At 39.7% G+C, this 144179-nt stretch overlaps 1 protein-coding gene across 2 annotated transcripts; it reads right to left on the reverse strand.

The window, feature by feature from the left end:
• Positions 1-13587: 13587 nt before the first annotated feature.
• Positions 13588-107210, reverse strand: bcar1 (BCAR1, Cas family scaffold protein). Of its 2 annotated transcripts, NM_001126064.1 has the most exon segments (7): positions 13982-15342; positions 16485-16574; positions 32406-33623; positions 35554-35676; positions 35923-36081; positions 60088-60831; positions 106291-106475. In NM_001126064.1, coding segments are annotated over 7 exon segments (2856 nt in total). In that variant the 5' UTR covers positions 106303-106475; the 3' UTR covers positions 13982-14832.
• Between the last annotated feature and the right edge of the window lie 36969 nt (positions 107211-144179).

The following is a 144179-nucleotide window of genomic DNA, read 5'->3' on the forward strand; positions in this document are numbered from 1 at the left end:
AAAAAAAAAAAAGCCCAAGAGAATCCAAAAAAGAAACGGTGCAAGATAGGTCAACAAGAATTGCCTATATGTCTTACTTGTAATTCCCCCAACTCCTGTTAGGCTGCCTAAGCCACTGAACCCATGTTTAAATTATTCTCCTCTCAAAGTATGATGTTCCCTCCTTGTGAGAATCAAATGGTACTGTTGAGGAAGGTGAAGAAACTTGAAAACGGTGTCAATGTCCTGTGGCAATGGGGTGTCAGTGGTGAACGTTCTTGGGGTGGAGGGGGCGGAAGGGGTGCCTCTGTGTCAATGTCCTGTGGCAATGGGGTAACAGTGGTGAACGCTCTTGGGGTGGAGGGGGCGGAAGGGGTGCCTCTGTGTCAGTGTCCTGTGGCAATCGGGTGTCAGTGGTGAATTGGTGAACGCTCTTGAGGTGGAGGGGGGGAAGGGGTGCCTCTGTGTCAGTGTCCTGTTGCAATGGGGTGTCAGTGGTGAATGCTCTTGGGGTGGAGGGGGGGGGAAGGGGTGCCTTGCTGTCAGTGTCCTGTGGCAATGGGGTGTCAGTGGTGAATGCTCTTGGGGTGGAGGGGGGGAAGGGGTGCCTCTGTGTCAGTGCCAATCAGCATGTGGCATCAGTGCTGAACAGTATGTCTAATGTATGCTCTAGGGGTGGAGGTCTTATAGTGTGCCTTTGTGTCAGCATCATGCATCATTTATGGTGTCAGTACTGTACTACTGTATGTTATGTATGCTCTCAGGGAATTGGTGCTAGGCCACATAGGGCAGTGATCCCCAACCAGTGGTTTGTGAGCAACATGTTGCTCACCAACCCCTTGGATGTTGCTCCCAGGGGCCTCAAAGCAGGTGCTTACAGTATGTTTGATTTCCTGGCATGTGGGCAAGTTTTGGTTGCATAAAAACCTGGCATAAATGCCAGACAGAGCCTACTATAGCTCTATATAGCCTTCTATAACTATGTTGCAAATAAAAAATGGTTCCTGTACTTATTTCCTTTACATAGCTTACATTTATGTGTCTTTAACACATTTCCCTGATTTTAAATCTTTTTTCCATGGTCCCTTGAAAAACGTAAAATTTGAATTTAAGGTATTCAAGGCTTTATTCAAGCTTTTCTTTGCAAGTTTATTCGATTTCACAAACTCAAAAATTTATAAAAAAAAAGCCTATTAGTGATACTCTCTTGCAATTTACAGTAGTTTTCTATGTTTAGTTGTTTTTAAAATATTTCCCAGTAATCAGTGTGACTGATTAGTAAGACCATGTTTTACTTACCCATAACACAGAAGCTCTAGTTAGAAAGGCAAGGAGCTTAAAGGGCTAAACTACACAGGAGAGTTAGGTCAAATTTGTTGGGTCAGATTTTATCTGATCTTGTCAAGCAATAGCAGAAGATTTTGTGGGTTCCTACAAAAGCTGATCTCCGCAGCTGTAATGTAAAGTTGGATCAGATAGTCAGATGGAGTGTTTTTGTTTATGGATCTACTCACCACAGTCAGTGTTGCGTCATCATTTTCACAGTCGCAAGAGGTGAGGGAGTTGTTTAATGTCATTCAGGTTTACTTGTCATAGTTTTCATTTATGCAGCAGTTTATTTAATTCTTCTCCCGCAAGGCAAAGTATTGGACTGCACGTTACCTCTTGTCCCTTTTTATTTAAAAAGTACATCCCTAATGTAATATTTTGATTGTGATCCAACTTATGGCTTAATACAGACATAAAAAGGGGATTTGTTTCTACTTGCCAATAAAGCTTTTTCTTGGAGTCCTGTCACGGCAGCACAGTTACGAGGGGGTTAATGCGCTATTCCCTTTAGGAGGCAGGATAGCAAAAGAAAAAAGACTAGGGTCCCCCTCCCTCTTACCTGCATTAACCCCACCTCCAACAGTTACGGCTAGCACAGTTGATACTACAAATAGAAGGGTGGGACTCCCTGTGCTGCCATGATGGGACTCCAAGAAAAGGCTTTATGAGTAAGTAGAAACAAATCCCCTTTTCTCGGTCGTCCCTAGGCAGCACAGGTACCAGTGGGTTCGTCCCAAAGCAGTGAGAGTGGGTGGGAAACTTAGAGAACAGGAGTAGGAACAGAAATATGTAGAGATAATAAAATAACAGAAAAACTGTAGATGCTCTAACATGACAACTGAGGATGAGTGGTATTACAGATGCTCTAACCTGGCAACTGAGGATGAGTGGTATTACATCACTGCTGACTGAAGAACTTTGCGGCCGAAGGCTGCTTCCGCTGAAGAAAGAACATGAAACTTGTAAAACTGCGTGAGTATGTTTGGATGACTATGTAACTGCTTTACATATATGCTCAGCCGGTGCTGCATTGGCCAGTGCCCATGAGGTGCTGAGGGCTCTAGTAGTGTGTGCAGAGGTCTTGAATGGAATCGCTAGGCCCTTGTTACGGTAAGTTGAAGTCATTAGGCTTTTGATCCAGCTGGTGATGGATGCTTTGGAAGCCTTAGCGCCCTTGCACTGGGGGCTATACAAGACAAATAATGAATCTCACTTGCAAAAGTCCGTTGTCCTGCGACTGTAGAACTTTAGTGCTCTCTCCACATCCAGGATGTGGAGATGATGGTTTGGGGCAGAATGAAGGGAGAACAATCTCTTGATTGAGGTGGAAGGTTGAGGTGACATTTGGTAGAAATGTGGGGAGAGTGCGAAGCAAAAATTTGTCCTCATGGAATATGTAGTATGGAAGCTTATGGGATAAGGCTTCTAATTCTGAGATTCTTCTGGCCGAAGAAATTGCTATCCAGAAATGCCACCTTCCAGGTTAGAAGCTTTAGATCAATTTTAGCTAATGGTTCAAATGGCGAGCTCTGGAGAGCATGGAGCACTAGATTTAAATCCCATGGGGGGGAGTGGATTTTTGTATGGGGGCTTGATGTGTCTCGCTGCCTCAAGAAATGTCCTGGCATCTGGATGCATCGCCAGTTGGTATTAAAAATATTGAGAGAGCGGACACCAACCTGAAGGTACTCCGTTGCGTGGGAATATGGCACCTAGAAGTATTGTGCCGTGTGTCTCTGTAGACCAGGTAAGGAATGTGTTCCAGATCCGACGATTTTACAGTAACTGGCTTACGAGCTTTCATGAGTGTGGATGTCACCTTGGTGAAGAAACCCTTCCGTGACCAGATGGTGGTTTCAATAGCCATGCAGTGAGTACTACGTTTTCCAGTCCAGGATGGAGAAGCTCGCCCTGGTGTAGGAGGTTCAATCTCAAAGGTAGTCTCCATGGCCTGTATCTGGTGCAGTAGTGGGGGACCTGATGATTGAATTGGGAGGCCAAAAGGTCTACCTGTGGTGTCCCCCAGCGGCTCACGAGTTGCCGAAATACGGACATGTGGAGGGACCATTTCCCTGGGTCTGCAAAGTTGCGGCTGAGGAAGTCTGCCTCCCAATTGAGATGGCCTGGGATGTATACTGCTGCGAGGTGGCAGTGGTTTTCTTCTGCCCATTGAAGTTGACGGGAGACTTTCTTCCAGGAGGTGTGGCTCTTTGTGCCTCCCTGGTGGTTTATGTAAGCCACTGTGGTGGCATTGTCTAAATAGATTTTGACTGGGTGTCCGTACAGGAGGTGTGCCCAGTTGGTGACGGATAGGTATACCACTTTAAGTTCTAGTAAGTTGATATGAAGCTTTGTCTCTTGTGGAGACCATTTCCCTTGTACCTTCCTGTGATCGGAGACGCTGCCCCAGCTGAGTAAACTGGCGTCTGTTGTGATTACGGCCCAGTTGTGAATTAACTGGTCCTGCCTGTTAGGAGTTTGTCTGGTTGTAGCCACCATAGTAAGGAGAGTTTTGTGGGACGGGACAAGTGTATTGGACTTGTATTGGAGGTTGTGGTGAAGTCTTGTCCATTGTCTAGTTGTAGTGGTCGCATATGAAATTGGGCAAATGGTTCAGGTCATCAGGCCCAGGAGCTGCATGTAAGCTCTCGCAGTGAGTGTCGTGGAGGAGATGGCCTGTTGTGCGGTAACCGTGAGGCATTCCTGTTTTTTTTTTGTTGTAAGGGAAACCTTGTGTTGGTTGGAGTCGACGCAAACACTTAGGAAGATAACGGACTACGTGGGGAGTAGTGCGCTTTTTGAGAGTATTTGCCACCTGTGTGCTTCTAGAATGTGCACAAATTTGTTGGTCCCGGCAAGTGCTCGAGAGTGGGACGGAGCTTGTAGTAGGAGGTCGTCCAGGTAGGAGAGTACGTGTAGACCTTGTTGTTGCATGTAGGCCACCTAGGCTGCTATCAGTTTTGTGAAGAAACAAGTGGCTGTGGCCAGGCCCGGGGAGAGCCTGGAATTGAAAGTGTCTTCCTGTGATTGCAAAGCGTAGGTATTTTTGATGGTCCCGGTGAATAGGGATGTGTAGGTATTTGTCCCACAGGTCAATGGATGTGAAGAAGTCTTCTTGTTGGACATTGGCTATGACGGGTGACTCCATTTTAAATGACGATACTGACGAGTACTGGTCTGAATGACCCGTCCTTTTTTGGGACAAGAAAGAGGTTTTAGTAGAAACCTGTTTTACTTTCTGATGTTGGAACTGGCAGTCTATATAGTGTTTATGGCTTGTTTGAGAGAGAGTCTCTTTTGAGCTGTAGGGGGGGTATTTGATTCTAGAACTTGCAGGCGGGATTGTGGTGGAATTGGATCCTTTAGCCCGAAAAAACGAGTTGATGGACCCACTTGATGTTGTGGATAGCCATGCCTCCCGGCATGGGCTTGTATCTCATGCGCCCTGAGACTTGTCTGGGGTTCCTTTAAAGGGGCACCTTTGTGTGTTCCTAATTTCTCCTAGTTTCTTGTTGGGGCGGTAGCCCTTTGTGAGACCTGAATACGTGTTTTGTGGCTTTGAGCGTTGGGGGGAATGTCTGGTATAGTTGGTGTAACGAAAGGACCACTTATGTTGTGAACCGCTTGGGCATGTTTTCTTATCTTTTGGGAGGAAATTGCTTTTTCTGCCAGTGATCTTGTTGATGATGGAGTCTAGCTCTGGGCCGAATAATGAGGCACCCGTAAAAGGCAGAGCTACAAGGTTTTCCTTTGAAGCCGGGTCGGTGCTCCAAGTTTTCATCCAGAGGGCGCAGCTGGCACCAATAAACATGGCTGAGGTTTTGGCTAGGAGTTGTAGTTATCCATGGAGGAATCACAAAGGAAATGAACTGCATTGAGGATCTTAGATTACTGTGCATGTCAGAAGATTTATCTGTGACCGTGGTAAGGGCTTCCTTGAGCCACATGACTGTCGTGCGTGACACACAGGCTGAAGCTACTGTAGGTTTAAAGGCTGAATTAATTGAAGCAAAAATGTTCTTGAGTAAACTTTCAGCCTTCCTGTCCATGGGGTCCCTAAAGGACGTTCCGTCCTCTAGTGGAATGATGGTGCGTTAAGCTAGTCTAGCTAATGGTGTATTCACCTTAGGGATATTGTCCCATAAATTCTTGTGTGGTCAAATGGATACAAGGTTTCAACTCTCTTATGTTTAGCTAATCGGCAATCTGTAGTTTTACATTCTTTTTCGTGTACTGGGAAATATTTTTGGTGTTGGTGAGTTGAGCCAAAGAGTTTGTCTAGTGTCTTTTGCTGTTTCACTTTCAGGGTCTGGAACATGTTCGTAAGTAAGACCACATAATAGCCTCTGACTGTGGTTTATAGGATAGGTCAGCTAAGTTGGGATCAGTGATTCAGAAGGGACAGAGCAGAAGTCTAGGTTCTCTTCCTCAGAGGTATAGCCCTCTGTTTCCACTTGTGCAGGGTCTGCCACTGTACTGGCTGGGGGGCCGGTTGTAGTGGTTTTGTCTGATCAGGTACCCTGGTGAGTTAGCTCTATTGAAGAAAGTTTTTCAAGTGAAGAGGAAATACCTAACAATGTGGTTTGAAAAGGCTTAAAGCAATCGAGTATCTCTGATCTTTGGATGTTGTGGAGAAAGTTGTTCCTTTCTTGGTTGAGTTCCTTGGGTTTTGCGTGCTCGTTTTGCCACTTGCCCGTACTTGAACTGGGTCTGTGGACCGTGGTAGGTCCACTGTGTCTGGCCTGGGGGAGTGGCCTATCTCAGAAGCCACGTTGGACTAAGTAGTGCCTAGTTGATATAGGGACAGAAGAGTTGATAGAAGAGGTGCTGTGCCAGCAGTACCTGTGAGGTCTGGGGACTGGTAGTGCCCTTTATGAGGCTTCCCGCACTGCCGAAGGCTCCTTCCCGGAGTTCCTGTGTACAGCCTGTGTCCTCCGTGCAGGCAGAATGCTAAGCAGAAGTGTGCGGTGTGTAGTAGGCCAGAACTACCAGATGGCACAGCGTTTGAAAAAACACGGGCTTTTATTAGCCAGTGCGGGGGGGAGAGTGACCACCATCATGGTGTGCTGGTGGCTTAATAAAGTCTCCCAGCCGGCTTCTGTGATTGTGCTGTGGCTTGTCTTTGTGCCAGTAATCCTGGGGTGGTTGAGGTAATGCTGCAGCATACCCTTACAACCGTTACCCCCATTTAGAGACCTACTGGTCCTTCCTCCTGAACTTGGCAGCACAGAAGCATGCCATTTGTGCTTCACTGTGTGGAAAATCCCTGGCAGCGCAATAGCATGCCGTGGTGGGGAGGTGCTGTACACCTGGTGACTGGAGAGATCCGTTCAGTGGTGAAATAAAATAGTGTAAAATAACCTAAGCTAACATAAAATAACGTAAAATGATCTAAATTAAAAAAAAAAACCAAAAGGATAAAATTAAAATAAATCCTCCTGCTTCTAGGAAGCAGAATAGCAAACAACTGTTGGGGGGGGCGGGGGGGTAATGCAGGGAAGAGGAGGGAGAGTCAGGAAACATACCCTAGTCTTTTTTCTTTTGCTATCCTGCATTCTAAAGGAAAGAGCGCATTAACCCACTGGTACCTGTGATACCTAGGGACAACCAAGAAAAAATGCAACCGATAAGCTTTTGAAACAGCTACCCTTAGGGCAATAGCACACAGCATATAGACTGCTTTCCTCTGCAAGGAAGGAAAGCAGTTGTACACTTAAGGGCTCTGGCACACGGGGAGATTAGTCGCCCGCGACAAATCTCCCGTGTCTCGGGCGACTAATCTCCCCGGATTGCCATCCCACCGGTGAAAATGTAAATCGCCGGTGGGATGGCATACGCGGCGGCGCGATTTCAGTGAAATCGCGCAAGTTGCCTCGAAAGGTCGGATGGCAATCCAGGGAGATTAGTCGCCCGAGACACGGGAGATTTGTCGCAGGCGACTAATCTCCCCGTGTGCCAGAGCCCTTTATTGTACAACCCCATAGCTCTATTGACAGGCCAGGCTTCAGCTGAGATAGGAAAGTATATCAAAATCAAATATAGATAAAGCCAAGTTGGTGTGTGCCTGTGCAGTGTGTAGTCTATATGTATTACATGACCTGTGATGTTTTGGGAACAAGGAAAGGCTAAGCTGACTGGGCATCCTAGACACCCCAGTCAGCCACCTCGCCTCCTCCCCCTCCCTCCTTCTGCTCATGCTCCATAACGTGGTGGGGGGTGGAGCACACCGTCTCAGGTGCCGGGGGGGGCAAGAGAGCATGTATTAGGGGTAGGCAGAAGAGGTAATCGCCCCCATCGTTGCACACTAGGCAGGTGCCTCTTCTGTCAACCCCTAGTTCCGCCCTGTTTGGGAAGCAACTAGCGATGAGTGAATCTGTCCCATTTCACTTCCTCAAATATTCGGGGTAACATTCACAGAACGAAAATTTACAAAACACATTGTCAGTGGGTGTTTTTTCCCAGCTACTTTTCCATGCAAAATACAGTGGAGTTTATAGGCGCATTTTGTGGTGACTTGTTTTCACTTGTTTGCAAATTTAATCCAATGGTAATATCTGGAATGTTGGTGTGAATCCATTCCAGCTAATTGCTGGAAGCAACTATTGCAAATGGCACCTGTGTATGGATTTTGATAACGTGCATTCAATGGACATGCTGCATAGAGTTTCAGTGATTTGATTAGATGTAGATGTGCAGACTATTGTCACAGCTCACTGTTTGACATTGATTTCAGGAATATATAAATTACAAGCCAGCAACATTATGTTTACCTTTCTTTTATTGCTATTTAAATCACTTCCATTACATTTGCAACTTTTTAAAGACAAAATATATATAATTTCTGCCATTGAATAGATAATAAATATTGGGATGCAGGTCAGAAGGCCATTAGTTACCTGTGCTATTTTTCTTACTTCCAAACATACAAAAAAAGTCCCACAGATTTTCATTCTCCCCTATTCACATAATAAAAAAGCAAAGTAAAGGTAGCAGTAGGTTTTAACTAATTCCCGATCAGATTGCAAGGAAAAGAGGTTATTGTTTACACTGGAAGTCTGATTTGTTGTAATGCAAATTACACAGCAAGTTAAATCTACCACTTTCAAGATGCTCTTTAATAAGAGACTTTAAACCAGGGGCTATTTTAAGGGGTAGTTCACTTTTAATATGTTAGGCCTATTCTTAGCAACTTTTCAAGTGTTTCATTAAATGTAAACAACCCCTTTAAATGCACAGATCAGACATTGTGACTTGTAGCTCTGTGCTTAATTATGAGCTTTTATTTAGGTGGGACTGCTGATGAGCAGCACTCTACATACACACACGCCCTGCTCTTGGCTGGAGACCAAAGGAACCTTTAGAACTGACAATAGAATGTGTTACGTGAGTCAAAGAAAAACCTGCAAAAAAGTGCTTGTTAGGAACCACTGGTATGTCAATACAAAAATAAAGATCTGCTCATTTGGTTAGGTCACCAAAAGTTCATGTTTTGACACTGACCATACATAGGCTAATAAGATGACAACTTGGTGGCCAAGTCTGCTGCTAATGCCAGCCATGTATGGCCAGCTGGCCCTGTAACACTGATTGATTCTTCTTTTTCAGTGTAACTAGAGGCTAGAGTAACAATGGAAACTGAATAAAACACTTAGAAGCATATTTAGCAAGTGCAACTTTCAGGGATTGATAAATACACTTCTAAAAATCCCATAGGAATGAATAGAATAAGGGTGAGTTTTTCTTTGGTGAGCTCTAATCTCGCATGTTGATACATCAGCCCCTTGGTGTCAATGTTAAACTCAAAACAGGAACACTTTCACTCCTCAAAATTGAAATATAATTCACCTTTAGTTTATCTAGCCAAAAGATATACATGATAATGTCTACAAATAGTGGCATGATTTTAAATCAAGATAAATCATTTCATAGGAGTTCCTTCTTAGTCCATTTTTGTTGCACACTATCCACAAGACCTCTTGCTCACTCTGTTTACAATGAGCATAGCACCAAAACCCATGAGGCAAGCTGAAATCAATCACTAGAAATGCAAGGCAGCCTAATATGCCCATGGTACATTCCCCTTAAAGGAACAGTAACACCAAAAAATGAAAGAGCTTTAAAGTAATAAAAATATAATGCACTGTTGCCCTGCACTGGTAAAACTGGTGTGTTTGCTACAGTAACACTACTATAATTTATATAATAAGCTGCTGTGTAGCCACGGGGGCAGCCATTCAAGCTGGAAAAAAGGAGAAAAGGCACAGGTTACATAGCAGATAACAGGTAAGTTCTGTAGAGTACAATAGTGTTTTATCCGTTATCTGCTATGTGCCTGTGCCTTTTCTCCTTTGAATGGCTGCCTCCATGGCTACACAGCAGCTTATTTATATAAATTATAGTAGACTTTCTGAAGTAAACACACAACTTTTACCAGTGCAGGGCAGCAGCACATTATATTTTAGTTACTTTTATACACTTTCATTTTTTGGTGTTACTGTTCCTTTAATTAGGTTACAAATCAGCTTTGTTTATTTGCCATTATTCTCGTAAAACAAGACTGTAATCTGTATTCAAACTCTAGTCATTATAAGGAGTTGTTTTTGGTACAAGAATGTGTACCAAATGCCTTGGCTACCAACCTCCGGTAGTTTTCATATCAGAAAATTAACTCTGGAAAAGTAAAGTATTTTGCATTAGGATTGTTTTGATTTTTTTTTATTTAGAAATCAGCATGGGGGCATGATTAGGTGGCGTAAAGGCAAAGCCCAATATCAGAGGGAAGTAACCAGTCCCAAATGCACTAATAGGGCAGAAACTAAGCAAAGTATATCTAAACCCTCCAAATTAGTCTGCATAGCCTGTAGAAACAGATACTAGAAAACTATATCTGCTACATATATCCCCTGTTCTATCCACAATCCACAAATATATTGTGGACACTTAGGTGAAGATCAGCACCATGACTTTAATAAAACACCAAGTATCCGTCACTGAGCTCCCTGCTCTATTTTGAAACAGAAAACTCATGTCTTCATTTCGCTTGTTAGATATCTGCTGCAAATCTTTTTATATAGTGTCACACAGGAACATGATACAATGCAACTGTACTGAGAATTACTAATGTATTATACATCCATCCTAAGTTCTTTCTAGTATGATGTCATTAGCTATGTAGAGGCAGATTGACAAAATGTGAGATTAGCGCTCACCACAAGCTCTACCTATGGGATTTTTAGCAGTGTATTTAACAAATGGTGAACTCTAAAGGTGGCCATACACAATTACGCAATTACTATCGTTTGTACCCCTAACGTTCAGGGCTGAAACGTCAGATATGGAGGTAGAAACAATAGGAATTCTTCCCCTATCTGATGGTTCAGCCCTTAAACGTAGCCTTTGCTCGGGCGGCATCAAAATCTTTTGTCCCGTCCGAACGACTGATATCCAAGGCTTTTGTGATATCGGTCACCTCGTCAATTTACCATACGCACACAGAATATCATATGAAAATACCTGTGAGTGTATGACCAGCTTAACTGTTATCCATTGAGAGCTCAGATCTCACAATCTGATAAATCCGCCCCAGGGCTGATAAATTTGCTGTTCCAGGATCTGCTTAGGCCAATTTCTGACTTTGGAATATGCCTTAATCATTCTAATCATGCCAACTGAATGTAAAGCCAGTTTTGTTAGTATTTTTTACACTTGTGTAATAGAATAAGGACTCATTAAAACAGTTAATCACTAACTGCTTATATAAATCTTGCTGTTTTAGAAACAAATGTTTGCTGAGTGGTAAGATTGAATGAATCTAGGTGGGTTTTTTGGATTCCTTAAATCTGTCCCCATCATTTAACAAGTGCTGATGAAAATATGGTAAGCGCATAAAATTAATATTTACTTTTTATTTCTTGTGATGAGTTCAAAATGATTGACAAACGTGAATCCTTTAAAAGTGGCATAATAAAGTATATCTAGTCAGTATCGCATAACTGAGGGGACAGAGGTGTTGGCCTGGCCCGAGGTGGCTCCTGCGATTCCATCCCCTTTACAGTGCCAGAGGGGGTCCAGGGGGGGTGGCATCACTAGCTCCCTAGCAGGGAGGCTGCTATGATCATGTCTGATGATAGGATCTATTAGGTAGAAACCCATTTCCTACCTGAAATCTCTGATAGGCATAATCATTTCCCACAGTGTCTTATTTAAACAAAATAATTCTTTCATTTTTTTAAATTAGTTTTTTCTCACAATAAATGGTTTAAAGTAGCCTTAAAGGGGGCCTGTCACCCTAAAAAATAACTCAAAATTATTTTCTATGTTGAGCAAAATAAACTTTACTTACTCTATATAAATAATATAAATCTTGTTTCCTTCTGTCTTGGAATTACTCAATCAAAGCAAGCAGACAGGCACCATTTTGTGGACACTTATGAAGGCAAGCTTTGTATCATGCCAAAATCTTGTTTATGTGCCAGAATAGGGGACCAGAGGCCCATACCCATGCACTGGCTACACAGTTAGATGGGGAGGAGGAAGGGGGAATGTGAGGAGTGCAGTGACATCTAGGTAGTGCTGAATGGAAAGCTAAAGTTATTGTCTGTCCCGCCTCTATGCCTCTAAGTCATAGAGGCGGGGCAAGCAATATATGATTGACAGCTGGGAGTTTTAAATGCCTTTATAATGGGTTTGGATGTGTTAATATAAAAATTAACTTGGGTTTCACGTTTAATTTGAAAAGGACTTTTATTATACAGATTTTTATGTCTGGGTGACAGGTCCTCTTTAAGACTAATAACCCTCCTGCAAGCAACTTTGTGTGACTTCAGAAACCCAATGGGATGTATAGGCCCATTGACATTGGTTGCAAGACCTATGTAAGCAAGGCCCAGATTTAATTTCAAATAAAGTTAAATCACAATTTTGACATCAACAATTGTATCCTAGGGTTTTTACAATTGGTGCTTACCATTAACAACTACAGAAAGCCATAAGTTATTAAAACTAATACCACATACTGAGTAGCTTCTACTACATTTAGCTTTTAGGTAAGGGAGTGCAGTAATGCATTCTTTACCAGGCTGACTTTTAGGTCACCTAAATGAATGTATAATTTAGGTTGTATAATTGTCTTGTCTAATGGTATACTTTGATATGACTTGTGTATACATCTTATTTTATACACAGAGTCAAATCCTAAGGCTAATATCCCATGGAGCGAGTAGAATAGTTCTCTGCTACCACGGCCAAGTAACCGCTCCGAAATGCCTTTCCAATGGCAACAATAGGAGTCACCAGTAGAAAGGCCTATGCATTGTTTCGGCTTTCTAAAGTTGCACAAAGTTTCCTCCTACAGACAACTTGACGTGACTTCGGTAAGCTGAAGTGATGCAAAGGGCGGGTGACTAACTAGCTCCCACTCTGTGTAACATTAGCCTTAACATGGATTAGAGACAGGTAAGAGTTCATAATTACTGAAGTAAGTCATATAGTACTAAATTATTATGTAAGGGCTATTTCATGCTGATATTTTAATCAATCCAGTTTCATGGCCAAAAATGACCAATATTAAAGATATTTCCCATAATATTATTTGATTAAACATACACTGAATCATTTTTGAATTTTCACTTGCCTCCCACTGAAAAAAGCAATTTAATGTCAACAAATATAATGTGTGGATGCTGGGGTACAGGTATGGGATCCCTTATCCAGAAACCCGTTATCCAGAAAGTTCCGAATTACGGAAAGGCCATCTCCCATAGACTCCATTATAAGCAAATAATTCTAATTTTTAAAAATGATTTTCTTTTTCTCTGTAATAATGAAACAGTACCTCGTACTTGATCCTAACTAAGATCTAATGAATCCTTATCAGAGGAAAAACAATCCTATTGGGTTTATTAAATATTTAAATGATATTTAGTAGACTTAAGTTATGGAGATCTAAATTACGGAAAACCAGAAGATAAAGCGCTACAGCTGAGATTCAACAGTCTTCAGTCAAACAAATAAATAAGTTTATGGTAAAAAAGCATTATAGATGTAAAATCAATAGGTGGTTTGAGAGGCTTTTTGCTTGATAAAGGTGCAATACTTATAAGTCTCTAAGATGCTTTTTTTCAGACTTTTTAAAGTAGATTAAACATTACCAAAAATTAATTTGGCCAAATGAACAACACAAAAAACTAAAGTTGCATTTATATTTAAACATACTGTTTACTTTGCATTTGTTAAAAATCTGTGGGAGTTTTTTTGGCACACAAGGTTTCTTTTCTGCTGTTTTTTTTTTTGGCTTCTCCTGTGATAAACCTTACTTATACATTTAAAGGAATTTTGGTTTGAAGATGCTGGACAAGATATAGGGGCTCATTTTTTAAAGGAGGGGGGATGTGAATATTGTGCCAACCCATAAATAAACAAACCCTACAATATCTTTATACTGAGATAGACCCTTTCCAGTTTATGAATGAGGGTATGTCTAGAGTGCAACATGGCTGCTCTTTCTCATATAAATAGACATGGATATGTAGCTAGGTTCCCTGTGCAGAATAACCAACGCCAATATGTTTATGGAACATTTACAGAATGGTGAAATTAATGTGCTGACTTCTATAAACAGGCAAATATTTTTACTTTTTAAATGACAAGCCTACTTTAAATAACCACATGGAGGTTTTTCCTTATAACCAGACAAATTAAAAATGCCAGTGTTTATTACCATATACCTTATTTTTGATTTTCATTACATTTTTTGTTACACCATTTATACATGTATTTATTTTGTATGCTACATGAGTGTAAGTTCCCCAGGCAGGGTCAAAATTCAGAATTCATTCAATAGTGTTTTCAATAGTGTTTTTCTGTTTTTTAACAAACAGATTGATTAGAATTAGTGAAAGGGCAATCAGGGCCCTTGTGTACCAGACACATTGGTTTACAGCTGACTCTAGTGTATGAGTTAATAAATGACCTTCATGAAATTAAAGATTTTCATGAAGTTTCCAATTTCTTTGAATGCAAAGCAGACAGAAATGATCAGTGTCTCTCATACAGCAGAAAATGGCATACATTTTTTATATAGTGCTACATGGGACTTTAGAAGTATTTTAATATTCTTTTCAACTAACCCTACTTATTTTAATGTTTAATTTTTTTTATTGTTTACACCATCTTGGCGTTGAAGGTTAATGAATAAGCATAATCTTTAAACAAAAAAAATCATAGGTTCTGGCCTTTTTTGATACAGCTTGAGTCCATAATGTAGAATTAGCATGTTAACATTATCTAACAAAGATTTCCCAATATTTACAATGATATTGAAAGTTAGTCCAACATTCCTCCAGGAAATGTCCATTTGTGTATATTCCAATTAAACCTCCATTGCCAGCCTCTTTAGGTTTTTTCTTTTAAGTGTAAAGAATCAAACAATACTTGGCAGCCACAGCAAGCTCACTGGGCTAACTTCTTTAATTCCATATCAGCTTCAGACATGCAGAGTCTCTAAGCTACTAGGCCAGTGTTTATTCACATTGCAACTAGCTGACCAAGAACCATTCGAAACTGTTGGGAACTGCTATTTAGGTCTTTGACTCTATCAACCATATCCTTGGCTGCTGCGGGAGATGGGTATTGAAGTGCAGCTGTCTTGGTGGTGAGAACAATCTCCTTGAGCTTGTCACATAATAGGTTACTGTGGTGAGTGACTTTATTTCGTATGTCCTGAGCTTTGGCTTGGCGTGACAAGGTATCCCCAATAAAGACAAGCTTGTGTGCACTAAGGATGACAAACTTGCTGTGAGCCACAAAGATTTTTGGAGGCTGGTTGCTACTGATGGAATTGTAAAAGGCATCAATGGCATTGGTGAGGGTGGTCACATTGGCTTCACATTGCTCCTGGTAGAAAAGAAGCAACTGTCGGTCTGAATTGCTGAGTGCACTCTGTACCTTGCTGTAGTGCTGAGGAGGCGTCCAGTTTGAAAGGTCGCTCTCAATTGGTCGAACTACCTCCTCCTCCAGACGTTCAAATTGCTTTAGCTGAATCAAGAAAAGAAACAGAGTAAGGTTTTATGAAGATTCACAAAAACATGCATAGCTGAACACCTACATATTAATGGAGCATAGATAAACAGGCAAAAGGAGAACACAAGCAGACTTGTGCATATGTATGGTCTTGTAAATTTCACAATACCTGTACAGTTAAAATGAGTTTCTTAGGAGCAGTCTAAAGGACCTTGTGTGCCATAACCCTTGTCTAGCGGTCCCCTCTCCTAATGCTATTAGAAGTAATCCCCCCCCCCGCCATGTGCCATACCATAAGGGGTGGGTGAAAATGCAGCTGTATTGAAATAGCTATGTATTTGCTAGATTGTGAGGGGACCTATGGTTTTCCGGATCAGGGGCCTTTTTGTAATTTGGATCCATACTTAAAGTCTACTAAAAAAAAACATATAAACATTAAATAAACCCAGTAGGATTGTTAGCCTTCAATAAGGATTAATTATATCTTTGTTTGGATAAGTTTTAGTAATACAGAGAAAAAGAAATTTAATTTTTAAAAATTAAATTTTTTGATTAAAATGAAGTCTATGGGTGTTGGCCTTTCCATTATTCTGGGCTTTCTGGATAACAGATCACATACCTGTAACCATGATCTTGTCTAAATTAATGGGGTTTACCATCAGTGTTAAGAGTCTGGCTTTAATTTTAGTCCATCTGTAGAAGGTTGATCTCAGGCACTGAGTTGATGCACTGGAGCATCCTTTATATAACATTTACCACTGATATTGCCCCCAAGCATAATTCTATTTTTCAAGTTAATATTTTTTTACAAGGTTCAAAACGTCTGTGTCCTAGGGTCAAGAGAAGCTTTCATATATGTTCTGCTCTGCTTGTCACATAAAAATGGGAATCAAATTTACATCATGGCTTAGTGTGAATCTGTCATTGCACAAATTAGTGCCTTGCCCCTCTCCCTCCTCCTAATTCCTTCTGCAGGCAAAAGTACAATATTTTTCAGCAAGTATATTTAAATGATAAATGCCTACATTTAAAACTGCTATGTTTCTAATATAAAATTTTAATGTATTGGGGAGGATATGTAAATGTACGCTGTGTGGGTCTTTCAGCTAGTCTTGAAGTAGTAAAGCAGACAGAATGATGTAAATGGAAACATTTACCTGTTGCTGTTCTAGGTGACCTTTTCCTTGCTTTATTATATTTCCCTTTTCTAGTAATTCTTTCTGTGTCTTTTCAAATTCCTCCTTTCCCTATAAGGAAAACATCCAGAACTGAATTATGTTTAACGGAAAACAAAAAATTAGCAAACACTTCTGTTTTGAAAGCAGTCCTAGAACAAGGTCAGATGTGCATATGTATCGCTAAAACAATCCCAAGTATCACACTAAAGCTGTTCAGGGAAAATGGCAAACTGAGCTGGAAATAAGGCTGATATCATCTGTTGGGTATCAGTGACCTGGAAACAAATGAGCCTGCACTCCTGACATTTACTCACTCGCCCATTTGGCAGTTCAATGCACATCTGTTATGAAAACGTGTGGCCATATTGCATTTATATAATTACAAAGATTTTGGTTGATGATTGTTCCAAAGATTGTGCACAAAGTTTATACGCAATAATATTTAGAAAATCCTCCTGAAGTCTAGTGCAGAGTACAGTCCTTAAGGGAGAGTGTCCAGCTGTAAGGAAATGATAGCCCCCTAAGCAGTAAAAAGAGGGAATTGCCCAATGGGCTTCCTATGGAGTTAAACAACTGCAAGATATACTAGTAAATGGGAACCTCAAACAATTCCAAAAACTCAAAGAAAGCCACCAAATCCCGCAAACAATGCACTTCAATTACCTTCAACTCAGACACGCTTTTCACTCCCAATTTCCCACCAAACCGGTGGAAATGAAAGACACCACCCTAGAAAAATATGTACGCAGGAAAAAACCTCATCAAGCCCCTATCCTGGTACTACACCGTTCTATGGCAGGCTAACCCAGACCCCCTGGCTAAGGTAATTGAGAAATGGATGGGTGACATACCTAGCTTAACTGAAGAAATGTGGGTCGATGCTTTAAAGCAAATTTCAGACTTGACAATATCTATAGCGGACAGGTATATACAAATGAAGTTCCTTAACCGGGTATACCTTATGCCACACAGGCTTTCCAAGATGTTCCCCCACACCCCAGATACCTGTATAAAATGTGACCGAGATAGTGGCTCATATATGCATGTGTTCTGGAGCTGTCGAGCTGTGCAGAACTTTTGAAGAGAAATCGTTAACTATATCTCGGATGCCCTAAGCTTTCCCCGGATTCTGTCACCAATTGTTTGTCTACTGGGAGTGGCAGAGGACTTAGGTATTACACACCACTCCAGACTTTGCTACCTCCAGCTTCTCTACTATGCCAAAAAAGCCATTCTTTTACAATGGAAATCCTTGGTCCCTCCAACCCTACCGTTCTGGAGAACTCTAGTCAACAATACCCTTACCAACCAGAAGCTGACCTACCTCGCATGGGGTTGTCCTAAAAAATTTCATGCAATATGGGGCCTTAGAAAACTCCATAGACAGATAACCACAACAATGAAGACAAACTGGTTCCAATCTCCCGAGCTCTACACTCTGCCTCTCTTCACTCTTCCTTACTCTTTCACCCTGCTTCCTCTCTGATTTTGTTCTTTTTCGTACTTTTATGTTAAGTTGAAAAATGCAAAAATAAAAACTTTATGTCACAGGTTGTTGAGGAGCCAACCAGGAACCATGCTATACTAGATCTAGTGATCTCTAATGACCCAGAACGTATAGCAAATGTGCAAGTGGTTGAACCCCTGGGTAATAGTGACCATAATGTTATTTCATTTGATGTTTGGTGCAGGAAACAAATTTACACGGGGGCAACAAAGACACTAAATTTTAGGAAGGCAAATTTTAGCTCCTTAAGGGCAGCGCTTCAGGGCATAGATTGGGGCATTATGTTTTCTGATAAAAACACAGAGCAGAAATGGTTGTCATTTAAAATGATATTAAATCATTACTGTTCTCAATTCATTCCATTAATAAGAAAAGTAGAAGTGTTAAGAATCACCCTATGTGGCTTAACTCTGAGGTAAAGAAGTTAATAGGGAAAAAAAGGAAAGCTTTTAAGAAATATAAGTCAGAGGGGACAGTAGATGCGTTTAATGAATATAAACACTATAACAAGTGTTGTAAAACAGCAATCCGGAAGGCAAAGATAGAAAATGAGGAGCGCATCGTGGCCGAGGCCAAGACTAACCCCAAAAAGTTTTTTAAGTATATTAATAGTAAAAAGATGCAGGTTGAGGGTGTGGCCCCATTGAGTTACAACCCCAAAAAGTTTTTTAAGTATATTAATAGTAAAAAGATGCAGGTTGAGGGTGTGGCCCCATTTGAGTTATAACCCCAAAAAGTTTTTTAAGTATATTAATAGTAAAAAGATGCAGGTTGAGGGTGTGGCCCCATTGAGTTATAATAACAATATGGTTACAGGGGATACAGAAAAGGCAGATGTGCTTAACCAGTTCTTTTCTTCTGTGTATACAGTAGAGGAGCCAGTGGGCCAAGTCCCACCCAATAGCTGCACTGTTGCCTCAGCTCCAACTACACAGTGGTTGGCACAGGATATGGTACTTAAAGGGTTACACACGATAAATGTAAACAAGGCACCTGGGCCAGATGGAATACACCCTCGGGTACTGAGAGAGCTAGGGGCAGAATTGCAGTGGCCCTTGTTTCTGATATTCTCAGACTCTCTTTCATCAGGTATGGTACCTAGGGATTGGAAGAAGGCGAATGTCATTCCCATATATAAAAAGGGAGTAAGATCTCAGCCTGGCAATTATAGGCCTGTAAGTTTGACATCCGTGGTGGGCAAGTTATTTGAAGGCTTGTTAAGGGATCACATTCAAAATTATGTAGTGGAGAATGCCATTATGAGCAGTAATCAGCATGGCTTTATGAAGGACAGGTCATGTCAGACCAATTTAATTGCTTTTTATCATGTGGTAAGTAAGAAGCTGGACAGTGGGGATGCAGTAGATTTAATCTATTGGTCTTAGTGAAGTCGGGTACAGAGGGTGGTTGTTAATGGTACATTCTCTACTTGGAGTAAGGTTCTCAGTGGGGTCCCTCAGGGTTCTGTACTGGGGCCACTTTTGTTTAATTTGTTCATAAATGTACTGGGGAGGGTATTATGAGTAATGTATCAGTGTTTGCAGATGACACAAAACTCTGCAGACCAGTCAATTCTATCCAGGATGTGACATCCCTGCAGCAGGATCTTGACCAACTGGCAATCTGGGCAGCTAAGTGGCAGATGAGATTTAATGTGGATAAATGTAAGGTCATGCACCTGGGATGTAAAAATATGCAAGCCCCGTATACCCTTAATGGGACTGCACTAGGCAAATCCCTAATGGAGAAGGACCTTGGAGTCCTTGTAGCAAGCAATGCCAGGCAGCAGCTGCAAGGGCAAACAAGGTTTTGAGCTGTATTAAAAGGGGTATAGATTCACGGGAGGAGGGGGTTATTCTTCCCCTTTACAGAGCGCTGGTAAGGCCCCATCTAGAATATGCTGTTCAGTTTTGGTCTCCAGTGCTCAAACGGGACATTATTGAGTTAGAGAGGGTCCAGAGAAGGGCAACTAAGCTGGTAAAGGGTATGGAAAGTCTCAGTTATGAAGAAAGACTGGCCAAGTTGGGTCTGTTTACACTGGAGAAGAGGCGCTTAAGAGGTGACATGATAACTATGTATAAATATATAAAGGGATCATATAATAACCTTTCTAATGTTTTATTTACCAGTAGGTCCTTCCAACGGACACGAGGGCACCCACTTCGTTTAGAAGAAGGGAGGTTCCATTTAAACATTCGGAAAGGATTTTTTACAGTGAGAGCTGTGAAGTTCTGGAATTCCCTTCCTGAATCAGTCGTGCTGGCTGATACATTATATAACTTTAAGAAGGGGCTGGATGGATTCTTAGCAAGTGAGGGAATACAGGGTTATGGGAGATAGCTCTTAGTACTAGTTGATCCAGGGACTGGTCCGATTGCCATCTTGGAGTCAGGAAGGAATTTTTTCCCCTCTGCGGCAAATTAGAGAGGCAACTAGTAGTTAGGCAGGTTATATATAGGCATTATGGTTGAACTTGATGGACGTATGTCTTTTTTCAACCCAACTTACTATGTTACTATGTAATTCTTTCACATATGAATGATGGTTGATATCCCCAAAGTGAGGACCAAGCATTTTGGGTTTTTGCTGCTCTACCACCATTGTTATAACATGGGTGTGGTTTAAAGCGGATGCAGGGGAGTGGTGAAAACTGACTTCAATTAGCGGCCCTCCACTATGTATGCTAGAGAAGTTCGGGCTCTCTGCATCACAGAAGTTGGACAGCACTGAGATAGTGTGTGTGTGTGTGTGAGACGGAATCAAAGTCAGGCAAAGGTCAGTGGCAGGCAGCAAAGAGTCGTAAATCGAAAGTTAGGCAAGGAGTCAAAACCAGTAGATCAATCACAAAAAGAGCTTAGCTAGGAACCAGATACACAGAACCAGCTTGTTCAATTGAAACAAACCGAGAAACCGGTTTTAAAGGAACAGTAACACCAAAAAATGAAAGTGTATAAAAGTAACTAAAATATACTGTGCTGCTGCCCTGCACTGGTAAAAGTTGTGTGTTTACTTCAGAAAGTCTACTATAATTTATATAAATAAGCTGCTGCGTAGCCATGGGGGCAGCCATTCAAAGGAGAAAAGGCACAGGCATATAGCAGATAACAGATAAAACACTATTGTGTTCTACAGAACTTATCTGTTATCTGCTATGTAACCTGTGCCTTTTCTCCTTTTTTCCAGCTTGAATGGCTGCCCCCGTGGCTACACAGCAGCTTATTATATAAATTATAGTAGTGTTACTGTAGCAAACACACCAGTTTTACCAGTGCAGGGCAACAGTGCATTATATTTTTATTACTTTAAAGCTCTTTCATTTTTTGGTGTTACTGTTCCTTTAAGTTCAAATTTGGTGCCAAAAGTGACATCAGAGCACCCGCCGACGTTGCAACGGAGCACCACACGTCACTGCACATGCGCGCCTAAAAACAATGTGCATCGCAACGTGCTGAAGATGGATGCGCCAAGGAGGAGCCCAAAGCTTCTTACACTCCAGTTACATGGGAGTATGAGAAACAATAGGTTATCTGAAAGCAGTTTTAGGGCTCTGGCACACGGGGAGATTAGTCGCCCGCGGCAAAACTCCCTGTTCGCGGGCGACTAATCTCCCCGAGTTGCCTTCCCCTGCCATCCCACCGGCGAACATGTAAGTCGCCGGCGTGATTGGCAGACGCGGCATTGTCGCCGATGGGATGGCAGGGGAAGGCAACTCGGGGAGATAAGTCGCCCGCGAACAGGGAGTTTTGCCGCGGGCGACTAATCTCCCCATGTGCCAGAGCCCTTAATGTGCAGCGCTGGCTCCTACTGAAAGCTTTGAATCTGCACAATGCACTGAGATGGCTGCCTACACACCAATATTTCAACTAAAGAGTATACATTTGTTGGTTAAACAATAAAATTTAAGTGGTAGAGTGAATGATTTGCTATGTAAACTGTGTAATTTAGAAATAAAAAGTACACCATAAAAATCGTGACAAGGTACTTGGGTCCAAACACACTCCTGCTAATGCATCCAACCTTCCTTCACAACTGAGCCTACTCACAGTAGGGAAACCCTAAATCTCATGTCACTTTAGACCTGGCAGTAGCTTAAGGGTCCTCAAAGCAGGTTGTGTCAATAGGCACAATATTTTTGCATCTAGTGAAGCAGATGCAAATGTTCTGAACATATACTTCAAAATGCTAGATGCAACTCACCCGATTTGCATCAAAATGGCAGCAGCCACAAGTAGAAGCATAGCTAGAATTAAAGGAAAAGAAAAGGTACAATCACTAGTGATTGTATTCACTTACCTGATACCCCAGGCTGGTACTCCTGTTAGCAGAAAACTGCCCAGGGTACCTGCAAGCAAGCAATCCTCTTCCTCCCATCTTCTTTCTTCACAATCCTGGGCAGATGAATGCACAGTATAGTGAAAATTGCCAGCTTTCTGTTTAAGTTTGGCTTTTCACTCTACTGCGCATGTGCAAGCAGCACAAGGACAGAAGAAGAGCCTGCAGGTCCCCCTGGGCCACTGCAATTATCTGCTAACAGGTACACCAGCTGGGAGTATCGAGTAAGTCAGCGCTGTCCAACTTCTCAGGTACCAAGGGACGGAATTTTTCCAGCCTACATGGTGTAGGGCCGATAATGGAAGCCAGTTTTGACCACTCCTCTTTTTTTAAACCACACCTGTGTTATCACATGACCATACCCATATTAATGGTGGTACAGCAAAAACCTGCCATACTCTGCTCTCCCTACCCTGCATGTGTGTGCCATACTATGTCTGCCCTACACTGCCTGTGTGTGTCATACTCTTCCTGCCCTATGCTGCCTGTGTGTGCCATACTCTGCCTGCCCTATGCTGCCTGTGTGTGCCATACTGACTGTACCTTTCCTCCTTCTTTAAGGTAAAAAAAATGTTTCCTTCTTAAACTGCACTATACCTTATTCATAAACTGTCATTTACATACACATTTGATGCATAATGTTATTTCATTTGATGCATAATGTTATTTCATTTGATGTTTGGTGCAGGAAACAAATTTACACGGGGGCAACAAAGACAATGAATTTTAGGAAGGCAAATTTTAGCTCCTTAAGGGCAGCGCTTCAGGGCATAGATTGGGGCATTATGTTTACTGATAAAAACACAGAGCAGAAATGGTTGTCATTTAAAATGATATTAAATCATTACTGTTCTCAATTTATTCCATTAATAAGAAAAAGTAGAAGTGTTAAGAATCACCCTATGTGGCTTAACTCTGAGGTAAAGAAGTTAATAGGGAAAAAAAGGAAAGCTTTTAAGAAATATAAGTCAGAGGGGACAGTAGCTGCGTTTAATGAATATAAACACTATAACAAGTGTTGTAAAACAGCAATCCGGAAGGCAAAGATAGAAAATGAGGAGTGCATCGCGGCCGAGGCCAAGACTAACCCCAAAAAGTTTTTTAAGTATATTAATAGTAAAAAGATGCAGGTTGAGGGTGTGGCCCCATTGAGTTATAATAACAATATGGTTACAGCGGATACAGAAAAGGCAGATGTGCTTAACCAGTTCTTTTCTTCTGTGTATACAGTAGAGGAGCCAGTGGGCCAAGTCCCACCCAATAGCTGCACTGTTGCCTCAGCTACAACTACACAGTGGTTGGCACAGGATATGGTGCTTAAAGGGTTACACACGATAAATGTAAACAAGGCACCTGGGCCAGATGGAATACACCCTCGGGTACTGAGAGAGCTAGGGGCAGAATTGCAGTGGCCCTTGTTTCTGATATTCTCAGACTCTCTTTCATCAGGTATGGTACCTAGGGATTGGAAGAAGGCGAATGTCATTCCCATATTTAAAAAGGGAGTAAGATCTCAGCCTGGCAATTATAGGCCTGTAAATTTGACATCCGTGGTGGGCAAGTTATTTGAAGGCTTGTTAAGGGATCACATTCAAAATTATGTAGTGGAGAATGCCATTATGAGCAGTAATCAGCATGGCTTTATGAAGGACAGGTCATGTCAGACCAATTTAATTGCTTTTTATGATGAGGTAAGTAAGAAGCTGGACAGTGGGGATGCAGTAGATATAATCTATTTGGATTTTGCCAAAGCATTTGATACCGTTCCCCACAAACGACTGCTTTCTAAGCTAAGGTCTATTGGTCTTAGTGAAGTTGTTTGCACATGGATAGAAAACTGGCTACAGGATCGGGTACAGAGGGTGGTTGTTAATGGTACATTCTCTACTTGGAGTAAGGTTCTCAGTGGGGTCCCTCAGGGTTCTGTACTGGGGCCACTTTTGTTTAATTTGTTCATAAATGACTTAGGGGAGGGTATTATGAGTAATGTATCAGTGTTTGCAGATGACACAAAACTCTGCAGACCAGTCAATTCTATCCAGGATGTGACATCCCTGCAGCAGGATCTTGACCAACTGGCAATCTGGGCAGCTAAGTGGCAGATGAGATTTAATGTGGATAAATGTAAGGTCATGCACCTGGGATGTAAAAATATGCAAGCCCCGTATACCCTTAATGGGACTGCACTAGGCAAATCCCTAATGGAGAAGGACCTTGGAGTCCTTGTAGCAAGCAATGCCAGGCAGCAGCTGCAAGGGCAAACAAGGTTTTGAGCTGTATTAAAAGGGGTATAGATTCACGGGAGGAGGGGGTTATTCTTCCCCTTTACAGAGAGCTGGTAAGGCCCCATCTAGAATATGCTGTTCAGTTTTGGTCTCCAGTGCTCAAACGGGACATTACTGAGTTAGGGAGGGTCCAGAGAAGGGCAACTAAGCTGGTAAAGGGTATGGAAAGTCTCAGTTATGAAGAAAGACTGGCCAAGTTGGGTCTGTTTACACTGGAGAAGAGGCGCTTAAGAGGTGACATGATAACTATGTATAAATATATAAAGGGATCATATAATAACCTTTCTAATGTTTTATTCACCAGTAGGTCCTTCCAATGGACACGAGGGCACCCACTTCGTTTAGCAGAAGGGAGGTTCTGTTTAAACATTCGGAAAGGATTTTTTACAGTGAGAGCTGTGAAGTTCTGGAATTCCCTCCTCGAATCAGTCGTGCTGGCTGATACATTATATAACTTTAAGAAGGGGCTGGATGGATTCTTAGCAAGTGAGGGAATACAGGGTTATGGGAGATAGCTCTTAGTACTAGTTGATCCAGGGACTGGTCCGATTGCCATCTTGGAGTCAGGAAGGAATTTTTTCCCCTCTGCGGCAAATTAGAGAGGCTTCAGATGGGGTTTTCTGCCTTCCTCTGGATCAACTAGTAGTTAGGCAGGTTATATATAGGCATTATGGTTGAACTTGATGGACGTATGTCTTTTTTCAACCCAACTTACTATGTTACTATATCCGCATGGTCTTAATTAAATTGCATATTTTACCATTTTTACTTAACATTGTGGCAAAACCTATTTAAGAATAAGAACACACTTTTCAATGTGTTTAAAATGTAACCTTTTGCAGGCATATTTTTTATGTGTCCCCACCCACCTCACTTAAGGATTTTAATGTTCTGAAAGATATACTGGGAGCCAGTATTATGGGATATCTTTTTATACAGTTTTTTTTATATATATATATATATATATATATATATATATATATATATATATATATATATATATATATATACACACACACACACACACACACACACACACTAATTTTCTTCTCTCTGTATCTTTTTATAGATTGCTGAGTGACTACTCCAACTGCAAATACAAGAGGCGTATGTATCTGAAGCACATTGCATTCATGTGATTCTACATCTTCTACTTTAGAAAGTAGTTTAATTAGACTAGTGTTATTTTTTTTTATATCCACTGTCAAATCCCTCAACCATTCTTGACCATTTTCTTCTCCTTTTCTGCACCTGTAAAAACATGTTTTTAATTATTTAACCTGCAATTTATTTTCTTTCCTGATTTTTGTCTATGAAGATTCTCATTCATCCAGGTCATGATATACAGCATCTAATAGAATTAAGTCTAAAACAACTGGACTTCACCACTCATCCGAGCGGCTTCTTCAGTTCAAATGACTGGTAGGGAATTCCCCGGCATTTAAACCCTTGAGGGTAGTACAATCACAGACATCTAAGTTCAATGGAACCATTGTGATTGTTCAGTTAGGTGTTGGCTAAAACAGACAGGTGTAAAGAAGGTAGGATCCAGTCACAATAGTACCATGATTCTCTTTGATGCAGGTGTTAATCTGGAAGTGTAAAATGTATTTGCTTCTCTACTAGGGACAGTTTCTTTTTACAGCTGGCCATATTATATATATCAAAGGAAGATCCTAAACAAGTATTCTGCCTGTGGCTGGGCCTTTGAAAGATGCAGTTGTTCCTCTGCAAATCTCTTGCTTCAATAAGATGACCATGGAAGTCAAGAAATAAAATTAGAAGTGGGATGACAGTTGCTTCTTTGTCCTTCTTTGGGAAACAGACCCATTCCACTTAACAACACTGAAGACTGAATGAATGGTGTGTGATGTCTTCCTCTTTTCAGTCCCACCATTGGTTGCATAAAAAGATGATGTTCTTTCGCATAAAGAATTTATTGAGTTGGGCTTTTGTATAAAAGGTGCACAAACACTATCTAAACTCCCAGGAACAAATATAAATGTATGTTTTACAAAAAAAAAAAAAAAAAAAAAAAAACAATAGGCAGCCTGTGCGGTTTTAGTCTCACAATGTAATACAACCCTACCCCCCTTGTTCCATTGTGAATTGTTGGAGTTTCTCTACTTTCTAAAGTATTAGTGCAACAGGTATGTCTGTGTAAAACATACATTTATACAGTATTTATTTCTGGAGTTCCAATAGTGTTTATGCATCTTTTATACATACAGTGGATATAAAAAGTCTACACACCCCTGATAAAATGTCAACTACTCTACTCAATTGAAAAACAAACTGAAATCTTTTAGGGGGAGGGAAGAAAACCAAAAAAACTAAATAATGTGGTCGTATAAGTGTGCACACCCTTAAACTAATACTTTGTTGAAGCACCTTTTGATTTTATTGATTGATTTGATTTTTATTACAGCACTCAGTTTTTTTGGGTATGAGCATGGCACATTTTGACTTTGCAAGATTTGCCCACTCTTCTTTGCAGAAACACTCCAAATCTGTCAGATTGCAAGGGCATCTCCTGTGCACAGCCCTCTTCAGATCACCCCACAGATCGGATTCAGGTCTGGGCTCTGGCTGGGCCATTCCAAAACTTTAATCTTCTTTCGGTGAAGCCATTCCTTTGTTGATTTGGATGTATTCTTTGGGCCGTTGTCATGCTGAAAGATGAAGTTCCTCCTCATGTTCAGCTTTCTAGCAGAAGCCTGAAGGTTTTGTGCACACTTATGCAACCTCATTATTTTAGTTTTTTTGGTTTTCTTCCCTCCACCTAACAGATTTTAGTTTTTGTTTTTTTTAATTGAGTGGTACATTTTATAGGTCACATTAAAGGTGGAAAAAGTTCTGAAATGATTTATCTTTGTCTCATTTTTGTACAGCACAGGAACCTGACATTTTATCATCCACTGTATGACCAATTAAATGGGCTCACTGAGTAAGTAGACCCTTGAATAACTCCTTTTTAATAATATTGCTACAAAAACCCATCACCATTGCTAATACCAATTTGTGGGTGATAAATAACAGTACTTATAGAGCAGGGATCCCCAATCTTTTTGACCAGTGAGCCACATTTAAATGTAAAGCGAGTTGGGAGCAAACATAAGCATTCAAAAAGTTCCTGGGGATGCCAAATAAGGGCTGTGATTGGCTATTTGGTAGCCCCAATGTTGACCGGCAGCCTATAGGAGGCTTTGTTTAGCAGTACACCTGGTTTTATGCAACCAAAACTTGCCCCCCATTTAAAAATAAGCTCCTGTTTTGAGGCCACTGGGAGCAACATCTAAGGGGTTGGTGAGCAACATGTTGCTCGTGAGCCACTGGTTGGGGACCGCTGTTGTAGAGTAACATTCTTCCTTCAGATGTCTTTCACTGTAATGTATACGGCTGGAGTAGTGCTGTGCAACTGGCGTCCGACAGGCCCCCTCTGTGTGGCTGCTGCGACTGCTTACCTTTGTGTAAGCTTTAAATGCTATCAGTACTGAGATTAACTGGCCCCCTGCATTGTTCACACCTCAGATTCAGGCTGTAAAACCCTGTACTGTGTATTGTTTAAACATGTAATCCCCTTTACAGTTCAAACCTTTTAGTGCCTGCACTGTTTACACCGCAGGCTCAGACAGTAGGAGCAGTTCCAGCATTGTGTCACTGTATGTACTGCCTGCCCTACACTGCCTGTTTATGCCATACTCTGCCTGCCCTATCCTGTGGCAGGTGAACCTGGCAGGGGTTTGTCCTGGGATAATATGACATAATATAATTTTACATATGAATGAAGGGGTGATATCCCTGCAGTAAGCACCAACATTTTGGGTTTTTGCTGCACTACCACCATTAATGTGGGTATGGTCTTAAAAACTCTTGTGATAACATAGGTGTGGTTTAAAAAGGCCTTCCATTATCAGCCCTTCACTGTGTAGGCCAGAAAAATTCCGTCCCTTGATACCACAGCACTGGGCTAGAGTACAGTTAATAGTACTTGTCCTATTTGCTGGAACTGATGAAACAGTAAATAAGGCAGACAGAGTTGATTCTGTGAATGGTAGGTTAATAATGTGTTGCTGGGGTACCCTATTGCTTCCCCTGGTGAAATGTAAGTCACCACTCTACTGCTAGCAGTCTGTACCTGGTATACCCATCAGCCTCACTGTGAAGTCTGTAAATCAGTCAACCTCCTTTTGCCAGAAACAGAGCTGTGCAGTGACTGGTTCATGCCTGGAACCATAAGGTAGAGCTCATTTCAGTCAAGATGTTTTTATTATTGTCACCCATGTTTGTTTTCCAAAGAGTATTCTGTGTAAAAAAAAAACCTCTAAGAATCACCAACACTAAACCAGATTTTAGCATAATTAATTAAATGGTGGGACCCAAATTAGTATTTGAGGAAACAACTTCAACACAATTGGGGAATATAAAAGAAGTCTCTCTTAACTCATTTGAAAACCTGTAAAGATGGCAGCATCAGAAAAGCGCATATAATGTCCTATTCCCCTAGATTACAATAATGTCATATTCATGTTTTTAACACTATACTGTTACTAGTTTCTATACAAATATAAAAAAGGACATCTGTGTGATTCGTTAGTGCTGCCTGCCAACAGAAGTGGATTTATTGCTTTTTGAAAACACACAGCACTTTATAACAAGTCTGCAGCTTCACCAGAAACTTTGCAATCCACAACTCCTGTACTTGTGTGCATGACTTCTGAATAAAAGTACAACAAAAGTACACAAACCATACTGCAAAATCATGGCACATGTGAAATAAGCCTAATCGATTAAGAAAAATAAACCTAAAACAAAAAAATTTATCCCATGACTTACTTCAGTCCAAGTAAGCATCTATCTTAAAAAACATATCTGCTAGTCAACTGTTATACTTAGCTTTTTACAATAACAGATTGGGGTGTAGCAGCTCTTTGAAAAGGATCTACCACAAATGAAGGCTTTTGTTGCCTTATTTAATTGGCTGCCTTCCTGCCAACCTACATATGACCACTTGGGAAGATCAGTACATTTGAAGTCCCAACAACCACTTTAGAGGACAGATCACAGTCACATATCTTAGATTTATAGATGACTTACTTTTCAACTGGGATGGTGACCATGATTCTATAGATGCTTTCATTGACTACATTCATGTAAATGATTTAATTCTTTTACAGCAGAGGTTAATAGACAAGAGAGAAACTATTTGGATGTTACTCTATATGTTGAACAAGATAAAATATTGTGTAACTTTTACTGTAAACCCAGTGGGCTTCTACATGCATCAGTGGCCATCATATAAACTGTATCAGAAATATACCCAAAGGACAGTTTTTAAGAGCAAGAAAAATTGTACTAAGGACAATGATTTTGTTACATAGTGTCAAAAAAGACCAGAATCCATCAATCAGCCCTTTCAAGTAAACCCAGCACACACAAACTTATACTGACCTATCTATACACTCACATACATAAACCATATATACCAACATCAATACTAACTGTAGATTTTAGTGTCACAATAGCCTTGGATACTATGTTTGTTCAAGAACTCATCCAAGCCTCTCTTAAAGGCATTAACAGAATCTGCCATCACAACATCACTAGGAAGGGCATTCCACAACCTCACTGCCCTCACCGTGAAAAACCACCTACGCTGCTTCAAATGAAAGTTCCGTACCTCCAATCTAAAGGGGTGGCCTCTGGTGCGCTGGTCGTTTTTATGGGAAAAAACAACATCCCCTATCTGCCTATAACCCCCTCTAATGTACTTGTACAGAGTAATCCTGTCCCCTCGCAAGCACCTTTTTTCCAGAGTAAACAACCCCAACCAGTCTACATTCAGTTATTAAAGAATGTAGGACTCCAGCAGATGGATAGATGAAGCTAGAGATCTAGCCATGAGTAAAAATAGGTTGCAATTGCTTTCAGTGAAACCCATTAGGGAGAATTATGTTGATCACCATACCTTTAACACTAGACACAATGAGGCTTCTAATAGAATTAAAAGCATAATATAAAAAGACTAGCATGTTTTAAGTGCTGACCCTGTGACGGACACCTCAATTGAGTAAAAACCTTGTGTGTCTTTTAAAAAAGCTAGAGGTTTGAAGAACATGTTGGCTATGTTGACTAAAGTTTGGGGCAAGAAACAGGGATTGAGGGCACATTTTGGCCTTAATGGCACATACAGATGTGCAATAACAAGTACGTATCTTGAAAATACGTGATTCCCCACTCCCATGACTGTAGTGATCTACCAGAGGTCAATCTTTTTATTAATTGCTGGTCTATATATATTGTTTATTTACTCGTATGTCCATAATAATTTTTATGTAGGCAGAACCATCAGGGAAGTTGGCACAAGGATGGACAAACATGCCTGCAATATTAAAGCCACCAAGACCAATCACAGTGTTCCCCAACATTTTAACGAGTACCATGGGGGTGACCTTGGGGTATGGTACATAAGGGTCTAAAACAAGTTCCCCCCCATTTGAAGGGAGGGGAGCACTATATGAGGCTTAATATTGATTTAGCAGTCTTTTAATACTTGATTGGGTTTTGGCACATAAAGGTTTTTTTTTTTTATATTGTTTGTGCATTTTAATATCTTAAATATAGCAGGTGAATTTTATCTAAATGGATGTATCTCCTTTTAAGGGTCACATGTGTTCCCTTTTTATATGTCTTCTTTTTAATATATGCATAATATAGTTTATATATTTTAAAAAAAAATATTTTATGTTGGACATTATGTCTTCTGATTTTTATAATCATTTTGATTTTTATGCAATTTATGTATTATCTGCATATATTTTGTATGTGTGATTCAAATGGGGCTATATGCATTATTGTAGGCATTAGCAGGCTTGACTTGGGAGTTACTCCCCAAGCCAATATGGTGCCTTGAGTGTTGCCATTGCGCATGTGCCAAGAGTGTAACTTCAGATGCGCATACGCGCAATGTCACCCATGCATACCCAAAGCTGGGGGGTTGTAGCAATAGGCGATAAGGAAGAGCCTTTAAATGGGCTGTGAGGGTGGGAAATGAGTGTTTATGGATCCTGCCCCTAAGGAATACCCAGGAACCCATCTATTTGCCTGTGCTATACCTATATTGGATGCTTTGTAAGTACCCATTTTTAGTGTTTTACTCACTGCAACCGGTGGAGCAATGGAATATTTTGACTTTGCTGGGGTATTTGAAGATCTACTGCAGGACTATATGTACCATCATTTCTTTGTATTTGGCTTAATACTGATTTGTATCTGGTGAGTAGGCTGACTCACAGGGTGTGTGGAGAGATCATACACATACACAAGCCACTATAAGTCAATTTTATCAGTCACTTTTTACTTTTTATATTTATACAAACACACAATTTGTATTAAATTACTAAACTATATAGTTTTTATTTAAAGTGTGTTTCCTTGTAGTTTTCCTACTTTTGTATCAGATTTTGGGCTCATGCACAGTGAGGATGATTCAGGATGCTGCAATTCACTTAATTAGGTATTAGACCTTTGTTGAAGGTCACATTTCAGCACTGTGCATTTGTTTAACTGGTATACAGGTTTTAAATAGTGTTTGAAAAGAAACAAATTTTGTGCACAAAACATAGAAAAAAATTTAACCTGCTGGCTTTTATAGCATCACTAGAAGAGCTTACAATCTAAGGTGTCCATCACATTCGAACAATGTTTTATCCAAATCCATCAACTCACAAAAGATTTTCAAAAGTACAAGACCTGATTTGTATTTTATATACTCACCTGCAAATGTACATAGTCATAGTCTTCCATCCAACCACTTTCATTATTCTCATATTGTCCTTCAGGAGACTGCTCAGCTAAAAACTTAGGAGGGGATGGCAGGGGTCTTGATTGTATGCTAGCTTTTTCTGTGTGTCCTGTTTGCCCAACCGACAAGTTATTGTTGTTATTAGAAAAGTGATTGCTATTGTCCTGCAAATCACTCAGAGAAAGCGGATGCTTGGCCCTTTTAAACAGTAGAGAGGCATTTCCATGTAAGAAGGAAGCCAGCTGTTTAGTATCGTCAGGTATTCCTTTTGAATACATAATAAAACGCTCCAGGTCATCAGATGTATTCTGTTTGTTAGTTGCCAGAATGTTCAAGGACCAGTTACAATTGTCCAAAGCTTGGCTATGTTTAATCAGTTGCTGGTTAACCTCTTCCATCTTCTGTAGCTGTTTACTTAGTTTAGTGTGAAGAGTCCTATCAGAAGCTTGGGCTGAGTTTACTACTGCTCCTCTGGCAAACTCTAGCAATTCCTTCATTGCAGATTTCACTCCTTCCACTGCTGATTGAATGCTCTGAATGTTAGCCTCCATTTGTTCCAGGCTCCTCCAGGGACCATTTAAAAAGGACATTAAGTAAGAAACTGAACTATTCACACCATGTTGTAACTTGACCAGCAGTTCCATAGCTGCTTCTAAATCAAGGTTCAGCTCTTTTCCAGCAGGTTTGGGTAAAATGACAGCAGGTTCTTTAACTGGGATGGTGTCAAGTGAAGAAGTAGAGATGTTACTTCTCGTACTACCAGTACTGGAAGCTGAGAGACGTTTAAAGTTGCCAACCAATTCATCAACCGCTTTTACCTCTCTGTCCACCTGAGGAGGAACATCATATATATAATCTGTCTCACTCTCAGTTGTTGGTTTTCCTGAATGGAACTCTCTTGGAACATCATAAACATCATGATGGAAGGTTTGTCCTGCAGGCTTTCTAAGGCTAGGAGGTACATCATAGATCTCTTGGGAAAAGGATGTATCACTGCCTTTAATTGCAGTAGGAGGGATATCATAGATTTCTTCTGGGATGTTTGGCTCATGTTCATGTAAAGCATGAGTTGTAGCTTGTGGCGGACCCTGCATTTTCTGACTTGGGAAAGTAGGTGGAAAATCATAAGTTTCTTCTCTTGTAGGACCATCAGGAACATCTTTACTGACAGATGGTGGAATATCATATATCTGTAGAAAAAAAAGTGCTAGTTCAGAAACATTAAATTATTTGGAGAATTAAAATATATACACAGTAAAGATGTTGTTATCTTAAGTATTTCTTATTATTTTCATTATTTTATTGGGTTTTAGCTAACAAGTTATAAAAATATCTAGAAAAGATTTTAAAAGACGTTGGCAGGGATTATAAGTAAACTGCAGATCTTAATGTCAATGAAGAAAACTTCTGTTAAACTTCCATACTGATGCTACAAAGCAGTAATTGTTACTACTGCAAGACTTTATATATTATAAGCAAAGGCACCAAGAGTTAAATATATTTAGCTTACCAAATTTCAAATATGTCAAAACAACTTTTAGGGAAGAATTTTTTAGCAGTGTAACATGGCTAGAACTAGAGCACACAAGATGATGCTGTACAGAAAAAAAGAAAGGTAAAGCTGGTAATTTTCTTAAAAGTAGTTTTCTGAAAGTAATGGTTATGTGTGTAATATCGTGCACTAAATATCACACGCGACAAAATATATATATCGCACGCGGTGGGAAATAACGCAAGAAAATCGCTCATTGCGAGTTAAATAAGGCAAAGAACATCGCTTCTTAATTATGACACGTGTCCTTTTAGTGAATCGAGCATTAAGTCGCAAAAAATAAGAAGTGATAAAATTTTTAACACATGCTATAAATATCGCTCGTTTTATCGACCTTTAGTGAATCGGCCCCTCAATCCCACTTTAAATCAACTACGAATCCTAAAGGTTTACATACTTTTGCCACACAAAAATATCTAACTTTGGATCATTGTCCTTAAAGGAGAAGGAAAGGCTAGTAAAGATTTAATCTCAAGCTGCAGGCATACCTTCAGTTGTCTCAATAGTGCCCTTAAGTCTCCCCATATTTCACCTGTTCAGAAGATCTGAAGCCAAACAGGAAGAAAAAACACTGAGCTGTGTAAAGAAAGTTCCCATAATGCCCCGCTCCTGCACAGACACGCAGACAAGTGAACATGCTCAGTTAGTTAGACTATGGGGCTGATTTACTTACCCACGAACGGGTCGAATGGAGTCCGATTGCGTTTTTTTCGTAATGATCGGTACTTTGCGATTTTTTCGTATGTTTTGCGATTTTTTCGGATTCTTTACGAATTTTTCGGATCCAATACGATTTGGACAGAATCCGAAAAAATCGCAAAACATACGAAAAAGTCGCAAAATGTTCGTTTTCAAGTCGGAACTTTTCCAATTCGGGTCGGATTCGTGGGTTAGTAAATCAGCCCCTAAGAGTCAGATTCCTGCTGATTGGCTCAGATCCACATTCCTAAGGGGGGGGAGTGAGTTCTTAGCATTCTTGAGGGAGGGGGGGAGCAGGAAAGAGCAGAGAACAGAAAGCTTGAGTGTCCGGAATTACAGACACAATAAATCTTTTTTCAGAAAAGTCAGTGCAGCATTTCAGTGAGTGCTTATGGCTGTATTTACATAGACCTTTCTGATAAATCTTTCTTAGTTTTTACCTTTCTTTCTCCTTTAATATAAAAATAAACTAGCGCTACATTTAACATTAACTCCTCTGTTTAATTGGGTTCTCGTTATCTAGTGTTAGGATATTTTGGGTCACATTTATGCAAACATATTGAAAATTCAAATGGTTATATATTCGGAATCTAGTGGTGCATTTAGTTTAGTCCCAGTTCTACTTTCAAAACATTTCTCCTACTGAATTCTATAAAATTGCAGTGGACTGAACAGTATTTAGTTCTGTTGCAAATTCCAGTGCAAGCTATGCACTCAGGCATAATAACTATTTTTACAGAGACAAATTAAATAAAAGTAGAATAATAGGACAAACATATCTCTATTTTTAAGCAGTAAATGTTACCCCCTAATGGCAGTCCTATTACTGAAAACAAATTGGCACTGAGATAGAATGGTATTACAACTACCATTAAGTGAGACTGAAGCTGGTCGTGTAGGTTTTTTTCAATGCTGGGAGGGACATCATAAATCTCTTGTGTTTGTTCTCTGCTGACTGGACCTTTTACAGCCATAGGAGGAATGTCATATACCTGCAGGAAAACAAATATTGTGTCAAACTCAAACTTTAAAATTCTCAGACGTGTCAATCATTTGCTGTCAATGTTCATCTAATGAAAAAATAAAAGGTTAATAACAGACAGATATAGAAAGTGGGGGGTTGATCCAAAACTTAATAACGCAATTATTATAATTGATGTGAATAACATAATTCATATAAAGAACAAGCCAGTGAACTATCAAATGTTTTTATCCTTGGATAAGAAAGAGAATTCAACCTCTGGGCTGTAATTGTTCACTAAGCATCGCGAAGGAACATCATAGATTTCCTGGGGTCCTGAAGGGCCAAGGTGTCGGGGAACATCATATTCATCCTGCTGCTCCAACTTGGGTGTATCATAAACATAAAGTTGGCCAACACGTGTAGGAAGGACAACCTGGGTTGAAAATAAGAAAATAATTTAGTCATGATCCATCCATAATAAAAAAAAAAAGAAGGATACAAAGAAGAAATAATACATGTTCTGTTTTGATCGCATATATAAATAGATAGATAAAGCGGTACTGTGCCCACTAATACAAATTCTGGTTGGCTTGGCACCATTTCCTAGAAATGGCTGCTTCTCTGACATTGCTAAAAGATCCCTAAAACAATCACCTGATATTCATTTCATGAGGATAACTGATAAACTCTTGTTTTTTATAATTGGAACACCATATATAAAAAGCACAATATGTAAATAATTGCAAAACAGGCTCATTTATAAACACTGAGCAAATCTACACCTGAGCAGTAGCATATAGCAACCATGTTTAGATTTTTTTCAGCCAACTACAGGTAGAACAATCAAAGCAAACATCTGATTGGTTGCCATGGGTTACCCATACCCAGATGCAAGCTTGTCCACTGTTTATAAATTACACTGATGCTATATAAAACAAAAGTTTTATTTTTAGCTAAATAACAAACAGCAGATTACATTTATACCATATTCAAGTGTATTTGTTACCTTTAATGCACAGAGAGACGGCATAAACATTACACAGTGATGAACAACACAAATTTATCTGTAACTGTATATGTATGACATAAAATATAACTTTCTCTATGCAGCAAGAAGGTGGCAATATATTACGAGCCGCCTGAAGACAACAATCTAATAACAGATCAATCAAAGCAAAGTAGGAGTAGTTCATGGAAAGAGCCCAGATATTCCACAAGAAAATAACTTAAACTGTTGTTCCTATGAACACTCTAAATTAAAAAAAAAATGGAATATGATCAGACACTTAGGGGTTAGTGATATTATGCGTAAAAGAAAATTTAAACTTTACTTATGTAATTGTAGATTAGTTTTCAAAATCCTATTTTGTAGTATGTCTATATTTAAGCTGACTTTAAAGAAGGAAAGATGAGATGACTGAGGGGTGCCAAATATTAGGCAACCCCCCACCCCCCCAGTGATTTAACATAAATGCATACTTCACGTTTTTCAGAGCCTAAATTTGCTTAATGTGACTGCACCCAGGCCAAGGAAGCTGTTCTTTCACAAGTATCATCAAGAAATCACATCACTGGGGGCTTGGCAATAATATAATAATTTTTGCTAAATTTGCTTAAGATGAAAATCTGGTGAGAACTTTGTTCCTGTTATTACATTTGTACCCAGGAATCAGAATCATGAACATGCACAGGTGGTTTTGGGTATGAATTGCAGGCTACGCTCTTCCTATCTCTGAAAAAAAGCCAAAATTATTATGATTTGTTTCTATAAATTATGTGCCTTAGCCCCTTAAGTTTAGGCATCTGAGCCTGATAGGTGAGCAACCTCACAGACTGAAATCTTTCCCTCCATTCATCAACAACAGCTTAAGGCTCCCTACTACTCAGAAAACATTCAAAGCAAATAGATGTCAGGTTATAGGGTATAATTACCTAGCAACCCTTTTAGAAGCCTTACAGTCTTATACATATATACTATAAGCAAACTCCAATATTTCAGACCAATACACTGCATTAGGGGTTCTTAACCTATGGGTTAGTACCCGAAAATGGGTGACCCAAATATTTTTAAATCTCTTTCTACAATAGAGCACAGTTATTTAAACAAGGTGGAGATCTGGTTCTAAGGCAAGTTTTTGGTCGCAGCAAAGCTGATTTTGCACCTCAATTCATGTTGCCCATGAAAAGCAAAAGAAAAACCACATTGTATATTCAGACCTCAGCAAGTATTAATTTTTACCCCCTAGAGATATAGTCACATATATATATTTATCATCTATCTTATATGTGCTGTTATGTCCAATTCTAGAAAGTATGCTGCTTTATCCCTTTTCCTTTACAAAAAAATGAATGAATCTTTTAAAATTTGTTAGGCAATAATTTGTCTTATAGAAGACATGTTTTTTAGGTTTAACAGTGCCAAGCAAAGTAGAACTGTAATAAGCCTGAGATTCCATCCAGCACCCTTCTAGGTTACCATAGCAAACACATGGCCACAGAATTTTGTGTACTTACATGTTCTTTAGGGTGACAGGGGTCAAGCACCACACCACAAATTGCCAGTGTTAGCACCATTATGAAATGAAAAACTGCAAATTGCAGTGAAATGTCTATTCAGATTCATGGACCATTGTGTAGTGTGCTGTCCTTTAGATGCATGTGTGTGTCTTTATGATCCTTTTTTTTTTTTTTTTTACAGATTACTTTTTTATGTGGTATTTTAACATAGCAACCATGCTGGGCAACAGACAAGCATCCATCAAGTTCAAGCTTCCACTCAAATTATTTCCCCCTATGTTCTAACAAAAGTTAGATCTTTCATCTGTGAGATGAGATTTACCTAAATAGTTTTAATGTGTAATTTTTTCCATTCTCTTTTCATTATTACATCTGTTAGGGACCCTATAAAGCATAAAATGGTCTATTTTTTATTTTAGAAGCCACGTTGGGTGATTATTTGCTGTCTATATTACCACAGCTGAATAGGTCACCCATGCATTTACTTAGTTTAACTTCATATCTTCCTGTGATCTGTGATTGTGTCTGAGTAAGTACTTCAGCCAGATCAGCACCATTATCAGAAAATTATAACATGCAGCTAACGGTTGTTAGCAGTTGTAATGCCCCTGACATTTGATAAATAAAGAATATAATTTTTCACATACTGTTCCTTCAGTTTGTTCAGCATATTCCTGTAGATTTATTATGCCTGTTTTTGTTATACAGGAAATCAGAGCAATTTTACTTCATAAAAATTCAATCCACTTGAGTGAAGTAGACTCCAGTCAAACAAACACACTTAATGCTATTGCTACTTAGATCAAATGGGCTGACAATGCTCTGACTAAACTCAGACCCTAACTGACAGTTTATATGTTGTATGGTCCTCATTATTCAGTTGAATATTTAGTGCCTGCCATTATGTTAGCCAAAACAAAGGGTGTTACAAAGCTCTTGGACTGGTATCGATCTGCCCTCACAAGCTGAGTCCTGATGTTTATTGCTGAGCTGGCAGTTGAAGTTCCAAAAATACAGAGTCTCAGGGCAATGACCCAGCGTGCGTACTTGTAGAGAGCACCGCCTGGAAAATTCCTGATGCAAGATCCTGTATCTGAGTCCCAAATGCTGGCTGCCTCTTTCTCAGCTGGCACATTGCTTTTACTGTGAAAAGTTAAACTGACCAAGTGCTTGTAAGCGGCTGCAGCAAAAACTATGATTTCTGGATACAGATATGCATACAGAAGGATGGATAATACCTGCAAAGCTGAACACTAAAGACCTAGGTTTCAGACAAACCTTAACCAGGTTACACAAGTAACTGAAAACCTGATTATATAGATTGTAAGCTCTACGGGGCAGGGACCTCCATCCTCTTGTGTCTTTGACTCTTAACTTATTGCAACTGTATTTATCCTGTATCTATCTGTATTTATTGTTATACATTGTATTTATCTATTAATAGCTTAATAATCCCCTGTTTTTATTAATGTATTCTAGACTGTACAGCGCTGTGTACATAAGTAGCGCTTTATAAATAAAGATATACATACATACCTGAATCTTAAAGTCAGTTAAGAGGATGTAGACCACAAAAGAGAAACATTGTAATAGGGCTACCAATTACTGTGTCTTCTTAATGTTTTGATTCTGCTACAGTGAACTAATTCAGTAAAAAGCAATATTGGTATATATAATTTTGATTCTGCTACAGTGGACTAATTCAGTAAGAAACAAATTATTGGTATATATATATATATATATATATATATATATATATATATATATATATATATATATATATATATATATATATACAGTGGCTTGCAAAAGTATTCGGCCCCCTTGAACTTTTCCACATTTTTTCACATTACAGCCACAAACATGAATCAATTTTATTGGAATTCCACGTGAAAGATCAATACAAAGTGTTGTACACGTGAGAAGTGGAACGAAAATCATACATGATTCCAAACATTTTTTACAAATAAATAACTGCAAAGTGGGGTGTGCGTAATTATTCAGCCCCCTGAGTCAATACTTTGTAGAAGCACCTTTTGCTGCAATTACAGCTGCCAGTCTTTTAGGGTATGTCTCTACCAGCTTTGCACATCTACAGACTGAAATCCTTGCCCATTCTTCTTTGCAAAACAGCGCCAGCTCAGTCAGATTAGATGGACAGCATTTGTGAACAGCAGTTTTCAGACCTTGCCACAGATTCTCGATTGGATTTAGATCTGGACTTTGAATGGGCCATTCTAATACATGGATATGTTTTGTTTTAAACCATTCCATTGTTGCCCTGGCTTTATGTTTAGGCTCGTTGTCCTGCTGGAAGGGGAACCTCCACCCCAGTCTCAAGTCTTTTGCAGACTCCAAGAGGTTTTCTTCCAAGTATTTGGCTCCATTCATCTTCCCATCAACTCTGACCAGCTTCCCTGTCCCTGCTGAAGAGAAGCCCCCCCAGAGCATGATGCTGCCACCACCATATTTGACAGTGGGAATGGTGTGTTCAGAGTGATGTACAGTGTTAGTTTTCCGCCACACATAGCGTTTTGCATTTTGGCCAAAAAGTTCCATTTTGGTTTCATCTGACCAGAGCACCTTCTTCCACATGTTTGCTGTGTCCCCCACATAGCTTGTGGCAAACTGCAAACGGGACTTCTTATGGTTTTCTGTTAACAATGGCTTTCTTCTTGCCACTCTTCCATAAAGGCCAACTTTGTGCAGTGCACGACTAATAGTTGTCCTATGGACAGATTCCCCCACCTGAGCTGTAGATCTCTGCAGCTCATCCAGAGTCACCATGGGCCTCTTGGCTGCATTTCTGATCAGCGCTCTCCTTGTTCGGCCTGTGAGTTTAGGGGGACGGCCTTGTCTTGGTAGGTTTACAGTTGTGCCATACTCCTTCCATTTCTGAATGATCGCTTGAACAGTGCTCCGTGGGATGTTCAAGGCTTTGGAAATCTTTTTGTAGCCTAAGCCTGCTTTAAATTTCTCAATAACTTTATCCCTGACCTGTCTGGTGTGTTCTTTGGACTTCATGGTGTTGTTGCTCCCAATATTCTCTTAGACAACCTCTGAGGCCGTCACAGAGCAGCTGTATTTGTACTGACATTAGATTACACACAGGTGCACTCTATTTAGTCATTAGCACTCATCAGGCAATGTCTATGGGCAACTGACTGCACTCAGACCAAAGGGGGCTGAATAATTACGCACACCCCACTTTGCAGTTATTTATTTGTAAAAAAATGTTTGGAATCATGTATGATTTTTGTTCCACTTCTCACGTGTACACCACTTTGTATTGGTCTTTCACGTGGAATTCCAATAAAATTGATTCATGTTTGTGGCTGTAATGTGACAAAATGTGGAAAAGTTCAAGGGGGCCGAATACTTTTGCAAGCCACTGTAATATATATATATATATATATATATATATATATATATATATATATATATATATATAAACATACAACAGGAAACTGTTTGGTGATTGTAGGATGTCCTTACGTGTATATCAAGTACTTTATATCGCTTTTAGACTTTCTGTTGAATTATGGGTACAGGTAAAGCGACTAGACTACTTTAACGTAGGTTACTTGTGCATTACATTCTGCATATAATTATTATTTATATTATTCATTATTATTATCATTATTATTTCTTTGTAAAGAGAGGCTTTGGGAGACTTGGTAAAGGTTCAAGAATAAGTGACCTGGGAGCTTGTCGTTATAAATGGTACATGCCACAGTACATATCATACTTTATCCAACCATGGACCAATATCTACATAAGAATTTTGTTTTGGCTTTAGTGACGATCAAGAACCATGACAGTCAAGAACCGTGTGTGCTGTGAGACTGTTTGTTTTATTTCTTACATCTGCGACATTTGTTCTAGAGAGCTGCGCAGCACTAACAACACAGACAATGAAAAAAGAGTGCTGGGTACAGACAAAGAAAAGCTGGACCCTCTAAACAAAAGCAAAGGAAATAGCTGTGACACACACATCTGTGGGGCGGAATAACTGCCAGCCAAAAGGTCACTGTGAGAGCACAGTCAGCCCCTCCCCCATTAACACATAAATGTGATCCATGTTATTTATATGGGTGCTGAATATCACAGAGAAATTGAATCAGTAAGAAATGATTTTGTGGTGTTAGGTTAGAAAAAGATAATATTGCATTTTAATACATGCACAAAGTAGAGAATGCACACACATACAGTAAGGTGACCTGATTTCACCTTTTCTTAATGACGGCATATGACCCTTTTTACCATCAAGCCAGTTCCGAAATGTCCCATATTTTCCATATGAAATGTTGGTAGGTATTTAATAAGATACAATCAATGGTGTGGGTGGTAATCCATCAGACTGCCTTCAGGGATGTCCCACCAGCTTTTCCTTGGTGTAAAAGTATTACAGTGGACACTTTGGTTTAAAACAAGGGTTGGTAAGAACTTGTTTGTTTCAACTCTAGTTGTTGCCATGTGATTTTGCAATAAATATTTGAAAGCTCTAATTATTGTAGTCACATTTTAATATGTAAATTGGTATTTAGTTTAGCATTATTTTGTGTAGAGGACTCAGTATTCAAATATTGTGGATTTGGAGCATCTTTAACTTGTACCTTAATTATACTGATAGGAAAAGCACCAATTATATCATCCATCTTTAATAGGAGATAACCAACCAGTTGCTAAATTTTACCACGCTCAATGGAGTGGGTTGAATTGGTGCACTCACTTTTCACATTTCTGATTGCTACATGGCAAACTATATAAAATATTTCTAAAGACAATACCAGCAGCTTGAAATAAATGTTTAGTAAAGCATTTACATTTTTTCAAATCAGTTCCACTTCTTTAAATATATATTCCCTGATAATGCCAGTAGAAAAAAATCAATTTTGAATAGAGACATTCTGAGGTTGAATCATGAGTGCTGTGTTATGGCCTGGGCATAAAAATTCCTTCCACCATGGCTATAACATTTTTAAAAATATATTTAAGCACAAATTTTGTATTTTGTTGTGCTAGTCTGCCTCTGGCATAGCCATGCCATTGAAATCTCTAAGTTAAAACTTTGTTACAGTGTGAACTGTTTCCCAAAAAAAAGTATTCACAGAGCAACTAGGACCCAAAATGTCCTGGGCCTGCTGATCTAGTTAGACCAGAGCTGTCCAGCTGGATCTAAAGGATTTGTATGGTCCATAGACTTCATTGCATGACATTTATTATATGCTGAAAAAAAAAAAAAAAAAAAAAATATATATATATATATATATATACACATACATATACACAAAGGATGACATAACATACCTCGGGTGCTCGGTAAAGGGTTCCAATAGTATAAAAAAGACCAGCAACTCCGGGATTTCTTGTGAAAAATCAAAACATATATTCAAAGTAGAATAAAAAGCCAGCTGTTTATGCTACTTTGAATATATGTTTTGATTTTTCACAAGAAATCCCGGAGTTGCTGGTCTTTTTTATACTATATATGTTTTATGTAATAGTACAGCACCCTGCAATAGAGCAAAACGTGGTGCACGTCCCCAACAGGTTCCGATATCCTTGCATATAAAATAAGTTCAAGAATGGACAGCACACACTTTAAAGTGCAAAAAGTATATTAAAAGATCAAATTCATACTGTACACAAAATGCGACGTTTCGAGCCCGGCCGGGCTCTTTCCTCAAGGCATGTGGGCAGGAATCTCTCAGTTTCCAAACTGGGAGACAGCAGTTAGAAAATCCCTCATATTGCCCCCCATCTGTACCTGTGCCAGCAGCAACCAATCCCTCACATTGCCCCCCCATCTGTACCTGTGCCAGCAGCAGCAGCTATTAAGAATTGTCAGAGAACTCCCAGGTCCTAGCCAGCAGTCCTGCCAGTCCTGTCAGGCCTCGATTGTTTTCACAGCACAACCACCCACCGCCGCACTCCAGCGCCTTCTGTCCCTCTGGCTGCCTTACGTTCGAATGGCATGCATGAGTATGAGCATGCACGCCACTGCCTAATACGCATGCGCACGGCGTACGAAGGTAAGCGCCGGCCAGAGGGGGGTTGGGGGCGGCAGTTTTATTAAAGCCAAGGTGAACTAATAAAATACTACTACTACTACCAAAAACTACTACTTTCCCCTTTAATGTGCACCCCCCCGTGATTGCGCCCTAGGCAGGCGCCTACTCTGCCTACCCCTAGTTCCAGCCCTGTGTGTTCCGGGGTTTGTGCATCCCAACAGATTTGCCAGATTGTGTGAAGAAGATGGGGCGTGAACTCTGGACTGGCGGTGTAGACGGGGCAGTGGGACTAGCAAGGGGTCATGGGGAAGGAGTGAGCATACAGTTTAAGGAGCTTCCACTGTTACAAAGGAAACAGCCTAATATTAACCTTAGATCTAACTCTCTGTTACCTAATGTAAATATCTCTGATGCATGCTGGCTAATGCACGGAGCATGTCAGGTAAATTAGGAGATCTGGTGTCTAATGCATGTGCTGTAAATTTAAATGGTTACACCCTTTTTAGGTGGGACAAAAGGATTAAAAAGGGTGGAGGGGTTTGTCTTTATGTAAAGCCATGTGCTAAAGAAATTACCAAGGACAATGTGGAATCCCTTTGGGTAGACATTTTAGCAGGGCTAAAGATTTCAAAGAAAATGATCATTGGCATATGCTGTAAAACCACCCCATATAAGTGAGGAGGATGAGCAGTCCCAGATTTGTGGCGAAGCCACAAAGGCCCACGCCTAGGGTGGCAGAAAGTTAGGGACGGCATGCCGCCCTGCAGCTACGGTAAATTCTGCTTGCCTACGGAGCAATGGGGAGAGGACGTGCATAAACTTTAGCACATCCTCTCCCCAATGCTCGGTATGAGTTGTGCCGCGCACTCGCGTGGGGGGTGCACACATGCGTGGTCATGGTGGGCGGGCGGCCATAGGGGGTGCCCCAATCCGAAATCCGGCCCTGAGGATGAGGCCCAGCTACTATTGCAATTGGAAGACGCTTCACAACTAGATCAAGTTGTTATTATGGGGGACTTTAATTATCCAGACATTGACTGGAGAAATGAGGTGGCTCTGTCAGACAAAGCTAGTAGGTTTGTAAATATGCTAAATGACAACTTTTTATTTCAGGAAGTTCAAAAACCTACTAGGAATGATTCTCTTTTGGACCTGGTGATATCTAATAATACTGAACTCATCTCTAGCATTTGTGGGGCTTTTCACAGGGTTAAGCATAGGAAAATGGAATATCTTTAAAACATTGCTTAGCAAGTATACAGGTCAGTATATTCCCCTTGTAAGCAAGAAAAAACATTGCCAAGCAAAACCTATATGGATGATTAAAAGTGTTAAAAGTGTGTCGAGGTTGGTAAGAAAAAGCATTCAAGTTAGCTGGGACAGGTACAAGGAAGCAAATAAAGCATGCAAAAAAGCTATCTGACAATCTAAACTAGAGATGGAAAGGGGTATTGCAGGTAGGAGAAAAGGGAATCCAAAATTATTTTGTAAATATGTAAATAAAAAAAAAAAGCAAGACAGGGTGGGACCCTTATTATCACAGGGGGGGGGTCAGTTGGTTGATAAAAACAAAGAAAAAGGTGAAATTTTAAACTCTTATTTTTAATCTGTCTATAGAACCGAGGAGCCAGCTAATCAAGGTTTACCCAATTCTAGTAATGTAACTACTGACGCATGGGTCACACAGGACGAAATTTAAAAGAGATTTGAACATGTAAAGGTAAACAAAGGTCCAGATCCGGATGGGATTCATCCCAGGGTATTAAATGAGTTTAGCACTGTGATTGCCAAACCTCTTCACTTCATTTTTCAGGATTCATTGAGGTCTAGTTCTTAGAGACTGGCAAATTGCTAATATGGTGCTGTTATTTAAAAATGGATCCTGTTCTCAGCCTGAAAGCTATAGGCCTGTTAGTCTGACATCAGTAGCAGGAAAGCTTTTGGAAGGAGTACTAAGGGATAGCATACTAGAATACATTGCAATTCACAATACTATGGGGGAGATTTCTTAAGACATGAACGCTTGGAGCGTTCTTTCGAATGCTCCAAGCGTATTTTAGCTAATTTTTTGCGCTTGCAGGACTTTTTCGTATGCCCGCACAACTTTTTTGTACACTTGCGCAAATTTTTCATACGCTTGCGCAAAAAATTCAGAAAGGTTCTGCGCTGTTTATAATCGTTCAGTACGAAAATTTTGGGACTTTCGGATCGCCAATACAATATTATCGTGACTAATACGATTTTTTCGGAAGCATTCAATCCGAATTTTTCCCATTCGGGATTCGAACTCGTGTTTTAATGAATCGGCCCCTATAAGTTTGTGCCAGCATGGTTTTATGCGTAACAGATCTTGCTAGACACCTTTTATGAGGAGGTGAGCAGGAACCTCGAAAGCTATAAGTTCAATGCAGGATGCTGCCACTTTGCAGAGCAATTTAACAAAATTTAAACACTGGGCAGCAAAATGGAAAATGAGGTTCAATGTTGACAAGTGCAAAGTTAAGCACTTTGGTAGAAATAATATAAACACGAGGTATATACAAAATGGTAGTGTGTTGGGGGTATCCTCAATTGAGAAGGATCTGGGGATTTTTATAGATAACAAGTTGTCTAATTCCAGGCAGTGTCATTCTGTGGCTACTAAAGCAAATAAAGTGCCATCTTGCCTAAAAAAGGGCATAGGCTCAAGGAATGAAAACAAAATGTTGCCTCTTTATAGGTCTCTGGTAAGGCCTCACCTTGAGTATGCAGTGCAGTTTTGGGCTCCAGTCTTTAAGAGGGATATTAATGAGCTGAAGAGAGTGCAGAGACGTGCAACTAAACTGGTAAAGGGATGGAATATTTATACAATGTGGTTATACTGTCACGGTTGGGCATGTTTTCTCTGGAAAAAAGGTGCTTGTGAGGGAACATGATTATGCTGTACAAGTACATTAGAGGGGATGATAGGCAGGTAGGGGATGTTTTTTTTCCCATAAAAACGATCAGCGCACTTAGATTAGAGGAATGGAACTTTCTTTAAAGCAGCATAGGTGGTTTTGTGACACACGGGGAGATTATGCCATAATACTGGCTGGTTTCCTCTCAAGGCAACTTCGGCGGCTTTGTCAAATCGCGGTGCCACGTATGCCATCCCACCGGCGATTTACAGTCTAGCTGGTGGAATGGCATAACGGGAGATTAGTCACTCATGACAATGAAGATTTGTTGCACGGCGACTATTCTCCCCGTGCGTCACTGCCCTTAGAGGGGCTTGAATGAGTTCTTGAACAAGCATAGTAGTCCAACGCTATTGTGATACTAACATCTACAGTTAGTACTGATGTTGGTATATATGGTTTATGAATGTGAGTGTATAGATAGGTCAGTATAGGTTCGTGTGTGCTGGGTTTACTTGGAAGAGTTGAACTTGGTCTTTTTTTTAACCCTATGTAACAATTCCGCCATAGTTCAAAAGCTTATTTCTTATGCTACAGACGCACATGGAAGGGAAGCACATGCTTCAGTTGCTCCTATACCCTAGTGTAAAACAGGCACAGGTTTGTACAAATGGCCCATGTCAAGACTGAACTCAAACAAATGCACTATATAGAGTGAAGATATATTTCAACCTTCTAGCACAACAGACACTATCTGGGGGAGGGGTGACAGAAGTGACATTAAAAATGCAGCATTAGCCCTATATAACTCTGACAAATCACACTTGATGGAACTAATCAAATAATTCCTTGTGGCTTTATTTATATGGATTTGGAATAGACTGCTTTTACTAAAATATTGTGGCATCTCCTAAATACAAAGAAATTGTAATTTTTTTTAAAATTTGTATTAATCCATGAAAATATAATGCAAACTAGAACCTCCTACTGTGACCTTCCACTCAAAATTTCACTATGAGACAACCCCTCTCTAAGCACTGTTCCTATATATACTCGTGTATGTCACAGCACAAATGGCTTGCTTAATGCTGGAAAAGTAATATTAATGATGGCTATTGAAGGGGTCAGGAATACAGAACAAAGCATGAATTAGGGCCTCGATTTGAATGACAATGAGATCAGATGCAACAGAAAGGTCAGGTAATAACAGACAGCAGCATTAGTGGTTCTTATGAGAACATATATTGAATTATAAAAGCATACACAGCACAGATGCATTTAAAGCACCCCGTGTGCCTGCAAACGCCAACCTATTTCTCTCCCTACTGGTGTTCTTGTTGTACCCTTGTACCCTTTTTACCTAGTGGTTGCACATCTTGGCAGAGCTCCTAGTTTTATGATACACTGCCCACAGCTAAGGACATGTACATCATAGGATCTAACAGGCAGCACATGCATTTTAACCCTTGCTGTTTATTAAGACTCTGTCATGGTGTTCCACGAGCAGGAATTTAGAACTCTATTAGCCTTTGCAAGATGGCTTCACTACAGGGTGCAAGAAGGCTGCCTGGCCAGGCTCATACTTCAAAGATGCAGCCCACCAGTGGTGAGATACAGAATTTGGTGTTTACCATTACTGGAGGGTGTCTTTCTGCATACCCAAGTGCTTTCCCTTGTCCTTTAAATATCTTAACTTAATACTCAACTTCAGTTATCTCTTCTTTTTTTCTAGACAAAATGTGCATCATATTCAAGCACCAGTGTTTCTTCAACACCTATAATAGTAAGGGGCAGATTTATTAAAGTGTAAAATTAGACCGTACCTCAGAAAAACTCACCCACTTTATTTTGATTTTTAGAAGCATATTTATGAAATGGTGAACTCCCATAGGAATCCCGCAGCAATGAATAAAATGGAAGTGAGTTTTTCTGTGGCGAGCTCTAATTTCACATGTTTATCTGTTATCTTCTTATGTAACATGTGCCTTTTCCCTTTTTTTCAATTTGTATGGCTGCCATGGCTACATAGCAGCTATTTCTATTAACTACAGTAGTCTTTCTGAAGCAAACACGCAACTTTTACCAGTGCAGAGCAACAGTACATTATATTTTAATTATTTTAAAACATTTTTATTTTTTAGTGTTACTGTTCCTTTAAAGAAACAGTAACACCAAAAAATTAAAGTGAATAAAAGTAACTAAAATATAATGTGCTGCTGCCCTGCAATGGTAAAAGTTGTGTGTTTACTTCAGAAAGTCTACTATAATTTATATAAATAACCTGCTGTGTAGCCATGGAGGCAGCCATTCAAAGGAGAAAAGGCACAGGCACATAGCAGATAACAGATAAAACACTATTGTATAATACAGAACTTATCTGGTATCTGCTATGTAACCTGTGCCTTTTCTCCTTTTTTCCAGCTTGAATGGCTGCCCCCGTGGCTACACAGCAGCTTATTATATACATTATAGTAGGGTTATTGTAGCAAATACACCAGTTTTACCAGTGCAGGGCAACAGTGCATTATATTTGTATTACTTTAAAGATCTTTCATTTTTTAGTGTTACTGTTCCTTTAAGCTTACTATATCCCAGTAGGCAAATCTATTTTGATTGTGTGATTAGTTTAATGTTGATTAGTTCATTCAGCTTCCTTCAGGCAGAAAGGAAGCCTGTAAAACCAAATAAATATGTTACAGATGCAACCTGTCAATCCCTGAGAAGGTCCAAAGTCCAAGACAAAGTTCCTGATGGGAAAAAAATCATGAGGAAGCGGTGTCCCTCAAAACTTTTTACTTTTGTATGATATACTATAGTATACTGCTCTATTCAGGAAACTAACTAGGAATTTGCTTTATACTTTTATGCTAATTTGGGATCCATCTAGCTATGCTGGATTGAGTACAGATGAGCAATGTAATGTTATGTTATTAATTCTACTTTTTGTGGATGTGGGAATATATATATGTTAACTTTAAATTGATTGTATAACCACCAGAGCTTGCGGTAGCTGTCCCCAACAGGTCCTGGCTATTTACTATTGTGGTTTAGCCTATTTTATAGTCATTCCCTATTTCTGTATGGGAACAAGGAAGCTTGATGGATGGAAGAATAGTTTATAGTATGTAGAGACTAGGATAAAAAAAAAAAAAAAAGAGTTTGTGGGAGGAAAGGAGGAATTAAAGTTTTGAGAGTGGGCCCATTGTCCAGGGTTTTCTAGTGGGCCCCTGCCATCTCAGTCCAACACTGCTGAGAACTACTGTACGCTGTATTAGATAATTAATGTGATATTGGTATAACAGAGACTTTCTGAGATGTATTTGTGTGTTTAAGCATAGTTTTTACCAACTAAACCAAACAGGATTGTTTTGGCTCCAATAAGGATTAATTATATCTTAGTTGGGATCAAGTAAAAGGTACTGTTTTATTATTACAGAGAAGAAATGAAACCATTTTTAAAAAAATGTGAATTATTTGATTAAAATGGAGTCTATGGGAGATGGCGTTTCCCTAATTCTGAACTTTCTATATAATGGGTTTACGGATAAGGGGTCCGATACCGGTACTAAAATCTGTATTTTTTAATGTGACTTATCTGTATTGCTATTATTTGTATGCAGTGCTGCTGAAATGTTCTGGCTCAGTGAGTTACACCCATAGCACTAAAAGGGTAATGTAACAAATGGTTTAAAATGTGCTACTTATCCAATAACCCATAGCAACAATTCAGTAGGTAGCATTTGCCAGTCAGTCATTTGAAAACAAAAAGTTGGTTGCTTAAAGTTAACCCATAGGCAGGGCCGTATTTATATATATAGGCACCTGAGCGCAGGTTTTGGGGGCGGCTCTCAGGTGCCTCTATATTAGATTAATAATTTTTAAAAAATTAAATATGTCCCAGCCTCTGCTGCGGATTTCCTTAGGATTTTTCCTTGAGTCATGCTGCAGAAGTGACATGGTGTATGTGATTTCACACACACACAATGCCCCAGTTACTTGATCATGTAAGCTGCTTGCATTGCCAATAAATGAATTTCCTACAAATAATCTCTCAGAACTGACTTTAACCTAGCACACTACACAGTCTAGGGAAACAGGTTGCTTTTTGTTGAGGAGTTTGCCCTCTTGGAGAATTTCCTGTAGAAATTACTGCTAATACACTGCTAAATTGTGAATTACATATAGCATCTTTATTCTATAATTCGAATAATATTAATACAGCTTTTTGGATTCCATTCACAACAACGAATCCCTGCAGAACATAATTTACAATCTGTTTTGAGCACTTGTACATTACATTTCTTTTTTTTTTTTCAATATAAATGTTGGTAATGTTGCAAACGTCTTGTTTTACAACAGGCACAATGTTTAAGTTATCAACTGCTTCCCTTAAAAAGAATTGCTGAATGTCATTCATTCTACCCTGATCTGCAAAAGCAATGCAAATAAATCACAGAATCCAAATAAATGAGTTGTATGCTGTGTGATTTTTATGGCTCATTCCACTGGCCTTTCCCTGCAGCAGTTCTTACATCTCTTACTGCAGGACAGTGGAATCTGCCCACATTCAAGAGCTTTCTGATCTTCCCATCTCACATTCCTTACAGTGCAAAGGATTACCAGGCTCTGAGGAATGTATTCTACATGAGGAGAGGAGGAGGCGAAACCTCAATATAGTGAAACCCTAAAACCATTTACTGTGACAGCCGCTGGCTACATTGCAGAGAGCATTCCTGCAACTGTCTTCTTCAATAGTCTGATGACACTGTGCCTATATACCAGGGTTCCCCAACCTTTTATACCCGTGAGCCACATTCAAATGGAAAAAGTTTTGGAGAGCAACACAAGCATGAAAAAAGTTCCCGGAGGTGCCAATGAGAGCTATAATTGGCTATTTGATAGCTCCTATGTTCACTGGCAGCCTACAGAAGGCTCTGTTTGGCAATTGCACTGGGTTTTTATGCAAGAAAACCTTGGCTCCTAACCATAAATTCATAAATAAGCACCTGCTTTGAGGCCACTGGGAGCAACATCCAAGGGGTTGGGGAGCAACATGTTGCTCACGTGCCACTGGTTGGGGATCACTGCTATTTACTATGACACTGTGCCTATATTTTATGGGGCAGCAGCGAGTGACAAAGCTTACATTTAAAAATCAGCCTGTGCTCTTTACAAAAGAAGAGAACTAATCCAGCCTTATTACAGGGAAATATTCCTGCTGAATGAAAAAACATCACACACACAGTTAAAATCTTTTTATATTCCTTATATAATATAATATATATTATATGGGCATAAGGCAGGATTAGTTCTCTTCAGCATTGGTTTTACTGAAGTAATGGGGAGCGCACTTAAACCATCCAATACTGGTATAGGATTCATTATCCATAAACCCATTATCCAGAAATCTTTGAATTATAGAAGGCCCTCTCACACAGATTTTAATTAAATAATTCAAATTATTTCAAATGATTTCCCGTTTCTCTTTAATGATAAAACAGTAGCTTGTACTTGAACCTAACAAAGATATAATTAATCATTATTGTAAGCAAAACAAACCTACTGCATCGGACCACACATCGGAGCGGGGGGGTGCACAGTAAGCCAGTCCAGCCACGACCCCCCCCCCCCCGCTCCGATGATCACTGCTCCGATGCAGACTGACACACTCACAGCATGTAATAAGCTGGGTAACAAGCCAGTCCAGCCACCCCTGTGCCAGCCAGGAAACAGAGGCCTTAGGAGGAAAGAATATGAGGTGTGAGCGACCTTTTAAAGTCTACTAATAAACATTTGTAAATAGTACCAATGCTTTTCCATACATAATCATGTATTATAGTCATTACAATATAAGCAGTTTTAAATACTGTCTATACAGCACTGAACAAGTCATGCTCTAACACTGGGCTGTCCACCTACTGCAGCCTGCAGGCCACATTCCATCCATAGGTATGCCTATTTTGGCCTACAGGCATGTCCAAATCCCTTTTTATTGACCATAATAAGACCTTCGGGCAAAAACAATACCCAAAAACTGCCAGCTCAGTGCCTAGTAAAGTGGACAGGAGCAAAGTAAATAAAGCAAAAGTGGAAACTCCAGTGGCTTCATCCCATTTTCAGGCATTCTCTGCAAAATCTCATCATGGCATGTGACAATAAAGTGTGAAGAGGAAAGGTGGAACATATACTATGAGGAGCAAAAGAGCAAGTAAGGGGTAAGGTGTGCAGCTCAAAACTTAAAAGCTGCTGGGGAGGAACAAAAGAATATAAATGTTATTTAAATTGAAAAAGTTTTCATAAAAGCAATTTTACATATTTAATGGGGGTTTTATCCCCTTTATGTAAAGCTTAAAATTAACTCTATTTACCTGGCTATTTTTAACAGTGTTTTAAAAAAAATAATGATTTTTAACCTGTTTTATTTATTTATTTTAACAGCAAATACACTGCTCAAAAAAATAAAGGGAACACAAAAATAAGACATCCTAGATCTGAATGAATGAAATATTCTTATTAAATACTTAGTTCTTTACATAGTTGAATGTGCTGACAACAAAAACACACAAAAATTATCAATGGAAATCAAATTTATCAACCCATGCAGTTCTAGATTTGGAGTCGCACTCAAAATTAAAGTGGGAAAAAACACTACAGGCTGATCCAACTTTGATGTTACGTCCTTAAAACAAGTCAAAATGAGACTCAGTAGTGTGTGAGGCCTCCACGTGCCTGTATGACCTCCCAACAACGCCTGGGCATGCTCCTGATGAGGTGGCGGATGGTCTCCTGAGGGATCTCCTCCCAGACCTGGACTAAAGCATCCGCCAACTCCAGGAAAGTTTGTGGTGCAACATGGCGTTAGTGGATGGAACGAGACATGATGTCCCAGATGTGTTCATTTGGATTCAGGTCTGGGGAACATCAGCCAGTAAGCATAGGAACCGAATAGTGGTCTGTGGTCACCACCTGCAGAACCACTCCTTTATTGGGGATGTCTTCTAATTGCCTATAATTTCCACCCGTTGTCTATTCCATTTGTACAACAGCATGTGAAACTGATTGTTAATCAGTGTTGCTACCTAAGTGGACAGTTTGATTTCACAGAAGTGTCATTGAGTTGGAGTTACATTGTGCTGTTTAAGTGTTCCCTTTTTTTTTTGAGCAGTGTAGTTCAAACCCTCCTTGCGCCACACTTAGAGGTAGCAGAGCAGACATTTAAACCACTGGTGGGGTAATGATGCATCATTAGTATAGCTCAGGGGTCCCCAACCTTTCTTACTTTTGAGCCACAGTCAAATGTAAAAAGACTTGGAGAGCAACACAAGCATCGTAAAAGTTCATGGAGGTACCAAGTAAGAGCTAAGATTGGCTATTAGGCAGCCTCTATGCACACAATCAGCTTACATGAGGCTTTATTTGGTAGTAAATCTTATTTTTATTCAACCAAAACTTGTCCCAGTTTTGTCAGGAATTCAAAAATAACTACCTGGTTTGGGGGCACTGGGAGCAACATCCAAGAGGTTGTTGAGCAACATGTTGCCCCTGAGCTACTGGTTGGGGATCACTGGTATAGCTTGCCCTATAAGTCCTGCCATGCCGGTAAAGTAAAACAACAACCTATGTGACATATAAATGGCCCTATGTATATTCTGTTTAAAGGAACAGTAACACCAAAAAATGAAAGTGTATAAAAGTAACTAAAATATAATGTGCTGCTGCCCTGCACTGGTAAAAGTTGTATGTTTACTATGTTGCCATGGAGGCAGCCATTCAGAGGAGAAAAGGCACAGGCACATAGCAGATAACAGATAAAACACTATTGTATTCTACAGAACTTATCTGTTATCTGCTATGTAACCTGTGCCTTTTCTCCTTTTTCCAGCTTGAATGGCTGCCCCCGTGGCTACACAGCAGCTTATTATATAAATTATAGTAGTGTTACTGTAGCAAACACACCAGTTTTACCAGTGCAGGGCAACAGTGCATTAAATTTTTATTACTTTAAAGCTCTTTCATTTTTTGGTGTTACTGTTCCTTTAATGGCATGTGGCTAAGTAATGATAGTTAAGGTCATAAAGTTAAAGGATAATTTTTAAATTTCACATGCGGCTAGCCATATTCTTAATGTCCCAGGGTGCTACAGCCATGTGACCTGTGCTCTGATAAATTTAAGTCCCACTTTACTGCTGAGCTGCAAGTTGGAGTAATATCACCCCCGTCCCTTTCCCCCAGCAGCCCATCAGCAGAACAATGGAAAGGTAGCAAAATAGCACCTCCTATTAGATATCAGAATAGCACTCAATAGTAAGAAATCAAAGTCTTGAAACAATAGGTTATCTGAAAGCAGTTTAATGTGTAGTGCTGGCTCCTTCTGAGAGCTCAGAATCAGGCACAATACACTGAGATGGCTGTCTACACACCAATATTACAACTAAAAAAATACATTTGTTGGTTCAAGAATAACATTATAAATGGTGAATTATTTGCTATGTAATCAGTGTCATTTTGAAATAAAAAGTACACCATAAAAATCATGACAGAATCCCTTTAAATAATTTGATACCGTTCCCCACAAACGACTGCTTTCTAAACTAAGGTCTATTGGTCTTAGTGAAGACGTTTGCACATGGATAGAAAACTGGCTACAGGATCGGGTACAGAGGGTGGTTGTTAATGGTACATTCTCTACTTGGAATAAGGTTCTCAGTGGGGTCCCTCAGGGTTTTGTACTGGGTCCACTTTTGTTTAATTTGTTCATAAATGACTTAGGGGAGGGTATTATGAGTAATGTATCAGTGTTTGCAGATGACACAAAACTCTGGAGACCAGTCAATTCTATCCAGGATGTGACATCCCTGCAGCAGGATCTTGACCAACTGGCAATCTGGGCGGCTAAGTGGCAGATGAGATTTAATGTGGATAAATGTAAGGTCATGCACCTGGGATGTAAAAATATGCAAGCCACTTATACCCTTAATGGGACTGCACTAGGCAAATCCATAATGGAGAAGGACCTTGGAGTCCTTGTAGATAATAAACTTGGCTGTAGCAAGCAATGCCAGGCAGCAGCTGCAAGGGCAAACAAGGTTTGAGCTGTATTAAAAGGGGTATAGATTCACGGGAGGAGGGGGTTATTCTTCCCCTTTACAGAGCGCTGGTAAGGCCCCATCTAGAAATATGCTGTTCAGTTCTGGTCTCCAGTGCTCAAACGGGACATGATTGAGTTAGAGAGGGTCCAGAGAAGGGCAACTAAGCTGAAAAAGGGTATGGAAAGTTTCAGTTATGAAGAAAGACTGGCAAAGTTGGGTTTGTTTACACTGGAGAAGAGGCGCTTAAGAGGTGACATGATAACTATGTATAAATATATAAGGGGATCATATAATAACCTTTCTAATGTTTTATTTACCAGTAGGTCCTTCCAACGGACACGAGGGCACCCACTCCATTTAGAAGAAGGGAGGTTCCATTTAAATATTCGGAAAGGATTTTTTACTGTGAGAGCTGTGAAGTTGTGGAATTCCCTCCCCGAATCAGTCGTGCTGGCTGATACATTATATAGCTTTAAGAAGGGGCTGGATGGATTCTTAGCAAGTGAGGGAATACAGGGTTATGGGAGATAGCTCTTAGTACAAGTTGATCCAGGGACTGGTCCGATTGCCATCTTGGAGTCAGGAAGGAATTTTTTCCCCTCTGCGGCAAATTAGAGAGGCTTCAGATGGGGTTTTTTGCCTTCCTCTGAATCAACTAGTAGTTAGGCAGGTTATACATAGGCATTATGGTTGAACGTGATGGACGTATGTCTTTTTTCAACCCAACTTACTATGTTACTATGTAAGTAGCTTTACTACTTTAAGGGTGAGTACAAAGCACCCAATGTTGTAAAAGAAATAGATGCAGCCATTGATCAAAAAGTCCCCATACCATAGACCTAATGGAGGTTTGGTCAGTTTTATTATTTTTATTATTTATAAAGCGCCAACATATTGCGCAGAGCTGTGATTTTTACAGACCTCAATAGGCGAAAAGCAGACAACTACTGTTTATAATAATTTCTAATAATTACATTTATAAAGCAAACTTATGTTAATGTTTATATGTGGGAGAACATATTATATGGGGTCTATTCAATTATCAAAACAACACAGACTTTTAAGCTAACTGCACAAGGACAAGATTTGTTTGCTCGATTTTTCAGTATGTCAAAATAATTGGGAATTTTGGTGATTTTGTGGACCTCTAGGCAGCACAGCGAACCCAATGATTAACACTGCTGCCTTGCAGCACCAGGGTGCTAGACATGCAATATAGACACTTGGATTGCAAATTCATAAGGGCATGTACCAAAAGTCTAGAGATTCCCACTTATTCTAATGTAAAGCAACCTAATTCCTGAAAAAAATGCAGCTATAAAATTATAGATGTGCCATTAGTGTTGCATAGCAGCTTATAAAAAGGGATGTTGTAGATGGCTACAGCATTCTATATATGGTGCCTGTTACACCATCTGCTTCATCTAGTTGTGTCTTTTGTACAACTGTGTAACAGGGCATCAGTGCCATGGCAACCTTACTGTGATGGAACCAACTGTGATGGTATAAAAATAGATTTCATGGACAGGACTCTTTCTGAGGTCATGCAATTTATTTTTCACATTCTAGTGTATCCTATTATAGAATAAGCCATATCTACAATTCTGAGTAGGTCCAATCTAAATGTAATGAGCCATGAAGAACCTGAATAGTCTGTGATATTTTATGTATGATAAAAATATTAAACTGCAGATGTTACATATAGATTTCCAAATGTAGACACACAGATAAATATTTCACAAAGATCCGTTCCATCTCATTATTACATGATCTAATTTTCCTGTCTACTTGATTTTGAAAAAGCCTTCTCTTTAGAAACAAGGTCTCAATATAGATACAATTTTCACAGTAATTTAAAAATTTCGCAGAGCTTCTGTCATGCACAGGATTACATTGTTCCTTTGCACAACTGCTGGGCACAGACACTGAGTTCATGCCCAATGCCTGCCAGCCCTTCAGTGCCCATCTGCATGGGATGCATGTCTAATCAAAATTAGAAAATTTATAATTAGTGACCTGACAGCTGAATGTTGCCTTCCAGGACAGCAAACACATCATATCCCTTTTCTCTGGAAAATAAATTTACCTATTATATTAGTAGCTTAACTCAGCATGCCAGCAACTTAACCAACAAATAATATATCACAATAAATGACCAACTTATCATACTTGAGACATCATATGACAACAATATCTGCAATAGGAAGAAATATAGAAGTAAAATACACTATTGTCTCCATTCATTAGTTGATGTAAACTGGTATGCATTATTTCAATAAGTGATCATACTAACAGAAAAATATATTTTTCATGTAAAGGCCTTATTTATATAAAAAAAGGTGTTTTATATAGGGTCAATCTATACATTTATACTTGATATATGCAATGTTCAAGGGTTCAGTGCCCCTTAAAGAGATTTGAAAAAGCATACTGTCTTGCAAGGTACTGTCCCAGTGCATTCCTGGCTGCTGGCAGTTAAAGGGTTATGAGTCCATTTACAGCATTGTTTTTACTGTAGTGGTAGAAGCGCACAATATAATACCTATATAAATAAGGACTGTAAATAAGGATTGTCACCCTTTATCAGCTAAAGGGCTGCAGATAGTAAAAAATCAAGAAAGAATCATATAAAATCTTACAGTTAACACTAGATTAACTGTTGCTATCTTTTCCTACAGCCCCACACTTTTTCTACCTAAAGTTACAATCCAGCACAGCCCTGTGCAGGAGTGTGGTCAAGAAGCTCAAAATTTGCTATTTGCAGTCACCTGTCATTGCCAGTGTGTGCTATAGGCAGAACATTTTATATACATTTCATTATAAAGCGACAACAGACCTAGGCCTTAGAGTCATGTTCACTATAAAAATTTCCTGTGGTGTGAGGATTATATTTTATAAATATATATAGTTTAACAGTTAAATGCATCCATTTAAGCCCCCTTATCTTTTTCATTTTTATGTTAAATCAGCCACAACTATTTTAAGCAGCAATGTAGTATACATGTAAGATAATGGGGCCATTTAGATAAAGAATAATTGATTCTAATCAGTCTAATCTAGTGGGACAATGGCTCTAATAGAATCCTTTCCAAAAAAACATATATGGTTTTGGTTGTTTGCCACACTGGAGTCACGTGAGTACCAGGAAAATAAAGAAAGTGCCAATAAGTTTTCCAACAGTACTGTATTACATTGCTTTTGAAAACTAGACAATTTTACAAATTGTTTCAAGCAAAATTAAAAACTTTTTTTTTTTTTTACATGAGCTCTACAGGGCAGGACCTCCCTCCTCCTGTGTCCCTTAACAATTAGCAATTATTCTTGAATGCAATGATATTTTTTGTATACATTTATGTTTTATTATTGTATTGTTTCCAGTCTATCCTACTAATATATTCTTTGAAAATATTACATGAAAATATATGCATACATTTGTGAGATTGCTAATGTGTTTGCCAACTGAATGTCAAAGTTTAGTCAAATCTGATTTTCATGCTGCTGAAACTGGAAAACCCATTAGAAGAATTATCTGGGCCATGCATGTGGCTTAGAAGTACACTCCAGAGAAAAAACACTGTACTTAACGCCGAAGGTTCTTGGGCAGGTTTTCTTATTTTAATGGTTTGATACATCTTTACATGTAATGATGCAAAAATAGATCTATAAAAAAAATAGATCTATTTTCATAAAGGCATAAACTGGTTGCATCAGGTATAGCAGGTTTATTACTACCTATAAAACGATATATGTTGTAGAACTCTTCCAGCTGATAAAAACAAGATGATTTGTTCCAAGTTCATCAAAGTTACAGACGTTTATTAGTGCTGATTCTATGAAATCACAAATTCAATCTCGTTAGCATTTAGAATGTGTATAGGCAAAACACACAAATTTATTGTTGACTTCAAAAAAGGTAACCCATAAAAAAGTTAGACTGTACCTTCCCAGGCGCCTTTCTGACCTCCACTGCCCTCATATCCATGGATGGTGGCACTTGATATATTTCCTGTGAAGAGGTAATTGAAGGTGGAACGTGATATATGTCTTGTACTGTTCCAGAAGAGGGTGGGACTTGATAAACATCGTGAGGCTGAGGAGGACTTATGGATCCCACTGGAACCTGGTAGAGTTCCTGTGATTGGTTCAAAGATGGTGGAACCTGATAGATGTCTTGTACTTGGCTTGGAAATGGGTGCTGAGCAGGCTGGTTCTGGTACAAGGAGGGTTGTTTTGATGGGGTTATTTGCCCTGGATGCTGTGGCCCCTGAGGGTTCTGATAGAGCCCCTGCTGCCCCTTAGAAGATGCTGGCATCAAATATACGTGTTCTCCACCTGGGCTCTGGTAAGCAGAATGCATTGGTGTATACTGATTTGATGATGTGACCACATTATAGACCCCCTGGGGTTGATAATTCAGTGGAATTTGGGGCGGCTGCTGTTGTGTTTGTTGCTGAGGCTTCTGTTGACACTGGTCACCAGAACCCTGTTTCTTGTCATACATTCCCACCAGAATCTTCAGCCTGTTTCCTGGGACAATCCCCTGTCTTCCATGTAGAGAACAAAGCCACCAGCCTTCAAGACCCTGAGTGTTTCGTTCAAGAACAGTCATGATATCCCCCTTTCGAAAAGACAGCTCATCAGGTGACTCAGCCACATTATCATAAAGAGCTTTGGCCAACACATTCTGCAAGAACAAAATAGTAGGAAATTATTGAATCTTTTCTTAAATTAGAAAGCAATCACATTATTTACAAAGGTGTTTTTAGGTTCTTTTAAACAGGTAACATGTATTTGTAATATTAGTCAATTCATTTGCTCTAATGAAAATTTCTAAAGTTACATAAATCATGACAAATCCTTAAATGGCCCCTTTCAGACCCTAAAAAAGCCTACACTTATATTTCCTTTATCTGTCTGTGATAAATATCTCCCATTATAGGTCAGATAAGAACACAGCAGTGGCAGCTGAAAAGGACAACAGTTTAAATTAAGCCCATTGATAAAAACAGTTGACTGTGGGAAAAAAAATGTTTGCCTGTCACAACACTGAAGAGACAAGCAATGTTTCAACATTTTTGTATGAACTGTAAAATGTCATAAAGTCCTCAATACAAAGGAACCAGGAGTAAAGCAGAGCCTGCATAGCAGCCACAACAATACAATGATTGTTTTCTGCCTCTAAGGGTTCTGGCACACGGGGAGATTAGTCGCCCGCAACAAATCTCCCTGTTCGCGGGCGACTAATCTCCCCGCATTGCCATCCCACCGGCGAAAATGTAAGTCGCCGGTGGGATGGCACACGCTGCGCAGGCGATTTCGCCAAATTTCTAAAGAGAAAAAGAAAATGAATGACCATTATCTTTAGACACTACGGGGCACATTCGGTAAAAGAGCTTGCCACAGTTCACTGGAGGATACCGCAGTCACTCTCTATTCAAGTGGATTTTTAGAGGCGTATTTATGTATGTATGTATGTATATCTTTATTTATAAAGCGCTACTTATGTACGCAGCGCTGTACAGTAGAATTCATTAATACAGACAGGGGGGTTAAAGATAATGGATAAATACAAAGTACAACAATAAATACAAATAAATACAAGGTACAGTTGCAATAAGATGACTTTTTTAAGAGTACTAGGTGTTACTACAGCAGCTACTACACACACAATTCTCACTAATCTTGTTTTTACTGGAATGCATGCAAAAAAAAAAAATTGCAAAGGAGCAGGTGATCCTAACTTGCTCTCTGTGGAGGGGGTGGGAGTAGACCTAGCTACAATCAAATACCCTAATATGCAAGGGTTGTATACATAGCCAGCATAGTTATAAAATACACTCTAGCTGCATAATTAGAACATATACTATCTTGTGACCGCAGGACTTTACAAGAAAAAGAAAGTATCAATACACAAAAATTAAAATATATATCTAATTCTAATCCCAGAAGTATGAAAAAAGAACTCACACTGAGCAGAAATTGTTGGTGGCTTAGAAAGTGCGAGTGAGGAATGTAAAATATTTTGCAGCTAGGATACAGAGGTCAAGATAATTAAGTTCAAAGCCATTCTAAATAATTCCTCTATTTGAGAGGGCAGGCAGGCACCAAAGAACCAACTTACATGCTTTTCTAAGAATAGAGGATCCAGTCTTTGGAATTTCTTCTAAAACAAATGGCAACTAGTGAATAAAATGTACAGGTGACATTATCCCTTTGGGATCGTTATGTCACTTTATATGCCTTGACTCCTCGATATCTCCCATCACAAGTAACCCCCTATTTCTCCCAGGACTACAACCGAATGCATTTAAATGGTGGACTGCTAATAAATTCATTAGGATAAAGAATTTACTCATCAGTTAGGGGCAGAGACACTCAGAACAGGCTCCATCCACCTTTTTTGAGAGATGGTGTTCAAGCAACACTATCCCACCCAAAGCTATCTAATCTCCTATCTATCGTAATTTGATCTCACCTAAGAACCTTATGGAAATTTCATACAATAAACAATAGCATAGGGACCTAGGCACAAACCTAACAGAGGATCAATGGTCCCAAATGTGAGACAACTTAAAACACAGCTCAGCCAATACAATTTTATCCAAAGCCAGTTATAAGTTCCTTTTTCACTGGTATTTAACCTCAGACTTATATATATATATATCAAGGCCCAAGCGACACTTGTATTAGAGGCTGTTCAACTCCAGGTACTATGGGGCATATATGGTAGCCTTGCCCAAAAGTAATCAGATTCTGGTTAAGAGTCTACAACCTGATTTTCTCTTTTTTACAATTAAACCATATAAAGCCCTTATGGGATTACCATTCACAATAACTCCTAACTCATATATTCCTAGCCGCTAGACAGACGATAGCAAAGTCTTGTAAGTCCCCCAACAATAAACTTCATTATGTTTAAAAATAAGATTGATGGGATCTTTATTAATGAGAAGTTAACTAGCATCGCTATAGATAGACTTAAAACGTTTCAGATAGTATGGAAATCCTAGCTAAAGTATAGGTTTAACGATAAGTTACCTACCCACCTCCTCACACTGTAAAGAGAAATAGTTAGCTTAATAATAAGAAATGATGACCAGGCTTACACCATAAAACGTGTCTCAATTATTTGAGATATTTTTGTTTTTCTGATTTGAATAATTATTTTTCTATATCAATGGTTATTTTATTATTTCTTTATTACCACTGATGGATGTGATATTTCAGAATATCAATTCACTGTTTCCAACGTGACAATATTGATGGAACTGATAAAAACATGCTTTAGAGCTTAAACTCCAACTTTATTTCCACAACCTGGTAAAAACATTGAATATTCATATATGCAAAATATAATCATTATTCTGTCAAAATTACATGTCAGCAATTTTTGATGACTTATGAAAAATTTCTAAAAATAAAATTATTAAAAAAAAAATATACCAAGTTATATATATTTAGCTTCAAATCACTGAAAACTAACTAGAATTTAAAGTTTATTGATCCACCTAAAATTATACAGTGCACTGGATCACTTACAACTGATAAATTGAAATGAGAAAGTATTATAATTCAGAAGTAATTAGGGATGCACCAAATCCAAGATTCGGTTCGGTATTCAGCCTTTTTCGGCAGGGTTCGGATTCGCCTGAATCCACGGTCCTGGCCAAACCAAATCCAAATTTGCATACATTTGCATATGCTAATTCGGATTTGTAAGGGTTACCAAAGCAGAGTTGGCACCTGAGAAAATTTATATGCACTCATTTTCATTTAGAGTCTGTACATATCACATACTTTGCTAAATCTTTGCATATTGGGCATGAAACTGTTCAGGATGCATTCATATTTAGGGTAATGTGTCATTATATTTAAGAAATTTTGATACATTGATAAATGTGGCAAATTGCAACAATTTTTCTTTACCCATGTTGGATTTGTCAGAATGTATACTTTCCAAAAATATATGGTTTTCTGGGTGTTTCTGTACAGTTAGGGGGTCTTAGGACACATAATATGCAATCATGGGACTCTTTTTGCAGAAACTGCAATTAATTTGAGTTTTGTACATATCACATACTTTGGTATATCTATGTATATCCAGTAGACCTCTGTTGTTCATATCTGGGGTGAATTGCCTTTGTATATAAAAGAAACTGTGCAAGATAAATGAGGCGAAATGCAAGGTAGGCGGTTTTCACAAATGCTGTCAAAATCGCTAACTTTAGGAAAGCTTTGCCATTTAATAGTTTGGGTTAGAAAAAAACATTTTGGATTTGTCTGAATGTGTACTTTACAAAAATATATGGTTTGCAGGGGCCATCCTACATTTCTGCAGCTTTTACCCCATATTAAACTGCAGTGTGTTTATAAATTAGGTAAAGGTAAGCCATGAAATTAGCATGCACAAGGTATATTTTGGGCTCTGTAAGTGCCATGTGCTTTGATAAACCTAAACTGTTCAGTAGACCTCTGGGGTTCATATTTAGGGTGTTTTATATGGTTACCTAATGCTTGTAGAAAATAAGAAGCTGCAAAATGGAAGCTTTTAGGTGATTTTTGAAAATGTAATTAAAATTTACAGATTTTGTTGAATTTGTCATCAAATTCGACAAAATCGAATAGGGTAAGCTTTGCGGCTTGGTACTTTGGAGTACAAAGACATGTGTACCCATTTTTAATTCAGGGGAATGTGAACTTTCCAAAAATTTATGGCTTTCTGAATGAGCGTTTTTTTTAAAATAAGGATATGTTCACCTCGGCCCCCTAAATGCCACATACTTAGGTAAAAATATACACATTGGGTATCAAACTGTTCAGTGGAATGCTGTCATTCATATTTAGGGTATTGGTACCTAATGATATGTGGCAGATAAGATGCTGCAAAGTGGAAGCTTTGAGGTCATTTTTGGAAAAGTCATCAAAATCACCAACTTTAGAAAAGTTTTGATGTTTGGTACTTTGAAGTAAAAAGACATGTGTAAGCATTTTGAATTCAGGGGAATGTGTACTTTCCAAAAATATATGGCTTTCTGGAGGAAAAGGAAAGATCTTTTATTACCTCCACTGATGTTCAAGGCTGAATCATCAGATACGGAATAGTCCATAGGGTGCACACCATTTGCAGCAACAAAACCTGGGTGCTAGTACAAAAAAATGCACTGGAAAAAGGACAGCACTCCTAGGATTTAATCATCAGATACAGAGGTAGAAACAACAGGGATTCCACCTCCAACTGACGATTTGTCCCATTCAATCGATGAGACAACCAATATCAGCTGCTTTTGTGATATCGCCGATTTGCCATACATGCTCCGAATATCATACGAAACAAGGTGCGTGCAGTTTTCTAAAACATGCTTTGGAAATTTTGTGTACTGCTGGGAGTTTATGACCTATACAAGTGAGAAATCTCCATAAAACTATATATATTTGATATTGGCGCATTAAGGAGACATGGACCTTTTCAAATCAGTTGAATTTTCGCGCATAAAATAATTTTTGTTTCTGGTATATGTATTTATATTATGGAATTTTTTTTTTCTTTTTTTCATTTTTAGACATTTAGAAGCCTATATTTTACAGAACTGGAATTACACAAAAATAATTCTAGCATATTTTGAAAGCTTAGGTTGTCCTGAAAAAAACAATATATTGTTTTCCTGGGTAAACTAAAAGTTCCCCAAGGAAAGGCCCCTAAAGTGAAAGAATGTTTAAAAACTCGCTGGCAATATAGGTTCCGCTTTGACCAAATCAGCTGGCAGTGAAAGGGTTACAATGCCTACATACTCCACAGCACTCTATAATAGAGGGATGTATATATCATGCACATAGATTAAATACAAAAATACCACTAATACTAAAGGTAAAGAGGGCCCTGCTCAATAAAGCTTACACTTTAAAAGAAGGGAGTGCAAGCCATAGCGTGTTGAATCATTTAGAAATATAAACTGTATCTTATACCAAAGAAGGAAGAAAATTATATTAAAAAAAAAAACTGAGAATCACTAATTAAATTATATGATCCATTGTTATCTGGCTGTTGGGATTTGTCCAGCCCTGAATGCTGTTACGCAATAATGCTTGTGGATCATGTTACACAGATAGGCATGCACAGATCTGAGTAATATACTGTATTATCTATAAAAGTATGTTTATGGAGGAGTGCGTGAGAGAACAGGGTGGCATGAGATTCAGCTACAAATACACAGCATCTGTTAGCACGCCAGTCTGTGCTTAAGTTAAACATTAACTTATTTTTCTAGAAATCTCAGGTTGTTTGTGAAGCACTTTTAGTGGCTGGTCTGTGCTAATACAGTAGAACAAAGAAGGCTGGCCATAAAGAGAAGTATCCACTCATTTGGTAAGGGTTACAAAACAAGCATATCTTTGGCCATTCAGGTAGGGCTGATCTGATTTTTGGGACCATAAACATTCTGTATATCACTAAAAGTATACATACAAACCAGTGTTGTGAGAAAACACCTGTATAAACATCAATTGCAGTTTATACATTACCCACTGATATCAACTGAATGTACTTGAGTGGCATTAAATAACATACTGTAATTTGCTGTGTGTGGTCTTTTTGTAAGAATTTATGTCTGTGGTACAGTGAAGCAGAAGTTGAAAAATTAAAGAACTACAAGAAATAACAGAAATCATAGAAATTTCTAATTGTCCACAGAAGTTGGACAAGGGGGATATATTGGCCCTTTATTTTATTCTGTATAATTGAATCTGCCTGATTTAAATCATGGCATCTACATACCATTACAGAAAAAGAAAACAAACAAATTTTGCTTTGCCTTTAAACCATTACCTTCAAAGGCATTTATTGTATGAAACCAGAGGATGTAAGTCCCTTATGTGCTCAGGTTTTCTTCTCTGTTATTGTGTTAGCTCTTCCTGTGAATGTTTGGGATTTGCCAGTTTGGCTCACAGCTGCCTCTGTACATAGCCATCCCAACAATGGCCCTACTCTGCATACAAGGGGCCAGACAATGTCTGCATTCTGTTAAAGTACCGGAACTTGTATGAAAGGACAATTTGGTGCAATAAATGTGTTTTTAATTTAAAACAAAATATACAAATAAACAGTTGCCTGTTTATTTGTATAAACAGGCAGCTGTTTTTAAACTGTTTAAAATTTAATTTAATCAATATATGCTTGTAATGTAAGCCACAAACGTTGGCCAATAATGTTACCATGGTGTAGTAAGGGTGACAAAAAGTAGTGTCACAGATTTCAGAGGTAGAAAATGTTATGGTTCAGACACCATGAAAGAGGTTACATTCAAAAATACAGTTGATTTTTTACTAATATGCTATTGGTTACAAGGTGAAAAATATACTGGAACATACAGTATACACAAACCTGGCAATGCTATGTGCCCACACATGCCCCTAGAAAATTGTACCCAGCATCAATGCACCCACTAAACCCATACTGATGAATAAAAGACATGTGCTTGCACTGACACAAGAGAACCATGGCATTACCAACAGGTTGGGTGTGGCTGCAGTCACAGCAGTGTTATAATGGAGGACATACAGGTCTTTGTGCTTTATCAGAGAGCACAATACCTGTAGCCAATCGCAGGCCCCATGCCCTGCATTTAGTAAATGGCCAGCTTGTGTCCAAAAATTGCACCTTGCACTAGGCACTGTATTCAGAAAAGAGGCTTTGTGGAGTTACCCTGACTAAAATAAATTTTTGATTCATGGAAAGATGTTACAATCAGAACTCCTCTCTGAATAACATTAATGCTTGGCAAAGCATAGCCTGCAGCGAAAAGAAGAGAAATTCTCAAAGCAATTATATTTGTCCCTTGTGCAACTAAATGGGCCAATTGCTGTTCTGCTTAAGGCGTTTTTTATATTCTGTGTTTTTTAATGATTTAATTGAGCAGCCACAGGATATATAATCTTCCAGGTTCTTATTTCATAGATTAACATAATAATTTTGCTGTATAGTTTTATGTAAACTCAAGCTGGCTGGCTGGAAGAAATTATTTCAAAGACAAAGCACATTTGCCAATATGCCTATAACAGAATGAAAGCCTGGGCTGCATCACACAGTATACCAGACTGCCCTATTATCACTTTATTACATTCATGGCAGACAGGGTTTTTATTACTGCCAAGATCCTATGAGATGAACTGTCAATGAAAATACCTTTCCCTATCGCACCATTTTGGTGAATAGAAAACAGCTGCATTATCATTAAGGGTATTTGTCACTTGTGGGAGATCTCCTCTTCTATAGGAGGCAAAGTATCAGAAAATACCCTGTAATACAGATGAACAGGGATCACAAATCATTATCCTGTATAATACTTTCTTCTTCTTAGCTGTGTCTGGTTTGTCCTAACAGGATAGTTCATCTTTAAATAAACGTTTAATAAAGTTATAGAATGACATATTCCTATCTAATGCCTTTCTAATTGGCATACTTTTAATCGTTTTTGTATATGCTTTCATATTCTGCCTATTAAAAAAAATGTGGTGCTGTAAGGTGTATGGTTATTTTTACTATTACTTATATTTCTATAGGTCCTCTTCTATGCATTTTTCAGACCCTTGCAACCAGATATATGGATATTGACCAGGCTCTGTGGGACATCATACATGTACAAATAACTGTACAAAATGTCATAAAGCAGAGGGACTTCAAGCCGTAGAATCTATAAATTCATCATGGAAAAAGGTGAAGGAGGGTTACAAGACTCCACTCAGTGGAATCAGGTAAAAATACATAAAAATATATAAGAATAAATATAGACCTATCCAAATGAGTTTATGTTAAAAAATTGGGTATATTTTTAATTTACTGTATATACTCGAGTATAAGCCGATCCGAGTATAAGCCGAGGTACCTAATTTTACCTAAGAAAACTGGGAAAACGTATTGACTCAAGTATAAGCCTAGGGTGGGAAATGCAGCCGCTACTGCTAAGTTTCAATATTTTATTGAATTTTAATTTTTATTCAGTTTCATTCATTTTTATTCATTTTTAATTATTTAATAAAAGGCCACTCACAAGTGCTTACATGACTACCATATTAATAAACACAAGGGAAACTAGGAAACAGTAAATATTTCTGACTCTTATCTCATCCAGTCTCTTCTGCAAACCACTCTCTGGTTGCTAAGGTAAACAAGGCCCTAGCAACCAAATATGGACCTTAGATTGCAAGCTTCTCCAGGGCAGGGACTGATGTGACCTCCCCAGCATGCCATCACTCGCACAACCCAATCCCCGCGGACATATGTTCTGGCCCCAGTGTGCCATTGCTCGCACCCCCCCCACATATGTACCAATATCACCTCGCATCCTTGTTCACCAGACGCAGCACTTCTCCACCCGGTGCATTGCTTTGTCATGCGCGCGCACCCCCCAGGGGAAGAGGTGTGCGAGCGATGGCACGCTCGGGGGCAGAACATACGTCCGGGGGGGTTGCGAGCCAAACTACCGTGTATAACAGAAAAAAATAATAAAAAGTGGAACAGAAAAAAAATCATTACTGTTTAGAAGATTTTATATGCCAAATACAGGTTCCATACAAGCATGCTTCTGCTAAAATAGACCCCAAAGAGAGTGGTCTATTTGGTATGGCACCAAAATTGACCAATGCTGAGCTTAACAGGGTCAGTTAAGCCAGTGTTTTTCAACCTTTTTTGGGCAAAGGCACACTTGTTTCATGAAAAAAATCACGAGGCACACCACCATTAGAAAATGTTAAAAAATGTAACTCTGTGCCCAGCAGCAGTGCCCCCCTAGTACATTGGTGCCCAGCAGCAGTGCCCCCCTAGTACATTGGTGCCAAGAGCAGTGCCCCCCTAGTACATTGGTGCCCAGCAGCAGTGCCCCCCTAGTACATTGGTGCCAAGAGCAGTGCCCCCCTAGTACACTGGTGCCCAGCAGCAGTGCCCCCCTAGTACATTGGTGCCCAGCAGCAGTGCCCCCCTAGTACATTGGTGCCAAGAGCAGTGCCCCCCTAGTACATTGGTGCCCAGCAACAGTGCCCCCCTAGTACATTGGTGCCAAGAGCAGTGCCCACCTAGTACATTGGTGCCCTGCCTACGGCACACCAGGCAACATCTCGGAACAGTGGTTGAAAAACGCTGAGTTAAGCACTTGCTGAGTGTTATGGCATTCTATAACAATGGTGCAAAAGGTGGTCAAGGCCCTCAACTTTCACTTCCCGACAGTGTACTATTACTAGTAGAGAAATGCAGCTCTCTATAAAGAGATATATAATAATTAAAAAAAAAAAAAAAACTAATGCCATTTTTAAAAAGAAACATTTTACAGCACCAGGATTTAAACCCCAAATATTTTAATGGAACTTTAAAAATACATGCATTACCACAGCAAGTAAACTGTAAAATAATCGTGAGACAGCATAACTTAAATACCTCAGACTTAATTAGGCAGCACCCACACACAATTTAACTGGTGCTCCAACAGCTGGTAGCGTGTGTTGCCAGCATCTGTTTTCACAGCCTGAAATACTAACTGCTACACTGCAAGCTTGCAAGTTGTGCTTAAAATCCACTCACCAGATGTTTCTGAGATCTGATCAGAGACACAAGGTCTGGAGGGTACCTGCAATAGCCCTGCTGTGTCAAGTTTAAAGGAAAAGTAACACTAAAAATTTTTAAGTAAAAAAAGGTATTCTACCCTGCCCCAATAACTGCCCTATCCTGCTCACCACTTAGTATATGAATGCTTTAATAGAAAATACCTGCTAAAACTTGGCTTCCTGTCAATTGAAATACGGCGATAAGGCGAAGGAAGGAGCAGCATCCACTATGCGACGATCGATTGATCGAGCCTAGCCTGACTCCTTTCTATACAGAAGGAAGGCTAGGCTCGATCAATCGATCGTCGCATAGTGGATGCTGCTCCTTTCTTCGCCTATTTCAATTGACAAGAAGCCAAGTTTTAGCAGGTATTTTCTATTAAAGCATTCAAAATACTACAGTAAGTGGTGTGCAGGATAGGGCAGTTATTGGAGCAGGGTAGAATAGCTTTTTTACTTAAAAATTTTTAGTGTTACTTTTCCTTTAAACTTGACACAGCAGGGCTATTGCAGGTACCCTCCAGACCTTGTGTCTCTGATCAGATCTCAGAAACATGTTAGTGTTACTTTTCCTTTAAGTAATATTTTTACAAACTGCTTCAAAAACCAGGTACAACTTTCCACCTGGAACCTGCCAGCAGCCAGTTAACTCTTATCTGGGCAGAGTATATGTCAATATTCTTCTCTTAAGGCTGATGCCACACATAGCATATGGCGTATATTTTTGGCAAGTGGAAAACCGCTTGTTTTTATGAATATTATAAAATATTGCACTTTTTCTAACTAGCTTTAAGCTTTGTAATGGGTACACCATATTCTAATATCCTTCCTTATATCATAGAGGTACAATATACAATATCAGGTTGCAGGGAATATTAGAGTGCTTGAACAGACTTTGTACATGCTCTGGATCTCAGAGAAAACCTGCCAATATATTTTTGGCAGTGTATGGCTAGCATATTAAAATTCCTCATCAGTAAACTAAAGATAGCTAGACTGGTCAGAACAATTTAAGTGGTATACAGCCCATTTAAAAATATAATTTTTTAGTAGTATGTACAATTGGGTACTCCTAAATAGAAAATTGCCATTTTAAGAATTAAAGAATCTCACCACACTGGAATATATATATATCAGTAAATATTGCCCTTAATAGGTCACTTAACATAATAAACTATCTGTTGGTTAAGTATTTATTCTGGGGATATAGTTTTCCTTTAATAAGTTTAAAGACACTTTTTTGACAGGGTCTGCATCATGCTACACAGGGCCGCCCAACAGGGGCCTGGAAAGTTATGTAAGTTACATATAAAGTTACACTAAACTTACGTAAATACTGTCTAGAAAACTACATAACATGCCTAGAAACTTAAGGAATTGGCATATCAAGCAAAAGACAATGCAGAGAAGCTTTGCAGGGACAAACTCCACTAATCACCAATGAATTAAGAAACTTAAGGTAAATGCCACTGCCCTCTGTGAACTGACTGACTTATTAGCACATTAAAGGAGAGGGAAAGGTAAAAACTAAGTAAGCTTTATCAGAAAGGTCTGTGTAAATACAGCCATAAGCACTCACAGAAACACTGCAGAGTCCTCTATCAAAAGAAACACAGGATTTCTTGTCTTTTTTTGTACACATGTTGTTCAAGTGTCTGACTTCCTCTCAATTATTAATTCCAGGGCCAAAGTCTGCACAGCTCTCTCCTCTCCTGCTCCCCCCTCCCACAAGAATGTTAAGAACTTAGGTTACTTTCAAAGAAACTAACATAACTTACCTTTATACTCCACTGACCCCCCCCCATAAAAATAATGACTTATTAGCACATTATTTTTACTATTTTTATGAACTATTATTGCCTAATTACTGGCCCCCACAGCAATATCATTGGGCCCTTAAACTTATGCAGTTTACATAACTATACGTAACCTATGCTACTTTCAAAGAAACTTACAAGACTTAATATAAACTCCACTGACCCCTTAATTAAAATACTGGTTTATTAGCACAGCAATAATGTTGGTTTGAAAAAACCAACATACTGTTATTCGGCTTCAGCTTATTCTTCTGCTTCTTTTTTTTATTCTTGGCTCCCCCATTTCTAAACGCTACTCCTCCTACAGTTTTAGAGGTAAAACACTCCTAGCGGAGCAGGTTGCTTGTGCTTTTCTAAGCAATCCCTCTCCCCGTCTTTTTGCGGCGCCACCCAAAACCCCCAATTTTCCCATTGACTTTGACAGGGAAGATTTACTGTTGCCACTCTTACAGCTTTGAAGGTACACTCCCCACACTTGAACATATTCATGGGGTCACCCCGAATGAAACCGCAACATTTGCTGGATGACCCAAAGTAGGCGGAGCCAACAACAGCTATCAGATTTCACCTATAGACTTTCACTGGTTTAAATTTAAACTTCTGCCATTCTTTAAATATTAATACTAAGGTCTCCAAACTTTGCAGAGCTAGTCACCAGGTAACTGCAGTTCAGGGTTAGAAAAAGTGGGTGGGGCCACCAACAGCCAATAAGATTTTACCTATTGACTTTCAATGGGAAATTCAACCTGCTGCCATTCTCACAGTACACAGTACACCAGGGTCCCCAAACTCTTCACAGTTGGTCAATAGGGGACTGCATTTTTAAGTTTGAAAAAGTGGGTAGAGCCACCAGCAGCCAATCAGATTGCACCTATTGACTTTCATTGGTTTATATTTAAACTGATGCCATTATTTAAGTATTAATTCTAGTGTTGTTAAACTTTGCAAAGTTAGTCACTGGGTATTTGTGGTTCAAAGTTTGAAAAAGTGGGCGAAGCCACCAACAGCCAATCACATTTTACCTATTTAATTTCAATGGTGAAATGTTAAAAGCTGTTAGACCCACTAATCACTAAGAGCCAATCAGATTTTATCCATTGACTTTAATATAAAATGCTGTCATTCTCACAATATTTATGCCAGGGTGCCCAAACTTTGAACAGTTTGTCACTGGGTGATTTCAACTTAAGGTTAGAAAAGGTGGACACACACTAACCACAATTCACCTATTTACTTTTATTGGTTTAAATTTAAACTGCTGCCATTCCTTAGCTATTAATCCTAGGGTCCCTATACTTTGCATTTAGTCACTGGGTAACTGCAGTTCCAGGTTAGAAAAAGTGGGCAGAGCTGCCAACTGTCAATCAGATGTCACTCATTGACTTTCAGTGGAGAAAGTTAAATTAAAACCAGGGTCCACAAACTTTGATCAGTGGTTTTTACTATATAACTGTGGTCCAAGGTTAAAAAAACTGGATAGGGCCATTGAATTTCACTGGTTAAAATATAAAATGCTGTCATTCTCACGCTATTTATGCCAGGGTTTGTCACTGGGTGACTTCGACTTACAAGGGTAGTTAACTTTTAGTATGTTATATAATAGCCAGTTCTAACCAACTTTTCAATTGGTCTCCATTATCTATTTTTTATAGTTTTTAAATTGTTTGCCTTCTTCTTCTGACTCTTCCCAACTCTCAAATGGGGGTCACTGACCCCGGCAGCAAAATAAATACTGCTCTATGAGGCTACTATTTTATTGTTTCTTTATTTATTTATTTTTATTTTATTTATTTTTCATACTTATTTTTTATTCACATCATTTTCTATAAATATATCAGTCTCTTATATATCAGTAACTGTAGCAACCAAGTAACTGCTGCAATTCCAATAATTGAACAAAAAGTAAAATTATTAAAAACCACAAATAAAAAAGGAAGACCAACTGCAATTTGTCTCAGAATATTACTCACTACATCATAATAAAAGTAAATGCAAAGGTGAATAACCCCTTTAAGGTTAGAAAAATGAACACATCCACCAACCACATTTCACCTATTGACTTTTTTTGGTTTAAATTTAAATTGCTGCCATTCAGACACTATTAAAACCAGGGTCCACAAACTTTGCACAGTGGTTTTTACTATATAACTGTGGTTCAAGGTTAGAAAAACTGGGTGGAGCCAACAGCCAATCAGATTTCATTCAGTGACTTCATGTTTTTCAAACCAACATGAAGTTTGTTCTCAAACTTCCCTTTCTAGTTATTTTTATTATTTTTAAGAACTACTACTGACTAGTTATGGAGCCCCACAGCATGATCATTGGGCCCCTAGATTCATTGATTAATGTGATACTTAGTCATTCAGTTTATATGGGGTCAGTGGAGTTTGCCCTAAGTATCACATTAATCAATGAATCTTTTCACATCAACAGCTTATTATAAAGTAACATCGGCAGTTTATATTGCACAAACAAGAGGTGTGGCCAAAATTGTTGTACTGCGCACTTGTGGTCATGGGGGCCCCATATAAACATCTTGTGCGGGGCCCAAAAATTTCTGATGGGGGCCCTGACGCTATATAATATAGTAATATTTGGTATAGGACTGACTCCCTTCACAGAATGTAACATTGCGTAAGGCCATTGGAAATGTGTGCTATAGGACTCACTCTGATTATCTGTGTGCATTGACAAGACAGTCAAAGATCCTTGGAAAAGATTTTGCCAAGAAAACTTGCTAAACTCTGGCAGGGAAGAGCAATGTGTGCTATAAACTTAAGGGCAGATTTTATCTGTATATTTATGGTCAGTAGTAGCAGGGACATCATACTTGCAGTCATTTACTGCTGTTGCGAGTGATCTGTCTCCCTGAAGGATGCTGCCCATTGTTGTGAAATAGTGGAATTCTTTTTATGTGTTATGAGAATGAGCTAAGGAATGCAATTACAGATCAGGCCTGATCTTGCTTTACCTCTGTCTGCCTCTTTATTTTTACATGCGAGTCACAGCATCTATGACCACATCAAAATCCCCCTAGAAACATAAGAATCCTTCTGTTGGTCAGAAAATTACAACATTTATGAAAAATGTTTACCATGTTTCCATAAACGTTCCCAGTAAATAAATTCAAAGATTTTTGTGCAGAATATAAAGTTTTTCAATAAACAGTCTACAACATGATTGTTTTAACAGTAAATACATGACAGCAGATTTTGGCATTTTAGTGCCAGAATCCCCCCTGTTCTCTTTGCTAGCACATCTACACCAACAGAGAAAACACAGAGTGTGACACTGGTCTTAGAAAGTCATTAATCTGTCTTGCTGACCTGCTACTGAGAAACCTGAGAGGGAAAACAAGGTATTTATTTTTCACACATGATTTCATATTATTTTATATATATATCCACCATAAATGTAAAGGGGGGTTTCCAAAGACAGCTTTTTTTTTTTTTTTACAAAATATGCAGACAGCCACAGACAGGGGCCCAAGAAATCACTAAATGCTTATCCCCATTCGCTTATGCTGAAAATTGTATATACTTAACATAATATATACCAATACATACCTCCCAACCGTCCTGCTTTCAGCGGGACAATCCCGATATTTATAGCACTGCCCGCTGTCCCAGATTCATTGTTAGATGTCCCGCTTCTCAGCATTGCCATTTAATTGATTGCTGTGCCTGCTCTGCTCCGGGGAATATAGCCCGCCCCCTTAACTCTTGAATCTACCCTGCTACCTCAAGCTCACAGATTTACCTTGATGTTTAATTGTCCTGGAAGGAGCATTTGTGACAGGCAAGGGTCAACTATCGGCATTGGCGCGCATTCCTCTCCTCTCACGGGGTCAGGAGCTGAGGGTGCGCTCTGTCTTTTATCAGGCAGAAGAGGCTGCTGCCTTTATTTGTGTGCTGGGCAGTTTCACCTTTCCACCCCTAACATATATCTCTCACTCCTGGGAATCTCTGGCAGAGCACAGCATGCAGGAGAAGACAGAGGTATCGCTGATCCGTTCATAAAATATAGCAGATATTTAAAAGAGGCCCTTATAAGTCTGGGAACCTTAGGCTGGCCTTGGTAATATGGCTAGAAATTCTAGTGGTACATTAATATTGTTTTGCTTTCAACTGATTAAGAATGTAAGAAAATAACAGATTTATGTACCACTGGAATTGGCCCTGTTTATAAGTTTGGAAAATGCACAGAACTGTTGGCATATCTGAAGTTGATATGCCCTTTATCAGATTCATTTAGTAATTTTACTGGCATGTCTGGGGTTAATATGCCCTTTATCAATTTAATGTAGTCATACTGGCACCTTTGAATTAATATGTCCTTTATTCTTTTTATTTAGTGATTATACTGGCACATCTGGGGCATGTAAAGTGGGCGTGGCATGTGGGGGCATGGTCACAAAGCAGGCATGGCCAAAAAAGTTTTGCCGCACTACCCGCGTCACATATTTTTGTCCTTCTTTCTCTTAATGAAATGTTGGGAGGTATGCAATATCCTATAGCACTAAAACTATGAGCTCCACTTTACCTTCTGTATCAGTTAGTATTTCCATGTAAATGTATGTTTACTGTATACACCCTTCTATTGTACAGAACTCTTCATTATGGTGTTAATACTAATAATAATAGTAATAACTGCAGTCAACTTTGAGTAAACTGTCCAAAAGCACTTGTCCTCCAAAAATACTCCTCATAAATTATATCTGAGAGGTACATGACACAATGTTAGATAAAGTTTGTGAAATCTGACAGTGCAGCCAATGCTGAATGATAGCCCCTGCGAAAATACATCTAAGAACCTTTGTCTGACAAGTTTTGTTTAATAGCAAGAAATTAGTTTAAAGGGTTACTGTCGTGATTTTTATGGTATAGTTTTTATTTCTAAATTACACTGTTTACATAGCAAATAATTCACTCTACCATTTAAAATGTTATTCTTGAACAAACAAACATTTATTTTTTAGTTGTAATATTGGTGTGTAGGCAGCCATCTCAGTGCATTGTGCCCGAGTCTGAGCTTTCAGAAGGAGCCAGCACTGCCATTATAACTGCTTTTAGATAATCTATTGTTTCTCCTACTCCCATGTAACTGAAGGAGTCCCAAGCCAGACTTAGATTTCTTACTATTTAGTGCCGGTCATGCCCGGGCAGTATTGCCCTGGAATTGTAAAGTGTTAACCACTACCAACATCAGGTCTCAGGCTCACACAGAGACCCTTAAATAAATATGCAACAAGGGACTGTGGAAGGCGACAAACTTATCTGGGTTAGCAGACAATTCAAAACCAGATGATTTGGGGCAGGAAAGCTGGGGCAATTGGTTTCTTTGATCTGTTGATCTGTTGTGGACTTAAGAGCAGCAGGAGGGAGCAACTATGAGAAAATATGGATTATAGAAAGGGGTCCATAGCTCCTTTGCTTTAGGGTTCACATCCTCATAAATCATATATTGGTTATGAGGAGGTCCCATGCTTCCCAATGATACCAAACAGGGACTGCCTATACCCACCAGTTAGGAGGGATAGTTTCTGGGGGACTGGAACATGAGACACCCCTCATGTTTGGTATCATTCCGATAGCCCACATATGGGCTAAAGCAAGCCCATATTTTCATAATAATATTGGGTACTGGCAAGTACCAATATTATATGACAAGAAACTGGCCTGAGAATTGCAGCCCTCTACAGGGGTTCACAAGGGACAAGTTCCTGGACACTCCCCCCCTCATACATACATGTGGAAGGGTCCCAGCAGGGGATAAAAGGGCAACAGACCCAGTTACTGATAGCTCATACTTGAGTTTAATTTTATTTACTGTTTTGTATGTGTATGTCTCTTTTAGTGAGATTTTTGTATACGCACTGTTTACTCTTTTCATATTAAATATAACATTGAATAAGTTATGTCCTTTGGCTCTATAAAGATCCCACGTACCTTGTATAAATGCTTGGGCCTAAAATGTACTAATTTCTTGTTTGTGAGTGGAGGGAAAGTTGTATGTGTAAATTCTAATTAACTAGTTGACTGCTAGCAGGAGAGTGTGTTTGACTGTAATTTAACCCTTTGGCTGCTCGAGTTCTTGTTGAATTAGTGGAAGCTAACCCTAACTACAGTAAGAGAGAGAGTGTGTGATACATTTGTGTATTAGGAAATAGTACCTGTTGTAGAGAGAAGGGAGATATTCAGATTAGGTTTCTATTGCCTGTTAATGATAGATGGTGGCAGCAAAATTGTTATTTGGTGCGGTGGTGTGTTTGGGGGTGTCTGATGTTAGTCTAACCTTTGTGAAAGGTGACTGAGTGTAACCCCTTGTTTGCCCGTCCCGATGTCACATGCATCTGAGAGTGGTGTGTTCTTGACAGTGCATTCTAATATCTTCTGGGAGCTGTTCTCGGAAAGGGGTGATATCTATCCAACTTGCAGTGAATTTCAATGCAGGATTCTGCCGGAGAAGTTCTACTAACTAATGTGTTTTGGAAAAACCGTGTTTTCCCATGATAGCATTCCTTTAAATTCATCGAAATCGGCATTGTAAATGTAGAGGTTAATTGGGACTGCAGCTCAGCAAACAGGGATTTTATTTTCATGAGTAATGATTATGCCCAGAACAGAGGCCTGACACCAGAGCAAGTAATCAGGTAAAAATGTATGAAGTCAGTTTAAGGATTGTACAGGATGTTGTTTGAAACTGTCATATCCTGCTCACTAGAATGTCTTTGTTTTGTTTGCATGTTGGTAGGATTCCTTGATTTCCTGACAAAAAGTTATAGATACATAGAGAGGACACCAAGTAATTTGCCTGTGGCAAAGATTATTTATCTTTTTATAGAAAAAATACACCCATTAAGTAAGAAGTGCCTGTCATACATTTATATTTACAAAATATCAGAAAGAATGCAATGGTTAAATAGTGCACATTGCATTGGTTCTCTGTATTTTTGCATTCACCAGTGCTGCCATACTGTTTGTCTCTATGAATAGATTCTATGTGCACCATTACAGGGCAGCACATCTTACAGACAGATGGCTCTGCTCTAATGATGTCCTACTGAAGTAAAGTGAACACATTTAGCAAAAACATCTGTAGGTAACTAAGTTATATCTAAGTGGGAATAAGCTTATTTTTTTTCCTATAGGTCAGACCTCCCTGACCTTTTTAACCATGAGCCACATTCAAAAGAGTTGGGGAGAAACAGAAGCAGAGAAAAAGTTTCCTAGGGGTGCCAAATATGGACTGTGATTGGCTATGGAATACAAAAATAAGCACCTGCCTTGAGGCCACTGGGAGCAACATCCAAGATGTTGGTGAGCAACTCACTGCTCTTGGTCTACCGTAGTATATACTGTATTAACCCTCCCCAGATACTGGTCCTTTTTAAAGGAAGCAATAGAAACAGTTGATTATGGAAACATGAGGGTGATTACAGGTACTGGCAATGGCAACAGATCCTTTGGAGCACGCCACAAAGAATGTATAGGAATTTAGACAAATGTGAACTGGAAGGTTTTACTTTTTAATCACACATTTTCCTGTTTGTCATGTGATATTAACAGTAATAGCCCTGGCACATTTTAGAGACACAGAGGTTTGGTATAAACAGATGACCAGAAAGAGACAAGTTTAAATATGTGACCCACCCACCTTCATTTTGTAAGTCTCTCTCTGCCCGCTTAGGCTTATATATACTGTATAAATACTGTATATATTCAAACTGCAGTTGGCCTTGACATTTGAAGCTAGAATCTTTCCAAATAAGGCTGTTACGCTTGCGTTTCCTCAGTTTAGGGATTACATCTAGTCCAACACCAGTACAACAATGAAAATACTAAGAGGGGTGATGAGATGTGCAAGGACAAGCAAAACCCTTCAGCTTTATGCAACACTGAAAACACAAAACCATTTTCTTTTGATGACAGTTTTAACCTACAAAATCCCTGATATGCTGGAAGTGACTGTGATCTGTTGGTGGGCCCTTACTGTTCTGAAAAGCTGGCTACAACGTGAATGGAGGAAGAAGGCACCTCCTATCTACACATTTTATCCCCACGCCTATACTCCACATTTTAAGTCTCACCATGAAAAATAAAATAGTTAAAGTAGTCACCCCTTTCTTTAGCTACTCGGACAGTATCTCTTGCTTCCCTTTATATCTGTTGGGTTTTCATTAATTACTTCTACTCCCCAAGCACCTTTCTCACTGTACCTGCAAGTGTCTGGCAGTGTGTCACTTTGGCTGAGATTCTGTTTCTCTAGGCACTGTTCCACACTGACATTTCAGGAGCAACGAGACAAAACGATCCGTGCCACAACAGGATGTTTAAACCTGCCCAATTGTCATCTGGCTGATTTTTGCCCAGATATTGTTCTGGCAGGCCTGTCTGAGGGCCACTATACACAGCTGATAAGCTGCCAACTGCATGCCACCTTAAGACAAGATCTTCAGACCACTGTATTATCAAAATTTTAGGGCCAAAACCGGTCAGAACTGCTGTGTTTTGCTGTGAGAGAAAATGAGACAATTCATTATGAAAAAACATCTAGGGGTCCTTGTAGATAATAAATTTGTCTATAGCCAGGAGCTGCAAGGGCAAATAAGACTCTGAGCTGTATAAAAGGGGCATAGATTCACAGGGGGAGGGGGGGTCAGTCGTTCACTTTACAGAGCACTGGTAAGGCCCTTTTTATAACACGCTGGGCAGTTTGGGTCTCCAGTGCTCAAATGGGATATTATTGAATTAGAGAGGGTCCAAACAAGGGCAACTAAGTTGGTAAAGGGTATGGAAAGTCTTAGGTATGAACAAAGACTGGCCAGGTTGGTTCTGTTTATGCTGGATAACCTATTCTTAAACTAAAGGAGCAATATGATAACTAGGTAAAATTATATAACGCAATCATAACATAAACTCTCTAATGCTGTGTCCCTCCAGCAGAAACGAGGGCATCTTTTCCTAAAGTAAGGAAGATCGTTGCCATCTTGGAGTCAGGAAGAAACTTTTCCACTAAGGCAAATTAGAGAGGCTTTTTGCCTTCATCTGGATAAACTAGCATCTATGAAGGTTTTATATAGACATAAAAGGCTGAACTTGATGGCCAAGTGCCTTTTTTTCAGAAAAGTTACTATGTTACTAACTCATTACACTTCTGTATGCAAGCACAAAAGTCACCATATTTTTTTAAAAAATTATATATTTTCATTTTCTAAATACTTTTCATTGTTTACAAAGACAAACGTATAACCCTCCATTAATAAATGTAACTGCTATGGCACATGTCATATTATTATAGCTATGGCATGTTGTCATCAACTGTCTCCCAAGGTTACTTGTAAGAAAAAAAAAATCAATATTCTAATATTAGTATTTAGCAACCATAAAATGATCCCTATGGGCTGTGGTATGCAGGAAGATTCTGAGCAGTTATCCCTCACTTGGAGGGTAAGGATAATGTTTGAAATGAACCCCCTAATAACAAATTTCACCATGATCTCCTAAGGACCCTGTCAGCAGTTTTAGAATCACTGAATAAGAAGAGCTAAAGCTTTCTGTGTAATTTGTAACTGTAGTCTCTTTAGCTACAGAGTTATTACCATATGAGTCACACAAAGTCATTTCACATGTTCCAAAAAACATAATGGTAGGGAGCGATTATGAATAACTCTATTTACAATGACTGTGTCATTTAAATTACCAAATATAGGCATACAAGGTTTTCCAAGTCAGAGTTGCAGGTAAAGTGGGCAATAATTCCAAATTTTTGGAAACTGTCTGTGGAATCAGCCTAGCCTTGTAATTTCTGCCGTACTGACAAAAATAGATTGTGCGTTCATTTTATTTATCTATTTGGATTTTAGGTCTTCACTGAGAGGCCTTGAGAGGAAACTTCCGCGATCTCGGGGAAATTGCGGCGCTGCATATGCCGTCCCTCCGGCGATTTACATTTTTGCTGGTGGGATGGCATTTCGGGGAGATTTGTCGCCCGCGACAAGGGAGATTTGTCGCAGGCAACTAATCTCCCTGTGTGCCAGAGACCTAAAGCAGTTAATGGTTACTATTGACACAGCAGTGCTTGCCCCAGCATAGAAATACCATTGTTTTACTCAACAAAGAAAAATGCTATAGGAAATGAATTTTTCCTTTAAAAATTCCCAACAAAGCAGCATAATGTTCCTTTAAACAAGGAAAACACATACTAAGTCCTGGCATGTTAACGCATACACATTCATCCCCTCACCCCTCATAGCAAACAAAAACACATTATTGTGCTAGTGATGGACAGGTATTTATTAGTTTCATGGGGTTAGATATGATTGACTAAAGCAATCACATAAAGAAACATATAATAATATAAAGCAGGCTGAGAAAGAAATAATGACCATAAAAATTAAAGAGAAAAAGAGAGGGGGGAGAGAAATAAAGAGAGAAAGAGTAAATAAGAATATTTGAGAGAGGATTTATAAAAGAAAAATCAAGCAGGGTAGAAAGATATCAGGAGGAAAAAATAAATGAGAAGCCACATAAGGAGAAACAGTCCTACCAATGTGCATTATTATCTTACTCCTGTATTAGCTGAAAAACCAAAACAGTTTTGCCGAGACTTAATACAGGTATGGGAACCATTATCTAGATAAATTCCAAATTACGGGAAGGTCATCTACCATAGACTTCATATTAATCAAATAATTCTAATTTTTAAAATTTCGATTTTCTCTGTAATAATAAAACAGTACCTTGTACTTGCTCCCAACTATATATAGACATAGATATATTAAAGTTATATACATATACAGGTATAGGACCCGTTATCCAGAATGCTTGGGACCAAGGGTATTCCGGATAAGGGGTCTTTCTGTAATTTGGATCTCCATACCTTAAGTCTATTAAAAAAATCAATAAAACATTATTTAAACCCAATAGGATTATTTTGCATCCAATGAGGATTATTTATATCCTAGTTGGGATCAATTACAAGGTACTGTTTTATTATTACAGAGAAAAAGGAAATCAGTTTTAAAATTCTCAATTATTTGATTATAATGCAGTCTCTGGGAGACAGGCTTTCCGTAATTCGGAGCTTTCTGGATAACAGGTTTCCGGATAAGGGATCCCATACCTGTACTGTAACTAACCCTTACTGAAGGCAAAACAATCGCATTGGGTTTAAAAAACCTGTTATTTGGAAAACCCCAGATCCTGAGAATACGCAGGTCACAGAACTAGACAGGTGGTTTACTAGATTTACATCTTGTAAATACACAATGAGATTCCGACACCAAAAATTAAAACTTTTTTTTTACATCCGTTGTAACATTGTCTTTGCAGCTTTGCTCTTTCTTGTTCTGTGTTTGAGGACAGGGTACAAATACAAATTATGAGAAACTGGGCTAGAAAAGATTATAAAGGTACTCTTTTTTCCAAATAATTGTCTGTCTATAGTTGGACTTGATAAAAAAAAAACACACACAATATTAAAGGGGACCTGTCACCTTAAGAAATCATTTCAAATTGTTTTCTATTGTTTTTGTCAAGCAAAATAAACTTTACTTACACTATATAAATTATTTTGATTTTATTTTCTTCAGCCTTGGAATTCACAAATGCAGCAAGCAGGCCGGCACCATTTTGTGGACACTGTTATCAAAGTAGGCACTGCATCCTGCCAAAATCTTGTTTCTGTGCCAGTATGGGGGGACATGATGCCCATGTCCATACACTGGTTACAAAATTACATGGTGCAGAGGGAGGGGGAAAGTGAGGAGAGCAGCAACATCTAAAAAGTTCTGAATTGAAAGTGAAAGTAACTCTCTGTCCCACCTCTATGCCTAAGGCATAGAGGCGGGGCAGGCAATATATGATTGACAGCTGAGATTTTTAAATGCTTTTATAATGGGTATGGATGTGGTAATAAAAAAATTATATTGGGTTTCTTGTTTAATTTGAAAAGGGCTTTTATTATAAAGCTTTTTATGTCTGGGTGACAGGTTCACTTTATTACATAAAAGCTTTATAGCAATTACAGTCACAAATGTTTTTAAAAACCAATATATTTCTTCTTTTAGATTGCAAGTCCTTTTTAGCAGGGTTCTATTTACTCCTTGCATTAGTTAATCTACAGTATATGGTCAGTGTGTACACCCTTGGTTTGGAAATTTGCCAAGAATAAAATTTTCTTTTATTATGCAAAACATGGAGATCCCTTTTGTCTCATCAAGCATCAGTAAGATGGATATGCATAATATATGTAACTGTGTATGGCATGCGGATGCTTTTGTGTACTTTTTTGACTGAATAACATACTCATATTATAAATAAGTTTTACCCTTAGATATTTGTGTAACTATAGAGTGCTTATCTTAATCTGCTGAGGTAAACCTGAATCTCACCTACAGAGTGTTTCATGCAGTAAAATATGGTATGATGGCAAAATGGTTGCTTTGTATTCCAAGCAATACATTTTGAACTAGATACATCCCAAAGAAATGGGAAATGCTCATCACATTCTTCATAAAAGCACTGAAAACATTTTTTCCCTACTACAACTATACATATATCTGCACCATATGATTTTATTTAACATCAGTACAGGTAGAACTGGCTACGTAAACATGTCAGCCCCTGCCAACTTGAAACTGTCTCCTCCGCACACTATGCCAGGCCACAATCTTGAACAACTGCTGGTCATAAGCACAGCTACAGTGAAACAAATTAAGTCTCCTCTGTATTAATGCAAGGTCTTGAACAATGAAGCATTGTATGCAGCAGAGGAGTCTGGGATAGGATACAGCAATCTTACAAAAACCACACTGTCTCTATTCTCCCCACACCCAAGTGTTCCAGGGTCCCAATAAAAGACAATGGTGCCATATCATAGCTCAGCTCATGCTAGGAAGGAAAACCTTAGCCACAATCTCTTTAACCCCTTCTCTCAGATGCTAATTTTTGTAAGTAAACATAAAAAAATATAACAGTTCACAACAATCACAAAATTTTTCAAACAATATCACAAAAATGTATTATTTATACTTAATTATTTTAATTATCCCCAACAAACATAGCTAGACAGACATACAGAATATGATTCTCCTGGAGAAAGTGGTGGCTTTCTGTTTGGTGACTGCAGTTATATATTACAATAAGCTGTATACAGCTTTTTATCCACGTCAAGAAAATCCTTTAGTCCCCATGCTATTTTAGGAAGCCTGTCTGGATAAAAAATCGTTACAAAACAAGGTTCCTGCAGTAATATGAAAACTGGAACAGTTTATCTCCTGTCTCGTGTAAGATTATTAACAGAGGTAAAACCAGTGAGACTTAGTAACATAGTAAGGTGGGTTGCAAAAAGGGATACATCCAACAAGTTCAACCATAATGCCTATATATAACCTGCCTAACTGCTAGTTGATCCAGAGGAAGGGAAAAAACCCATTTTGAAGCCTGTCTAATTTGCCTCAGAGAGGGAAAAAATTCCTTTCTGACTCCAAGATAGCAATCAGACCAGTCCCTGGATCAACCCTGTATTCCCTCACTTGCTAGAAAGTCATCCAAGCCCTTCTTGAAGCTACCGTATATAATGTATCAACCAGTTTGACTGACTCAGGGAGTGAATTCCACAACTTCACAGCTCTCACAGTAAAAAAATCCTTTCCGAATATTTAACCTCCTTTCTTCTAAACGGAGTGAGTGCCCTTGTGTCAAGCTAGAAGGGCCTCCTGGTAAATAACGTATTAGAGAGGTTATTATATGATCCTCTTATATATTTATACATAGTTATCATGTCACCTATTAAGCGCCTCCTCTCCAATGTAAACAACCCCAACCTGACCAGTCTTTCTTTCCATACCCTTTAAGTCCTAGCTTAGTTGCGCTTCTCTGGACCCTCTCTAATTCAATAATGTCCAGTTGGAGCACTGGAGACCAAAACTGAATGGCATATTCTAGATGGGACTTTGTAAAGGGGAAAAATAACAACCTCCTCCTGCAAATCTATTCTCATTTAAATATAGCTCAAAACCTTGTTTGCCCTTGCAGCTGCTGCCTGGCATTGCTTGGTACAGCCAAGTTTATTATCTAAGGTCCTTCTACATTATGGATTTGCCTAGTGCAAAAGTGGACCCAGTACAGAACCCTGAGGAACCCCACTAAGAATCTTACTCCAAGTAAAGAATGTACAGTGGTGTGAAAAACTATTTGCCCCCTTCCTGATTTCTTATTCTTTTGCATGTTTGTCACACAAAATGTTTCTGATCATCAAACACATTTAACTATTAGTCAAAGATAACACAAGTAAACACAAAATGCAGTTTTTAAATGAGGGTTTTTATTATTTAGGGAGAAAAAAAATCCAAACCTACATGGCCCTCTGTGAAAAAGTAATTGCCCCCCGAACCTAATAACTGGTTGGGCCACCCTTAGCAGCAATAACTGCAATCAAGCGTTTGCGATAACTTGCAACGAGTCTTTTACAGCGCTCTGGAGGAATTTTGGCCAACTCATCTTTGCAGAATTGTTGTAATTCAGCTTTATTTGAGGGTTTTCTAGCATGAACCGCCTTTTTAAGGTCATGCCACAACATCTCAATAGGATTCAGGTCAGGACTTTGACTAGGCCACTCCAAAGTCTTCATTTTGTTTTTCTTCAGCCATTCAGAGGTGGATTTGCTGGTGTGTTTTGGGTCATTGTCCTGCTGCAGCACCCAAGATCGCTTCAGCTTGAGTTGACGAACAGATGGCCGGACATTCTCCTTCAGGATTTTTTGGTAGACAGTAGAATTCATGGTTCCATCTATCATAGCAAGCCTTCCAGGTCATGAAGCAGCAAAACAACCCCAGACCATCACACTACCGCCACTATATTTTACTGTTGGTATGATGTTCTTTTTCTGAAATGCTGTGTTACTTTTACGCCAGATGTAACAGGACACGCACCTTCCAAAAAGTTCAACTTTTGTCTCGTCGGTCCACAAGGTATTTTCTCAAAAGTCTTGGCAATCATTGAGATGTTTTTTAGCAAAATTGAGACGAGCCATAATGTTCTTTTTGCTTAAAAGTGGTTTGCGCCTTGGAAATCTGCCATGCAGGCCGTTTTTGCCCAGTCTCTTTCTTATGGTGGAGTCGTGAACACTGACCTTAATTGAGGCAAGTGAGGCCTGCAGTTCTTTAGATGTTGTCCTGGGGTCTTTTGTGGCCTCTCGGATGAGTTGTCTCTGCGCTCTTGGGGTAATTTTGGTCGGCCGGCCACTCCTGGGAAGGTTCACCACTGTTCCATGTTTTTGCCATTTGTGGATAATGGCTCTCACTGTGGTTCGCTGGAGTCCCAAAGCTTTAGAAATGGCTTTATAACCTTTACCAGACTGATAGATCTCAATTACTTTTGTTCTCATTTGTTCCTGAATTTCTTTGGATCTTGGCATGATGTCTAGCTTTTGAGGTGCTTTTGGTCTACTTCTCTGTGTCAGGTAGCTCCTATTTAAGTGATTTCTTGATTGAAACAGGTGTGGCAGTAATCAGGCCTGGGGGTGACTACAGAAATTGATATTGAAATTGAAAATTGAAATTGATAAACCACAGTTAAGTTATTTTTTAACAAGGGGGCAATCACTTTTTCACACAGGGCCATGTAGATTTGGAGTTTTTTTTCTCCCTTAATAACGTAAACCTTCATTTAAAAACTGCATTTTGTGTTCAATTATGTTATCTTTGACTAATAGTTAACGGTTTTTGATGAGCAGAAACATTTAAGTGTGACAAACATGCAAAAGAATAAGAAATCAGGAAGGGGGCAAATAGTTTTTCACACCACTGTACCATTAACAACCACCCTCTGTACCCAATCCTGTAGCCAGTTCTCTATCCGTGTGCAAACGACTTCCTTCATAAAGCCATGCTGATTACTGCACATAATGTCATTCTCCAGTACATAGTTTTGTATGTGATCCCTTAACAAGCCTTCAAATAACTTGCCCACCATGGATGTCAAACTTACTGGCCTGTAATTGCCAGGCTGAGATCTTACTCCCTTTTTAAATATAGGAATGACATTCACCTTCTTCCAATCCCTAGGTACCATACCAGATGAAAGTGAGTCTGAGAATATCAGAAACAGAGGCCACTGTAAAACTGACCCGAGGGTGTATTCCATCTGGCCCAGGTGCCTTGTTCAAATTAATCTTGTTTAAACCTTTAAGCCCCATATCCTGTAATGCATTTATTAAGATACTATAAACAAACATATTTTTAATCTCCAAAAACATATTTTTACCTTAAAGAAAAGAAAAGAAGCCTAAAGTTACCAACAAGCTTATCTACAGCCTGTTTAGAATAAGTAAGAACATCCAGAAAGTAAAAATCACAAACATTAACCTACTTTAGGCAAAAACAAATTAAGGACAACCTGCAGCACTTATATTGTGAGTAAAAGAGGGAGATAAATTGTGACTGGTAATTATCATTTAATTTTCTAACATATATAGGCCGAGTTGGAATGAGTGGCTGGAGGTAGGCATAAGGGGAGATGACAGGTAATACAATTGCCAATATATTGCCAGTACATTTTTAATAATGCCCTGGCCTTGTTTGGTATTTTACTGCCTAGACCAATGATATAATGGACAAAAAGGTGGCAATACTAGCCAAGAATGGGAAATCCACTTGTTTTGTGACTTCAAAGTCACCAAATGAGCAGATCTTGCCTGATCCAGGCATCAAAGTGTTGGATAAAATTTGGCTGATTCAGTTGACTGGATTCCTAGCCAACAACTCGATCAAATGGGGCATTATAGAACTTACTGGGTGAATAACAGCCAATATCTTTCTTGCTCCATGCAATTTTCCAGTAATCATAAAAGGACTGCTCTTTCAACCAGTGGTCCAAATAAAGTCATTAGGCAATTCCTAACTAATGTTGATCCTATAATTTATTGCCTTCATATGCATGAAACACACAAGGCTTGTGTATTTATGAATATGTATTCATAAATAAATATTCATAGAGCTTTTTAGCAATTGTTAGTATTTTAGTTGTCCAGGTGCCCATAAGTCTAAGGAGCCCTAGGAATGCTTTGGACCATAAATCCCGGTTACAAAAGCTGAAGGGCTATCACACTGCCAATCTTTCCTTATTGTACAAAAACATCTTAAATGAAGTTACCTAAAACATAAATGTCAATAAGCCCCTATGCCCTAGATATTTTTTGTAAAAAGATATTCCTACAAAGTTATGAGCCTGCAGTTGCTTCCATATATGTTCTGGTGTTTTTATGCCTTGTGGTAGAGACCAGAGGTTTCTATAGCCTAATTAAGCCTATAGATAGAATGGAGATATCAAACTTTATTAACCCTGAGTGCAGGTTGCTGGCGGATAATTAGAATATAGTATGCTATGTTGCATTAACATTGCATGAATTTCAAATGAGTAGCAGTTGACATTGTTTTGATATACTTTCATAATAATTGTATGATAGTAATTGTTTTTCTTACTCTAGTATTCTATGTGTCAAAAAATCTAAATAAAAAACGAAATACCAATACATTTAAAAAAAAAAAAAAATAAAGATTGTGGGAATACTATCAATGGTGCACACTGAGATCTGCTGTGTGTGTCATTTTATGTTTTGTTCTTTTCTATTTATTCACACCAGGAATTTTGACTCAAAGGGTACCTCTTAAAAACCACTATAGGCCCTATCAGACATGTCAACTCCCCTTTATTTATCAGGAGTCCCTCTAATTTAAGCCCCTATTCCTTGGTCACCTGCAGTAACCAGTCCATTCCGCTGTCAGTAACATGCACCTAAGGCCACTAAAATGCATAGAATCATCACCCAAAGTCCTCAAATATCATCTGAAGTAGGGGAACAAGGGACAAAGAAGCGGTGAAGGCAGGGGCGGAAACATTTTTTAAAAAGTATTTCTCCAGGTTGAGTGTTACGAATGCGGGGCGGACCAGTGTGCGTTCTGGCGCAGCATGCACATTCACATTAGTTTTGGTGCTGCATCATGACGCCAGCGGGTGCGCTGATGCACTTTGGCACCAAATTCAAACTTAAATAGTGCTCTCTTGTTTGTTTTCAATGCCCAAGCTGGCTCTGTGTATCCAGACCTTAGCTAAGGTTTGTCTTTGGTTTGTTCCACTAGTTTTGACTCTTTGCCTAGTTTTATGATGCTGAATCTTTGCTGCCTGCCCTCGATCCTTTGCCTGACTGAGATGTTGCCTTTGCCTGACCCCTTTTGTACCGCGATACTGAAACAACCTTGGTATATACAATCCCTGTCTTCACCACTGCAGAAAGGGGTCAAATGGGCATCGGTGAAAAGAAGGGTTGCCAGGGCTCTGAAGTTGAAGATGCACTGTTTATTCCCTGTACTTGAAATTAAGGTGTTTCAGAAATTTACTGGCTACCAAAAATGTAATCAGGAAGTGGATGCCGCCAGGGAAGGGAGTTTTGAACATGTGCCATTAGCCCAAGGCAAGTGCCTTTCTTACTGCACACTATGCAATATTATCTATGTAATAAAATCAAAAGTGTAATCAAATCTTGAGTGTCAGACTTGCAGATTACCACAGTATGTTTATTCTAACTGCTTGTACCAATAATCTTATTCGTTCTCTATATGGCAATGTAAAGTAAAATGTCTACCTTAAAACAATAAATCTAATCCTAGTAGGAAAGTAACATGCATAATGCAATTTCTGCAGCAACTTGAGGAGCATGTAATATTTAGTTTGTCACAACATAATAACATATATATATATATATATACATCATGATTTATATATTAACTGGGCTAGTTCATTAAAAGAGCTCTGTTCTAACATACAGAATAAGAGTGGCACATTTTTGTGCTGTCAGCAGTCTCTCTGGATACAGAGCCATAGCCATACCTAGAAACAACTATGCCATGAACTGAAACAAATACACAGTTAATCTTTTATTTGCTGCAATTAAATATACTCACAAATCAAAAATATTAATACTTATTTAATTAATAGAAAGCAAATCCTAATCTCCCCGCAATGCCATCCCACTGCCAAGAATGTAAATTGCTGATGGGATGGCTTACGCGTTGCTACGATTTCCGGCGACTTCCGGAAATCGCAGGGACGCGTATGACATCCCACTGGCAATTTACATTCCTGCTAGTGGGATGGCACTGCAGGGAGATTATTCGCCCGCGGCAACGACAATTTGTTGCAGGGCACCTCCCTTAGGGGTTATCCATATTCTTTATTTCCCAGGGTGCCACAACCATGTGACCTGTGCTCTGACAAACTTCAGTCACACTTTACTGCTGAGCTGCAAGCTGGAGTGAAATTACCCCCCTCCCAGCAGTCGATCAGCAAAACAATGGTAAGGTAGCAAGATAGCAGCTCCCATTAGATACCAGAATAGCACTCAACAGTTATAAATCCAATCTGGCTTGCGACTCCTCAGTTACATAGAAGTAGGAGAAATAATAGTTTACCTGAAAGCCGTTCTAATGTGTAGTACTGGCTCTTTCTGAAAACTCAGACACAATGCAGTGAGATGGCTGCCAACACACGAATATTACAACTAAAAAAAATACTAGAATACAATTTTAAATGATAGAGTGAATTATTTGCTATGTAAACAGTGTAATTTAGACGTAAAAAGTATACCATAAAAAAATCATGACAGAGAGAAAAAAATAATTTGGCTTTTATTTGCAGAACGAACACATAATATTTAGTTGCAACAACACTTTGATACATTTGCATGAATAATGAATTAACCATCTGCTATAAGACCAAAAGATAAATGATAAATTCATTTTCTGCATTTGCGCTTTTTAAATGCAATAAAATATATATTACTTTTTTCAAAAACCACAATCACCGCCATTGCAACACCTCATCACACTCCTTTAACACTCCAGCCCAATGGGGGCATTGCAAACCACTCAGAAAACCTGAATACAGTGCCAGTGTCCAATAGAATAACAGTTGAACTCGAGCTGTGTGCATTGAGTTGTAGAAAACAATTAGCAAGAACCCCTCAGTTAATATACTTTTACTAACAGTGCAAAAAAATTGTGACATGACGTTATGCTTTTCGCAAACACCTCTAAGGTGTCCCTAATTATCCTTGCACATTTTTGCTTTTCTCATCTCTTCACATTGCTGGTATAAAATTAAATACTATAAATTCTGCTCTGAACAACATTATTGATGTATAGACACATTTATTTAAAATACAGCAGTAGTAATTCAAGGTAATTGCGTTAATGATTATGGCATAAAATATAAGTATGGGATATATTATCCAGAATGCTTAGGGGGATAACAACATTTAATCATTAAAAACCCCAATATGATTGTTTTGCCATCGACATGGATGTATGCTATTAATTAATTAATGTATATTTTAAATTACAGAAAAAGCGCAAACCAGTCACAAATTAAGAATCTATAATGGACCTCATACCTGTATTAAAGGAGAAGGAAAGTCAAAATCTATAAAGCACACCCTTCAATAGTTCTACTGTTGTTAAGTAAAAACACTTTATTTTTGGCTCAATTAATGCAAGAATAACAGAGTTTTACTTACAGTATACTTTCTCATCGGTTTAGTGAACAGCGCCGCCATTTTGGAAAAGGGATGCCCACTTCCTTTCCCTCACTGCTCTATACTGCACATGGGCATCATTACCTCCCCCCTGAGCCTAGGCAAGTGCCTGTCTTTACCGTGGGAGGCGAGCGCTCCTGCTTGTGCGCACTCACAGCATGCGCTTACTAAGGAGCTGGTCTTAGTCTAGGTGCAGGAGTGATGCATTATGGGAATCTTCTTTACACAGCTCAGCGTTTTTTCTTCCTGTTTGGCTTCTGATCATCTGAACAGGCGAAATATGGGGAGATCTCATTCATTCGGGTGCAGGCACATGTAGGAGGCGTAGGGCGGAATTTTCAGCAATCGCTTTTCTGCTTGCCGAAAATATCTGCCCTACACCATGTCTGGCATTAGCCTTAAAGAACACTATTGAGATAACTGAAGGTAAGCCTGAAGCTTGAGATTAACTCTTTACTAGCCTTTCCTTCTCCTTTAAGCAAAGTATAGTAAACCTATTGGCCACAGAGAAATACAATTGCTCATAATGAGTTATTTGTGGAAGTGGTAACCCTTATCTAATGGCTCGAACATGAGGACCAGTACATATATGCCATGCCAATGGCTCATTCATAACATAATGTAATGCAAGGGGAGACAGAGAGAATGCTTTGTATTAACAAACCAATGTTTATATTGCAACAATTAAGGGGCAGAACTATACATGGCAGATCATCCACTTTTCTCAGCATGCGTTTTGACTCTCATCCGCAGCTCCATGTAGCTGCACTGAAAGGCACAATGTTGACCCGAGTGCAGCTACATGGAGAGGAAATCAGCCTGAGAAATGCGAAACCAAGCATTTTTGGGCCAATCTCTGCTATACTCAGACTGAAGCTGTGCCTGACAGGTAACATCTTTAGGCACTAGAAATGTTTCCATTAACACAAGCTAAGAATTAGCAGTTGAGTATTTGCAAACCACTGTTTCTTCTGAGGCGGGACAATTAAACATCCAATAGAAGAATATAAATGGGGCCATATGCATTTTTTTTATACTTAACCAAATGATGCTCCAGAAGGTTTCACTTTCATTTTTTGTGCCTCAAAAGCAATAATTTGCTACACCTGTCCAAAGAGCAGCTGACTTACTAAATATGAAACTGCCACAAAAGAATACTTTTTGGTCATGATCTGTTCACCTTTGTAAAGGACCCAGCAGCTGCAAACAATTAAACATAAAGAGCAGCCTACTCTGACGAATTTGCTAATGATTAAGTGGAAGCATGCATCAACATTATTCATAAAGGAGGTTATATTTGTTCTTAAGTGATAAATCGTTTCTTAACATCCTGGGATTGAATTCAATAAATATGCTCGTAAAGCTACCATGTGCAAATCCCAGATTTTGCTCAGTCTAAAATGTGAATGAAAAGAAATGTCCTAAAGCAGTGCTGTCCAACTGGTGGCCCGCGGGCCGCATGCAGCCCGCGACCCCCCTCTGTGTGGCCCCCCACCTGTCTGGCTGCTTTGATGGCTTACCTTTGTGTAAGCTTTAAATGGTAGCAGTACTGTGATTAACTGCCCCCCCTGCATGGTTCTCACCTCAGATTCAGGCTGTAATCCCTCTGTATTGTTTAAATATGTAATCCCCTGTGTTGTTCACACCTTTTAATCTCTGCATTGTTCACCCCCCTGCAGTGTTCACACCTCAGGCTCAGGCTGTAATCACCCACATTGTTCAACTGTTCACACCTCAGGAGCAGTAGAAACCCACAAATAATCCCTGCATACTACAAAAAGAACATATACTAAGGTGGTACTGCAATTAAAAAGTTTTTTAATATATAGTTATTGTGCAGACTGTAGGAGCAGTGCCAGCATTGTATCACTGTAGGCTGCCTGTGTGTGCCATACACACAGGCAGCATAGGGAAAGCAGAGTATGGCACACACAGGCAGGGTAGGGAAGGCAGAGTATGGCACACACAGGCAGAGTAGGGAAGGCAGAGTATGGCACACACAGACCAAGTTTGGCACAAACCAGCCAAGAATGGCACACACAGTGAAAGTATGGCACACGCAGGCAGGGTAGGGAAGGCAGAGTATGGCACACACAGGCAGAGTAGGGCAGGCAGAGTAGGGCACACACAGGGCAAGTTTGGCACAAACCAGCCAAGAATGGCACACACAGTGAAAATATGGCACACGCAGGCAGGGTAGGGAAGGCAGAGTATGGCACACACAGGCAGAGTAGGGCAGGCAGAGTAGGGCACACACAGGGCAAGTTTGGCACAAACCAGCCAAGAATGGCACACACAGTGAAAGTATGGCACGCAGGCAGGGTAGGGCAGGCAGAGTATGGCACACACAGGCAGGGTAGGGAAGGCAGAGTATGGCACACACAAAGGCAGGGTAGGGCAGGCAGAGTATGGCAGGTTTTTGCTGTACTAAAACCATTAATATGGGTATGGTCATGTGATAACATGGGTGTGGTTTCAAGTGGGTGTGGTTTCAAAAAGGGGAGTGGTCAAAACTGGCTTCCATTATCGGCCCTCTACCACGTAGGTCGGAAAAGTTCCGGCCCTCGGTACAACAGAAGTTGGACAGCACTGTCCTAAAGCATCATGGTTAGCTTAGCAATAACTGTGTTTTCAAGTCACAAAGACACTGTTGGTTGGTACACAACATAAAATTGTTGTGATACAGGTATGGACCCATTTGGCATGATACATTAACTCACGGCCCTACTTAATACCATAAAGTAATGACCCCCAGCTTATTTAGTATTGATTTGTAAAGTTATAGTCCCAGCTATTACAACACTGATACATAGACCCGACTGGTATAGAATGGATACATAAGGTTTTGTGCCCAGCAAACAAGACTAATCTATAAAACCAAAGCCCTGGTTGGTACAGTATTTAAAAAAAAAAAAAAAATCATGGCCACCTCTACTAATCATGCAACGGAATTGCTTTTCTTTTCACTATTAACCCTTTCAGTGTTAGCAGAATTTGACATTTCAGTTCCCTTCAGTGCCAGACATTTGTAAACATTTTGTGCTTTAGGAGAACCTAAGCTTTCCAAATCTGTCTTTGTGTCTCTTTTTGTGTATTTCCACAAGATTTAGAGCTCTAAACACAAAAAAGAAAAAATGGCAATTTTTCATGATATAGGGATTTATACCAGAAAAAGAGAAAAATATTTTATTATATAGACAAAAATTCAACTGATTCGGAAAGGCTCATGTCTCCCGAACATGCCAATATCTGATATGTACAGTTTTATGGAGATTTCTGACTTCTATAGATCAAAAACTCCCAGCACTAAATTACCATATTTCACAAAGCATTACAGCAGAATATGGCATACTTTAGATTCCAAAGCCAAAAATCCTGGAACATTAGGTTTACCCCAGGAAACCATATATTTCTGAAAAGTAAAGATTCTGTTGAATCCGTGTCGAAATGGGTAACCACGGTTTTCCATGGTTTTTCCAGTACCAAACATTAATGCTTTTCTGCACTTCTGCAATTTATATAAAAATTCTAAAAAAATGCCTCAAAGCTTCCACTTTTAAAGACCTAATCACCCACATAGCATTAGGTACCAAGAAAAAACTTCATAAATATGAAAGCCAAGGGTCCACTAAACAGTATGATGCCCATTGTGCAAAAGATCACCAAAGTATCTGGCATTTAGAGACCCCAAAAAGAAGTTTGTGCATACAAATTGCTCCAGAGATCATTTCAGCTACTGAAAATTCAAAACATTTACTGTATTTTCGTGGGGTAAAAGCACAAAAATATGTTGACCCCCCCCCCCAAAAAAACATATATTTTTGGAAAATACACATTCGGGTGAATTCAAAATGGGTACCCATGTCTTTGTACTCCACAGTATGGAGTCACAATGCTTTCTCAAATATGGTAGTTTTGATGAAGTCTCTAAAAATCGCCTTAAAGATTCCACTTTCAAGCACCTTTTCTCCCACATAGCATTACGTACCAAGAAAACCTCATATTTTCAGAAAATTACCCGTTTTGCATTCAGCAGCATGTGTAATATGTCTTTGTATGGAAAAGCACCAAACAGCAAAGCTAAATGTAATGATTTTTATGAAATTTCTGAAAATCCTCACAAAGCTTGCATACCCCATTATATATATAATTATCAACATAAAATATTCTTTATATGAAGAACAGGGGTCTACTACAGTTTGATGTCAAATATGCATAGATCTACCAAACTATGTGGGGTACAGAGGCACCCAAATGAAAATAGTGGAAATTAATTTTTATGTTTGACGCTCTGGCCACTGCAATATAAGCACCCAGTATGTGTATTATGTGCCATAAGACCCCCCTAACAGTGTGGAGACCACTTACTTCTGTAAGTACACATTCTGATGAAACAAAAATGGGTAACAAAGAACAATGCAATAAAATCGCTAAAATTCAATAAGACCACTAAGATCAATGTTTTGAGGGTTTTCTGCCTAGTGTAATCTGCAGTCAGGCTTGGCAAAATTAATTTTACAGACAAAAACTAGTGAACAATACCTATGCAAAACTAAAAATGCAATAAAATGGCTAAAATGCAATAGAATGACTAAACATGCACTAAAATCACTGTAAATGAATATGCTATCCGCAAAGGCAATAAAACATTTTTTTTTTCCAGGTTAAAAAAAAAAAATCCACAAAATTGTGTGTGTGTACACTTGCCAAAATGCATGTTGTGTGTGCAAGTAAGTGTGAGTGTTGTCTATGTGTAAACCATCCCCAAATGTATGTGTGTGTGCGTGCGTAAGTTTAAATATAAGTGTGTATTAGTGTAATAAGTGTGTGTTTCTGTGTTTGGCACGACCAGGCAGGCCATCCTGAAGGAGCTGGGGGGCAGCCAGGAGACAGAGAAGCATTGGATCCGTTGGATCAGGAGAGTGGACTGTGCTCGGGGGGGGGGGGCGCCAAGACGTGCCTGTTGTTTCTTATGGGGCCCCATGGCGATCGTGCCACAAGGGCCACTCATTCCCAGCCTCTGCTTGTTGCCTAGGGGCTGGGGAACGAGCTGGTAGCGGGGAACAAAGGAGCGGCCCAAACCCAGAAGTGCTGCAGAATGTAGAATCTACGTTCTGTGGAACTTCAGTCCTTTAATCCACAGAATTTAGATTCTACGTTCTGTGGCACTTAAAGGGTTAAAAGAAATACATACCCCACAAACAGTGTAGGTCTCTATAAAAATATATTACATAAAATAGCTTATTAGGGTACCATTTTCATAAAAATATACTTTTTTAGTAGTTGGCTAATCCTAAATATAAAAGTTCTGTCTTTTGCTTCCACAATTCCTGTTACAGTTAGAGTTGCATTTTTTCCTGTCAGGTGATCTCCAAAGGAGCACACACCCATCACAAATGGTGGCTCAAGGAAAAAAATGGCAATATTACTGATACATACAATAGATTATATTAAAGTAGTTCTAATGCAGCGGTTCTCAGCCTTTCACAGGGGTCGCCTAAGACCATCGGAATACACATATTTCCGAATATCTTAGGAATAATTTTATGATTGGGGGTCACCACAACATGAGGAGCTGTATTAAAGGGTAGCAGCATTAGGAAGGTTGAGAACCACTGTTCTAATGTGTAGCGCTGGCTCTTTGTAAAAGCTCAGAATCAGGCAGAATGCACTGAGATGGCTGCCTGCACACCAGGGTTACAACTAAAAAGTGTAATACATTTGTTGGTACACAAATAAACACCATAAAAATCATGACAGAATCCCTTTACGTATGCATTCTGGGGGTATAGTTATCCTTTAACAGACTGCCAAAAACATATTTTAATCTTTATTTTGTAAGCAATAATAAAGTCTTTGTCCATATTTCAAAAAAGCCTAAAGATTTCACCGCTGCTTCTAACCTCCAGCTCCTGCATACCACGATCACAAGCCCACACTGGCCTATCATGTTAAAGCAAGATTAACTAAACCTCAGTACTTTTAATATAAATGCATTTAGGAAACCAAATCTATGCAGAAGTGTGGAGTGCACTATAGACTCTAGCACTATTTTGACTGTTCCCTCTAAGCTATGTGCATGCACACAAATTTTGAGACCACGTCTGCATTACTTATACTCCATGTCCAACCAATCCACCCAGTGATTCGCTAGTTATGATTTATAAATTTTTTACATTATTAGCCAGCAATTTACATAGTTGGCAATACACTGAGTTAGAGCGACGACACACACAGAGATTAGTCACCGTGACAATTTGATAAGTTGCAGCAACTAATCCACGCACCGAAAAACCGCAGCGACTTATACAGTAACCTATGGTGGGATTGCTGCGATTAGTTGCTGCAAATTACTTTTTAAAAACCCCATGTGTCTTCGCCCTTATGCTATTTAATGAACTTCACAAAAAGTATTCATTTACTGTTTATGTGAACGCATGAAATTGGTCTTAGTTTAAGAAATGATTATTAAATTATTTATTAAAGTGTTTTTATAAAGAGGTATAGAAATTAAAAGTGCACAAGAATAAATGCAATTTTGGCTTATGATTGACCTCTTTAATATTCATTGGTTATATATAGAAACACTATCTAACTCTTTGTAATAAGTATGTGATCATAAATATCCCTTTAAAGCCAAAAACTGGACATTGTTCTATTGGCTGCCTTCTGATGAGTAAGTACTTTACAGTGCTTTTCATAAGCCTTTTTCCAGCTAGAGAGAATGAATGCAAGAAAGGCTGTGAAAGACAGTTGCAATGTGGCAGACTGAATTTCAGTATGGGAGATGAGCTTCCTTTCATTTCCTCAGAATGGCTTCTAAGAATCTGAAGATTATCTATCTCCTTTTGTGATCTGAGATTTCTAGGAAGTGAGGCTACTAGACACCAACACTCATAGGGACTCATTTACAACTTGCAGCTGCAAGGACAACACTACTTTTCTTGTGAAAGATACATTTTGGCCAAATATCAGCCAGACATGCAGCGTAATGTGCTGATCTTGGAAGGATGTTCTGTACAATGGGACCCTGTATCTTAATTCAGTCATCAGCACTGGCCCTCTGCATTCAGCGTATTTTCCCTGTATGCCTCTATTCACCTATTCTACTCTCATCTGTGATGGCTACTTAGTCAGTATCTGCTAAGCACTTGTCAGGCTGTAATAATTACAGAGCAGAATTAACATGTGGATCTGGGCAGCACACTGTGTTTTTGTGGGGGATATTAGTACTACACCAATTAATGCCCCACTAGCATGATTAGTCAGAGCCCCCCTTCAGCTAAACATGTGTTCTCCTTTACACTGAGTCATGAACCTGACTGACGTTTTATGAATGTCCAGCATGACTGATAGAGATTAGTCTATTTGTATGGTTTTGTTTTAAATCCTTACATGACTAACTAGACTAGATTTTAACTAATCTCTGTGAGTAAGGAATTCCTTAATGTGAGCTGCCTATCAACCTTACCCTGCCATAGGGCAAGCAGTGCTTATTTAGATCTGTCTGTGGTGGTGAGGATGTTAATAACACTATTTTCCATTTGCCTGAAAAAGTCTGGTGTTTCCAGGATTAATAAAACAGCCATACTTCCTAAGGTTAAGTGGTTCCTGTACCACGTTCCTTCCCTCCTAAACATTTGTTTTATACACTGTGTATCAAAAAGAAACACTTTACCAGAAGACACACAAAAATAAAAAAAACAGACACGCTGCCAAAACAGGAATGTACACAAACAGTGAAGCACAACTTAGTCAGGACTTGTTAGCAAGCTGATACCTGCATGTTCATGCCTAGAATTTAACCCAGGGGTATAAAAACTAAACAGCACGTTGTCCCGCCACAAGATGTAAATTGTCTAAAACAAGCAATGTCCCTATTGTGGATCGGGAGTAGTAAATATCTATAGATCAAAGTGCGAAGATAGCCAATGATGGGAATTTAAGCAGATGTAGTGTATAGAAGGTATGGCTGCCAACACACATATTACATGCATGCAGAAGGAATATTATGCCCTGAGGGGTATGTCTCTTTAGACAGGGGCCAAAAAAAAAATCAGCAAAACTGTTTTTTTTTTTTTATAATATCATACCATTTGGCACACTGACATGTATCCCAGGTTATAAGTAAACTCCTAACACAGAAGTATACTTTATGAATAAGGGAAAATTTAGGAATATATTTTCCAGTCACAGATGAGACATCAGACTGAGGTACTTTTTCTGTGCAATTTGACTAGTAAGTTCTTCCTTGGAATTTTATATACAAATGCCTGGTAAATCATCAGTGAAAATTCATCAAGGTGCTTTTTGCAGTACTTTATTCTAGAAGGTCTCTGTTTGTATTTATTTTAGCTAAATGATTCATAAATAAATAAACCAAGTTTGCCCCTTTAAGCTGGCCATATACGCACCAATAATATTGTATGAAACCTCGTTTCGTACAATATTCGGTGCATGTATGGCAAGTCGGCAAGGCGACCGATATCGCAGGAGGCTGCTGATATCGGTTGACTCGCCGATCGGGCGGGTTTAAAGATTTTCACTGGGCGCCATTGAAGGCGCCCAAGCAAAATCTGCCTTCAGGGCTGAATCGACAGAAGGAGGTAGAAATCCTATTGTTTCTACCTCCATATCTGACGATTCAGCCCTGAACGTCAGTGGAGGGTTGGAACGATCTTTGAAAGATCCAAACGTGTGTGGCCAGCTTTAGACAAAGACTTGCCCAAGACTTAGGGACACATTATCACAGTACGACTGGTCTGAATCCAAAAATTCGTTTTTTGTTTTTTTTTAAAGGTTACAACTTTTGCAAGTTTCGGATTCATTCAAGCTTCCGTGAGTGCCATTGAGTCCTATGGGAGGCTTCCAAAATCATGCACAGAAGGATCAAAGTCAGCAAGGTTTTCCTGCATTTTACGATCATTCAGATATGGAAAAATTGTACTTTTCGGCCATTATATGATCAGATACGATTTTTTCGTATTTTCAAATACGAATTTTTCGTACTTTGTATCAAATACGATTTTTTTGTATTGTGCTTTTTCAAGTACGAAAATCGTACTTTGATAAATCTGCCCCTTAAATTTCTTAATTAGTTTTAATCATTTAGCAATGTAATACGCTAACAATTCTTACATACTACCAGTAAGTTAGTATATCTTCAAGTAAATGTTTAACTTGCTGTAGTTTCTATGAAATAATAAGCTGTCCTTAGGTGAGGCTGAACTATGCCAGATATTTCACAAGACAAGAGATCCAGGCAAATAATTTACAGAGACCTTAACTGGCTCTGAATGAAAATGACTCACTGAAAAGCTATATCTATCAGCTACCCTTGGGCCAGAATTTCTTTAAACCTTTTTTTTGTGCAGCTCGATTATTATGTGCATAAGCCCAAATTTACTTGTTTGTATTATACACATTTTTTCTCAGAAATATGGAAATCTTAATCAATACAAGGGTCTCGGCCAGTTTGTCCCATGCTTGATTGACTTGACTGCAGTAAAAGTTAGCTATGTCTCTAAAAGCACTATGGCTGGGCATTTTGGAGCATGCTAGTGAATTCCAACATAAAGGTGCCACAAGGGAAATATAGTGTATGCGTGAGAGGAATTTAAGAGAGCGAAGCCATTCAATACTTTACTAAAACTTAGGGGTCCCTTATGGAGGGGAAAAGCTAGAGGCGCAAAGGGCTGCAGTCAGTGGTTTAATACCAGATTAAAAGTGATATAGGGACACAGTACTGGGAAGAACCTGGGAATCAGATACAGTCCTTTGCAGCAGCATTTTACAAGGTGTGGATGGGAGCAGTTACGCTATGGAAATACTGAGTAAAACTTCAATACAGCAGTTGTGTCAGGAATCTGGAATATGCTCACTAAACCCAGCTGGCTAAACACAGTGTGACGTTAAGATCCACAAAAGCAAGTGGCCAGTGTGACTGAAATACTTGCTTTAATATTATTAATTTGTAACTAGACAACTTTCAATGTCCTTCAAGATAGGTGAGGTTCACTGACCCCTATTAAAGTGTTTTATCTGACCTAAAACACAATGCTTAAATTTAATAAGTAGAGTTAGCAAGTTTGGAGGCCCGGCAGAAGTTTATACCATGTGGCAACCAACTTGCATTTAAATTATACCTGTGGAGCTGCAGAAGGAAAAATATGAACCCCAAAAATGGACAGCCCCATCAAAATATAATCATCTGCTTCATTTTGACACACACAAACAATCTGATTTTAGGTTGGGTCTGGGAATTGTGTATAAATACAAAAGTGAATGGGCCAGTGTATGGTCACCCTCAGACCTTCTTCGGCGAGATCAGAGCTCAAAATTGTAAGCTATTCGAAGCAGATCTTGCATTTTATATTTCTTGTGTTTTCATTGTGTTGTGTTTACTTCTCATTCACCCTATGCATTCAACAGTGCTGCAGGAAATGACTGCGCTTTGAGACTACACTATAATAACTGTACACTACAAAAATGATTACACTGTTGAATATGTAAAACACACAGAGGTGGAACTACCATTGTTGACACGGTGCTCAATAGAAGTAATACAGGTGTTTTAGCAATTTTGGAATGATGCTACTTGGGATAAAGAATATAAGGAGGGTCCAAAGCAAGACTTGTTTATCTTCTATAATTTTCTGTGTCTACAAAGTATATTAAATACTGTATAAATTCTAAGAGTGTGGAAACTATGACTACTAATATTTTCATCCTAAAGCTTAACTTTTTTACTTATTTTATATATAAGTTCCACCCCTCTGGCTCCAAAAAGCTTATGTCTGGTTCTTGCATTTGTCTTACTGGCTCCAAACCTCTTTATTCATTTTTCCACCCTTGGATATATGCATTCCTGCAATAATTATACCATCTATCACATGTCAGACGCTATCGACAGAGGCAAACGCGCTATTTATTTCCGCCGCTTTATATTATTTGCAGAAAAATGTGATTGGTTTCACATATGGACAAAAATAAAAACGAAAAAAAAAAACTATGACCTTATTTATGGTGAGCAGATTTCATTTTTGGCCACAACACAAAAGCAAGGTTTTGTGTGCCATTGTAATTTAAGACTCAAAAACTATGTGAGTTGAGCAAATTTATTGTATATAAAAAGGGGGGGCAAAAGGAAATGCAGTCAGGGATACTGAGAGACTGGAATATGTAATATTCGTCTGCTTACAGTATACATTTCTGCATTATCTATAGGACACTATAGGGGTAATTTACGCACACACCTGAAATTGCAAATGCTCTATAATGGACACAATGGAGACCGCATATTGGCGCAATTTATTAAGGTGCTCCCATCCAAATGCAGTGCTGCACTTCCACGTGACTGTCAATGCATCCATCCTGCCTCTTCTGATAAAAGTTGGAGACTGAGCCTATTGATGATAGGGAATCCTGAAGCTACTGCCCTGGACCTGGCAGTAGCTCCAGGATTCCCACAGCATGTTGCATTAATAAGTGCACCCAATGAATTAGATGCAAATGCCCTTTTGAACATGTACTCCGGAAGTGACACCCCCCCCACTCTAAAAGTGCTAGATGCAACTTTGCCTGCTTTGCATAAAACACAAGCACAATTGCAACGGATAGAAACCAATCAGCAAACAACGTTGTTCAGAGCAGAATTTCAGGTTAAATAAAAAAGTAAATCTCCGGTTTGTTATTGGTTATTGCAATGGTACAAATATCCCCTGTGAAGGGTGAGAGTCATGGTGATCTTAAGCTTGGCCTCAAAATTGGAAAATACTGAAATCTGTTACAGCACACATAAACTAGTCAGATTTACTAAGAATTAAATGGATACAAGTAACACAATGTTAATAATACTGCTGGCAGAAACACTCATATGCATGCTAGTTAATGTATTTACTTAACCACATGTGCATTCGTAATTGGATCCCAGTGATCCCCCATAAGTAAAGATCGACGTGTTTAACAATGTCCATATATACATAGAAATTTGGCCTGCTGTATACATTTCCATTCTTCCTTTTAAAAGCAACCAACACAGAACACCCAGGTACATACCAGTCTGACAACAGAGATGGCTAAATACTTAGACGTCTATAAAATGGGAAATCATGTGTCTGGCTTCCTGTAATCTCTGTTGCTTTTAGGGGGGGGGGTTTAGAATTCACCTCTCTTATTTTGCACACTAACAGGCTGTCCTTTTACTCTCTGATTGACTCACATTTTAATATTCCATTGTTCCTTACTGCCCCATCTCTGACACAATGTCACAATTTGAACCCCAAAGCTCACAACTCCAGGTTAAACAGTGAATACATGGACATGAGGCAGCCTCTGTATCTCCTATCTCACAACGTGCTGTAGTTCTGGTAGCCCCCATGTATCAGTTCTGGACCATCTTGCTTACATGTAGCTTACAGCCCAACCCATATAATTTAATCTACTTTAAAACCCACTTGACTAGTTGCTGGCAACTTTATTTCTCACTAATGGCGTCTGTCTCCCTTACATCCCATTAATTGCCTCCATCACCCTTTACTACCCAACAGTGTCTGACTGGCCCACCAGGATACCAGGAAAACTCTCGGTGGGCCCAGGTGTCAGTGGGCCCTCTTGCTTCTAACTATTTCATGGTCATTCCCTATTTCTGTATGGAAACAAGGAAGCGTGGTAGATGGAAGAATAGCATATAGTTTGTAGAGAAAAGAGACTAAGATAATAAAGAGTTTGAGGGAGAAGAGGAGGAATTAAAGTTCTGAAAGCAGGCTGTTGTCCGGGGTTTTCTGGTGGGCCTCTGCCATCTTAGTCCAACACTGCTGCCTAAAGTCCCTTCTGTATAGCACAAGTGACTTTCATTTTATCCTACTCAAACCTCCCTGTAGAGGAAACTCAAAAACGAAAGCAAAGATTTCAAACCCGCGATCCTCCTGCTGCTGTTGTTGTTAAACTACAACTCACTACACCTCCTAGTGGCCTGCCCAGAGGGTAGAGATGGTAACTGAGCAGTGACTGGAAGGTCGCAGGTTGTGCATTGCTGCTTGGCGTGCAGCGCGCTCACCTCCCCCACTCTCCAGTATTGTCTCTCCCAGTTGCCAATTCTCCCCTGAGCCGGAGAGGAAACAGACAGGACAAATCTCTGTACTCACCAGATAGTTCATTGTTCCAGCTCAGTCTGCTCTCCCTGAAGTACGTGTAATCCAAGCCGTTTGCTGGAGCCGATTTAGAGCCTACAGACACTGGACCAAGCCGATCAGTCTATAGCAGGCATCTCCCTGTGCCGGTTATAGGATCCGATCAGTTCCCAAGCGAGATGTGACTATCTCCTGGTGGCGCTGTGTCTTTGTCTGCCAAGCGGTCACTGTCTCAGTTTAGTGGCTTCTGTCATCCTTCCAGTGAGTGCTGGTGTCGGAGCCCCAGGCGATAGCGACTGCTCTGCGTTCCGCTCAGTGACAGGAGCTTGGCGCTCTCTATATCGCTTATCCGGCTTGTTACATGTAATGCTGGTACCACTGTACTATTGGCTCCTTTCCCCTACAGTCTCTGCCTCCCACGGCAGTTTTTTCCAGGCAGTCTCCCTGTGTCAGCGGGTGTCTCTCAGGCCGGCAGTCTCTCAAGCAGGCAGGGAAGGAGGAGATTCCAAGGGAGAGGGAACATTATCCCTTCAATGCCCCTTTGCCACGATTCACTCCCATTGGTTGCTCGGGCTTTCCTATGCAAATAAGAGGGGCGGAGTCCGAGAGGTGTGACGCTACCCCAGCCTGGAGCCCCGAGGCTATGGATTCATGGCATGATTACAGGCGGACGAAGAGACTTAATTGGCCTAAGGCTTTAGACTCAGGGAAGAATCCCCCTCATTCGTGCTTCTTCCCGGAAGCTGCCCTTAATCCTCTGGCCATGGCTCAGGGCGGGCTACGGAATTCGGGTTTCCGCTAGAGAAGCAATTCCCTTATTTAGAAAGTTTGTACACTGCGAATCTCGCCGCTCCTTGTCCGCTCATTTGGGCCTTTGTACGTTGACCGACGCAAGGATGTTTTTGTTGCGTGTTGCCGTGGTGTAAAATGTGTCCTGAAATTGTGCTTGGTGCAAAACGTTTGCTCGGCTAAATCCAAGCAAACATTCTACCACTTGGGGCGCTTAAGATAGGTTGTTACTCTGTTTGCTGGAGTAAACCGATAGTACATGCGTTTCTGTTGAGAAGTTTATCTGTTATAAGGCACCACAATAATATAAACTCTTTACTTAAAAAATGTCAGGGCAAACTCTGTCTCTTTTACAATTAATACATTTCAGAGTAGTTGGAGCTGTTTTCATTCACATACATAAATAAAATTTGCACATATATATATAACTTAAACTTAAGGTGAATAACCCATTCCTATCCTTTACTGGTAAGCCAAAGCCATTTCTTTTTAAGGGTAGAACTATAAGGAGGATTTGGTCAGATTTTGTAGCTCAGACAGTAAGAGATTTTGCTGAAGAGAATCTGATCCCATAAAGTACCACTGTAGTGATACTGCTTTTATAATTGCGAAGCGATTGGCAACATGATTCACTCCTTCACATTATTGCTGTTTGTAGCCCTGTAGGGTTCATGCACATGAGGTATATTCATTCATTTAACATTCGTTTTTACTGCTTTATATTAAATGCAAAGTACGTTTAGAAATGCTCATAAATATTAGATCACTTATATTTGTCTGGGAATGTTACAGCTATATTTTTATTCAGTCACATCTTACATACAAGTCCCTTTAACCCTATGGGTCAAACTGCCTGAATGCAAATAAAATGCTTACCTTAAAGAAAGTTTATAATGCCAAAGAAATGAAATTTGGAGTTGTTAAGCAAAGCCTTGTTATAGTTTGACTATAACATTTTCTAATTCATTACATGGAAGTGCAGCAAGCCCCTTCTGATTTATCTATTGCAAGAGCAGGGGCTATAAATGACCTTCTGTACTAAACAATTTTTTTAATTAATACTTGGCGCCAGAAGAGTCCAAACAAGCTCAGGGGAGGGTTGCATGTCTATGCTGTTTGTGCCAGCCCGCTTTCCAGCAAATCTCATTAGAGCTATTTGAAGAATGTGAAATAGTTTCACTTACCTCGAGGTCATGGATTTTTCTTCTAAACATTATTTCCTTCTCACTAACACCCCCCCCCCCCAACACACACTGTCTATTGGTTTTGCTTGTAAACAAAATATTAACCCTCTGACTTCATGAAGTGTTTGGATGCCAATACTAGGCAGTAATTATATTTTACCTATAAATGAGCAACTCTGTGCAACTGAGAAGTAATAAAACACAGACAAATGCTATAAACGGTGCTTCTTAGAGCTTTGTTGATATTTCATTCTATTTTCGACTTGCAGCTGCACTACTTGAGTTCTGCTGCTAGCAGCCAGCTTCGAAGGTTATTTTTGTTTGAGAGCAAATGAGTGAGCTAGGGGGTATCAGTCACCTTCATCCACACATGCTGTGTGTGGACTTTGCTTCTGATTTAGGGTTGCTGGGAACACCGTTCCAGAAGATAGCGAACAATAATACAAGGTATTATTGTTCCCTATCTTCCTGACCGGTGTTCCCAGCAAGCCACCCAGAGGTGCTTATACAATTTCAGTTGTGGACCAGAGTTAAAAATCAATAAACACTATCAGAAAACTTTTACATTTGCACCTTATACAGTCATGGCCCAAATTGTTGGCACTTCAGAAATTTTTCCAGAAAATCAAGTATTTCTCACAGAAAAGTATTGCAGTAACACATGTTTTGCTATGCACATCTTTATTCTGTTTGTGTGTATTGGAACAGAACAAAAAAGGGAGGAAAAAGAGCAAATTGGACATAATGTCACACAAAACTCCAAAAATGGGCTGGACAAAATTATTGGCACCCTTTCAAAATTGTGGATAAATAAGATTGTTTCAAACATGTGATGCTCCTTTAAACTCACCTGGGGCAAGTAACAGGTGTGGGCAATATAAAAATCACACCTGAAAGCAAATAAAAAGTAGAGAAGTTCACTTAGGGGCACATTCATGGAAACACGAGTTTGAATCCCGAATGGGATAAATTCGGATTGGATACAATAATTTCTTAAGATCGCAAATATCATAAATATGCTTCTGAAAAAATCGTATTAGTCACCATAATATCGTATTGGCGATCCGAAAGTCACAAAATTTTCGTATCCGAACAATCGTAAAATGCAGGAAAACCTTTCCAACTTTGATCCTTCTGTGCATGATTTTGGAAGCCTCCCATAGGAATCAATGGCACTGTGCAGCTCCAACCTGGCCCAAGGAAAGTCACGATACCGAAGCTTGAATGAATCCGAAAATTTCGTACTCGGCGCGACAATACGATTTTGTGGCAAAATTTTGTCGCAATGTACTAAAAAGCCGCGCAGGTACGAAAAAGTCACCAAAAATACGCCGATCGAACGATCGGAGCGTTCGTGGATTAGTAAATGATGTGCCCCTTAGTCTTTGCATTGTGTGTCTGTGTGTGCCACACTAAGCATGGACAACAAATAGAGGAGAAGAGAACTGTCTGAGGACTTGAGAACCAAAATTGTGGAAAAATATCAACAATCTCAAGGTTACAAGTCAATCTCCAGAGATCTAGATTTGCCTTTGTCCACAGTGTCTACATTATCAAGAAGTTTGCAACCCACGACACTATAGTTAATCTTCCTGGGTGTGGACAGAAGAGAAAAATTGATGAAAGGTTGCAACACAGGATATTCCGGATGGTGGAGAAGCAGCCCCAAACAAGTTCCAAAGAAATTCAAGCTGTCCTGCAGGCTCAGGGAGCATCAGTGTCAGCGCGAACTATCCGTCGACATTTAAATGAAATGCTATGGCAGGAGACCCAGGAGGACCCCACTGCTGACACAGAGACATAAAAAAGCAAAACTACAGTTTGCCAAAATGTACTTGAGTAAGCCACAATCCTTCTGGGAAAACATCTTCTGGACAGATGAGACCAAGATAGAGCATTTTGGTAAAGCACATCATTCTACTGTTTACCGAAAACAGAATGAGGCCTACAAAGAAAAGAACACAAGTACCTACAGTGAAATATGGTGGAGGTTCCATGATGTTTTGGGGTTGTTTTGCTGCCTCTGGCACTGGGTGCCTTGAATGTGTGCAAGGCATCATGAAATCTGAGGATTACCAAAGGATTTTGGGTTGCACTGTAGAGCCCAGTGTCAGAAAGCTGGTTTTGCGTCCGAGATCTTGGGTCTTCCAGCAGGACAATGACCCCAAACCTTTGTCAAAAAGCATCCAGAAATGGATGGCAACAAAGCGCTGGAGAGTTCGGAAGTGACTAGCAATGAGTGCAGATCTAAATCCCATTGAACATCTGTGGAGAGATCTTAAAATTGCTGTTGGGAAAAGGCACCCTTCCAATAAGAGAGACCTGGAGCAGTTTGCAAAATTCCCGGTGAGAGGTGTAAGAAGCTTATTGATGGTTATAGGAAGCGACTGATTTCAGTTATTTTTTCCAAAGGGTGTGCAACTAAATATTAAATTAAGGATGCCAATAATTTTGTCCAGCCCATGTTTGGAGTTTTGTGTGACATTATGTCCAATTTGCTTTTTTTCCTCCCCTTTTTGTTAGGTTCCAATGCACACAAAGGGAATAAACATATGTATAGCAAAACATGTGTTACTGCAATACTTTTCTGTGACAAATACTTGATTTTCTGGAAGAATTCCTGGGGTGCCAACAATTTGGGCCATGACTATAAAAGGATTTATGCTCTTTGGTGGCAATGCATAATCTTCCATGCTACTGCCCAACTGGGCCTAATATTAACATGCCAAAACTGAAATGAACAATTTACAGAAAAAAAACTCTATCCTTAAGCCCTATGAAAAGTGATCCTGTCCTCATCTGTCCCAGTTCCTGTGACTATGGGTAGATCACATTAATTCCTGCCATTAATTACACTGGATGGATGCAGATTGGAAAGGGTGGGCCCAGCATGTCAAGTTCTCTGTTCTTACACTGCAAAGTTAAATTCATGTAAGGAATATTGTACTCTTTATGTCAAATATAGAAGTTGTTATGGACTATAATATAGAGGAGCCGGTAAACTGCCAGACCTAACCTCAGGTGTAGCTGGAGAGCCTTGTCAACTCCGATATTCACCAATGCCCTTTTGGGGCCCCGGACTTTTTGCAGTGGAGTTAACAAGGATTCCTACACACAGCAAAGGTTAATTTGAAAATGTGGTACCAAAGGGATCAGACAAAGGCACGGTCAAAGTCAGGCCAATGGTCAGTGGCAGGCAGCAAAGATTCGTCATGAGGCAGACAAATAGTCAAAACCAGGTATAGCAAACAGAATTAAAGCTTTGGTAAGGTCAGGGAACTACTGAACCAGCTTGGAGTCGGAGAAGGAGAGGCTGAAGAAAAAGCATTACTAACCTTCGATTTAAGGAGGGAGACTTGGAAAGATTTTAAAATATTCATACTGCGAGGAAGTTCGAGCTTAACACAAACAAAGAGCCAACTTAGAGGAAGAAACATGACGCTTGATATTCTTTGGAAATTCCCTATGGTTATCTTCAAACGCAAAGCAAGGAGCTCAAGGATGTCCACACATCATATATATATATATATATATATATATATATATATACAACCCTGGTGAGTAAATTGCAGGACAGAAACTCCACACCCTCCTAAGCTCACTGATACACTATCTAAAATAAAAGATATAAGGGAAATGTAATACATAAGGGGCCAGCGCCCACAATGGGAGAGAGTGTGGTCCAGATAGGACCTCCACATAAGTAGAGCAACCCATTAGAAATTGAGCAGATAAACCCTAGAACACTTACCAAATTGCACTACCTAAGTAAACCTGATACACCTTGCAAAGGACCCCATGTACTTCATTACTTATATTTATGCTTTTCTACATAAATGTTGTTTGGATATTGTTAGATATTATACCTGTTAGATCAATGGTCTGTAATTATATAGACCCAATGTCACTGTAATCCTAATAGCGACCCAGCAGAATGATCACATACTTGTTGCACCGTACTATACTGAGCCTATTATAGCGATCATACTCCTGCAATACTTGAACCTGAAAACTCAATAAAACTTACAAAATAAATAAATAAAACTTTAGGTAAGAAGCATTTATGAATGTGTATTTTTACTTCACTGTTTATGTTTGTTAGACCACTAACCAAGACCTACATTGTATTTTCCATAATGTCATTTTAATCTAATAAATTATTTTCAAATACATGAGGAATTATTATAAAGACTTGTATAAGAAATGTGTCCAATGCAGTGCATTTAATGGATGGATACCAGATTTTCTGCAAAGTAAACTCAGTAACAAATTGATAACTGGCTCATTTTGAGGAAAATTGCTTGTTAACCAGACAAACCAGCATATATATGTCAGTAATCTTCAAATAACTGGAAGGGCCTATAATACAGTAATGAAGGTTATATACTATTTTAGCTCCTGCTGAGCGTATGTGTTATAGCTTTCCTTGAAAACCACCTACAGACTGCAGATGCAACTGAGGAAGGAGGAGATTCTGACTAAACATCTGTACATCAAGTTTTACTGCAGATTAAAGCTGGCAGTTTTACTGCTTCTCTTCACCTCCTGACAGCTTCTGTTCAATTTCTGATTTACAGTACTGCTCTCTAGCCTTTACATTTTCACTTTATATTAACAGCTACTATAATGTTTTTCCTTTGTCTGCTTATGACAAATACACTCAAGGCTGCTATAAATTCTAAAAACAAATACAATCATATAAGTAAATTTTAGAAGGCTGGGTTTCTGTAAGGCCAATGTCATGAAATGTTTTTTGAACACAATTTGTTGTTGCAGTAAAAACCCCCTTTACCCTCCATGGGTCATTTGACCAGTGTAACATTGTACCAGGGGCTTAAGGTTATATATTCAGACCAGACCCAAGGCTGCCTAGCCCTAATCAATACTCTGTGCTGTGTAACTAAATGTTTTTTTCTTACTGTAAGCAGATGCTATCTTGGCCTGTTTTGTAGTGATGCGCTGATTGTGTGGCAGCCTATAATAGTACCCTGTAACACTGGTTAGACTTTGTAGGGTAGATAGCTCTAGGGGAGCTTCTGTATTGTGAACCTTCCAGGTCCCACAGTTCTCTTAATGTAATGCTGCAGTTTCCTAACATAGGATATTATCTATGAAAAACAAGCAAAGAGCATTTTTTAAATTCCTTCCAGAGTGATATTCTGGAGCAGTGCTGTCCAACTTCTGCGGTGCCGAGGGCTGGAATTTCTCTCACATACATGGTGGAGGGCTGCTAATGGAAGCCAGTTTTGACCACTCCTCCTTTAAACCACACCCACTTCAAACCACACCCATTTTATCACTATGGTGGTAGTGCAGCAAAAACCCAAATGCTTCGTCCTCGCTCACACTATCATTCATATGTGAAAGAATTATATTATGTCATATTAAGACGTACCCTTAAATCCATATGCCTCCTCCCCTGTGGATAGCACAGCAACCCCCAGCATATAATTACACACCTTAGGGACCATTTTATCGCTATTTCCAACTGCCAACAAACTCCCAAAACAAACCCCTGCCAGGTTCACCTCCCACAGGCAGCATAGGGTAGGCAGAGTATGGCTCACACAGGCAGCACTCTGCCTGCCTTATGCTGCCTGTGTGTGCCATACTCTGCCAGCCCTATGATGCCTGTGTGTGCCATACTCTGCCCTATGCTGCCTGTGTGTGCCATGCTCTGCCAGCCCTATGCTGCCTGTGTGTGCCATGCTCTGCCTGCCCTACCCTGCCTGTGTCTGCCATATCCTCCCTGACCTGCATAGACCAGGCAGTACATACAATGTCTGAGGTGTGAACAGGAGAACAATATGGGTGATTACAGTCTGAGCCTGAGATGTGAACACTGCAGGGGGTAAACAATGCAGAGATTAGAAGGTGTGAACAGTACAGGGGATTAAATTTGTAAACAATACAGAGGGATTGCAGCCTGAATCTGAGGTGAGAACATGCATGGGGCCAGTTAAGATCAGTACTGATACCATTTAAAGCTTACACAAAGGTAAGCCATCAAAGCAGCCAGACAGGTGGGGGGCCACACAGAGGGGGGTCGCGGGCCGCCAGTTGGACAACACTGTTCTGGAGAATGGCATTATGAGCAGTAATCGTCACAGCTTTTTGAAGGACAGGTTATGTTAGACAAATTTGATTGCTTTTTATGATGAAGATGTTGTTGGACAGTGGGGTCTCAGTAGATGTGATCTATTTCTACCTGGATCTTGACAAAGCATTTGTTACAGTGCCCTATACTTCTTTCTAAACTAATGTCTCTTGGTCTTAATAATGTTGTTTGTATGTGAACCATTCATAACCTTAAGGGTAAGAACCCACAAAGTATGTTACTCGCCAGCGATAGATCTCTGCTATCCCGGGTGAGTAACCACTCAGAAAAGGCTTTCCACCAGCAACAATAGAAGTTGCTGGTGGAAAGCCTACAGGAGGAAACTTCGCGCAACTTTGGAAACCAAAGCAATGCAAAGGGCTTTTTACTGGCAACTTCTATTGTTGCCAGTGGAAAGCCTTTTAGGAGCGGTTACTCGCCCGCAATAGCAGCAATCTGTTGTGGCTGACTAACTCGCTCCATGGGTTCTTACCCTAATGGGACTTAGCTAGGCACATCTGTAATGGAGAAGGGCCTTTGGAGTCCCTGTAGATAATAAACCTGGCTGTAGCAAACAATGCCAGTCAGCAGCTGCAAGGGCAAACAAGGTTTTGAGCTGTATAGGGTAAATACACACAGAGCTACTAGGAGCAGCTGCTTGTGACAGCTACTAAAATAAACAATGCTGATCATTTACTGATAATTGGCTCTACGTGTGCTTTACCAGACACACAGAGCTACTAGTATCAGCTACTAATACTAAAGGAGAAGGAAAGGCTTCAGAAGGATTTTTTTACCTTTCTCTGGATAAACTAACAGATTGGAAGATTTTATGACATAAAAGGTCAAACTAGATGACACATCTTTTTTCATCTAAGTTACTATGAATTAGTAACCACCCCTTTCTTTCACAAGTAACAGCTAAGACACTAATACATGCCTTATCCTTTCCCACTTAGATTACTGCAATCTCCTACTAACCGGCCTCCCAGACTCCCACCTCTCTCCCCTGCAATCAATTTTAAACTCTGCTGCCAGGATCCTCCTGCTCTCTCCGAAGAGGGAACCTGTTCAGCCTCACTTAAGCTCTCTTGCATGGTTGCCTGTTAAGCAAAGGATAGCTTACAAAATCCTTCTGCTAAAATGCAAAGCCCTACACTCCTCTGCTCCTCACTATATTTCTTCACTGGTCTCCCTGCATGTTCCTGGTCGTCTCCTCCGCTCCTCACAGAGCCTCCGTTTTTTTACACCATCCACACCCACTGCGCTCTCTCGTCTTAAACCTTTCTATCTCGCTGCTCCTTACCTCTGGAACTCTATACCTGAATCCCTCCGTAGGGAACACTCACCCACTCTCTTTAAGAAAAAGCTCAGCTGTTACCTTCTGGAGCACTAAAACATTATTTTGCCTAGTCCTGCGCTTAAGGGCAAATGCCCATACCTGGTGCATTCTTACCTTCCAGTTTGTGCCTGTATGTTACCCAACCACTTAGATGGTAAGCTCTACGGGGCAGGGACTTCCTTCCTACTGTGTCTCATACCTCATGGCACTTATTCCCCGTGCATTTATATATACATATATATATATATATATATATATATATAGATACTCGAACAGAAGGACCGCTTCACACAGGACTTATGAATAAATGTAGTTTTATTCACGCATCACAAATGGAGACTCCATTTGTGATGCGTGAATAAAACTACATTTATTCATAAGTCCTGTGTGAAGCGGTCCTTCTGTTCGAGTATCTATGCAATTGTGATTTGGACTGCACCCAGGCCACTGATCCTGTACTTTATTGTGAGTGCCTTTCCTTCTACAGCGTTATATATATATATATTTATTGTATTTATTTATCATATCACTTGTCCTCCCTGTATGTAATTTTGTATTTTGTAAGATTGTACAGCGCTGCGTACCCTTGTGGCGCTTTATAAATAAAGTTATACATACATACATACAATTAGATACTTTTTGCTTGTGAAATACCTTACAAATTCAGCAAAAGTTTTTGCATTTCGGTAGTATGGTAAAAAAACAAAACAAAACCTAAATATTGCTCCCCATTTCTACTACAAATCTCTACAAATCTCTTGTTATGAGATGTTTTATGTTTTGTTAAAGTTCGATGCTATGCAACACTGCAGACATTGGAGGGACCTTTTCCAGCAAGCCTGATAGTATAGTCACTATGGTTTTGATACAGCCATGTGAGCACAGCTGGCCTTACATCTTGTAAAATAAAGTATACAGCCTAAGCCTTCTGTGTGTGTGTGTTGCTCAAGACTTTACATAGCTGTGCCCAGCTACTTTATACATGATATCAGACAAAAAAAGATCAGCAGGGGGCGATACAAGGATTTCTTATACTCCACCAACTTCTCCCTAACCTCTACCTATTGGAGAGTGAACTGGTAGGTCCCATCATCTTTTTAGAGCAAAAAACAAAAACTGCAAATATGGTGAACAGGTATTAGATGATGTTCATCATACAGCTTTTAAAGAAGAAGGAAAGGCAAAGTCACTTGGGGGTGCCAAAATGTTAGGCACCCCCAAGTGACTTTAATCGCTTACCTTGTACCCCGGGCTGGTGCCCCTGTTCGAAGAAAACCGCACCAGCCCGGTGTACCTGTAGCTTCCTCCTTCCTGCTTCCTTTTCCTAAAATGCCAGCGGTCGGCACATGCGCAGTAGAGTTAAAAGCTGACTTTTCTGTTAAAGTTCGGCTTTTCACTCTACTGCGCATGCGCGCACACGAGAAAAAGGAAGAAGGAAGCGCTGCAGCTACCCCGGGCTGGTGCTGTTCTCTCCTAACATTTTGGCACCCCCAAGTGACTTTGCCTTTCTTTCTCCTTTAATTACACCATAAGTGGTAAGTTTAATATTTCAATTAACAGGTAGCATATGGGCATAATTATGATTTTGGGTAGCACGGCATCTGGTTTGTCATTAGTCTGTTGGCATGGACAAGTGGAGTATTTAGGAAAAAGTTTGGTGTCATAGCAGGGGGTATATCAGAAGACATATATTGTTAAGTGTTTGATTGGTTGGGGCAAAAAAGATTTTCAGTGTGTTGTTCTCAGTCAGAGAGTTTCTAGCTAATCCATGTGGATAATATAGTAAAGTTTTTGTCGTACTTAAGATATAGATGAATGCATAAATCTGTTGTGACTATTGTATTGATGCTTACATTTGACTGTAAAACTGTTTCTATGTAATCTTCTTGTTATCTGCCAAAGTAACTGTGAATGCCAACAATGTTTTTGTGGTTTGTAATAAAAACTTACCTGAACAAAAAAAAAATATATAGATGAATAATTTGGAGAGATGCACATGATTTAAGTATTCAAGGAAGTTTTATTGAATATGGCTGAGGTAGCCATGATAGTCACCATAGGCAGAGGCTGGTGGGCCTGGGACTGGGTTGCGGCCCGGTCCCCAGTGTACATGCTCCACAGCAAAATACTTTGAGAATTAGGTTGTCTTGTGGCCAGGGTTCAGCAAATTGACATTATAAGGAGAGCCCTTATATTTCAATAGACATAAACCTAGGAGCTTTACACAATATAACCTGCACTAAGACTGCCCTCTATTTTAAACCAACAAGTGCTGATAACACAATCAATGCCCCCAGTGATTTACCCTAAATGGAGCACAACAATGTTATATCTAGCTCCTAGGGGAATAAGCAATACAATGGACCACAATATTCTTCACCAGAGCAGATACCAGCCCCAGAGGAATATTGCCAACTCTGCCCCCAAACTGGCTGATTTGGAAAAGATCGGTGGTCACATATTGGACAGAGACCCCTCAGGACTGCTGCATACCCACATACCATAATATGGAACATGCACCCTAACTCAGAATATATGAACTAAAATACCACATGCACACAATTACATATCCACGGGTAGTGACAAGAGTCTTTTTACTCCATGCTAATCCCTTATAATTCTATATGCCATACCCCTTCATTCAGTGATAAAATAATAATTACAGGAGCATCAGGAGCAGAGATCCACAGGATAACCGTTCTCACAACTGAGCACCCCAGAGATTAATCATTTAATCTCTCCAGTGTTGATAACACATGGTTTGTTTATTGTTACAGGGACAAAGCCTCCCCCAGGTTGGGGGTGGCAGGGTAGGCACCGCTCCAAATTGGCCCTGCTACTTTCAGGCCAGATATTATGCTAAGGTCAATCGCTGTGTATTCGCTATTATTTTATCACATACACAAATTACAAATGTTGAGTGACTTCGAAACCAAACCCCTAGTACTTCTTTCATGGAACGTAAGGGGCTTAAAGGGGACCTGTTACCCAGACATAAAAAGCTGTATAATGAAAGTCCTGTTTAAATTAAGAATTCAAATTCTTTTCTTTATTAACACATCCATACTCATTATAAAGTAATTTAAAATCCCCAGCTGTCAATCATATATTGCCTGTCCAGCATTTATGTCTTAGGCATAGAGGCAGGACAGACAATTATTTTCACTTTCCATTCAGCACTTCCTAGATGTCACTGCACTCCTTGCTTTCCACCTCTCTTCTCACCATCTTATTGTGTAGACAGTAAAAGGGCATGGGCATTAGGTCTACCATTCTAGCACATAAACAAAATTTTAGGGTTATGCAAAGCTTGCTTTAATAAAAGTATACACAAAATGTCAGCTGCCTGCTTGCTTTAATTGTGTAATTCCCTCCCTGTCCTCCCTGTATGAAATTTTGTATTTTGTAAGATTGTACAGCGCTGCGTACCCTTGTGGCGCTTTATAAATAAAGTTATACATACATACATACAATTAGATACTTTTTGCTTGTGAAATACCTTACAAATTCAGCAAAAGTTTTTGCATTTCGGTAGTATGGTAAAAAAACAAAACAAAACCTAAATATTGCTCCCCATTTCTACTACAAATCTCTACAAATCTCTTGTTATGAGATGTTTTATGTTTTGTTAAAGTTCGATGCTATGCAACACTGCAGACATTGGAGGGACCTTTTCCAGCAAGCCTGATAGTATAGTCACTATGGTTTTGATACAGCCATGTGAGCACAGCTGGCCTTACATCTTGTAAAATAAAGTATACAGCCTAAGCCTTCTGTGTGTGTGTGTTGCTCAAGACTTTACATAGCTGTGCCCAGCTACTTTATACATGATATCAGACAAAAAAAGATCAGCAGGGGGCGATACAAGGATTTCTTATACTCCACCAACTTCTCCCTAACCTCTACCTATTGGAGAGTGAACTGGTAGGTCCCATCATCTTTTTAGAGCAAAAAACAAAAACTGCAAATATGGTGAACAGGTATTAGATGATGTTCATCATACAGCTTTTAAAGAAGAAGGAAAGGCAAAGTCACTTGGGGGTGCCAAAATGTTAGGCACCCCCAAGTGACTTTAATCGCTTACCTTGTACCCCGGGCTGGTGCCCCTGTTCGAAGAAAACCGCACCAGCCCGGTGTACCTGTAGCTTCCTCCTTCCTGCTTCCTTTTCCTAAAATGCCAGCGGTCGGCACATGCGCAGTAGAGTTAAAAGCTGACTTTTCTGTTAAAGTTCGGCTTTTCACTCTACTGCGCATGCGCGCACACGAGAAAAAGGAAGAAGGAAGCGCTGCAGCTACACAATTAAAGCAAGCAGGCAGCTGACATTTTGTGTATACTTTTATTAAAGCAAGCTTTGCATAACCCTAAAATTTTGTTTATGTGCTAGAATGGTAGACCTAATGCCCATGCCCTTTTACTGTCTACACAATAAGATGGTGAGAAGAGAGGTGGAAAGCAAGGAGTGCAGTGACATCTAGGAAGTGCTGAATGGAAAGTGAAAATAATTGTCTGTCCTGCCTCTAAGGAAGGAAGAAGAAAACAAGATTTAAATAATTTCTATAGTGCAAGTGCAATTTATTTTTCTTCACTAACCAAAAAGAAAAAAAAAATTGTAATTATTCCTAAGTATGAAAGGTCCCCTTTAAACTCTAAAAATCAAACTCTCCTTAGTCTTTGATAATGTAAAAAAAAGCAAACCCTTATGTGCTACTACTACAAGAAACCCATTTGGAGGGCCAATGCCTACTACTCTAAAAATGGGTAGCCCATACCTATCATGCTACATTCTCAACTTATGCTAGGGGTACTTCCATTCTTATCAGGAAACGATTCCTTAAAGCTAATTGATCCATGCACAGACCCACAAGGCAGATTTGTTGTAATCTCCTGCACTGTAGCTAACCAGCCACTGACCTTACCATTTGTCTTAGCATGTTCCACCACCCTTCCAAATCCACCCACTGGAACAAATAATATAAATATCTGCAGGTTATACACCTAAATTTATGCACGCCACTCAAACATAGGCTCCCATGAAGTACTATCCTTAGATGCCACCAAGGCATTTGACTTAGCTTGTAAGAAGGTGAAAAATGTGTGTTAATATGTATGTGGAAATGGGGTAAAGTGTTGTTACTTTGTACTTAGAAAAGTTGAGTGTAATATAGTCCCCTGGCCACCAGAGGGCAGTGCAGACAGGAGGGTATAAAAGGGTCAGACACACCCAGGTTCACGGTCTTTGACAGATGGGCGGGGTCGAATCAACATCCATCGACAGGTGGTGAGTCATGACCTGGGCAGTAGAGAGGAATAGCTAGCAGAGGTGAGGGGTGTAATAGAGAGCATTATATGCACGAGGCAGTCAGGGTAGATAGAACGGGCAGCCTCCGCCCCAACCAGGAAATAGAGGAACCAGGTTCCAACAGTACCCCGTTAGTTAGGAAATCCAGTGACAGTATAGGAACAGCTAGAAATAGTGCAGAAGGCTTCTGGCCAGAATCCGAAGGAAAAGGCCTATCCTGGAAGAGTGGAGGGGTATCACTGCAGAGAACCGCACCACTAAAGAGAGCGGAGGGGTACTATAGTGGATACACTTGGGCAGAATAAACAAATATAGGTAAATGCAGGTTACACTCACAGTCTTTTGTAGAGTTCCTGTGCTTTCACAGTCTTTAGGGCAGCATACAGTAGCTGGTCCTTGCTACTAGGCAATCCACCATTGTGGACAAATATTCCTCAGGCTCTCAGAGGTAACTGTGCAGCAAACAGTTCCCAATAGGTCCCAAACACACCTTTCCCCAAACAGGATAAGTTCCACACTGCAGCTCCAGTGTCTCACCTCTCTGCCAGAACAGAGCAGAGCAACACTACCCTTGGAGCACTTTTTAACTACAGGTGAGACTAATCAGCCCCTTACAGCTGCACAGACCCTTAATTTCACAGCCCTCACAGCTGCTTCATAGAGGGGAGGGATATACTTTCCCTCTATGACTTTTCCAGCCATGCTACACTACCTTCAACTAACGGAAGGGAAAGCTACCCAGCCTGAGTCATGAGGCTTTGGATGAGGCTACGGCCAAAGCCTATGACTACCTAATTTCATCCAGAGATTTTAAAATTTTACATCAACTATACTGTTCACCAGAGCGGTTATCCAAATTCTTTCAAGGGAACAGAGAAAATTGCCCAAGATGGAAAATTGTCTGTGAATTACATACTAATCTCGACTTGTCTGATGGGAGTAATTGATGATATTGTCCTCGAAAATCAAAGAACTATGTTTTGAACCCTTTTATATTATGCATGCAATCTGATAAGTTAAGGCTGATGTCAAACATGGCGTCCTACCCTGCTACTGTAAATGCGTCCTACCTGTGCCTGCACCCGAATGAATGAGATACGCTTGGGTGCAGGCACATGAAGCCGAAATACGCATAAAAACACAAGACTTTGCATTCTCTTGCGTTTTTCGGCTTGCCGTGAATACACCATGCCTGACATCAGCCTAAGAAGGCTAGGGAAGAAAAAAAAACTCACTCCGTTTCTGCACTGCTCTGGAACCTTTAACATTGGGAAATCTTCTTGCATTCCTGCAAGCTCCAATTCTGTATATTTAGCTGTGCTCTGACTGGATCTTTCTTCTTGTGACTTCTCCAATTAGAGTGTGGCTTTCTTGACAGAGAATAAAATTGACCAATCAAGGCACAGATGTGGGCAGGGCAGGGGAGATATTACAAACTGAAGGCACTGCAGAAATAAAGACTGATAAAAAGGAGCTACAGTCTGTAAACATTACCTAAGAACCTCACCAACTGTGAACTTTTGCTGCAGATTTCATCCCAAGCCCACAGGTACTATACTGTATATGTTCTAAAGGCTGAACTGACTAAAACATATCTAAGTTAAGTGATCCCAAACACAAATAGATGGAGAACCCCTCACAGAAGTTCATGTATGAATATTTTTGAATCCTAAACTTTTTAGGGTGAAAAAAGCACTTTTGCACAGTATCCCTGGAAGTCAGTGGCAACCGCAACAGGAAGTAGGGAGGTTCATTTTTACGCTAGCAGTCTCACGTTAGTTTTAAGTCAGTTTATGTGTGGCCCATTTTTAGCCTCCCCAAACAAACATTTAACTGAAGTTTCTGTGTCGTATGGCACAGATAGGGTGAGGTGAGAATGGTTTAATATTTTTAAGGACATTTCCTGGTATTTACTTGTTGGTAGGCATTTTATAATATGAGTATGACAATCTAGGATGGTGTTTGCCTCTGCAGTGTCTATTTATTGGTCCTGTGGGGGGGGATTTTTCATCCTCTTTGTACTTGAAATGCCAGGTCCTATCATGAATCTCAGTCCAGACCTGTTTGGCAAAGTGTAGTAATTTTACTAGCAAAAGGTGGTGATTATGTAAAAAGGGGTATTTCTATTTGTCAGTTAATCATATGCCCTAACGTTTTGTAAGCCTAGGGATTGGCATGTATGGAGCAGCATGTTATCCTCATTAAGTCCCTTACATAATTACAGAGAGTTGAAAAAAGACCAGAGTCCATCAAGTTCAACCCTTTCAATTAAACCTAGCACACACAAACCTATACTGACCTATCTATACACTCAAATACATAAACTATATTTACAAACATTAATACTAACTATAGATATTAGTATCACAATAGCCTTGGATACTATGCTTGTTCAAGAACTCATCCAGGCCTCTCTTAAAGGCATTACCAGAATCACATCACTAGGAGGGGCATTCCATAGCCTCACTGCCCTCACTGTGAAAAACCACCTACACTGCTATAAATGGAAACTCCGTACCTCTAATCTAAATGGGTGGCCTCTGGTGCGTTGATCGTATTAGGAATTAGACAACTTATTATCTACAAAAAACCCCAGGTTCTTCTCCATTAAGGATACCCCCAACACACTACCATTTATTAGATAGCTCGCGTGTATATTATTTCTACCAAAGTGCATAACTTTGCACTTGTCCACATTGAACCTCCTTTTCCCGTTTGCTGCCCAGTTTCCAATTCTGTCAAATCACTCTGCAAAGTGGCACCATCCTGGATGGAACTTATAGTTTTGCACAATTAAGTGTCATCAGCAAGAATAGAAACAGTACTTTCACAGAGAATTGACACGAGTGCACGCTCGGCGCATGCGCATTGTGCTTAAAAGAACGTCAAAGGCCTAGAATCCCTGCAAAGTGATCTTTTCTCTTGTGAAGACACTAAGCATTATATACTATTTGATATCTCGACCTCCTGACCCGGCCTGACCCTTGACTTTGAACGTGGCTGCCTTAGCCGACGACCTGTCTGTCTGACCTTACTCTCGCCTCACGATTTTGCAATAGACGCCTGGTTTGGCACTCCTGCCACTCCTCCACTTGGTCCAGTTCTGTTCCACTTCCAGCGACTGTTCTCAGTGGAGAAGTTCCAGGCCTTCATGAACAGCTGCAAGCTAGAGTTCACTCTGAACGCCAAGTTTATATGACCGAACAGTCTAAAGTGGGGTTTGCTATTTCGCTACTGTCCAGGGAGCCTCTTATGTCTGTTGATGCTGTTTTGCAGTGGTCACTGGTCAAGAGGAACGCTCCAGATTCCAGAGTTAATTGATTCTGGGGCTTGTGGATGCTTTATTGATCAGCCCACTGATGGTTAAGTTGGCAGATGGATCTAATATTTCTTCAGGTCCTGTACTTTTTGAGACGGTTCCTTTTTTAATAAAGATTCAACAGCATAGTGAAACCTTATCGTCAAACAATGGTTTGTTCTCCATTGTATCCCCTCATCCTGGGATTTCCATGGCTTAAAGCACACAACCCCCTCATTAATTGGGGTTCCAACCAAACAACATTTTCATTGAACCTGTGCTCCCATCATGTTTTGTCCTCTAGGAATTTGCTGGTACTGTCATCTGATCCTCGTCTCAAACTCATCCCTGAACCTTATCACCAATTCCTAGATGTCTTTGATGAAGAAGGGGCTGATGTACTTCCCCATCATCGGATTTATGACTGTCCTGTGGACCTTCTTCCTGGGGCTGCTATTCTGTTTGGACGGATCTACCCTCTTTCTGAACCAGAGCTTACTGTCCTCAAGGACTACATTGAGGAAAATTTCACGAAAGGATTTATCCGTCCGTCAGCGTCTCTTGCTTGAGCAGGCATTTTCTTTGCAGAAAAGAAAGATCATTCCTTACGCCCTTGTATTGACTATCGAGATTTGATCAAGGTTACCATCAAGAACTGGTACCCTTTGCCCCTTATATCGAACTTTTTCAGAGACTACGGTCTGCTTGTGTATTTACTAAACTCGATCTTTGGGGGGTATATAACCTAGTCCATATCCGGAAGGGGAACGAATGGAAAACAGTCTTTCGCACCCTTTATAGGCACTTTGAGTATTTAGTAATGCCCTTTGATCTTTGCAATGCTCCAGCAATGTTCCAACAATTTGTGAACAACATTTTCACAGACCTCTTAGATCTCTTCGTCCTCGTATACCTGGATGACATCCTATTTTTTTCCTCCTCTTTGGAAGAACATGGGGTCCATGTTAAGCAAGTATTCTCCAGGTTACTCACTCACAAACCTTTTGCCAAGCTAGAAAAATGTGAGTTTGAGAGACCTTCTATAGAGTTCCTTGGCTTTATTATCTCATCTGACGGAATGTCCATGGACTCTCGTAAGGTCTCTGCGGTGCTGGATTGGCGTGTCCCTAATGATTGCAAAGCCGTTCAAAGATTTGTAAGTTTTGCCAATTTTTATCGGAAATTTATCAAGACTTCTCCAAGATCATCTCCCCAATTGCCGCTCTTACCAGCTCACTAAGGAAATTCTGTTGGACTCCTGAGGCACAGCGAGCTTTTACAGATCTCAAAAGCCGCTTCACTTCATCTGCCATTTTGAAGCACCCTGACCCTGCTCATCCGTTTGTTCTTGAAGTTGATGCTTTCGAGTACGCCATTGGAGCAGTGTTGTCACAAAGAAATGATGTACAGAGCCAGCTTCATCCTGTCACATTTTACTCCAGAAAGCTGTCACAATCGGAGCAAAATTATGATGTGGGAGATAGAGAATTACTTGCTATTAAATCTGCATTCCAGGAATGGCGAGACCTTTTGGAGGGGGCTAGCCATCCTATTTTTATTTACTCTAAAAATTTAGAGTATTTACGTTCAGCAAGGAGACTCTGACCTCGTCAAGCCAGATGGGGCTTTTCTTCTCTAGATTTAATTTCCATGTTACCTTCAGACTTGGTTCCAAGAATGGGAAAGTGGAGGCCTTATCTCACATGTTTCCTCTAACTTTCTTCTACTTCAGGCGGAACTGCTTGATAGGATTCAATGTGCCTCCAAAGCTATGGGCAATACACCGGTAGGTACTACTCTCCAAAATGACTACCTCATAACCCGTAACAAAATTTTCATCCCTGAAGACCTTGAGGTACTCAAGTTTGTCCATGACCATCCAGTATCTGGCCATTGGGGGTCCCCAAAATGCAAGAACTTAACAAGAGATTTTTTTTGGCCTGGCATAGCTAAGGACTGCTTTAAATATGTCATTTCTTGTCAAACGTGTGCCCAATTTAAGGACTCTAACTCATGAACAATGGGTTTGCGTCAGCCTCCCCTGGTTCCTGAGAGACCGTGGGAATTTCCATGGACTTTATTGTGGATCTTCCTAGGTCGGCTGGTTACAACACGATCCTGGTAGTGGTTGATGGTCCTACAAAAATGGCTTATTTTATACCTCTGACAGGTCTACCGTCTGCTGCAATGACAGTTGAAGTGTTCATCAAATACATTTTTTGGCTATACAGCTTTCCTAAAGAAATAGTTTCTGACCAAGGGACTTCATATTCGGCTTGCCTTGTCCTCGACTTTCCACCCTCAAATGAATGGACAAACCGAGCTTACCAATCAGACATTAGAACAGTATATAAGATGCTTCTCCTCTTATTCTCAGAAGATTGGGCTGCGCTCTTGCCTTTAACGGAGTTTTCCTATAACAACGCGGTACATACTTTTTCCAAACAGACTCCCTTTTTCTCCAATTATGGGTTCCATCTTTCTGCCCTGCCTGGTTTATCAGAAGTATCAGTCCCTGCAGCACAAGACAGACTTTTATTTTTGAATCATAATTTTAACTTGCTCCAACGAACTGTTCGGGAAGTGCAACTTACTTAGAAGAGACATGCTGATAAGAGACGAAGAAAGAGTCCTGAATTTAAGGTTGGTGATCTTGTGTGGTTATCCACTCACAACCTCAAGCTCTCATGTCCTTCTTAGAAGCTGGGCCAAAGATTCATGGGGCCTTTTCCAATCGTCAAACAGATCAACCCCGTTGCCTATAAATTAAGGTTACCTGCTAATCTCCGGGTGCATCCAGTGTTTCTTTTCCTGGTTATGTTGAGGTCCCTCCTGAACCAGTGACTGTGCAGGGTGTGGAAGAACTCGAAGTCCAGGCTATCCTCATTTCCAAGTTCCTAAGAGGGTGCTTGCAATATTTGGTCCAATGTAAGGGTTATTCTCTTGAGGATAATTCTTGGGAATCAGTAACCAATGTTCACGCTCCGTGGCTGATTCAGTCTTTTCATAAGAAGTTTCCAGGAAAACACGCACCATTGCACGTCAAGAGGCCGTGCCTTGGGGGGGCAATGTAAGGTACCTGGGCGTTCTCCTCGTGGCGTTCCTGCCCTTGTCCAATATAGCGCGTCGGTAGTCTCGCCTTGCTGCCTTAACCGACCACCTGCCTGTCTGACCTTCCTCTTGCCTCACAATTTTGCTATAGACGCCTGGTTTGGCACTCCTGCCACTCCTCCACTTGATCCAGTACTGTTCCACTTTCAACAACTGTTCTCCTCAGTGGGAGGTGTAGGAGAGTTCTTTCCTATACAAGTTCTTCTTGTTCAAAAATTCTGCTTTTTCCCTGTTCTCATCAACAAACTTGCCCCCCCCCCCATGATAATAAGGTTCCCACCCCTTTTTGCTTTATTTTTTTACTATTCACATTAAAAAAATGACAGAGGATGTACTTAGATCCTCTCACAGAGAATAAAATGATTGAAATATTCTCCTAATTGGAGGGTATGCAATACCACCTGACTGATCATACAAAAATTAATAACAGACAATTTACTAAAATGATGAAGTTAATATCTTTGGCACTGATTTAATGGAGAATTGTGGTGATATGTTTATTTGCTGCTGAGAATGTATTGTTCCATTTGTTATTTGAATGTAAGGAAAGATGAGAAATTATATTGTTGCATGTAATCCATAGGCATCGGAACCAGAAGTAGTGGCTAAACGGAGGGGCGGGCGGGAAGCTCTGGCAGCTTGGGCGTTAAAGGGACAGCGTGGGTGTGCTTAAGGGGGGCTCTCTTTGGCCACAAAAATTATGCGTCCAAAAATTTAGGTGCCACACTATGCGCACTGCAAATCCACCCTCTCCTTTCCCCCCCAACCTAAAACATCTTCTGCTGCCACTGAACAGTCTTCCATATGAGAAACTATTTGTCATTTGGAGTGACTTATACTTATTATACTTCTTACACTATGGGGTATAGTTATCATGCTGTGTAAAAAATGGAGAGAAGCATTACCGGTGATGTTGCCCAGGGCAACCAATCAGCAATTAGATTTCAACAGTTAGAAAACCAAATCAAAGCATCTGATTGGCTGCTATGAACAACACCACCGGTGATGTTTTACTCCGCATTTTTACACAGCATGATAAATATACCCCTAAGTGATGCTGTTTGTTGCTTAGTTATGGCTTTGGGAGATGGATACAAAACATTCTCTGTTAATGATCTGTTTTGTAAATGAGATATTGGTGACACCTCGTCTTTGCATTAATCAGTGCAGCAATGCCAGCAACCCTTTGAACTAACTATAGGGCAAATGTGCATATTTAATAAAGTATGAATTTTTCTCCTTGTCAAAGTTCACCTCATTATGTAAGGGTAATATTTTCCCATTTTTACAAAAATAGTTTTCAGTATGAATGTGAATGTTTGCCAGGGAGAAGTTAATTATCCAAAAACCCCAGGTCCTGAACATTCTGGATAACAGGTCCTATACCTGTACATAATGGAATAAATGAGTCTAAAAAGTAAGTGTATGTTTATGGCTGGGTAATTTATTGAATTTATTGAACAGGTTTACTCCCATAATCCTTATATAACCTGTATTATCCGAAAGCCATTCATCAGATCCAAATGAACAAAACAAAACATGATGAACAAAGGCAAAATCAATAGTCAGTCTGCTATCACTAACAATCGGAAAAACTGTTTCCATTTTTACTGTTAAATTAGTTGCACTGCCTCCAGCCTAGTGTTCCATAGAAGATATAAGGACCAATTTATGAAAGTAGCCACATTTTTGATTACACATACTTTCTTAAATGCGCTCCTTATACTTGCACGTATTTGTGCCAAGCACCAATCCACCCTCCCAGTCTGTTCTGATGAATTGCAAGTGCACCTATTGACAAAAGGGAGCTACCACTACCAAGTAATCTCAGGGTTTCCTCTGTGTGTTGCATTAATAGGCACGGCAAACTTGCACCTATGAACACCTGAAATTACACATTGGACTCATTTGTGGTGGATGAAAATTCACACGTGACTTCAAATAAGCTAGAATTGTGGGGGGAAATGCTGTGTTACTGCTGAAAATCAGGGCAAATTATGTTTCAAATGCACACTGAAGATGGAAAAAAAAGAAACAGAAGAAAGAACTGGGGGGAAAAGTGGGTTTCCAAGAATTGGTGCTGCTGGAAGGGTTGGTGATAAAAGTTTGGCAGAGTATTTCTTATTTGTCCCAAATTGCTAAGGAGTGAGCGAGGAATGGATCTGTATATTTCAGAGGATTTGAGGGAGGAGACCATAATAGTACACTTGGGGAGATTGGGTACAACTGGTGCTTTAAAATATTAACCCACGTACGCAAGCCTGCAAGTGTATTAGTGGGATCAGTTGTGCCGCTACATAATAGCCCCCTTGATATTTAGCTCTGTCCATAGTTTGTCAGGTAAGTTATGTTGGTATAAGGATGAAATATGGCTTGGAATATTGACCCTTAGGTAATGAATAGTTGATTTATTCAACTTAATCAAAGTTTAGTATCAATAGTTTAACTATATGTTGTGGTAAGGTGATATTTAGGGCTTCTAATTTGCTGAGATTTATGATTAGTCCAGAGATATTCCCAAAATGTATCTAAAAGGCAAATTTAATTAGGTAATGAGGTTACTGGCTTAGTTATTGTCATTAAAATATCATCTGCATAAAGGCATTGTTTATGTATTAATTGTCCTATTTGGGGGGCCTGTGGTGTTGTTATCCTGTGTAATAAGTTCAGCTAAATGTTCAACAGCAAGAATAATAGGAGATAGGGGGCATCCTGGTCTTGTACCCCTCTCTATATTAATAGGATCTGCTTGATATGAGCCCCATTTTGTAATAGATTTAGGGGAGTGATATACAGTTCTCAGGAGTCGCCTCAGGGGCCTTGCTATTCTGCTAAGACATTTGTCCCGTTCATTATGTTTGTCTTTGTTTCACAGGAAGTTCAAAGAAATCATTAGCCACTGAAGACTGAAAATGGAGACTCTCACTCGCAGGTACCCCAGGCTGGTGCGGTTTTCTCCTAGCAGGGGCACCAGCCCGTGGTAAAAGGTATGTTGTTGTGGTTGGTTTTCCTAAGACTGTGTGTTGGTTGTACCTGCATAGTAACTGAGCAACATTTTCAAATTCAAGCTATTTTATGCAGTAACGTAGAAATATTGTGTTTCAAAAATATATATGTCTAGATGTTGGGGGCAGATTGATCAAAATGTGAGATTAGAGTCATGTTTTCATGTACCAGCCAATGAATGTACAGAGTTCTACCTTTTACTCCCACACTACTTCCTGTTACAGTTTGAGCTGCTTACTTCCTGTCAGGTGATCTCTGAGGGAGGACACAGCCCATCACTAAATGGTGGATCAAGGGAAAAGATGTAAAAGGGTGAGTTTGGCGAGACTCTTCAATAGATAACAACATAATATAAACTATCTGTTGGTTAAGTATTCAATCTGGGGGTATAGTTTTTCTTTAAAGGGATTTTGTCATGATTTGTATAGTGTACTTTTTACTTCTAGATTACACTGTTTACATAGCAAACAATTCACTCGGAAAAGCGCTTGCTGAAAATTCTGCCCTACACATCCGTTTTTATGCGTATATCAGCTACATGTGCCTGCACCCGAGCGTATCTCATTCATTCGGGTGCAGGCACATGTAGGAGGCGTAGGGCGGAATTTTCAGCAAGCGCTTTTCCGCTTGCTGAAAATATCTGCCCTACGCCTCTTCTTACATTTAGAGGCTCCCTAACATTGCTGTAGGGATGTCCGAATCCTTGTTAAAGGGTGAGACTAGTGGCTTCATGCTAGCAGAGTACTTTAGTGGAAAATCAAATTTCAAGCAGCTACAGCTTTTTGGCAAGGTGCAGAAAAGAATTAAGCATTGATTATAATACAGGTATGGGATCTATTGACAGTATGCTTGGGACCTGGAGTTTTGCAAATAAAGGACCTTTCTGTATTTTTGAATCTCCATACCTTAATTCTACTAAAAAACATTTAAACATTAAATAAACCTAATATGATTGTTTTGCCAATCATAGTCAGTTTCAACAGTACACGGTACTGTTTTATTATAACAGGGAAAAATAATTTTTAATAATGATTTGCTTAAATAATTGTTATTTGCTTAAAATGGAGTCTATGGTAGGTGGCCTTCCCATAGTTCAAAGCTTTCTGTATAATGGCTTTCTAGATAAGGAATTGTTAGGACTGGCCTCTGGTGAGGGACCAGCAGGTAGGAGCCTATGTATGGAGTAACCCCCAGAACTCCCTTAAAGGGCTGGACAGCCAAGTGTGGTGAAGCAAAGATATTTAATAAAAACCGAACAGAACAAAACAGAACATGTCTGGCCACCATTAGTTAAAGAAGATCAATTATCTTTAGGTGTGAGGGCCTAAAAGATTTTTGCCATGGGCAATAGTATCTTCTAGTTATGCCACTGCCAGCACATTTATGAATGAATTTTTTAACTTAATTGTTTTGTACTGATGCTGTTACAAAGGGTTCTGGAAAGCTGCTTTTGTTTGTTTCTTGCAAGGTTTACACAGTGAGAAAGTCTCCTGGATGAACCCACACACTGTTGCAGATATAGAAGTTGGAGAACTATTTTAGGTTAAAAAAAGAAAGTGTAAAAGGTACAGGCAAAGCATTATTTACTGAGGTGTCTAAATTGAACTTTCATTGCAAATGATAATCTGCAACAACAGGATTTTACTAAGGTGTTATAAGGCTATGGGCACATGAGGAGATATATCTCCTCTTTTGCAGGCGACTTAATTCCTCCGAATGCTTTTTGATTCCTCCAAATGCTTTCTCATTGGTGGCAAAACATGCATGGCACTTCATTTTTTAGAAGCGCTGTTTATGTTTTCCCACTGGCTATTTACATAATTGTATTTGGAGGAGATTAGGCGTCATGGTAGAGATTTGTTGCAAGCAACTAATCTCCTTGTGTGCCAGTAACCTAAACATGCAGAAGCCACATTATCATTTAATTATCTGTGTTACATTCTTCATTTTAATATATCCCACATACCATCATTGCTTTATTTGCCAGCATTATTAACTATTACAATTACTTGGTAAAATTTTTGATGAACACTTTTTCAAATGCCTCCCAGTTCAAGGGAGAACAGCATACCTTCATACATATAAGGGCACATGTACCTCTGCAAGTGCAGTAAGCAAAGTACAATTTCAAATGCAATGTCATGTGTTTTTTCCCACAATGCAGAGTTTTGATCCCAAAATTCCAGCATAATAGAGGTGCAACGGGATTATAAGCTTGACGCAAGTTCGATGCAGGATGCTGCCACTTTGCAGAGTGATTTGGAAAACTGGGCAGCAAAATGGAAAATGAGCTTCAATGTTGAAAAGTGCAAAGTTATGCACTTTAGTAGAAATAATATAAACATGAGTTATACACTAAATAATTGTGTGTTTGATTTGAGAAGGATCTGGAGATTTTTGTTAATAACAAGTTGTCTAATTCCAGGCAATGTCATCTAGTGACTTCTAAAGCAAATAAAGTGCTGTATTGCATAAGAAAGGGCATTGACTCGAGGGATGAAAACATAATTTTGCCTCTTTATAGGACTCTGGTAAGGCCTCACCTTGAGTATGCAGTACAGTTTTGGGCTACAGTCCTTAAGAGGGATATTAATGAGCTGGAGAGAGTGCAGAGACGTGCAACTAAACTGTTAGAGGGGTTTGAAGATTTATACTATGAGGTTAGACTGTCAAATGTTGGGGTTGCTTTCTCTGGAAAAAAAGGCCCTTGCGAAGGGACATGATTACTCTGTAGCTAAGAGAGGATTATAGACTGATAGGGGATATTCATTTTTCCCAAAAAATGATAAGCACACCAGAGGCCATCCCTTCAGATCAGAGGAAGGGAACTTTCATTTGAAGCAGCGTAGGTGGTTTTTTACGGTGAGGGCAGTGAGGTTGTGGAATGCCCCTCCGAGTGATGTTACCTTTAAGAGGGGCTTGGATGATTTCATGAACAAACAAAGTATCCACGGCTAGTGTGATACTAAAATCTACAGTTAGTATTGATGTTGGTATATATTAAGACTGTACAGCGCTGCGTACCCTTGTGGCGCTTTATAAATAAAGTTATACATACATACATACATGCTACTAAAGCAAATAAAGTGCTGTCTTGTATAAAAAAGGGCATTGACTCAAGGGATGAGAACATAATTTTGCCCCTTTATAGGTCCCTGGTAAGGCCTCACCTTGAGTATGCAGTGCAGTTTTGGGCTCCTGTCCTTAAGAAGGATATCAATGAGCTGGAGAGAGTGCAGAGACGTGCAACTAAACTGGTTAAGGGGATGGAAGATTTAAACTATGAGGTTAGACTGTCGAGGTTGGGGTTGTTTTCTCTGGAAAAGAGGCGCTTGCGAGGGGACATGATTACTCTGTACAAGTACATTAGAGGGGATTATAGGCAGTTGGGGGATGTTCTTTTTTCCCATAAAAACAATCAACGCACCAGAGGTCACCCCTTTAGATTAGAGGAACGGAGCTTCCATTTGAAGCAGCGTAGGTGGTTTTTCACGGTGAGGGCAGTGAGGTTATGGAATGCCCTTCCTAGTGATGTGGTAATGGCAGATTCTGTTAATGCCTTTAAGAGGGGCCTGGATGAGTTCTTGATCAATCAGAATATCCAAGGCTATTGTGATACTAATATCTACAGTTAGTACTAGTGGTTGTATTTATAGTTTATGTATGTGAGTGTATAGATTGGTAGGTGTGGGTTAGGTGTGCTGGGTTTACTTGGATGGGTTGAACTTGATGGACACAGGTCTTTTTTCAACCCTATGTAACTATGTAACTATGTAACTATATGGTTTATGTATGTGAGTGTATAGATAGGTCAGAATAGGGTTGTGTCCTGGGATCACTTAGAAGGAACATATATAACATATGTGAAACCTATGTAACTATATAACTATGTGATGCTGCAGTTGTGTCTGTGCACAATTACCTCAACTGCACCCGCATTTCATTGCAAATCGGACAGAATTTCACAGAAGATTGACTCATGTTTTGTGTGCGATCAACACCTGTGCCTTATTCTTTAGATGCAAGTGTACTGTGCCTCTTGATGCTGGATGCAAAGGGAACTATAAAGCTACTACCTGGGCAGAAGGTGGTGGCAGCTCTATGGATTCCCTTCATCAATAGGTCCAGCAGAGTTCAGTTCAAGATGGAAGGCAGGATGGACAGAGTAGCACTGAGCGTGCCCTCCAGCTGTTCCTCCAGCAACTAAAAAGTAGCAGCTCAATTACCCTCATTTCTCCTACGCTACCTTTGCATGCCAAATGGTCCCCTTGTTCCTTGCACCGCATTAAAAGTGTGAGTATTTGCACCTCTACCAACTTGCCTACCAAATTTTGGTGCCTTTCCTTCTTAATATGATTGTTCTGGTTATCTCCCTCAAGTGCCCAGTGTAGTGAATAATCCAGGGTAAATGGATATTAAATATTGAATATACAGTACATTACACAATGCTGTGTTTTACATGCTATTAATCCTGATGCTTTTGATTCAATGTATTCGTACTATTGTACCTTAACTTCTGCCTTGCATTAGAAGCCAAATTCTCAGGTGAAAAATTGGCAAATAGAAGTTTGATTAATTTATGTAAAATACATATAATTATGGTCATTTATTGTGTCAAGCACCTGCAGAATTAGCTTTCAATGCACAAACGGTGATGTGTACTGTTCTGCGCTGATGATTCATTCATCTCTTAGTTATAGGGAAAGGATAGAGTAGCCTGGGTCTTTATAAAGGGACTGCCTACCCTTGACCAATTAGTATGGTATTTATTCATACTTTTTGAAGGAACACATTACAGTTATATATTATATAGGGGTTTCTGTGTTGTGTGGGGCTCTTTAACAAATTTTAGTTTGGAAGCTAAAAATTAAATTAGTCCCACAGAAGTTAAACTGTACATAATATTGCGCAATTACAAGCAAATCCTTATTTAGACCTGTTGGATCCAGTGTATCAACCCTACAAATCCAACAAATTTCATTATGTAATAATTTAATAGCTAGTTGTGTAAAATATATTATATTTTATGATGTCATTATTATTGTTATTAATCATTATTATTCAAATGTACTTTATTATTATCCTTTATTTATATAGAACTAACATATCCCACAGAAATTATACATTATGTACATCAGTCCCTACCACAGTGAGCAGTGGTCAGTTTTTTGGTAGCTAATTAACCTGTCTGTTTTTTTTGCATGTTGGATCAAACCAGTGGAAATCCACTCAAGAAAAAACAGTTTCCCACAGGCCCATATGTAATAATAATAATAATGCATACACATGCAGGTAATAAAAGGCACATATTTTGCCAAGTGCAGTACACCATATCAAAGAGAATATGTTTGCTTTTGAACAGTTAACCAACAACAATATAAATACTTCCTGCTTTCTTTCAGGGTTGCACCTTTTGTTAGTGATAGTACCTGCCAGTAGGATAAAGGGTCTGGATGATGACATAAGCAGTGAGGGCAGGGCTGTGAGAGGGCAGATCCATGGCATAAAGGAGGCAGATCAGGTAGAGATTTAAACAACTGTCAAAATTATCAGCCCAGTCCTTAATTTAGATGTGGCCAATGGGCGGCATGCTGCCCCCAGATCTTTGCAGCTCTAGGTCCAGGCTTTTGTGAGACGAAGCTAAGGGAGGGGATTGGAGTAAATTAGAGGCAGACCCGGAGTAAAATGACAGTTCACTGCTGATAAATATCTAATACCAGCTCCAGGCTTGTCTGGTATTATCCTGGTCAGGTGGCAAACCTAGTTTCTAACCTTGCACCTTACATTACATAGCCCCAAATTTGTTATATCTCCCATTCTATTATCAGTATCTTTTTTTTACGTTTTGTTTGGCCAACATATATCAACTTTTTTAGGTATGACATAGAATGCTCTTCAGTAGTTGGTGTGACATAGAACTCAAGTTTATTGAGCAATAATTATACAGGTATTGTATCCTCAGTGACAGGCCTCTCTGCAATCTTTGCAGTCTCGGCTTGTCCCCCATAGCCTGAACTCTTGAGGTCTTCTAATCAGGAGGCTGCTGTCCCAGGACCACAAAAGCCACAGTACATTATTTATACTATCTAAAGAGCTTGATTAGAACAAACTTCATTAACAGATATGGACAATGACAAAAAGTGTCCAGAAACAATAACAATTCAAAAGAAAATTACAATACTCAATGATATTTAGTTGAATAAAAGATAATGGGAGGGGGGGGTCCGAATTCAGAAATATATATTCAGAACTATACCTTAATATATTCTAACTGGATTTTAAACTATTTTAAGTGTTGAAGTTTGAAATAAATTGGGTCCTATCCTTATTTTAATTTCTATATCTAGTCAGGAATAACTCCTGTAATAGAGTATTATCTATCTTATAGCTAGCTGAATGAACTCTTTTTGCCAATACAAATTCATGAATAACAATACACTTTGCCACCTCAGCTTATGGCAGATGAGGCATTCTCTGCTGACAATAAAAATGCCACTGCTGCCCTGTGTGGAATGGGGAGAGTGCATTCTGTTCTAGTTGCTTCTCATTTTATCACTTATGAAAAAAGCATCTGCCCTTAAAGTACATTTAAAGCCTACATTTGCCTATAATGTATATCAGATGGGCATGTCTCCCAAATGGCATTATTTGTACTGCAAATATCCCCTCCGTTTGCCTGCACCATCACATTTTCCTAAGCCAAATAGCAGCTTTCACCTGGAGGCCATTTTTCCTCTGATACATAATTTAGCTACAATCTGCAGCCTACACACACAGACCCATATTCAGCATACATTTTATCAAGAATACAGGCTCACACAGGCACAACTGACTTTGGTAAAAGTTCTGCTTTGCTTGAGCTGAGCTCAAGAGAGTTGGTTGGGAGAAAAAATTGAAGCAGACAGCTAGAGCTGAGTTTCTATGGGAACCTGCAATGCCATCTCTTCACTAGCGGCTAGACTGGGGGACATGTTTAGTAATCTGAGCTTAGAACAACTGAGCATGCCCACAAGCCAACAGCCAAAGCAAATTCCTGAGGGAGGGGACTGAGTGGGTTACAGGAGGAGAAGGAAATCTAAGTTATAAAGGGGATGTTGCAGCCTTACTATTAACCTCTGGACAACCAGTGTGGCAGGTATTGAAAGATTTCAAAGAGGCTGTTCACTGATTACATTTTTGTGTGTGGGGTTTACATGTCCTTTAAAATACAGTAAATGTATCTATGTGGAATCATGTACATATTAAATTAGGGAGAGTTCCACACCCAATTAAGGACTTAATTTACTGTCAAACTGGATATGATACAAATAAATATTTGGTCTGTGTATACTGTGTATCTTTGTTTTCTTTAAAGGACAAAGAAAGGCATTTTGGCATTTTACTGCCAATACATTAGTCATAATTGTGCAAGCTAGAACACTATATTTATTCTGCAGAAAGCTTTACCATAAGCAACTTTTACAAATATAAATAAGTGCAATTTTCAGTGTATGCGCCTCACTTCAGATACCTTGTGTCCCAGGTCTATAGGAGCACTATACAGGGCAGGACTGCTTAACCCTGGAGTGACACTGCAGGTCACGAACAAGGAAAGAGAAAGGAACGGCCACCTGATCCATACCAGTGACTCTTAACACGCGCATCCTATACTCTGTGAGTGTATTGGTAAGTTTCATCTGTATTAAAGTAATTTAGGTTTTACACATATGGCTTATGCATTTATCCCACAGTAACTGCACAGAAGGGGAAGGGAAAACAGAGATTTGTGAGCTACAAGCAAATTAACTGGATGCCATATAAACGCAAGGAGGTCTTTAAGCAGATTGGCAATCGAAAAGGGATATCACAACTGGGCACAAAAGGGTGATACAAGTAAAAGATATCACTGGTGTTAAAAAGTACATGGAAGTGCACATTGCAAAGTAACTAACAGTATTACATTATATATATATTTTTTCTTTCCTTTTTCTTCTTTTCCTCATCGCTAAGTCTAAAGCAAAAAAAGGGCACTTTGGAGTATTCTGTTGAAAGTTTACCATACCTGACTAAACAGCCCTATAAGCTCCCTGTGTTTGCTTAAGATAGCAGCTGCCATTTTAGCTTGGTCTGAGTAGCTTCTGTGCTGCCGCTCTATCTGCTGGTGGCTTAGATTACACAGAGATTAACATTTATTTACAGAGCATCAACATATTCTGCAGTGCTGTACAAAAAGTGGGTTTTATACATTGGACATACAGAGTAACATATAAAGCAACCGATAACCGATACAAGAGGTGAAGAGATGGGAATAGAAGCAAATTCTGATGGTAGGGGGAGGAGGAAAAGGGAGAGGGGAGCAAAATGAGCAGACTTGTGCCCATGCCCTGAAGGATTTTTCTGAGAGCAGGAAGACTGATACCCTAAGAACATGTTTACAAAAAAGGAGACAAGAAATCCTGTGTTTCTTTTCATAGAGGACTCAGTGCAGCTTTTGGGTGAGTGCTTATGGCTTTATTTACATAGACCTTTCTAATAAAGCTTACTTAGTTTTTACCTTTCCTACAAAATATAGAATACATTTCCTACAAAATACAGAGCCCCACAGCAAATCAAATTTAGGGGCCCAAAAACTAACTCTTGATAGACACAATTCAAACATAATTTTTCCAAACAAATAGGGGACTATTAATTGGATAATGTCACCACAGAGAAGAATTTTTGGTGCACACCCAACACTTTTATGGTGCATTTTTACCACTGGTGGTGTTATGACAGATCAGTAAAATTACCAGATACCTGCCATGAATTTGTCACACAACTTTGGCAACAAGGGTTTTAGAAATGTGTTCTTGCCAACTGTGAATTCCCCCTGTGTACACCAAAATGCCATTGCCATTGTACTTTAAGTACATTATAGAATGGCTAATTCTAAGCAGTTTTTCAATTGGCCTTCATTTTTTCTTTCTTATAGTTTTTAATTATTTGGCTTCTTCGTCTGACTTTTTCCAGCTTTAAAGGGGAAGGTCACTGACCCCAACATCTAAAAGACAAATGCTGAAAGGCTAAAATGTTGTTATTATTGCTACATTTTATTACTCGTTTTTCTATTCAGGCCCTGTCCTTTTAAAATTCCAATCTCCCATTCAAAAGACTTGAGGAAGTATCATGTTCCCTCAATGTAAATCTGCCAGAGTACCCTGGTGTAAACCTGTACTTGATACCATACCACAGATACATAAGAATTTCCTAAAATAAGCCAAAGGAAACATATTTTCTCATCAGCAAATGCATGATGCTAACTCTGCATCGATTAACATTGGAAGTTCAGTAGAAATAAATGGATTTGTTTGATCTTTCTGACTTCAGGGAAGAAGAAAGACATTTATCAATTAGATAAAAGTGTTAGGGGACTGCTGGCTTTATTTGAACTATACAGCATGTGTGTTCATATCACTTGAATTGTTACTGATCAGTCTTCCAAGCAATGATGACAAGATTTCTGTGGTTTAACTTTCTTTAACTTTAACTTTATCGAGGATGCATCACTCTAGGAACAATCACATACTTGATTCTCTTCTTCACAATCCTACAAAAATCCGACTGTTGTCTTCACAAATGCTCACGAACCGCAATGTTTTTGGAGTAATGCCTACTCCAAGTGGATGTTAATATTAGCACTGATTATCGCCATATTTCATGCTTTTAACGTTCCAAATATGTCTGTGAATTATGCTTTACTATTATTTCTATTAGATAATTACTGCAATGCAATGGATATAACACTTTGTGATAATTGAGCTTTTTGCGCATGCGATATCAGTAGTAACGCATGCAAAATTACTCTGTTGAATCGTTACCGATTCATAAAACTGTGCGTTAACTGGTAATGACCTTTTGTGAATCAGCCCCTATATTGCTTAAGTACTGTCCCTCAGGGGAAGGTCACCCATCATCAGCTCCAAGCCTGTAATGTACCAAATAGGAAACACTAACCCTTTAACAGTGTCTCGGGGTGGTGGTGGCACTGGGATAAGGTGCAAATGCAGCAGCATTGTCTCATGAATATCTTGAGCAACTAACCATGGCTCCTTTCAGTCAGGCAGACAGTTAGGCTCAATAAGAACTATGTGACCATCCAACAACTGGCAGAGACCTTTTCTTACTGAAACAAATATCTACCATTGCAACACCCTCTAGCAGTAGGATATATAAGCATATATGCTATATGCAAGGCTAATAGAATATTCTATAAGGTAATGCTTATTAAAGCGTGTACTTGGAAATAGAATGCATATGGTAAGATACTATGCCATACTACGCAAATGTCACAATTTGCACTGGAGCCTTCCTCACAAGACAGCTGCTTCTTTTGGGGATCAGCCACCTCCATGAATTCACACACTGGTTTTACCAGCTAATGTCACACATATTGTTTGGCAATAAAAAAATTGATTATACCCACTTTTACCCTGATTATGTGTGCAGTGACTGTAATGCCATCTGCCTGTGACTACAAAAACAGTGTGGATGTCAGCCTCACAATGCTTGTCACTGCACACATAATTGGGGTGAAATAGGGTTGGGGTTAAATAATCAGAGGTTTCTCTACTCACAGAGAAGTACTGGCAGAGTAAATCTGTGTGTCACAATTGGCTTAGCAGCCATAGGTAGTAAATTGCATGCGACTGAACAGGATTAAAATACTCAAAGCTCAGATTTCTGAAATGGTTTGCTTATGCCTGTTTGGTGTTGTGCCACATTAATATATGATACTCCCTTATGTATGTGTCTACAGAGAGGGCTTGGCCATTGTGATAAAATATCTTTGCTTTCTTATTGAGCATTTATATGCACTGAGCCATAAACTAAAGAATGCTTCCAAATTGCAAGGCTGCATAGACATGTCTGTTTGCTGATCAGTGTAACGTTCACCTGTCCCCTCAGGCAACAGAGGAGGCAATGTGCAGGAAGAGATGCAATAGCACAGAAACTAGGTGACTTACGAACAGGCTGAATGACTCACTGATCCCTATCATCCCTAAATACTGAGCTGCACAGCAGTGACAAACCTTATCACCCATTTATTTATAAAAGACACATTTGCTTTGAGTGACAAGATTATACCAATTTACATTACAAAGTTTCAGAATTAATATTTATGAAAACTATCTCGCATAGATGTGCTTTGGGGTACATTTAACAAGCTAGATAAAATAAAAAATATTTTTGCTGAAATATTTTTGCTATTGAATTAAAGTTCATTACATCATTGGCTACTTTTCTTTTTATATAGCATATTCTGGGCCCAGATGTGTGGGGGAATACCTGTTACCCACAAATAAAGGTTGTATTCTGCAACAGTACTTACAGTTTACACCTTTGTGCAAACAGAGGTTACAATATAGTGAGGGTAGCCCATATTTGTTTATGGTGAAGAAGCACCCAGCTTCTGAAGAATAAATAGGGTAAGCTTAGGGGTTAAATGCATTTTTTTGATGGTCTGGAGAACAACTTTTGCAGGGGGTTCTGTTTATATATTTGTAATCTTTTTGTTAGGTTAGTGGTGTCAAATGTCTATTGAACAAAGGGGTAATATCCCCACTAATGAGTTTTAAGCCCTTCAGGCAAGGAAAGATAATTGCAAATAATTAGAAACAGGACAGACAGGAATGGGAAGGAGTGGGCATATAGACAGTATAAAACAGAATTGGGATGGATGCAGCAGGACAGACTCAGCATAGCAACAGGAATAGGACCAGGCAGGACTGGAGGTTCCCAGCTTGATTTTTGGAAGAGCCTTACACATCAACAGCAGAAAATGTATGATGTAATGAGTCTTGTATTCTGACCAATATCCTGCGGAGGGCATATCATTTCATATAATAATTTCTTATACAAGAAAACAATTTTTCTTAACACTTAAAAGCCTTAAAATTTACAGTTTACATTCAGGGCATCAGAGCCACCATCAGAAATCACGGGGCCCCATACAACAAAGTTTCTGGGCCTCCTTGGCTCTGCCCACCCCCATACCACAGTAAAAAGGCCACACAAACATGAGCACTAAAGCAGCAAAAACACTTTTGGCCAAAGGATTATTAAGGGCACCCTCCTGCAAGTTAAACAAAAAACATTGGTGACCAGGGCCTCCCTACAAGTTAAAAACTATTTGTTGCCACCCCCCCCCCCCCCCAAGTAGAAAAAAAACATTAATAACACATTGGCGGCCAGGGCCCCCTACTAGTTAAAAAAATCCCATAGGTGGCCAGCCCCCCCTCCCATAAAAGAAAAACATTGGTGGCCAGGGTCCCCCCTACAAGTCAAAAAGCCCATTGGTGGCCAGCCCCCCCTACAAGTTAAAAAAAAACATTGGTGACCAGGGTCCCCCACACAAGTTAAACAAACATTGGTGGCCAGGGGGTTTAGAAAAAAAAGACCATTGACAGACCATTGATGTTCAGTGGAACTTACCTTTAAAGTTTGCCGGGCAGTTTTCTTTCTCCTCAGTGACAGCTTCTCCCTTCTTAGCGGCCAGTCTTTCTCCTTGGTGATGGCAACTTCTTTGGCTCCCTTCAGCGGCTTCAGCTCCTGTTGGCGACTTCAGATTGTTGCGGTGGCTTTGGCTCCTTTTAGCGACTTTGGATCCCTTCATCAGCTTCAGATCCCTTTGGCTGCTTCATCTGCAACGTTCTGCTTCAACTCCCCCCCTTGGGGGGACTGGCTAATCCAGGAAATGCAGCATGGCTGGGACCCCCTTAAGACTGGAAACCCACCAGGCACCCTTTTGCCCCTCTAATGGTTGCCCTGAAGGACATGCAAGGCAGGAGGTACAGGTGATACATCTGCAATGGAGTCCTGTACTGTTAGAAGGTGGTAAGTACAGTGCTCCCTTGTACCTGTGTGACATGTAATGTGCCAGTCAACAGTCCAACAACAGTGAATGCACACAGGAACAGGCTAAGACCTTAGTGCTTACCTTAGTGTAAACTTAAATGGTATCAGTACTGAGTAACTGCTCAGATTCAGACTGTAAACCCCTGTATTGCTTAAATATGTAATCCTCTGTACTGTTCACACCTTTCAGTCCTGACGTTACACATATGCACAGGGCGCAACCTTATAAAAGTGCAGATGTAGCAAGGAGCCGCGAGACACAGGAGGAGCCAGAGGAAGCAGGAGGATGCTGGGGGGGGGTGGGAACTGGAGGATGCTTGGGAGGCGCTGGAGGATGCTTGGGGGCCCTGGTGGAAGCAGGAGGATGCTTGTGGGGCCCTGGAGGAATCAGGAGGATGCTGGGGGCCCTGGAGGAAGCTGGAGGATGCTTGGGGGGCCCTGGAGGAAGCTGGAGGATGCTTGGGGGGCCCTGGAGGAAGCAGGAGGATGCTGGGAGGGAGCTGGAGGATGCTTGGGGGGCCCTGGAGGAAGCAGGGGGACGCTGGGAGGGGGGAGCTGGAGGATGCTTGGGGGGCCCTGGAGGAAGCAGGAGGATACTGGGGGGGAGCTGGAGGATGCTTGGGGGCCCTGGAGGAAACAGGAGGATGCTGGGGGGGAAACTGCAGGATGCTTGGGGGGAGCCAAAGGATGTGGGAGGGGGAGCGAGAGGAGGCAGTGGGACATAGTATGAGGACACTGGGGGAGGACCACCAATGTTTTAGGGGGCCCCGGGCTGGCTAGCAATGTTTTAGGGGGTCCCTGCCCTGGCACCAATGCAAAATGTAACCCCTGGCCACCAATGTTTTAGGGGGGCCCTGGCTACCAATGTTTTAGGGGGGCCCTGGCTACCAATGTTTTAGGGGGC

This window comes from Xenopus tropicalis, chromosome 4 (assembly GCF_000004195.4).
Source record: "Xenopus tropicalis strain Nigerian chromosome 4, UCB_Xtro_10.0, whole genome shotgun sequence".
In the NCBI taxonomy this organism is placed as follows: Eukaryota; Metazoa; Chordata; class Amphibia; order Anura; family Pipidae; genus Xenopus; species Xenopus tropicalis.

Coding starts and splice junctions, on each gene's coding strand:
- bcar1 (XM_012960799.3), bottom strand. Junction 35,677..35,922: donor TGAACAATTACAGCCCAGAG/GTTGAATTCTCT, acceptor GTTTTCCTGCAG/GTATATGACATTCCTCCTAT. Junction 33,624..35,553: donor AGCTTCAGTCTCACTTAATG/GTAGTTGTAATA, acceptor TTTTTTCTACAG/ATATATGATATTCCACCATC.